At 32.5% G+C, this 138775-nt stretch overlaps 3 protein-coding genes across 3 annotated transcripts; 2 read left to right on the plus strand and 1 right to left on the minus strand.

The window, feature by feature from the left end:
* Window positions 1-22022: 22022 nt before the first annotated feature.
* LOC148279148 (facilitated trehalose transporter Tret1-like) lies at window positions 22023-45064 on the plus strand. Its single transcript, XM_088230384.1, has 10 exons — window positions 22023-22209; window positions 30086-30196; window positions 31743-31858; window positions 34975-35122; window positions 40541-40716; window positions 41081-41201; window positions 41717-41934; window positions 42568-42780; window positions 44435-44521; window positions 44880-45064. Exons 1-10 carry the CDS (start codon window positions 22107-22109, stop codon window positions 45027-45029), a joined length of 1443 nt encoding a protein of 480 aa, XP_088086510.1. The 5' UTR covers window positions 22023-22106; the 3' UTR covers window positions 45030-45064.
* Window positions 45065-49281: 4217 nt separating this feature from the next.
* On the plus strand, window positions 49282-56378 carry Nse1 (SMC5-SMC6 complex component Non-SMC element 1). The gene is made up of 4 exons (XM_088230383.1): window positions 49282-49496; window positions 49994-50280; window positions 54319-54480; window positions 54728-56378. The coding sequence occupies exons 1-4, from the start codon at window positions 49397-49399 to the stop codon at window positions 54854-54856; spliced, it is 678 nt and encodes a 225-aa protein (XP_088086509.1). The 5' UTR covers window positions 49282-49396; the 3' UTR covers window positions 54857-56378.
* A 5740-nt stretch (window positions 56379-62118) lies between these two features.
* Window positions 62119-119736, minus strand: LOC148279150 (long-chain fatty acid transport protein 4-like). The gene is made up of 12 exons (XM_088230382.1): window positions 119574-119736; window positions 88052-88253; window positions 86102-86252; window positions 78550-78790; window positions 75717-75960; window positions 73389-73593; window positions 72153-72351; window positions 71528-71606; window positions 67972-68042; window positions 66080-66275; window positions 65131-65221; window positions 62119-63688 (listed from the first exon to the last, which is right to left on the minus strand). Exons 2-12 carry the CDS (start codon window positions 88246-88248, stop codon window positions 63377-63379), a joined length of 1986 nt encoding a protein of 661 aa, XP_088086508.1. The 5' UTR covers window positions 88249-88253; window positions 119574-119736; the 3' UTR covers window positions 62119-63376.
* Window positions 119737-138775: the final 19039 nt, after the last annotated feature.

Raw genomic sequence — 138775 nt, forward strand, 5'->3', positions numbered from 1 at the left:
TTTTTCTAATATTTCTATTTTGTTAATTTTTGTTTTTAATTTTGTACAAAATTGTAAGATTCAATGTGTCCACGTACTTGTAATTTTCTCAAACTGAACGGTTTGGGTAGGTAGGAAGGAATTGCCTTAAGACAATATACCCGCCCTTATGTGTATATAAATATAAAGTGTAAAATAAATAAATATTTTGACCCAGTTATAAATGAATTATTAGTAAAAGAGAGGCTTAGATTATCATTTTCCGTTGTGTCTATAAATTATGAGTTATACAGTTTAGGGGCTAGGACATTTGCATGCCTCTGTCCCAGTGTTGATTTACGAAACGGAATCTCCAGCACTTGATTCCTTCTTTGCCTAAAGGGGTTTGTGTTTTGAGGGAACATGCGCTGACGATTTACAAAAAAAATTAGAGATTGGAGACAATAATAATAATAATGGTTTATTAACAAAAATTACAATTTCTTTATCTACTGCATACACACTTAGGTAATAAATTTCTCTAGATCATAACTAGTCTGCCTAACTAGGTACAACCTGTTTTAAGGTAGACATTTGCATGCAAAAATAAGCAATCACACGACTACCTACTAGTTAATTTATTATAAAGTTATACAATATATATACCATTTATTATTTTAGAATGTTTTTTAGTAAGTTTTCTGATTTTTCTCTACCTAAATCCAGTAACCATTGTATTACAAATTTGTTTCATAGTCATGGTTTTGTAGTGTTCGGGTAACATATTGAATATTTTGCCCGAACCTGAAATATCTTTGCCTGAATTCAGAATTTGTGGTAGACCCCACGACCGTGGGAGTGTTCCTTTTGGGATTTGGTAGAATCATTTGCTTTCACAAATATAATTATTCTAGATATTTATAATTACCTTACATCTAACATATCAAATTCCTCGAACAACTTGAGGTACCCGAACGGCTTTATAAAAAATATTTTAATAACTGATTTTTGTACAACTGTCTTACATTTCAAAGTTTGGCTTCTCGAAAAGATAAATAAGATTGCAAAAAAAATATCAATTTTGGGAAGGATCAGAAGATTTATTGATAAGGACTCTTGCTAAACTATTTACAAAGTAATTATTGAACCACACGTTAACTACTGTAGTAGCATTTTATTTTTATCAAACAAAGAAAACATAGATAAACTAACTGTATTACAAAATAAAGCCTTTAGAATCATTTTGAAAAAAAACAGATACACGAGGGTATAGTCAATGGTAAATGAAATGATATTATTATATAAACAAAGAATATTTTACAATACAATGAGATTTGTTCATAAAATTATAAACTCTAATAAAAAAACAGAATTTTGGAAAAAAATTGATCGGAACCAGCATGAACACGATCACAATACTAGAGAAAAGAACAAAATTAGACTTCCATTTAGGAAAAAGGCAAAGTCACAAAATTCAATTTTATTTAAAGCAATTAAAAAGTATTACGAAATGGAAAAAAATATTTATGAAGAAAAAAACATATCAAAATTTAAAATAATGGTCCAGACATATGTGATAAACAATTTATAAATTAAATATATTTGCAATGTTATTATTAGAACACACATAACAATATGTATGATATGTGTGCCCTACTTTAAGATTTAAATAAAAAAAATAATCGCATGGAGGAATATCCCTTTCTCCTTTTTCCATATCCACCAGACGCCTCCAGGGAACCCTATCGACAGCCAGCACTCTCGCCTCCTCCCACGACAACTCAGAGCCGCGACTATGAACGGTTATCTTCGTCGGTACATTCTGAGACGGTATAAACTAACATAGATATTTATGTCCGAAAGTGAGTATATTTGTATGAAAATTCAAAGTATCTTCGTCGGTAACCGGTAATTTAACACGTTTAGAATAAAAAAATGCATACATTATATTTTTCATCCAGAAAACTTAATTTTACTTTATTTATTTATTTATTATTTATTTATTATTATCATTATATTACATACACAAAATTATAATTTATGTAAAGTTGCTTTGACTGTCTAACTAGGGTTATTTACCCCGTTCTAAAACAGTCAAAAAATATAAAAAAACAGTAATCAATTTATAGAAACAGTTATAAAGATACAGGACAAAGTAAAAAACAAAGTAAAAAATGAAGAAAAACATGGTAAAAAATGTAGTAAAAACATAGTAAAATTGTAGTAAAAACATAGTAAAATTGTAGTAAAAACCTAGTAAAAATGTAGTAAAAACATAGTAAAAAATGTAGTAAAAAAAACGTAGCAAAAAAAATAAATTATAAAAACAAAGTAATAAATGCAGTGAAAACATAGTAAAAAAAAAACCATGAAAATATATAAATATGTCTATAAAAATATTTTGAAACTCAGTAAAATGCGAAATAAAAACAGAATACATAGTGAGAAACATATTTAAAGTCATAATAAAAAAATGAATGTATGTTGTATAGCAAAAAGCATATTTAAAGAAAGAAAGAGAAAAAAAACAGCATATTAAAAAATTAAGTAAAAGATGTAATAAAAATTTAAAAAAATAAATACATAGTTAAAACAAGTTAAAAAGTCATGAGGATCTTAAAAATTAAATCAGTAAAAAACTAAAAATATATATTAACAATTTAAATTAAAACATGTGTTGGCCATCTAACAGCCACCATTAACCCCTCAGACTCCCTGCGACCAATTTCTCCAAGGAAAGTAGTCAGCAACCTCCTTAGCTTGTGGTTCTTGCAACATTTCCATGACTCTGGCATTATATTATATAGCTTTTGTCCTATAGGAGTATTGTCTCTGTGGATACTTGAAGATAAATTTTTATTTCCCTTTTGAATACGTACCCTGGTCCCATAGATCCGCCGAATAAAGCCGAAAGATCGTCATCGGGACGACGCGACGGGAGCCCGAAGGTGTAAAAAAGATGCAATATGGGTTTAGGTTATCCTGGGGCATATTATGCTGCACGATAGCAGCAAATACATTTTAAAACCGGTAAATAAAAACCCTGGAACAACATGCGACAGTCTGTTTGTGTTTGATTGTAAGTTATTTCTCAAAGTAATAAAGCCGCCGATCATAATTATGTACTTAATTACATGAAAAGCTCAGTTAATAGATTGATTAATTAAATATGGTTATGATACTCTTTCTACGAGAAAATATCTACATATCTCAAGTTGCATAAAAGAAATATCTAAATGATTAATCAACTCATTTATCTCCTTGTCGGAATTCAATAGGAATTTCAAAACTATTTAAACGCCATATATTATACTCTAAAGATCGCGAAGAATGCACTTCTTCACAAAGCCATCTTGTTTAATGCGTTTGTTCTACATATCGCTATCCTATCCGATCTGTAACGTCATTATTCAACGCTAGCCGACAGATCATGATATTAAAATCTAGTTTGATAATCTATCGATCTCAGTTAACCTTCGACTTGACCGAACGCCTTCGAGTTGTCAAATAACTGGTTGAATTTAACTGGTTGTTACTTCTGAACGGTTTCGTGAGTTTTTTCTTCGGTTATCGTTAATCTTTCCTTGGATTGATATGCCGATATGGGTAATTGATGTCACCTGTCTAGTTATTGATTTATTCTGTAATAGCAGCTCTATAGATCATAATTATTGTAATTATAGGTACCCATTATGTAGCGACAATTTATTTCTGATTTGTTAGTGAAACTACTAAGTAGAATTTCATTGACATAATATACGAAGAAAAAAAGAGGCTAATTTGTAAAGAAAATGATAAATGATTCTACTTGTTTTTTTAAATACATTTCCGGAAAAGACTTTACGCCTTTTAGAAGCAGATGACACCTAAAAGTTGTTACAGTAGATATACGTAAAATAAACGGTGATTTTTATCATATAAATCGTTATTAATTAGCAGCTCCTGTAGTTTAGCAGATGTTGTCTCATTAAAAATAAGAAAATCATACAATTTAGGCATTTGAAAACGCTGTCCTTTTTTTAAAAGTACGTTATTTAAAAATAAAAACAAACAAGCACTAAATAAAATAAAAAATTTCTGAAACTATTTATGTTAAAAAATAAACTTTAATGTTTTACCTTAGCTAAAATATGATTACTTTTCGACCGGCAGATTACGCCTCTTAAAATTTAGACCAAACTTTGGTAGATCGATTCTAACATAAAAACTTAGTTTAAAGTTTTATTTTCTCAAACAATTTAAAGGTAATAAATTAAACGAAAAAATTGTGTTGGCAAAATCTAAAATTTTTGTTTTTAAAAAGAAATACAATAATTTTAAATTACATGTATTTTACGTATTTTTTCTTTAATTCCACACATAATTCCTTTTATAATAATCTTAAAAAAATAAAGCAGTAAAAATATTTTAGTTAATGTTCTTTTTTATGAAATAATGTTTTTTTTTTTTTAAGAAGAACGTTTTGGTTGCAGATATTTCGTTTCTGCAATGTGTTTTAAGCAAAATTTAACCGCCATTAGCAGAAAAAGAAAACAGAAATACATAACTTCAACACATAAAAATAATATAATCACTAGATCCCCAACACAAAGAAAACTTAAACAAATTCAAACTAATACCATTTTCGGACAAAGGAATCTTGAGTATTATTCAATGAAAATCTATAAACTACTCGTACTTTTACTGTCCATTAAAACAATTAGTAACGGACTGAGAAAGATATTGAAAGGAGAGTGAGTGCCGGGAACAGAGAGAACGGTTCACTTAAATCGACCTTGGCAAATAAATGCTTGTCACAAGAGGCAAAATTGGCAGTTCACAACGGAGTCCTGGTCCCATCCCTGATGTATGGGAGCGAAGTATGGACTTGGAAAAACAGGGATGAAAGTAGGCTGAATGCTGTCGAAATGCGATCTCTCAGGCAAATGTGTGGTAAAACTATGTACGATAGATGCACAAATGTTGAGATCCGTACATTATGTACCTAAGGCTGAGACAAGCATTATCGACAAAATCAAGAAAGGAGCTCTGCGCTGGTTTGGATATGTAGAACGAATGGACAGCGAGAGAACGGCTAAGAATATTCACAATGCGAATGTTGATGGATGCAGAAATAGAGGAAGACCGAGAAAGATATGGCATGACCAAATCCAACAAATACTTAAAAATGGACATGCCAAAAGTCGGAATAATCGGCGCGCGTGCATGAGAAGATGTATGAATGTAGAGGAAGCGAGATCTGTATGCAAAGATAGTGTTGTGGCGTTCTATCCTATCTGCCTACCCTTACGGGGAAACGGCGTGATGGTTTGTTTGTTTGTCACGAGAACATATTCAAAAAGGCTATAAACAAATGGATAGTGGAGCTCCTTTTTAAAATGTTTACCCGAAAGGTTTTCATGACACAAGCAGGCATTTTGGTTTCCATTCTAAACATTACACCTGGCTGGTGGTCGAAGAGCGACTAAATACGTGTCGGACATGACTGAACGTTTGAAGGCATCATCATTTTTGAAGGCTCAGGGCATGTCTATGTGTATAATTATTTCAATGCTCGTAACTCTTTTCTATTAAGATAGTTTATTAACTTCTTAATTGAGAAAATAATATGGATTGATTTTTAAGAAAAAGGTTTAATAATGTTATTTTTTTACAGTTTGGCAGCAAGAAAGCAGACCAAGAAAAGATATGATGCTGGGAACGATGTTCTACCATTCTCCACTACAAGTGAGAAAATCATCGCTGCAGACGAAAAATACTGACTAATCCATACATATTAGAACGAGAAACTATACACAAATACTTCCATTTACAATATAAATATTAAATCCCGATCAGCTTTCTGTAAAAGAAACGCAACAACAGACATTTCCTTTCTTTTACATTTGATCATAGAATTAAGAATAGTCCAGACACACTTTCGCCGCGCGCATACGTTAAGTAGCCGGGTAATGTTGCTTGATGGGGAAAAAATAATAATCATAACACAAATGTAAGGTAAAAAAAAACCAGGTAGAAATAAAATGGATGGTCTCCTGCTCCACAAATATATAGTTTATGGTATGTTTTTGTTATTTTATTGTGCGTTTTATAACATAAATAATTTGGTATACATAAATTAAATATAAACATAAAAAAGTAGTGTTTAAAACTGTCTGAACATTTTTTTATTTCTTTCTGTATATTAAGTCTTCTTTGTATATTCATAATCATCATCATTATCTTTCCGCACATAATGGTGCATAGGGCACTGCATTGGTACACCAATCGCAGCGTATCTTGATATTTTTTGTTTCATGAAGGTATGATGATCAGTCTTACGCTTCAGGTTCCAGTCCAGGGCCCCAATTACAATGGAAAGTTAACATTTATCTTCAATTTTGTGTTCAAAGCAAAATTAAGTTTTCTGCGTGAAAAGCAGAATTAATGCAACATAAATTCTCACATGTAAAAATATTTTTAAAAGTATATTGTTAAGTGCTCTCGGCACGGGTAACCCTAGTGAGGGCACATTATTTTTATTTTTATTATTAATCATTGTTTGTAATGAGAAAAAAAAGAATAAATATTTTTAACTCTTGTGTGGCTGTGATGTCACACAAGTCGACATAGGACACAAGACTTGATATATCTCTCATATTTAAAAAAAAATATTAATTAGAATTTTTTGTAATCTTCAAATGGACATTTTCACACCCAAGTTAAATTTGTGTAACTATGCTTTATGTAAATACAAAAAAATATTTATCCTTGCTACGCGAAGAATGAATGTCCGCTAATTCAGCAACATATCTATACAGATACCTTATACAAGACAGAGCACGAAGATACAAGTTATGACGTGTTATGGCATGGAAGACAGAGACGCTGTTCTGTGGTTTGTGTCGTCTTAAACAGATTTAGTCTTCAGTCGGTTAATGACAATGACGGGGAACACACGCGCGTAACATGAGCGGCGTATTTGTGATATTTAATTTATTTTGCCATAACAGGGCTAAATTATGTCTATACCTATAAATTACGGAAAAATAATTATTAAGCAGTATTCTCCATGTTTTTCTGTTTTTTTTTTATGTCTGAGCTTTAGAATATTCCGTCTTTTACTAGTGGTAACACGATGTTACATCACCGAGCGCAAAGGGATTATTTACCACAGTCATTTAAGAGTTAATATACCAACATTTTTATACCTTTTGTAAGCTGACATACATATAAGTATGTATGTATTTTTTGTTTTTTTTTTTATACCCATGTTTTAATATTATTTTTTATTTTTGTATTACTGAACTCATTATAATTTTATATTTTATATTGTAAAAAGCACTTGTGCCGTATCATTAATAAATAAATAAATATGTGTTGCGGTAAAAACTTTGAGGGCCCCATCAAAACGCCCCGTGGGCCTCATGCGGTTCCCGGGCCGCTGGTTGCCGACGGCTACCATACTTTGATATCCATACTCCAATAAAGGTCTTACATAGGTCTTTTTTTTGGAAATATCTCTGGCGTAATATTTTGGAGTTAACAGTTCAATTATCAGTAATATTGATCATATTCTCTACATAGGCAGAATGGTAAATGATGCACAGTGTGTGAAGTGTAGTGCCACGTAAACCAGCCAATGACAGGTCATAAGCCCTGTAAATGCCTAGACTCCCATATACCCCTTTCAAAATTTTTTTCCCTCTCTGTTGCAACAAATTTATATATGAACAACTCCCTAGGGTGGAAATCCAGCCAGTCTGCAAGCATTTGGACATACTCAAACATTTTTTGATTAACTACCTACCTGGTGAAAGAAGAAGTATATAAATTTAGAAAAATGTTTTCAGGCGTTGATTTGGTTTAGCCGGATGAATCTCATCCACATAATAAAGGTTTTAGCTCCTTTACTTCACAAAAGTCAACAGATGGAAGAGTTGAGGAAATGAGGATGTTTAAACATATTCAGAATGGTGAATGTTACACAGTGTGTTAAGTGGCTACTTAAACCAGCCAATGACAGGTCATAAGCCCTGTAAATGCCTGAACTCCCATATTTCCTTCTCAAAAATGTTTTCCCTCTCTGTTGCAACAAATTTAAATTATTAAAGCTATTTGGCGTATATTTTTTGCAATCGTGCAATCTATAAAAAGAAGCATTTTCCTTTTTTTGTTTTTAAATTTTGAAATAGTTGTTTTTTTTTTGTTTAAAATATTAACACAAAAAAAAACGTAAATAATAGAAGGGTCAATTTCACTTTACGTACATAAGCATTCGGCAAACTAACAAAAATGAATAAAATACACGAATGAGTCAAATATGTGTACGCGAAAACATGAATGAATTATTGCACGGTCATAAACACTTCCAACGTTTTTTTCTCCTGACGCCATATACAAGTAGGCGCTGGGGTCCTTTGGTCCCCCCGTTCGGATCATGAGTAATTTTTGGATGCATAGTGAAGGAAAGGTAAATACCAACTCGAAAGGCTAAATTTAACAATCATTGAATACATCGCCATTGAAGAAAATAAAATAAATAACAAAGCTATAAAATAAAAGCCGTGACTTCTGTCAAGCAACTGCCATTAAAAGTTGTCACTATAATCGTCAAGTAGTGTAGAAATTATAGTAAGTAATATGTTGTTACCACGATGCACGTGTTCTGTGACTAGTTTGAAATCTCAATACCAAGTATGGAAGTCCTATTTATGGAGAAATGGTTAGAATCTTGGAGTAGCATATGTATGTAACGGGCATCGTAGTATTGTCACCAAGCGTTTTTTTACGTTTTGACAGCATTAAGTTTATAAGATGATTTATACCAGTGTTTTGTAACATTAGAAAATTAACTGGTTGAACATCGTGGTTGGCATAATTGACCAAAAATATAAAGATACTCCTGTACCTCAGGGTACCAACCTCGATTTGAAGAATTCATTTATTAAATAGGTGCGAAGGTTTTCACGGTCACTGTTATCAATATTATGTATCTTTTTTGGGTAATACCGTGTATATTGGATTTGATCCGACGTTTCGGCTAGTTTTCCCTGAAGATGGCTCCTGCAATGGTAGCCGAAACGTCGGATCAAATCCAATATACACGGTATTACCCAAAAAAGATACATAATATTAATTCATTTATTATTTGGGGTTTTAGATAAAGGCAACAATTGTATTGGGTGTTAACTCCTAAAATCGGAATCGGACCAAAATAAGATTGTTTTTTTTTTTTTTTTAATACATTTATATATTTATTTATTTATTTATTTATTTATTTATTTATTTATTTATTTATTTATTTATTTATTTATTTATTTATTTATTTATTTATTTATTTATTTATTTATTTATTTATTTATTTATTTATTTATTTATTTATTTATTTATTTATTTATTTATATATTTATTTATTTATTTATTTATTTATTTATTTATTTATTTATTTATTTATTTATTTATTTATTTATTTTTTTAGTATTTATTTATTTATTTATTTATTTATTTATTTATTTATTTATTTATTTATTTATTTATTTATTTATTTGTTTGTTTGTTTGTTTATTTATTTATTTGTTTATTTGTTTATTAATTTATTTATTTATTTATTTATTTGCTTATTTATTTATTTATTTAATTTTTTTTATTTTTTTATTTATTCATATTTTTCGCTTACAAACTATAATTAATAATAAAAATAATGTGACCTCACTGGGGTTTCCCGTGCAGAGGACACTTAACAATATACTTTTTTGAAATAACATAAAATTACCGATATTCCTGTTCCTCAGGGTATCCCAGTGTTTGCTTTGAAACCGGTCGGTGGAAAATAAAAATTAGTGGTTAAAAACAAAGTTGTTTTTTTTATTTCATTTTAATTCATTTATTATTTGGGGTTTTAAATAAAGGCATCAATCGTATTGGGTGCAAACTCCTAAAATCGGAATCAAGTTGTGGTCCCGAGGCTAGTGTCTCGGAATCACGGCTCAAAGGTCCGTGGTACGAATCCCACTCTACCCCAACTTGATTATTTTCTCATTTTTCTCTTTTTTTTGCACCACAACAGGCCAGGAGGCCCAATTACAGTTGTGAATTACAGCACAGAATACCCAGGCTTGAGAAAACTCTCAATATTTTTTTGTGTTCTCACCGGAAATCGAATCCGGAACCTTCCGTACGTGAGTCAAGCGTCTTGACCACTACACCAAGAGGCCGCCAACTTCCACCATTACCATTTTCTAACAGTGAGTTACTTACAACTTATTGAAAATGGCGTCAAAATGAAATATTTGGGTAAATCATAAATTCCATTTTAAAAAAGGCTGTTTTACAAAATTATTTTACACGCGGTGATGTAACATCGTGTTACTGTTTAGACATTTTAATTAGGCGTAGTGTTAAATAATTCTTCTACTATAATTTATAGTTTAATTAAGGCCTGTTAAAGCAAAATAAATTTGAAAATAAAAAATACGCGGTTCATATATATATAATTAGCTTGCACTCCCGCTTACTTCCAATAATCAACTGATTTCCTTCTTTTGTTTTTGTCTCTTTCCCACAAACACCGGCCACAGAACAGCGTCTCTGACTTCCTTGTTATAAGTTATATTCTTGTGTTTTTTCTTATACTGTAAAACATATTTATTGTGATTGTGGTATTGATATCACTTTCGTTCGTATAATTATTCTTCGCAGTAATATACTATCCTCACTAGGATAAATATTTTTTGTATTATAATCCAGAATCGTTCTTCTTCTTCTTCAGCCTTTTTCTCTCCACTGCTGGATAAAGGCCTCTTCCAAACGTCTCCATTCCTTCATATCACCCGCTTTCATCATCCATGTTTTACAGGCAATAGAAGGGATGTCGTCGACCCATCTTTTCTGTGGCCTTCCAACACTTCTTTTGTTTGCCCGTGGTCTCCACTTTATTATTCTGGGTGTCCACCTGCCATCATTTTGCTTCGCCGAGTGTCCTGCCCACTGCCATTTCAATTTCGCTGCACGATCCATGATATCCACGACTCCGGTTCGGCTTATTTGTTCGTTTCTTACTCTCTCTCTTAGACATACATCGATCATCTGTCATTTCACGGATCTTTGCGTGCATTTTAAATTCTGGCTACTTTTTTGTGTTACAGACATGGTGTCTAGTCCGTATGTTGTCACCGGCAATATGCACGATTCATATACTTGTCTTTTTAAGCATATAAGGACTTCTTTAATTTCAAAAATATGTTTTAGTTCCTAAAATATTTTTATTTAATCCAGCATATTTATTCAAATTTCACTTTCCAAATTCAGTTTAAAAATGTCAAGTTGAAGATTACAAAAATACAACTGCATTATTTAAATAAATAAGGGAGATATATGAAGTCTTGTATCCTACGTAGACTCGTATTACACCAGAGTTAGTAGTTAGTATAAGTCGTATCCGTTTTTCTCCCAAATGAAGAGAACAAGAGAACACAGCAAAAAATAACCAACAAATTTTGGAACAATTAGTCAATAATTTATAGCATCTTCACCGTACACTGCGCATTTATCGCGAGCAACTTTAGCAGCTTTATTCCCTCGATTGAACGCGAACAGAAAATGTGTTGAAAATTCTCATTTTCGTCTACCTGACATACCATTTTATAGGGTTGTAATAAAATAAAATAATATCTGGAACGTAAAAGCAAACATAATATCTTGTTGAACAGAAAATTCTGTTTTTTGTGTTTTTATTTTTATTTATTTAGGAAAAACAGTTGTTATATAAGAATATAAAATATGAAAAATAGTACAGTTAAAGTTTTTCACCAATATAATCAGAGAATATGTTACACAGTTAAGAGAAAATATAATATACAATAAAATGTATTTATTTATATGCCCAACAGGCATTTTTAAGGACATATTTATGAATATAAAATTATTATAGAAGAAAGTAGGAAGACAATGGTATATAGTAGACTTGGTGGGAGTGGAAGCGGGAGAGGGGAGTATATAATTGAGTTTGACTCAGTGATCGTATGAAAGAAGACTTGAAAGAAACTTGTTATCAAAAAAATCAAAACTGGTGGGGTATGAGGAAATAGAGTGGAGGAGAGGAAGAGAGGGATATCCATAATACAGTCGACTGATTCAACAACTAAATACGATAATAACATGATCATAATCAAAAGGAACATAAACTTATTACACGCTGACAATTTTTTTAATTTTACAATGTTTTAAAAAGTTTTTTTTTAAGTCACAAAATTTTGCATTATAAATATCTAAATGGGGACAAAGTGAGTTAAACTTGGATCAGCTATTATAAAAAAAAATACTTGTCGTGTTGACTTTACGGGACATTTTCAAGTGATTTTACCATTACTCTCAATGCTTATTTTTAAATTTGAAAAAAACGGACACAACTTATGTTATCTCCCAATAAAAGGGGATTGTACCAGATAGCATAATCCGTGAGGCGAAACATATGGGCGAAGGTTTATATTATTTAAATTCTGTAATGTCCTGCCGGTGAAACAACTTTGTGATTACAAATTAATTATAGTTCACTTTGTTGATCCGGAATATAAAGAAAGAGTTTCCCACACTCACAACACTAGATTAAAAACTAAGGGCTCCCTGATCGTTCCCCGAATCACAAAATAACTTCGGAGAACGAACATTAAATTGCGTTATTCCAAGATTGTTCAATGATCTTCCGCAAACCATCATTAACATGAAAGATATTCAAATGAAAAAAAAACTGAACAAATATCTTCTAAATACTTTATTATGCCTGTTAATTCATAAATTTGTATTATATAAATAAAATAATGTAAAATAAATCTGTCGTAAAAAAAAAATGTGTCCCACCGAAAAGTTTTTCGACTTGGTGGGTAACAAATTAAAAAAAAAACCAAACCATACTTTTAAATTTAGTTCAAAGAATTTTTTTATTTATATAGTTGATGTGGTTGTAATATTGAAAGTCCGGTGGGATGTTTCGCCTGTGGCCTGTTTGTGGAGCTTCTTCACATTTGCTCTAACGTCGTGGAAACCACATAAAACTGGACTGATTGCCTTTCTTTCGTGTAACATGATCAAAATTCAAACAAAAATTCAATGTGATTTTTCTCAATCCTGGCTGTTCTGTGCTGTAATTCATCACTGTGCTGGGGCCTCCTGGCCTGTCGTAGTGCAAAAACAATAAAAAAATTAACTGAATTTGATTTACCAATGAAGCGCCCAATGCACCACTGGGTGAGGAAAGGGGAAAGATGATGCTGATGGAAGGCGGAATTTATATTAACAAATCTACGGAAGTGATTAAAACACAACTGTAAGCCACCATAGAAGCTCTAGATCTTATGAAAAACGATTATAATATGCATGAAGGCAGTTATTTTTTAATACGTGAAAATGCTATATTGAACTAACTTAATGACTTATAATCTCATAAACCCAGTAATTTTTCAATCTAATTGATATCCATAAATATTAAACGGGTTTTATAAAGGGCACACGTAATTTGTAGTACCGTACGAATAGGTTAATTCTTGTAATTATGGAGATATATACATTTATATTATGTTATTTGTGTGTTTGCCGAAGAAATGTTCCCGGGACCGCCAAAAACAAAACCATAATTCAATTACAAATCCGTTTACCTTAATTTGTAGTTACTTTAACCTTAAAATGAACCGATCTGAATAAGATTAAAGTATGCGACTGGGTGGAGACAGACGTTACAAAACGTCGTACGCTACAATCATTTGTTCGTGATATTCACAATTATTACAATACGCGTTACTCAAGGAATTTTCATGTGTCTAAGTTTTGCTCAACAAAGGTCGGCAGTAGGTCTTTGGAAAATATTGGCCATTCAAAACACGAAAAGTTTAACAAAAAATCCAGAAGTGTCGCAATTAAAAAATATTTCTTAAATCTTTTTGATAGTGATAATGATGGTGTAAAATATTGTGTTTTGTGTTTCTGATACTATTATGTTTTCTTTCTATTTCGGATGTATTAATATGTATTTTATTTAAATCTTAAAGTAGGGCACACATATCATACATATTGTTATGTGTGTTCTAATAATAACATGATATTATGATATTATGTATTGTCAAAAAATGTTTTTTTTTTATGTACTGTCCCAAATGAGTTTCTTTAATAACTCCTGGGAGTATAAATTGTAGTTTTTGTATTATATGTTTGAGTAATATTTTTAAATTTTTTTTTAATAATTATTGTTTTTTTTAATTTTTTTATTTAGTCTTAAAGTAGTACAAACACATGCATAAATGTCCTAATATAAGCTTATATCTAATTATCATTAAAATATGAACTAATTATTGACATTTCTAAACAATATATCGTACCAATGAGTTCAGATCATAAAACGACTTCAATGAACATTATCCATCTTTCTGTATTTAAAAAAGCGAAACACTCGGTGGGCAATAGGACCAAACCGTAACGTCGGTCTCTTTATTACACATAGAATTTCAATGTCGTGTCAGTACGGAAGCGACGCAATTAGTGTTGTGTTTACATTGTTGTGTGAAGGACGCAACGCAGCCAAACATATAGTGACCGAAAGTCGGTTGAGTCGATTTTATTCCGATACAAATAGAATGTTTATTTTATTGTTTAAAATAGAAAATACTTAAGGACTTTCAATCGACGTGATAAACATCTGTGATTGAGTACTTGGACACGGCCTAAATCTTGAATATAAAGCAATTAATTATTTTAGAAAAGTATTAAAAATAATAAAAAAGAGAGTAAAAAATACCTTTTTTATTTGGGTTAGTACACATCTTTATTTACAATTGTCCGGAAAAGATCCACTGAGGGCTTGGCATAACACTGCGGCCAGTTCTTCAACCAGGACCTTCTCCTTCCAGACTTCCTTCTGCTCGCAATTTCACCTCGTACAGTGAGATGCAGAATCTTATTTCTCTGGGAGTATTACGATTTGCAACTCTCGGCTTATGACCTGTCATTGGCTGGTTTAAGTGGCAACTTTACACACTGTGGAACATAACTAGGCAAACAGATTACAGAGAGCTCTTTCAGGCAGCTTTTCTCGTTCGGCAACGAGCAACTTTTCCGTGTATGTGGGCACCGCCAAGGAGACTTATGTCCTCAGATGCGGTGTGCGGTATGTGTTGGGCAAGCTGAACTCTGTGTAACATTTACTGTTTCGCCTAAGTTTGAACGTCCCCATTTCTTTAATTCTTTTATCTGTTGATTTAGTGAAGTTTAGGAACTGAACAACAGAACGAGACATTTTCTTTTACAATAATAAAATCGAAGTCGTTGATGAATATATTTATCTAGGACACAAAGTTAAACTTGTTAAAGATAACCAGACAGGGAAAATACCAAGAAGAATAAAGCTAAGTTTTCGGCAAACTAAAATATTTTTTTGAAAAAAAAGAAGTCCCTTTATGCTTAAAAAGACAAGTAAATGAAGTGCATATTACCGGTGACAATATACGGACTAGAAACCATGTCTGTAACACAAAAAAGTAGCCAGAAATTAAAATGCACGCAACGATCCATGGAAAGACAGATGCTCGATGTATGTCTAAGAGACAGAGTAAGAAATGAAGAATTAAGGCGCCGAACCAGAGTTGTGGATATCATGGATCGTGCAGCGAAATTAGAATGGCAGTGGGCAGCACACTTGGCGAGACAAATTATAGCATGTGGACACCCAGAATGAAGACCATGAGCAATCAAAAGAAGTGTTGGAAGGCCACAGAAAAGATGGGTCGACGACATTGCCCCTAAAACATTGATGATGAAAGTGGGTGATAGGAAAGAATGGAGACATTTGGAAGAGGCCCTAATCCAGCAGTGGAGGGAATAAGGCTGAAGAAGAAGAAGGAGAAGAACTGAAACCTTTATTGTTGTGAATAGATTGAATTATTCCACATACAAGGCAACGCCTGAAAACAGTTTTACAATTTTTAAATTTCTTCTTGGACCAGTTGGTTTTATTACAATATTGTAATTCTAAATGTTGTTTTAATTTGCAGTTACCACGTTTGGCGAGTTTGAGTAGTCAAACGACTACGAGTTTGTGTACATAATTGTTATTACCTGCTAATGCGCTGGATTGGACTAGGGAAAGTCTCTGAACAGCCAAGACGATTACTACCGTCTCAGAGTTTGTATTGAGGTATGTATGTAAACTGCCACATTTTTGTGGCAGTTTTAAAGGTTCCTTCTTATATTAGGTACTGTAGCCATAATTCAAGGCAACAAAATTAATTACAACTTAAATTTAAGGGTCAGATATTAGAAATATCACTTTACACCCTTTCAACAAAAGCAATATAACTGTTAATTCCATTCGGATGGTTAGTTCCAAGGTAGACAGTTTTCAAAATCTCAAAATCCCATGAGAAATAAACGCAGAAACTTACGTAAAATCACAGGAAAATGCTTTTTCTGTCATGCCCGTGCGCCTGTTACCGACATTTCAATAAAAAAATGTTTATCATTAATACAACATATAATACAAAAAGTATATATTATACTCCCAAGAGTTATTAAATAAACTCATTTGGGACCGTACATAAAAAAAAAACATTTTGTTGCTATACATAATATCATACATGTAATATATACGAGTACACGAAAATAACATGTTTATATGTATACTCTTAATTTTTTTTAAATTTTATGTAATAAAATTGCTATTAAGAAATGGATAGTGGAGGTGGGTTGCACACGGATCGATAAGTGGATCAAGGTAAAATGTGCGTACTGTTTATGAAATTTGTTCTATTGGTATATATAAATTGGTTATGTTTTTTATGATTATTTTAGTTTTTAATTGTTTATTATGTTAATGATAATTAGGTTATTTAGATTAATTACGTTTTTTTTATTGTCATTATTATGTTGGCGTTCCTCTGTTATTGGTGGCGTCCGTCTACTCCCAACTGAACGAATGTCTCAATCAAATATTAAAAAAATGACTTTAAATGCTCTTCTTAATGCTTGGCAATCGCGATGGGAATCTTCCTCTTCAGGGAGGGTTACCTTTCTTTTTTTTCCTTCGATCCGTCAGCGCCTAGAATCGTCTTGGGTTATCCCCGATCACTGGACTACGCAGTTTTTATCAGGTCATGGTAAATTTAATCAAAAATTATTTGTTTTTAATATTGTTGACTCTCCTTCGTGCTGCTGCGGATATCCTAACCAATCTTCTGAACACATCCTGTGGTCTTGTCCCTTTCCCCTTCTCTATGATTACCGAATGGAGCTTCTCGCTACTATCCGTGGCCCTGTTATAGGTCCTGTCGGATATACAGATCTGGTGGCTTCTAAAAAGAATTTCAAGGCTTTTAAAAAGTTTTGTAATCATTTCGGCGAATTGATCATGTCCAATCAATTTAATCCCAGTCAGTGAAGAATTCACTTCCCTCTCTTCTCAATCCAATGAAGTACATATTATGTACTTCTGGATTACTTTCTTTCAGCACAAAGATGCTAAGGCTACCAGATTTCAGAGAGCTCCTTCGGGCAGCTTTTCTCGTTTGACGACGAGCAAATTTTCCGTGTATGTGGGCACCGCCAAGGAGACTTATGTCCTCAGATGCGGTGTGCGGTATGTGGTGGGTAAGCTGTCATTATTATGTTAACTTTGTTAAATAGCTAATCTTAGGCATGTTTCACATTTTGTGAAATGTTTTCCTCGGCACGGGACACCCCAGTGAGGGAAACATTATTCTGTATAGAAAAACATACAAACATGTAAAAGTTTAAATAAATGTAATTTATTTTAATAAAATAAATAAAACAACTTTGTTTTTAACCACTAATTTTTATTTTTCATCGACCGGTTTCAAAGCAAACAAGTTTCTTTGTCAAGGTTTACGTAACTAATAAATCAATTCATTAGTTACGTAAACCTTGACAAAGAAGCTTGTTTTCTTTGAAACCGTTGAAAAGTTGTTTTATATATTTTATTATAATGAATAACCACAAGGTTAGTGCTTCAAATATAAACTTTATATTGTAATATATTTTCTTCATTAACTTTGTTCAATTTGTGGAAATCTGTTATTGGTTCTGAGTCTATACACTATATCTATTTTTTTACTATAAATATGTATATAGAACTGTTGGTTTCCCAAAAAAATACATAGTTAATACATCCGAAATAGTAAAAAAACATTATTGTATAAGAAACATAAAACACAGTACTTTACACCATCTATATAAATTACATTAATAACTATCACTGTCAACAAGATTTAAATAATATTTTTTAATTGCGACACTTCTGGATTTTTTTTTCGATTTTTTGTGTTTTAGCTCATCGGGCAGTTTATTCAATTCGGAATGGCCAATATTTTCCAAAAATCTTCTGCCGAACTTTGTTGAGCGAAACTTAGTCACATGAAGATTCCCTGAGTAACGCGCATTGTAATTGTGAATATCATGACCAAATGTACAATATATACAATTTGTATTTGAAGCACAAAGCTTGTGGTAATTCTTTTTTTTAACCGACCGGTTTTAAAGCAACGTAAGCTTCTCACTCGAGGTATATTTATAAATTTACTGATACTGTAGTAGCCGGTCGATTGTGGAATAAGCTTCCCATTAGGAGGGCGAGAACTATTCACGGGGATCCGTCAAAAAATATATTTACAGGTCGCAGTGACGTCAGGGGCTTGCATAGCACTGACCGCTTCCCCTCCCCTATTAAAATAAGGTGTCACATCTCTGTTGCAATCAACTGCCATTAATCTCAATAATGATTTGAGTTTTTCCAAATTTTCGTAGACAAGAACTTCTCCATGTCTCTTGTAGTATGTTAATTTTGACAGCTCCCTAGAGGGTTGAATCCAGTTCTCGTCTACAAAAATTTAGACAGACTCAAAATATTGTTGATGAATTCACCTGGTCCAAGAAGAAGTATAAAAATTGAAAAAAAATAAGGCGTTTCCTAGTATGCGGGTGGAATAATTCAATCACACGATGAATCTCACCCACATCAATAAAGGTTTCAGCTCTTTAACTTCATAAAAATTAACAGATGGAAGAATTGAAGGAATACAGATGTTCAAATTCAGATGTGAGTCACGCGCACTCAACCAGGAGTACAGTAAGAAACGATTTGGCGATTCCAATAGCACGTACAGCGGTATTCCAAAAATCATTTCTATATAACGGACCTAAACTATACAACCTGATACCGTCATTTTGGAAATCTGATAAACCATCAGTTTTGAAGAGAAATTTAAAAATTTGGTTGACAGACATTGGAAGTAAGGAATCGGAGAATTTATTGAAGATAGTAATCTAAATATTATGCTATCCCATTGAATCATATATAAATTTATTGTATTTTCGCATGTGCATATATATTGTGTATAAATGTGTGTATATATATGTATGTATATGTGTGTATATATGTATGTATGTGTATATGTAAGTATGCTTTATATTTATGTATTTAATTGTATTTTTACATTTAATGTAAACGTAATTTTTTTTTCTTCTCTTTTCTTCTCTTTTGTTTTTTTTTTTTTTTTCTTCAATATTGCTTTTTATTTATAGGAAAAATATTCGTAAACCATATTTGCCGCAACAAATCGGTTTCTTAGAACAGGCATTTGCCCATATAGGAACCGATTGCAACATTAGGCGTATTAATATTTCTGGCTTGCCGACCCTTCATATAAAAAAAAAAAAAATATATATATAGGTAGAATGATGAATATTTCACAGAGTGTAAAGTGGCCACTTAAACCGATTGTGGAATAATCTACCTACTAATGTTAGAGACGCCCCCGCCTCTTCTTTATTTAAATTTGAATCAAGATTGAAATGTCACTATCTAAATGTTTGAGTAGTTACTTTCTCCTTCTTCTTTCTTTCTCATCACCTCTCCCCTCCTCTTTTCAAAGTATGGTGAATTTTTTTTGTTAGTTTTAAATTTTTGTATAAAATTATAAGATTCTGCATAATTACCTAGAATGTGTCCATGTACTTGTGATGTTCTCAAACAGAAGGTTGGGGAAGACAGGAAGAAATTTCCAAGAAAATTTAAGAATTTTCGAAGAATATGCCCGTCCTTATCTTTATACATATAATTCTTCCATACGTGTGATTTCACTGAACTACTCATAAACGGCTTAACCTATTTACGTGCGGTTTTCAGCGAAATGTAGATCATTGCGCTGCGCGTGTTATTAAAATTTCAATCGAATCTGTATAAGAAAAAGTTAGAAGCATAAATATTTTTTTCATCGATCTTTCAGGGTTGAATTCGACGAGAATGCATATGTAAAAGAAAATTGTATTGTATTTTTGTATTTAAAAAAAGTTTGTTATTTAATGTTTACAAAAACATTAGCTTTTTATTAACTAACTAACTAACCATCACGCCATTTCCCCGAAGGGGTAGGCAGAGAGGATAGAACGCCACACCACTCTGTCCTGGCACACTTCCTTTGCTTCCTTCACATTCATACATCTTCTCATGCACGCACGTCGATTATTCCGACTTTTCACATGACCACTTTCAAGAATTTGTTGTACTTGATCATGCCATGTCTTTCTCGGCCTTCCTCGACTTCTACAACCAGACACATTCGCATCATAAATCTTTTTAGCCGTTCTTTCATCATTCATGCTCCACATGAAAGACCTTTCAACTAGTAGTTAGTCAACTGCACAAATTAAAGTTTTTAGTTCCTCTCTCCACACTTAGATTAGTATTTTTGTCTCTGGGAGAATCCATAATGAGATACGGGATCACCGCTTGGGGACATTCTTGTGCAACAAATATTAAATACGTACAAAACGTTCAAAATGCACTTGTCAAATTGATTGCACCCAATTATGTATACAATGAGAGAAATACTACTCCATTTATGTAAAATAAATTAAATGTTTTACCAGTTAAGGGTATTTTATGAAGCAAAATTATTATCCAACAGATGTTCAGCTCGATATATAAAAATAAACTAGAATACAGCTATCTAACAAGATTTACATCTGTTGATGGCCTTGTTGTACCAAAATTTTAAAATAAATTTGGACAACGTACGTTGGATTATATTGTTCCAAAAATATTTAATATGTTGCCACTTGACATGAAAACATGTCATAGTAAAAATAAAATTATGTTGTTATTACGTAAGTGGTGAGTAGACAGAACGTTCCTATATTGATTTATTTATGTAAAACTTTTTTTTTATCTCTTATTGAATACATTTTTGTTATTTTCTTAGGTTAACATTTTCTTTTGTTTCTTTCTTATTGTATTTACATTTTTTAGATCTTAATTTTAATAGGTACTTTTAATTTTCTTATTATTTTTTTTTTTCAGTAGATATGAATTGAAATTTTCGATTTACTTTGTTTTATTTTTTATCTTGTTTTGATTACATTTATGAGCACACACTATTTTTATATGTGATTAATTTTTCCTAGTATTTAATGTAATATAATCAAGTATATTGCTATTCTTTAATTTTAATTGTATTATTTTACTCTATTTTTTTACTTTAAAAAAAAAGAAATCTTTACACTATTTTTTATGTTTATTATTTTATACGTATACAGTATTATGTCTGTACTCTTTTTATTTGATTATTAACTAATGTCTGAGCAACCGATGACAAACTATTATTGAATAGTTTATCGGGACAAAATATATTTTAATACTTTGTATTCTTTATAATATATTAATATTGTAATAATATGTATATTTTATTTAATAAAGACTCTATGAAAAAAACGATTAACAAGTCCCTAGGTACCTACTGATCAATGAAAAGTCTTTTTCCAAGGTAATAGCAGGCAAGCCAACGTTTGAGCAGAACAACGACTGTTGGGTCCGCTTGTGTGTATATAAAGTGTTCATTTAAAAATACATTGTAAAATGAAATAAAAAGTTTTACTTTTGCATAACAACATTAAATGTAACAATCAAGATATGCTGTGATTGTTATATTTAATAATATGAATATAATCGAGATATGTATGTAAAGCCCAGAATAAACACAAAATATTAAGATAACATTTTCGTATGCATAGATTATATTTAAATGATACCTAGTAGCGAAATGACCTCGTGAAGTTCAACATTTATGTAACATTATTTTTTCGAGTGTTTTAATATTTTATTTAATATTCCATACATGTCTGCTTTGTACGGTCCCGTTTTATCCAAAGAAAAATTAGAGTTTGAAATGGATTCGAAGAAATCTTCGTCTTGTAACCAGTATTTGGCTGCATTCACGTGTAAGTAACAATTTTAATAATACTTTCAAGTTTTGAAGCGAAATTTTTTGGTGGAACTTCATTCACAAATTTGGAGTAAAAATTTTTGGATTTTGAAGAAATTTATGAATTTTCATGTATTTAAAAAAGTATATTTATATAAATTGGTTTAGGGTCAAAGCACCAGTAAATGACCACCCCCCAGTAAATGACCATTGGTTAATAAAACACAATATAATAAGAATTGCTACATGTGTCCAGTCAAAAAACTTTTAACACTAGAAACTATGACAAAAGCAGTAGGCGGACACATCTTTTGGTAAGAAACAAATCTATCAGTTTTGAACTGTGAGTTGTCAAAAGGTAATAGTGCGTCTTCCCGTTATTGTTCTGAGATTGATAGTGTTTTTATAAGGAGAGGTGTGGTAAGTGTTTTATTTGATGCTATTTCTTGTGCAATTCTTTAAATATATCCATATTCTAATGTGTTAGGGTGTTTTATAATGTTATGATGTAACTAAATCTGAGTATTTTTTTACTGGGGTAGTAGTAGTCATTCACTGGTGATTCTGCTATTTTTTTAGAGTAATATTAATTATAATTGTAATACTCGTATTTCAATAAAAAGTCAAGGTATTTAGAAAAATTAATGTGTTTTTTATTGTTTTTTTTTTTTTGTACGCTTAAATAATAAAACTTATACCTTTAATGTGGATTTCATGACAAGCTGAACCTTAAACGGTCATTCATTGGTGCTTTGACCTTACTAGATAGAAAATAGAAAATTATGTTGAAAGAAGAGTAAACGCGGGCAACAAAATGAACGGAGCACTGAGCACAGTCATTGCTAATAAAAATATGTCAATTGAAGCTAAACTGGCGGTGCACAATGAAGTTTTAGTCCCAACACTTATGTATGGAAGTGAAAGATGGAACTGACAGAGGAAGGATAAAAGCCGAGTGAACGTGGTTAAAATACGATCTCTTACACGAATGTATGGGAAATCAATGTATGACAGGGTTACGAATGATGAAATCAGGCGAGAGTGTAAATCTGAGTCAACTATGATTGATAAGATTAAAAAAGGGTCTCTGAGATGGTTCGGTCACGTAGAACGAATGGACGACGAAAGAATGGTAAGACAAGTATATATGGCGAAAATGAACGGTTACGTGAGACGAGGACGTCCAAGGAAGACGTGGCATGATCAGATAAACCAGCTTTTGACAAGTCTGGTCATGTCAAAAGCAGGCAGAACCAAAGGGCAAGTATGACAAGATGTATGAATGCGGAAGAAGCTAGGAATATATGCCAGGATAGACATATGTGGCGATCCATTGACCAACATTAAATTAAATAAAATAATACTTTATTATAATTTTCTAATAATGAGTTATGGTGGAATATGGCTCAAAAATAAGATATATTGGTGTAAACCACTGAATAGATGTTTAATATATCTGTGGTGTAAACCATAAAAAACGCAATTTTTCATTTTCTGATCAAAAACAGAATCCGATCATACGATGATCAGTTTTTATTTTTGTATAAAATTGTAAGATTCAATATGTTCATGTACTCGTTTCGTAATTTTCTCAAACTGTACGGTTTGGTCAGGTAGGAAAAAATTTCCTTAAGGCAATATGCCCGCCCTTATCTGTGTATATATTGTATATGAGACAACAATACTATTGTGACAGGTGCGAGTGTTTAAATTTTTCTCTTCAAAATTTAAGTGTTTTTTATCCAAAAAAATTATCCACAACACTAATGGCTCCTAAAAAAGACATAAAAATCAAGGATTTGGTGGTACAACCTAATTCTCCTCAACCACCCTTCTCTATAGGCATAGATGTAGGAAATGCGATTTCTGCTTTACAAGGTGAAGTTAAAAGAATTGCTGACTCTTACGACGAATTAAAACAGAACTTGGCACAAGATGGGGATAGATGGAACAAAGTCCTAGAAAATCTCGAAATTGCGGAAAAAACCATTTATGAATTGAAACAAAAAAATCTGGAACTGGAAAATAGAGTGACTAAACTGGAAAGAATTGCTGAGATACAGGAACATGAAAAGAAATCCTGCAACATCGAAGTAACAGGGGTAATCGAAGACAAAAGTGAAAATATCATGGACAGCTTCACGAGAATATGTAAAACTATCAAAACATCGATAACTGCCTTGGATGTTGAAACTGCATTTAGAACCAATACTAAACTGTCAGAAGACAACACTCCGCGTCCCATTATCTACAAACTAAATACAAGAATGAAGAAAGAAGTATTACTGAAAGACGTTAGAAACTACAATTCAAATAAGAAGCCGGAGGATAAACTTAGCTCCAAACAGGTCGGTTTCTTAAGAACAAACAGGCAGATCTACATAACGGAACAACTAACATTTCGGGCTAAACATTTATACTACTTGGCGAGGAAAGCTGGAAAGGACCGAGAGTATAAATTTGTTTGGACCAGGAACGGAAATATATTCATGCGAAAAGATGTCGGTGCTCCTATCATTCCAATTTTATCTGAAGACAAACTCCCCAAGTAGTTCCAGGTTAGATTTGAATATTGTTTTTAAATTCACACTGTTAATATTTATAATTCATCAAATATTTATTATTATTAGGAAGAATTTGAAAACTAAATCAAGTTCCTATTATTGTAGAATTATATTTTATACACTTAAACTCACTTTTGATACAAACCAGTTATTATTTATACTCAAAAAGACCTTTCTTTTGGCATTTATCATAGTACTTTACACTAAAGAAATAAAAATCATTCAACAATCGATGCCAAATTTTTCAATGTTATTTTTTAATTTGACATATTACCATTCAAGAATAAATTACAGAAAACAATTTTATCAGTCTTACCCTGAAATAAATACACAATCTATGAATAAAAAAAAGAAGTGCATAATGAACCAATTAAGAAATCAAATTGAAGTATATTATATTATTCATAGAGGTCCTCTACTAGAACTTCATTATATGATAAATACAATGAGTATATATATCATTCCAAATTTATTTTTAATATGCATGCATATTTCATATTATATTCCTAAATACATCCATAACACAATTCACTTCCTTTTATCTTATTTATTTCCAATATTCTTAAAAATACTGTTTTTGCCATTCTCATATCATTGTTTTGTTGTAAATTCACGATTTATAATTGAATATAGTGTTCAACAAAAAAATAATTGTCTAAAACTGTACAAAAATGTATTGCTTAAATATCGTTATGATTTGTATTTTGCATTTAAGATATCAATGGCGATAACCCACTTACAACAATTATATTTTTATCAATCTATTTGTTCTAATATTAGTCTATTTATAGGAAATGAAAAAAACTGTGTATATCATAATCAAAATGCGACATCTACATACGGAACCACAAATTACTATGTCAGCAAAATATTAAAACAAATGTATTATTCTTATATTCAACAATGTGCCTGCTTCTCATGTACATTTTGTATTAGAAATGAAAGAGGTAATAATTATTTACTAAACTTGAGGATTTTTCACCTTACTTGGTTTACACATTTAACATTTTTACTTCTTTTATTCCAGTTGTCACAGTGAAAAAACTAAAATGTAAAAATATTTCACACACACAAAAAAATATATTTCTGATATCTTATTTTTATATCCATAACTTTATTGCTAGGCCATATTTTTATTGTAAAGAATACATTATTTCTAAATTTAAACATATTCCGGATTATATTATAACTATCATGAATATTTCAAAAAACTCTACAAACAAAATTACATTACAAATAATAACAAATTTCAAAGTAACAACTTGCATTAAATCCATTCTTATAAATCTGTTGAGAGTTTTAATTGAGATATGTAAAAAGTTACTATTCAATGTAACTGCTAATTTATATCACTTGTACTACTTTATAATCTTATGTAAAATGAAGGGTTTACGACATTTATATTATGCAAGTATTATGATGATCTTAGAAATTATTATAAGCTTTTTGACAATGAATTTGAGGTCTATAAGAATGAGTGAAGAATCATTAAATGTTATATTGTCATTAATATTATCATTAAAAATTCAAATTTCAAATGACAGTCACCAATTAACATTGATTTCAAAATCAAAAATAGTTATGATTTGTATATCTAAAATAGAATATTTATATCGCAACCATATTTGCAATCTAGTATATATAAAAATAAAAAAATACTTATGACGGACTCAACAGATATTCCGGGCAACTTACATTACGAACATAACAATATAATTATTGATGAAATTAACCAACTGAATAAATGGGACTGGAACAAATATAACTTAAAGATTGTTCACCAAAATATAAGAAGTATGTCGAATTTGGATATCTTTCTGATTTTTCTAAACAACCTCTCATGTGAATTTGATATTATTATTTTATCTGAATGCTGGTTGGATCTACACTACTTACCCAGAAACATAAACAAATACAGCGAATATCACACAAAAAAATATATAAACAAATGTTCTGGCGTAGTCGTGTATGTCAAATTAGGATTACATGTTAATGTAGAAGAAATTGTATTAATGCAAGCAGATTGTTTAAAGGTTACCATAGATCAAAATTTTTCATTGTTGGCTATTTACAGGTCACCATCTTTTCAAAACATTGATCCATTTCTAGACTCCCTCGATGTTATCTTAAAGGATATGAATAATACAAGAAGTCAGGTCGTTATTGGAGATACCAATATCAATACCATACTTAATAAACACAGTCAAGCTAACGATTATGAATGCTTCCTTGCGGAACATGGATTGAATCTAACCTTAGACTCCCCCACAAGGGAGCGAGGTGAGAGCAAATCATGTATTGACCATATTATTACCAAACACATTTCAAACTTCGATACTTTTATTATTCACTCTGATATAACAGATCACCACTCTATTGCGATTTGTATCAAATCTATAAATCTTCCAACTAGAGAAAAGATATCTTGCATATCGACATTGAATTACTCTAGTTTTCTTAATGATTTTCAAAGAGAACAATGGGAAAACGTTTACACGGAGACAGATGTTGATAAAGCAATGGATGTGTTTGCTCAAACCTTTAACCACTACATTTGTAAACATACCGCTCTCAAGTTTGTTCCACATAAGAAACTAAAATTAACTCCTTGGATCACCCATGCTCTTGTCAAATCTATTCACAAACGTAATGTTCTACACCAAAAAGCTAAAAAACATCCACATGATATTACCGTACAACAAGAATATAAAAACTACAGAAATAATTGTAAAAAATATATAAGATTAGCCAAAGAAAAATACTATAGACAACTCATCTACGATAATAATAATTTTAATCCAAGTCATGTGTGGAAAATAGCTAAAGAGATTACTAAAACAACAAAGAACAAAACATCATTTTTACACAAAATTGATCTAGATAATAAAACAACAACTTCAGATACCCAAATAATATCTAATTATGCAAACAAATATTTTACTTCCGTTGGTGAATCCTTATCTGAAAAGATTCTGAAAGAAACAAAATCTAACGAAGATACTCTTTTTAATAATATACCTTCTACTTCACCACTACAAAAACTAGATTCTATAAAAACAACGACTGATGAAATAATAAAAACCATTGACTGCCTAAAACAGAGTAAATCTATGGGCCCAGATAAAATCACATCCAAATTAATAAAATTGTTAAAACATGATGTAGCAAAACCACTAACATATATTTTTAATCTTAGTTTTGAATGTGGAGTATTTCCTAAACACCTAAAGGAGTCAATTGTGATACCTTTGTATAAAAATGGTGAGAAAAATCTAATTCAAAACTACAGACCTATCTCTTTACTAAACACAATCTCTAAAATAATTGAAAAAATTGCCAAAGCTAGACTAAGCTCTTTCATTGAAAATAATAACCTTCTCTCTGATAATCAATATGGTTTTAGAAAGGGCATGGGTACGGAAAACGCGATAGCAAACCTAACCCAAGAAATTACTAAACATCTCGATGGTGGTAAAAAATGTATGGCAATATTTTTGGACTTAGCTAAGGCTTTCGATACGATTTCCTTCAAAATTCTCTTAAAGAGACTAGAAAATTTGGGTATAGCAGGAAACCTACACAATTGGTTTGAAAGCTATTTGACCAATAGAGTCCAAAGAGTTAGGGTGAACGACACTATAAGCTGCCCTGCTAATCTTAATTTTGGAGTTCCTCAGGGTAGCACATTGGGACCACTACTGTTCTTGGTATATATTGATGATCTCTGTACAAGAGAGTCTTTGGGCAAGTTGTTTTCCTTTGCTGATGATACAGCTATTGTTTACAATGCCTCAAATTGGTTCGAGCTCCATAAAAAAGCAAGTACTGATCTGACAAGGATTAAAAAATGGTTGAATAACAATTTGCTTACTTTGAATTCAGAAAAAACAAAATATATTTGCTTTAGCATAACTTTGGTAGGGCAACCACGTGCCAATTACGATTTACAGCTGCACCAATGCCACGGTGAATTAAACTGTAATTGTGTACAGTTGGAATCGGTCACAAACATCAAATACCTAGGTATTAAAATTGATAGGTTTCTAATGTGGAATTTTCAAATTGAAACGATTTCATATAAGATTAAACGCTTGATACATTTTTTTCTACCTCTAAGGAATATACTTAGACCCAGAGACTTAAAATCCTTCTACTTTGCACTGGCAAACTCTATCATGACGTACGGTGTAATTGCTTGGGGTAGCTGTACCAAGACAGAGTTGGACCCAGCAGCAAAAGCACAGAAGTCATTGATAAGAACCATTCTAAAAAAGCCTTTTAGATATCAGAGTGATTCTTTATTCAAGGAGTTTGCAGTGCTTGATATAAGACAGCAATATTTACTGAGAGCAGTGGTGGTCACTCACATTAACAGAGATATACATCCATCAGTTGCCTATCAATATGAGACTCGGAGTTCCAGTAACGATCTGATTTCTCGACAAATGGTTAGAACTTCCTTAGCACAGAGACAATACTCCTACATAGGACAAAAGCTTTATAATATAATGCCAGAGTCATGGAAATGTTGCAAGAACCACAAGCTAAAGAGGTTGCTGACTACTTTCCTTGGAGAAATTGGTCGCAGGGAGTCTGAGGGGTTAATGGCGGCTGTTAGATGGCCAACAAATGTTTTAATTTAAATTGTTAATATATATTTTTAGTTTTTTGCTGATTTAATTTTTTTGCTGATTTAATTTTTAAGATCCTCATGACTTTTTAACTTGTTTTAACTATGTATTTATTTTTTTTAAATTTTTATCACATCTTTTACTTTATTTTTTAATATGCTGTTTTTTTCTTTTCTTTCTTTAAATACGCTTTTTGCTATACAACATACATTCATTTTTTTATTATGACTCTAAATATGTTTCTTACTATGTATTCTGTTTTTATGTTTTTACTGCATTTATTACTTTGTTTTAATAATTAATTTTTTTTGCTACGTTTTTTTTTTTTACTATATTTTTTACTATGTTTTTACTACATTTTTACTATGTTTTTACTACAATTTTACTATGTTTTTACTACAATTTTACTATGTTTTTACTACATTTTTTACCATGTTTTTACTCCATTTTTTGCTTTGTTTTTCACTTTGTCCTGTATCTTTATAACTGTTTCTATAAATTGATTACTGTTTTTTATATTTTTTTGACTGTTTTAGAACGGGGTAAATAGCCCTAGTTAGACAGTCAAAGCAACTTTACATAAATTATAATTTTGTGTATGTAATATAATGATAATAAATAAATAAATAAATAAATAAATATAAAGTGTCAAATAAATATACAAATCCGTTTAATTAAAATGAAATTTCGTTTTTAGGTTGCATTTTGTCTTTCATATACGGTCAAGCAATCGGATGGACTTCTTCAGCTGTTCCACAATTTCAAAATGGAGTCCTGCCATCGGGTCCAGTGTCACAGGAAAACATAGGTAGGCGGAAGCGAAACATGGACAAGCATGGTCAGGGTTTACAATCAGAAGATACGGAAGTCACACCTTGATGAGCGTATATTCGAAGATGATTTCTCCCTAGCGATTAGGAAGATATACTATCGACCATGTATCTTCTAGTTTTGAGGTAACTATGTCGATAGGTATCGAGAGCACCCGAACCCCACGGTACTCATATACGTTAAGGACTGCCAATTCTAGGATAGACTATCGTGAACGCAGATGTTGTTGTTGCCAATCAACATACCTTTACATCTAACAGTACATGAAATATTTATTTATTTATTAATTATAAAAGTACACATGAATCAAAATTAAAATACATAAAAAAGAACAGAGATGAAGAACATTTAAGAGAAGGTAATAAAGAAGTATTGGCATATACAGGGCTTATGACCTGTCAATGGCTGGTTTAAGTGGCTACTTTACACACTGTGTAACATTCACCATTCTGCCTATATTTTAACATCTTTATTCCTTCAATTCTTTCATCTGTTGATGTTTGTGAAGTTAAAGAGCTGAAACCTTTATTTATGCGGGTGAGATTCATCTAATTGAATTATTTCACCTACATACTAGGCAACGCCTGAAAATATTATTTTTTCAATTTCTATACTTCTTCATGGACCAGGTAATTTACCAACAATATTTTGAGTTTTTTCCAAATTTTTGTAGACAAGGACTAATTCAATTAGATGAATCTCACCCGCATAAATAAAGGTTTCAGCTCTTCAACTTCACAAACATCAACAGATGAAAGAATTGAAGGAATATAGATGTTCAAACATAGGCAGAATGGTGAATGTTACACAGTGAGTAAAGTGGCCACTTAAACCAGCCATTGTCAGGTCATAAGCCCTGTAGATGCCTATACTTCTATATTACCTTCTCTTAAATGTTCTTCATCTCTGTTGTAATATGTTAATATAAACAGCTCCCCAGGGAGTTGAATCCAGTCCTTGTCTACAAAAATTTGGACAAACTCAAAATATTGTTGATAAAAAAGAACACCTAATAAATACAAAAACCTCACCAAGCCACTTTTTGTGGCTTGTTGGTGAAATTTAATAAATAAAAATCTTTACATTAACAATTATAGTAAAAATAAGGAGCAGTAGTTTGACTATATCCGCTCAATAAAAAAAGAAATGAATAATATAAAAAACAAATACTAGTATATCACAAAAAAAAATACATATAAATTTAATTTGAACACATTATTTACAGAACATGAATATAAAAACTCTTGATTAAGAAGCCAATTTCTATCTTTTTTCTCATAACATTTATAGTATTTTGAGTTTGTTAAAATTTTTGTAGGCAAGGACTGAATCCAACTCCCTGGAGAGCTGTTAATATTAACATATTACAACAGAGATGAAAAACATTTTAGAGAAGGAAATATAGAAGTCTTGCTTTATGAAGTGATATTAGATTAAGGAACATTTTAAAGATCAATAATTTAAAAATAGCTTATTACTCAATTGTACGATCTTTATTTCAATATTTTTTATTCCTTTTTTAGGCTGGGTTGGAGGAACACTTTGTCTAGGAGCCTTGGTAACGTCTCCTCTTCCAGGACTTGTAGCTGATGCAAAAGGGCGAAAAACCGCTGCGTATCTATCAGCATTATCTTTTCTTGTAAGTAAAAGAAAAATCTCCCATATTATTAATAATACATACACATATATTATTTATGTTTACAGCATTAACTTTGTGGTCAAATATTTTTAATAATGTTAGTAAATATTAGTACATAACTACTTACCGACTTTATTAGTCTACCGGTTTCGAGACGTACCCATCTCTTCGTCAGGACACTCACGACAACAACATACAAATACTAAAATACACCTCCACCTTCACCATCTCAGTAGTATATATGTATAAAGGATTTCCAAAAATACACAAATCACATGTAGATTTATAGAGATGCGAACACCACCATGTATGCATAATTTCGAAAATATAATTAATGTTTCTTTATCCATTTCATATATTTTTATCGGTATGTGATATTTCCCTATTTATTGAAAGAACAAATAATTTATTAAAAAAATAAATCACTTGCTGGAGAAACGAAGGAGGGAGGGGAGTCTGATACGCCGACAACCACGTGGACGAGCTCCCCTCACTTCTCCTCGGCAGAAGTAAGCAACCATTTGTTTTTAAAATATTTAATTTTTAAAAAAATTCTTTGTTCTAAATATAATTTTAAATATTCTTATATGTATTTTTGCTCATACTGATCATCGTGGTTTCGGATGTGACAGGGTTGTATATTTATCAAAAACCTCACTATCTTACAATATTAAAAACACATATAAAGCTATGTTAGATAAAATTATTACTAAACTCAAAATAGTGGCAAAGCCTTAGTTTCTATTAATATTACAAACATACGTTTTATGTATTTCTTTGCAAATATAGTATAAAATTATGTAAATAAAGTTAATGTACTTTTAAATTTGATAAAATGAAGGATTTCACTTTTGGCTTAGTTTTCTTATCGCTAAATTAAGGTACTCATTACAGAGGCGAATCGTCAAAATAACCGACAATACACAGCTAACTATTATATTTGACTTTCGGTAATAACGTTTTATAGTTAATATTATGTTTATGCGAAAATAAATGTATGGAAGAGGATGTATGGATCAAATATTTGTTCTGCGAAATATGACAGAAAAGTTCCTGGCTAAACATCAGAAACCTTTCTGCGCATTTGTCGATCTGCAAAAGGCATTTGATAGACAGAGAGAAATTGTGGAAGGTTTTATCGGAGTATGGAGTAAATGGTAACCTGACAAGGGCTATTGCGTCACTGTATAAGGACAGCACAGCATGTGTGAAGGTGAATGGGTCATTCACATCGTGGTTTAATATTCCGAAAGGAGTCAAACAGGGATGTGTAATGTCACCATGGTTGTTCAACATATACATCGATAACTGTATGAAAGAACTGAAAGATTTAAGAATGGGAGCAAAAATGAATGGTATAACTGTTAATTGTCTTCTGTATGCGGATGATGCCGTGCTTCTTGCTAGCAGCAAAGAAGACCTTCAATTCTTAGTAACAAAAGTCTACGAGGTATGCAAGAAAAGCGATTTGCTTATGAATGTTGATAAATCGAAAGCGATGGTTTTTGAAAGGGATGAAAATATAACTAAATGTGAGATCAGCGTGAACGGAGATATTCTGAATCAGGTAGAAGAATTTGTGTACCTGGGAAGTATGTTTACTAGGGACGGAAAGGCCGATAAAGATATTGAAAGGAGGGTGAGTGCCGGGAACAGGGTGAACGGTGCACTAAAATCTACTTTGGCAAACAAATGTTTATCGCAGGAGGCTAAACTAGCAGTTCTAGTTCCAACTCTAATGTATGGGAGCGAAGTATGGAATTGGAAAAATAATGATGAAAGTAGGTTGAATGCTGTTGAAATGCGATCCCTCAGGCGAATATGTGGTAAAACGATGTATGATAGGTGCACAAATGTCGAGATCCGTGAAGTGTGTAAGGCTGAGACATGCATTATCGACAGGATCAAGAAAGGGGTGCTGCGTTGGTTTATACATGTAGAACGAATGGACAGCGAGAGAACGGCTAAGAATATTTACAATGCGAATGTTGATGGATGCAGAAATAGAGGAAGACCGAGAAAGACATGGCATGACCAAATCCAACAAATACTTAAAGATGGACATGCCAAAAGTCGGAATAATCGGCGCGCGTGCATGAGAAGATGTATGAATGTAGAGGAAGCGAGGTCTGTATGCCAAGATAGAGTGTTATGGCGTTCTATCCTCTCTGCCTACCCCTACGGGGAAACGGCGTGATGGTTTGTTGTTGTTGAAAATAAATCAAATAATTGTTATTTATTATAAATCGCCACCACCGGTTATATCTTACTACAAAAAGTTATCTATTCAATTTTTCAATTTTTTTTTGTTTTCATATATATGTACATTACAAAATGGAATATCTTAATTCATACATATAGAAATAATGAAAGAAAAAAATAACACATCAGTTAACATAATATCCAGAGAATAATATCTTAAAAAAGTAAGAGAATCTTGTAATGAAAAACTCCCTCAGAGACGTAAAAAATGTCAGTGTCCAAAGTAATATTGTCCTACATAGAGATAGCCCCTCCAACAAGCATAAACATTAGCAAGATGGACCTGTATTTTGGAATGTGAAACAGTCAATGCTGACGCTGCCTAAAGTAATTATCCGGTATATAAAAGCTAATGCTCCGCATAATTTTAGAGTTGTCAATAATACCGCGCATAAATCGAAAAAAGTGCGTAGTTAAATACACATTCCTTCTGGTTTTCAAATTGCTGTAACCAAGCATACCTTGGAGGAACTCAATGGGATAAAAACATTCATAATATCCTAACTCCCTCATGTAGAGAAACAGAAGAAATTTCTTCTGAACCCTCTCCACCATAAGAGAGTAATTCAACTCACACGGGCCCCAAATCACCGAGCCACTCTCAAGTCTGCTTCGCACCAACGAGCTATAAAGAATTCTCAGTACTCGTGTATTACCAAAAATTCTGGCAGTACGCAGAACAAATCCTAACATCTTCTGATCTGATCATGAAATGTCAGGGAACTCAAAAAAGTGCGCCTAAAAATCTACGAAGTGCGCTCAGCCGTTCTCAGTTAACGACGAAACTAGCCGATTACCACAGCTTATTACTCCATTCAAAAATTTAATAACATAAATAAATAAATGAATTTCAGATAAGCTGGTCATTCATGTACTCTGCTCAAAGCTTGTGGTATGTTCTGGTAGCGAGGGTCCTTGCTGGATTTGGTGCTGCTGGCTCTATTACTGTCGTCTCCATTTATAATAATGAGATTGCTGAGCCAAGGAACAAAGCTTCATTAGGTAATATTATCATCCTTATATCCTTATCTGCATTTGATGGTGTACAGTACTCTGTTAGTAACCCAAATGCAGCACATCTTATCTTACATGAAGGAAGACCACCCCGGTGTGCTTTCCGCTCGGTTAAAACCTTACTAAAATATTGCAGTGAAAGCACTCCTTCCACACACTCGAAAACCGTTAAAACCCGAGGGTCTTTCAATTGGTGTCACTCATACAGGTTGTTATTGTCAAAAATCTATTTATTTTTTAATTATAAATTTCGTTATCCGCGATCACAATTTATTTTATTTATTTTTATTGAATGTACAAGATGTGTTTGAAATTGAAATTTCGCGGGTTCGGAGAGTCCGATTGTCAAATTTTGTATATTTTTTAATGTTGGTGGACATGCTCCTGAAGAATGCTATTTTTTTTGCTGTATTCATTGTTAACTTTGTGGCAGCCGTTAAAGTTAGACGTGTTCGGCGTGCTCGGTGATTTACCTCTTGGCGATCCAGAGTGCTTTCCACTAGGACAATTGAGCCTGTTTCGATACCTGTTATAACACGTTTCAGTGATTCTGCATCGTCGTTGACTTCATTTAGGGACACTTGAGCAATTTCCATTCGCCGCTGTTTTTGTTCGAAATTCCAAAATTTTGGAACAAATATTGCTGCCACGCGTTTCATGCCATAGGCATGAGCCAATCAATATACCAACATCATCAGCGACTTCTCTGATTATGATTTCACGTTCAAAACCATTTCATTCACTTTTTCCACGTTTTCATCGGTTGTTGATGTGCTGGGGCGTCCGGGCCGTTCGTCATCTTCAACGTAATCACGGCCATCTTGGAAACACTTATACCACTCGTAAACTCTTGTTTTACTCATAGCAGACTCACCATAAGCCTCTGTTAACATTTTTCACACTTTGTTGCACTTTATTTAATTTTTACACAAAATTTTATACAAATTCTTTTTGAATTTTTTGAGACATTTTTTTTTAAAGAAACGAGAATTGCCGAGCTTATAAAAATACGTCTAACTTTATTGGCTGCCACAGACAAAGTAAACAATGAATAAAGCTGAAAATTTTAGCATACTTCAGGGACATTTATTTATTTATTTATTTGACACTTTATATACATATACAATAAATATACATATAAGGGCGGCCATATTGCCTTAAGGCAATTTCTTCCTACCTACCCAAACCGTTCAGTTTGAGAAAATTATAAATACATGGACATATTGAGTCTTACAATTTTATACAAAAATTAAAAGCAAAGATTAACAAAAATAAATATATGTATAAAAAAAATAACACTTTACTATGAAGAGAGGAGACGGGATGGGAAGGAAAGAAGAAGGATAAAGGAACAATTTAAATATTTAGATACTGATATTTCAATCTTGACTTAAATGTAAATAAAGAAGGGGCGTCTCTAACATTAGTGGGTAGATTATTCCACAATCGAGCGGCTACTACTGTGAAAGAGGAGGCAAAAAAATTAGAGCGATGACAGGCTATTAAAAGGGTTCTCTCGTTACTAGAACGAAGAGATAGTCCGTGTTGTGAAAGAGGTTGGATGAGCTCTCTCAGATAAACAGGCGAAGTGGGATTATTTAAAATATTGTGAAGAAGTGATAGAATGTGAATGTTTCTTCTATGCCTGATACTGAGCCAGTGTAGTTGCGTGCGATACTCGGTTATGTGGTCAAATTTGCGAAGATTAAAGATATAACGAATACAAATATTCTGCAATCGTTCTAACTTATCAAGCAATTCAGAGTTAGCATCTGGATAACATACATCCGCGTAGTCAAGGAGTGGAAGAAGTAAGCTCTGGACTAATGTTTGCTTAACATTAATTGGCAAGAAGTTCTGTAATCTTTTAAGTGAGTGCAAACTGCTATACAGTTTACGACTAACTTCGTTAGCCTGATCGTGCCACTCTAAATGCTTATGAATGATAATACCTAAGTTTTTGACTGAAGTCATGAATGGAATTTCTGTACCATCTATTTTGAAAAGAGGAAGTGTGGAAAAATTAAATGTATATCAACAAAACAAATCTGACAATCGGACTATCCAAACCCACGAAATTAAAAAACTCCCGTTATTTTCTGAACACACCTCGTAAATTTAATTCTATCGTCCCTTTCACTGCAATAAAAAAACAGCAAAATAAGTGCACAAAAATTATTTATTTTTTTATCACAAAAGGCTAGGAGGCCCAATTAAACTACGGCACAAAACGTCCAGGCCAGAGAAACATCACATTATATTAATTTATCTATTGAATTTTTACGTCCTAAGCTAATTACAACAATTACACAAAGAAACATATTTACAAAAAACCGAACAAAAAAAACATAAAACAGTTTAGAAAGACAAACAAGGGCAATTAAATAAAAGTGTACAATATACTCTTAAACACGATAAACATATAAGACTTCGTGCTAAACCATGCCAATGTGTCTTCATCCCACACTGTTTTAGTGGCGAAGAGATCTACGAAAAGACGGAAGATCTATCCCAAATAATTCCAAGTTGTGTGACGATTTGACTAATCTACACATTCTGGACATAGGGGCATAAAAACAAAATATGCTATTAGATAATAATTAATGAATAGCAGATTTTGACTTCTGGTGACATGAAAAGAAATTGATTGCAACAGAGATGAGACGTCGAATTAAGTATTTTTTTTTTTTTTTTTGTTTTCACTGTGAATGGAACCCAGAACCTTCCGTGCGTGAGTCAAGTGTCATAATCACTACACCACGGAGGCCGCCATTGAATACTAATAATGAAAATTGATGTTTAATGGCGGCTAACACCTGTAGCTATCTAATGAACAGTAGTGAATGGATTGACCTGCAGATGTTTAAGAAGCGTTAATACAAAACTTCTTAATATTGAACTTCGGTCATTGACTCCAAAGCTCTCTGACAAAGCAGAGCAAAAAAGAGCTCCAAAGCTACAAAGAAGTTAGGCAGAATAAATAATTGCCTGTTGATCGTATAATTACTAATTTACCCTTAATTTTTCCTCGGGGACTACCAGTTAAACTTGAGGATGATAGAGCGCTCGCTCTCTAGCAAATATCGGGAGATAAAGACGTCATACTTTCACCCTGACGGTATAGTTAAAGATAAATTCTCTCTAGAGATTACGAAGATAAACTACTGACCCTCCACCTTCAAGTTTTGGGTATATATGAAATAAGGGGAAGCGTACGTCACGGTACACATATCTACAAATGAAATGAATCTTCAGTATGACATCATAGTTGAAGGTAAAAGTCTCCCGACCGACTCCTAAGATACAATACCGATCCCCCACCATCAGATTTTGATGTAAGCACATCGGTTTATACCGACGGGTCTAGAACCCCTCGATACGTTTTTCTACGCATTAAAAGTGACAAAAATTTTGTTCCGCCGAACAATTTTTCCTTTAATTATTACGATTCACTTAAATTTTTTATCGTTTTGAGGTTGGCACTTTTTTTTTTAAGCCCATTCAAAATATAAGAGAGGAATAAGTTAATTTTGAAGTCGAATTAAATTCTGACATAGCTGGCAGTTTTCGAAACAAGTGGCTACATGAAAAAAATAATGTCGCTATATTCTGACCTAGGTCATTCATAATATAAGAAAGGCGTAAGAAAGTTATTACTATAAAAAAAAATATTAGTTATTTTATTTTTTCCGTCTGATTTACGATAGTATTCCGAAGTGTACGTATCAAGAGGTTAAAGAAGCCGGCTTTGTAGTCGCTCGGTAGATAAATACCGACGATCGTTAACCTTATCGTCTTGGCAAGTGTCAAAAATCTTTTTTAAATCATGTTCAAGAAGCATTTTTTGCTTGAATTGGGATTTGTGTGAGTTTATAATCGCTTTGAAGTGGACACTTTCTATCACAAAAGCCTATTCAAAATATAAATGAGAACTATTTTGAATTTTAATGAAGTAAGGAACACGGACTAATTTTTGCGGTCATTAATTGGTTCGTTTCGATCATATGATGTCGATAAAGTAAGTAGGTAGAACATACCGAGGTAGATAAAGATAGAACAGAAGTTAAGTATACCCTCTCGATATCTACATATGAATATAAGGTGCATAATTGAGGCCCTGGGCCGCGATTATTAAGGCCATCATCATCGGTACATACCGAGACGCCATACTTAACTTCTGCACTATCTCTATCCACCTCGGTATGTTCTACCGACTTATCATCTTGACGTCATATGATCGGATCCAACCAATGAATGACGCCCAAAATCCAGTTCGCGTTCCTTCCTTAATTAAAATGAAAAATATTTCTCATTCATATTTTAAAAAGGCTTCTGTGATAAAAAATGACCTCTTTAAAGCAATTATAAACTCAAATAATTACCAATTTAAGAAAAAAATGCTCGCTTGAAAATGATTTTAATATGACTTTTGATAATTACCAAGAAGGGATGCTTGACTTTCGTCTGTATTTATCTCCCGAGGTATTAAAAAGCTGACTCTTTTCACATCTTGATACACTCAGGAAGATAGTAAAACAGGTGAAAAAATAGAATTTATTTTTTTATGATGGCAACGTTCTTACAGCTCTTATATATTATTAAGATAGCATCTAGTCAGTCTAGCTACAAAATCTAGCCGCTTGGATTCAATACAGACAATCATATCAGAATTTAATTCCACTTCAAAATTAACTTATTTCTGAGCCAATTTTTAAATAGGATTTAAAGAAAAAAACTGATCATCTAAGAAAGATTTTTTTAAAAAGTAATTAAAGCAAAAAAGTGCTGGGTGGAGAAAATTTTAGTTGTTTTTAATTAGGAATGCGTACCGTGAGGTACTAGACTCGTCGGTACATACCGATGTATTTACCTCAAATCTTGGGTGTGGGGGGTCGGTAGTGTATCTTCGTAATCACCCGGCAGAATTTATTTTCATAGATGACGTCACAATGAAGGTATGTCACTTTGGTGCGTAGATATGTGTACCGTGTCGTACGCCTCCTCTTAATACTTATTGATGTACCTACCCAAAACTTAAAAGTCGGGGGTCGGTAGTGTATCTTCGTAATCATTCAAAAGAATTTGTCTTCAACTATACCGTCGTGGTGAAGGTATGACGTCCTTAACTTCCCATTGTAAAATCGTGGGCCTGGGCTTGGAGAGGATGATAAGCAATTTAAGAACTCTCGCCCTCCACTAAGTAGCCAGGCTCTTTAAAGACCTAAGCTTGGAGGGCGAGGACTTAGGTATGAGGACCAGTCACAATAGATCACAGAGATCGTAGTGTCTCGGGAAGTCATATAGCACTGACCCCATTTTTCAGAATATTCGATGCTTCGTAACCTTTTAATTATTCCGTATCGTGATTTATCCACAAATGATAAAACATTTTGTATATTTTTCCAGGAGGATTAATGGTGATGACGTACACTTCAGGAATCCTGGCTGCGTATATGCTGGGAGCCTGGCTTTCCTTCTCAAACGTGATCATCATCTACATCTGTCTTTCCGCCCTGTTCTTCCCGGCTTGGTGGTTCATGCCAGAATCCCCTGCATATCTTGTACTGAATGGAAGAGAAGAAGTAAATTTTAATATTTGATTCATTAAATCGTTCATATTTCCATATTCTGTGTATCCGATGTATGCTTCCTAGTTTGAGTTGATTACCTGCATCTAGCATCTCTGTTTGTTGCCAACTCTTGTGGGTCAGATCCTCTTCGTTGTTCAGACATAAACAGTCAGCACTGGTCGCCCAGGAGTAAAAACCCTGATATCAGATAAAGTAAGCAGGCATGGTCAAGGTACCTATAAGAAACCCACCTTATAAGTTGCGGATTATTGAGGATATGTTTTTCGAAAAATGTACAAGTACAAGTATTGTGTAAGGTATTTTACTCGAAATTAAAAACTTCAACTTCATCCATTTTACAAGTACAACTTTTCAGGAAGCTCGTCGTGTATTGCGATGGCTCATGGGATCTCATGGGATGCATGCTGAAGACGAATTAGAAAGGCTAAGAACCGAGCAAGCTGGCGCAGTAAAACCAGCATCTCTAAAACAATTCTGTGAGTTTTTCATTTTCATTTATATTCCCATATAAAATTTAAGATTCAATTGATTATACCAATTATTTATTATTATATATGGTAACAAAGAATTTCGGATGGTAAATCAACGGCAAGGACAGATTCTGCAAATATTTTTACTTTCTAAACAAAAGTTTTATTCTTTCCTCAAAATATCTTAAAGTGTCTGAACAAATGAACAGAACGTCATCCTCGTACCATAAACGCTGCAATTTCATCTAAAAATTAAAAATTGACTCATTGACTCACAACCCAGAAAAACTTCACGAGTGACAGAAATATTTTTTCACTCCTAAATAAAGCCATGACTATTTCATTGAGTTCTTACACATCAACTTACGCAGTTGTAATGAACGTTTTTGATATAAGTAAAAAAAAACATTATATGTAATGAGCTAGCAAAAAAGAATCCCTTATCTTAAAACGTTAAAGCACTTGAAAAATAAAACTTCTATTGTTTGTTGACATTTCGTTGGGTATGTATATATTTTTAGTCAGAGACCCTGCTGCCCGCAAAGCTTTATTTTTGGCAGCTGTGATGACCTCTGTGCAAACTTTTGTCGGAGTTTTTGCTGTGCTGAATTATGCTAATATCATCATCGGTAGATCTGGAGGAAAATTGTCTGATACTGCCAGTTCTCTTCTGTTTGGATGCGTCATGGTAGTAGGAAGTGCACTTCCTCCAATAATTGCTGACAAGATGCCGAGGAAGGTATTTTTTCCATACTTTAGCCTATAATAAAAAGAAATAAATCAGTGACAACAGTATTTTTGGTCGGAATTTGTCTTTGTGTAAATAAAAACAAAGACTTCTGTAAAGCAGTTTTATCAAAAAACAGTAAAATCCTACTCTATTCCTGGGTTTAGTGCTTTTCGATTATGGTAGTTTGTTAATTTTTAAAATTGTAAATATTATGTTGTCACGAATCACAGGCACGAACAGATACATTTATTATTTAATTTACTTTGGATTTAAACATTTCCCAACTTCACAAATACTCTTAAAACTGACAATTTAATGCCCTTCTTTTTGCTTTATTTATCCGCACTGCCAGCATAGGCCAACCCCTTTTACAGAATGCTAGTATATTTATGTAAGTTGATAACTATTTAACTTCTAATCTAAGTTCAGAGTAGTGATGCAGCGAAATAAAAAATATTAAATGAGGAAGCCGGGACAAATTTAAACATCAAAAATAATTAAGGAAAGACTTTAAAAAAACTCCTGGATTGTTAGAAAAGAGTCGTAAAAGGCTTATTAAGAGAGCATAAGAAAGTTTTAAGGATAGGGAGATGAAAAATGCGTAAAATTTGAAAATCGCCAAATCATTATTATTTTACACAGGTTATTCTTGGAATTTCTTGCTGTTTTTTGGCAGCAGGAATGGGAACCCTAGGAACTTTCCAGTACCTCCAAACTCAAGGAATGGATATATCGCAACCGGACTCTGTATTAGGATTTGTTCCTATAATAGTCCTTTCTGTGACCGTCTTCTTCCATTTCATCGGTCTTGGGTCTGTGCTCTACGTCACTATCATGGAGCTGTTCTCTGATGAGGTAAGATTAAAATCTTCAACTTTAAAAATATTTCATGTTCTGTACCACGCCAAGAGACACATTGTGAATTGCAATAAAGGAATACTTTATCAATGTGATCTCACTGTTAATTTCAAGTTTTTTTACTATTTCACCAGAGGGCTTTTAGTATTATTTTATTTGTTTGCTTACACTTCTTACTCTTACTTTAATTAATCTGCCTATGTTTGAACTTCAATGTTTGTTCCATTTCGAACACTACAGTATTTATTGAAATGGAAACATTCACATAACAGTTTTTCTTGCCAATTTTTTAATCCTAATATTAAATATAAAAATTTCCGTATTTGAGAAAAGTACATTATTAATTTGCATCGTTTTGTTATTTATTTTATGTATTGATTTACAAAAATTTGCTAACAAATTAGATTTAGCTTTGGTTTAAATATAAATAAGATCAATATATATTAATAAATATATGTATCATATCCACTTACCGACTTTTCTATATCTACCGATTTTGAGGCGTACCCGTCTCTTCGTTAGAACACCAATTAAACCAACATGCAAACCAACATGCAAAACCCACTATACACCTTCACCAAAGTTGTTGCACAAAAATATGAAACCAACACGACATGCATTTTAATAAGCACTTACCGTCAGGAGCTTGCATAGCACTGACTCTTACCACTAAAAATAAGAATGATACTAAAAATAAGATTCCTGAAGCGTAAGACTGATCATCTTACCGTCATGTAACAAAAATGATTAAGATACGCTGAAATTGGTGGGCCAATGTAGTGCCCAATGCACCATTTGGTGCGGAAAGGGAATGATGATGATGATAATCTTTTTTTCTTTGAATCTAAAAATCGTTTTGAAGATTGGGCACTGTCTTTTAAAGGTGTCATGAATTGCATTATTTAATTAAATCAATGTTAGACGGTTGACTCAGAATACAGGTCCAGATGAATCTACAAACTTATCTCAACTCCAAACTCTCCAAACTCGCAGGAACATGGCTGACGCCATTTTTATGCATAAAACTTTAAATAACATAATAGATTGCCCTAAGATTCTATCACTTATTAATTTTACAGTCCCAGTAACGCAGACCAGAAACCAATCTCTTTTTAAAATGTCTAAATGTTCCACTAAATCTTTTCAAAATTCATTTGTAAATAGAACCTGCAATATGTGTAATTAGAAATTAAATTGTATTGTAATTGGTAACATATATTTAACTTCCTTTAAAAATGTAATTTCCAAAGATAATTCAAGTTATAGTGTTGCGCCTTGAATCCGTAGCCTATAATATGCAGGTTATGTGCAGTTCTGTATGTAGGCACATAATAAATGTACACTGTATGGTCAACTATAGTTGTATTATATATTATAATATGCAACCGTATGACCAATATTCAAAAGTAGATATATTTTGAATAATATGTACTACATTTACATTTCTAGTAATATTATAAGTTTTGTATGATTATTTATTTTATGTTATGTATAATTTTTATTTGACAACATTTACAATAACAATATTATGTGGAAGCCTCTAATTGGACTTTATAATATGCATTTATAGTATAATTGTATCTTATAAATTTATAAATGTTTGTTGGCTTTCCAATGAAATAAAATAAAATAAAATATAATTTGATTACAGACACGTGGAGTAGCTGGTTCGTTGTTGGCAATAGTAATTTGGATAACATCATTTATCCTTCTTCAATTTTTCGGCGTTGCAATAGAGGTAAAAAAATTGACACTTCTTCGTCTCTCCTTATCTATTCTATCACAACCGGATTCCCATTTTTAAACACGTTAAATTACAATGTTTTTAGGATATCTAAATGCTTGTAGACAAGGCTGAATTTCACTCCCTAGGGAGTATTAAGATTAAAATTCATTGCAACGTGAGGGAAAACATTTTCGACAAGGGAATTTGGAAGTTTAGGTATTTACAGGGCTTGTCATTGGCTGCTTTAAGCAGCCATTTTACGCACTGTGTAACATTCATCATTCTGCTCATTTATTTATTCAGTCTTTCACATTATTAACATGAATAAATAATCAAAATTTTGATCAATATACAAAAAATATCTTTACAGGCATTTGGTGATCACGTGGTGTTCTTCTGCTTCTCTTCAGTGGCAACCTTTGGTTTGATTTTCATGTGCACGTTATTCCCGGAAACCCGAGGTAAAACTGCCAACGAGGTCGCTGCCATTTTGACGAAAAATTCACATCATGCTAAATGATTAATTAAAATAATAAAAAAGATAAATTTAAGAAATATTATTTATTCCAAACCCACTCTTACAAAACTCCCAGTGAGCTGTTGAATTTTATTTGTAATGTATTTTATGTTTATTTACTCAATAAGTTAGTTTATATCATATACATACAAATGTCAACTAATACCTACAATTGAGTTGATAAATACTAAACGCAGAAATGTCTACAACGATCCACCACTGTGTCTGGTAAGAAAACGAATTCCCAAGCAGATGCGGGCAAGAAATTCCGGGGGGCGAAACCCTAAGGCTTCTACGATATTATTTGGAGAAGTGGACTGTATTTTAATTTTTATGAAATAAGTGAATATCCTTGATATGAGGTATGCAGTGTCAATCCGTCACAACCCCAACGAATAAGATGGATTAAAAATGGATGCCACTAACCTGGTTCGTTATTGATGGAATTGCGGTGGTTCGACTGGTCAATTGCGAGCGGCACCAACACTAGGACAGGCCCCCGATCTGGAGCTGAACACTGGTGGTTGGTGGAAACAAAGTCTACGATGCGGCACAGGTTCAACAAAATAAACGCGTGTTTCACTACACGAGGTCTTATTGCGGCGGATAATCAAAGGAAGGTGGGAAGTGAACAGTTGTTGTGGGTACAAAGGATGTTGAAGTTGTGACAATTAAAAAAAAAGTTGTGAACCTACTAGCTCTGAATTGAAACACAGTTTTTTGACAGTATTTTATTTTAAAAATGAGGACATATTTTAATTTGAACAGTACTGTACATATTTTTTTTTCTGCATTTTGTAGAACACATATTAACAAAAAAAACTGGGTGGACATACTGGCGTTTGATATTTATCAACTAAATTTTAATTTTTGTTTTTGCTGACATACCGGTTTCGCGGTATGGCAATTTTTGCTTTTTTTCGTTTATTCAAAAAAAATTTTTTTTTTTTTATACATTATTGCAATAAAAATAACCTTTTTTAAAAACTATAGGTTATCTATATGTTTGTACTATAGAATAAAGAATAGTCCAGATGGAGCGTAAAATCATATTTGAATACATCGGACTGTGTCGAAAAATCCCTTCAGTCTGCCCCACATTCGTGAAGTCGCCGGGTAATGTTGCTTGATGAGAAAAAAAAAATTATAACAGAAATGTAAGGTAAAAAAAACAATCTGTTAATTTCTCTAAAATGTTATTGTGCACGCGGAAACATTGATTGACACAACAGAGTAGATAAGTAAAGGGTCATTTAATAAGAGTAATTGAATTAATGAACTTTGAACTTAAAATATAAAACAAACTTAATATGACATAAAACGGATATTATTATATCATGTTAAATAATATTTGATGTTTTAAAGATAATGTCATTCAAATGTCCCCCACGGCGTTGTTTAATCCGAGGCCTAATTTTCATTAGTTAAAAATTAGGTATTAGGTAAAAAAAATTGACTACCCTGGCAACACTAACAAAATTTCCATTTTGTTTCTTCGACAATCTGACTGATGGAAAAATAATTCAATTTTTAAGTAATACATTTGCGACTTAAATATTCGTTTGTTATGAAATGTGATGCCATCCTGTTTCTTTAAGATCCTAGCAGTATTTCTACACTTTAAAAGGACACAACACGGCATAATTGAATTCAAATCAGGAGTTGCGTACTGAGCGACGTCTGCAAAGAAACTAATGGGTCAAAACGTAAATCTACTCATTTATGCTTAGTTTATTCGCGTTCTGTGTGATGCTCGTATGCATTCTGGACTATTCTTAATTCTATGCGTCTTACTTTTATTTTTTCAACTGACGCTGACGGATAACGAGAAGCGTCAGTTTAACGGGTGATAAGTTAATGACTTAGCTCGATCTTCGCTGATGGAAAATCAATCACTGGGAATGGGAAACTATTGGTCAGATGCATTTAATTACCTCTAGGTGATATCGTAAATGAATTACAAACAAGTGGGTCAACGGTTACCGCTGACATGACACCTAATAATAAACCCGATCCGTTAAATTCACGATCTGCCACTGGTTTCACCTGAGAGTCAATGAATTATTTCTTCTTCTTTATTTTATCACAAATAAGTCAATAATTCATGGCAACTTCACCAGCATTTATTCCCTCTATTGAACGCGATTTTTTTTATTTGAATTTTATTTATTAACCCTTACGGATTATTACATTCATTTTACAAAAATTACATACCATTTTTTATTTATATTCTATTGTTGATAATCTTATTTTTTACGCCTTTTGAGAAGTTTGAGTCTTTTGTTTAGTTTTGTCTGGTAGTTAATTGTATAATTTCAGTCCCTGATTTATTAGTCTCGATTGTCCTTGTCTTGTTTTGAAATGTTGTATTTTTATTTATTTATTTACGGTTCCATGAACTTTTACATAATAACAATAAAACCAGTGAGAAAAATACATAAAAAAATAGCATAATATTAAAAAAATAACAAAAACACCGAGAAAAGTAGACAATGGTAAACAGCATTTTTATATAAAAAATGAAATATTACATCTGTAACAAATGTAAATGAAATAAAGTGATCGCCTTACGCTTCAGGCGCAATCCACGGACAGTGAATCACAGTGAAACAATTTTCAAACAAATATTTCATGTCGATCTTGCTAGAAATTGAACCAAAAAGATTAAAGGCCTTAAGAGGTGATTAAAGGCCTTGAGAGGTGTTCTTTGTCAAAGCTTATTAAGGTATTACTAGGTGTTCAAATTTTATTTGTACAACCATCTAAATAAATTTTCTAAAAGTGAGTTATTTACAACTCGTTGAAAATGGCCCTCAAAATTAAATATTTGGGTAAATCATAAAAACGCAAATATTTCTTTTAGAAAAAAAATACCATCATCATTCCTTTTCCAAGCCTAATAGTGCATAGGGCACTGTATTGGTACCCCAATCGCAGCGTATCATGATCATTTAGCCCTTCCGAAAGCGATTAGGGCTTGTATAAAGGTTAGTCCAAAAGTCAATAAAATATTATTTTTAATTGAATATTACAACCAGAATTATCTTTTTTTTTCAAAAAAAGAGAATGTAATCCTATAAAAAAAGGTTTCAACTAAAGTATCTCATTTTTTTTTTCAAAATCAAAAAATTTAAATTTGGCTGCCGCCACTTTTATGTTAAACGTATTATCTTCAAATTATTACAGCAAATTTGTGTTTAATACTTAGTCTTCATTGAGATCCCAAATACCTAAGCTGAGTCTAAATTTAAAATGGCGTAATCTGCCGGTCTAAAAGTAATTATATTTTAGTTACATAAAACTTTTAATTTTATTTTTTAACAGAAATAAATACCCTTAAAAAATGTTGTTTTTATCTAATTTATGTTTTTTTATTATTGCGCTATTAAAAAAAAAACTTCTTTTTAAAAAGGCAAAATCGTATAATTTTATAATGTTGCGTTCGTTTTACCCGACTACAGCATTGATGCTTTAAATATAAATAATATGTTTAAACGCCCTTTTAAATAATATTTCATTTGAACCATGTCGGGAATCGCACCTAAGACCTCTTGCATGGTAGACATATGCGCTGACCATTAGACCATTACACCATGAGGCCCACTATTTAAATAAATACATTACATTTGTTATATATTCTTTCTTTAATATCTAGATTGGGCGTACCTTAGGCACATCTAAAACCTAAAAAAACATATTAATGGAGTTTTTATTAATACTATGACAATAACGGCCTATAAGGCCTCTTAGAGGCGTTTGATGAACTAGTAATAGTTCTACAGCAGACGTGGAAAAGAAGTTGGAAAAAACAAACCTTCATTTTATTTTATTAGGTCCCTGTGTACATTTTTTTTTCTGAATAAATATTTTAATTTTGGGGGTATTTTTGGTAAGTTGCATATTATAACTGTGCGAGAATATGGAAATCAAATTGTGGTAGAATGGAGTTTCATCTTGAACCTCTGATCCATTGTATTAACATGGCTCAATAAGGTTTCAAACATTTCGTACCCATTTTCACAATACGCCCAATTAAAAATAATAGTATTTCAAAACAATGCACAAAACTGCAACCAAAACAGACAGAAAAGCACTTAATTAACCTAGTTTAATAGGTTTTGAATATCACGTCCCTCTCAAGTTTAGTAAGGGCACCTACATACCCCAGAAAATATCAGTCATCTTAAAAACATTAGCATGTTGGCAGCTATGGTTTTAATGTTTTCCCGCGGATTCTATCCACAGATCGCAGATATGATTTTAGTAAAATCTATGTGTCAAATTTTGAGTCTGTGTTTTTGTTATTTTGCTTGCATTTAGTATTTTGAAACATTCGAAAACATATTTCGATCGTATCGAAATTGGTTAAAATGGAGTACGGAAATATGCATCGGTATTTACTACGCACTATGATGTCGACTGGTGTGTTATCTGAACGCGAAGTGCAAAGGATAATACATCAACATGAAGGTTAGTTTGTTTAACTTGCATTTATTACACAACTAATTGTGTAATTATTGGAGTATCTTTGAATACTTAATGTTAAATTAACGTTTATGCGCCATTTGTATCTTTTTTCTGCGAAATTCGAAATACTTATGCCTATTCAAATTGTAAATGATCAAATTTCTAAGTAGACATTAATTTATTTGGTCGAGACCATTCACATTTCGTTCTGATTGTAGAACAACGACGCATGTGATTTTTTTCAACTTTACACCATAGCGATTTAATTTTTTTGACACGGTCACGACTTGATAAATACAAAAGTATAAAATTTGATACTTGGTTAGTTATATATATTTTATATTTTTCAAACCTGGAAAATAAAGCTTTTATGTAACCTTTTCAAGATCAAACATAAATGAAAGTCAATGTCGCGTTTTTTAAACATCCATCGTTCTACGATCCCGAAAATATGTGTGTTAATATGTCATTGGCCGAAACCCATGATAGTTGATTTACAGATGGAGGAGACTGGACCGTATCGAACGTAATATCGGCAATTAACGCCAATATACGTCCTCTGTCCCAGGAGTTGAAGAAGGCCCGGAATGAAATAACCGGGGACCAGGAGGTTGTGATGATCTGGACCGGAGTAGGGCAAGCCGCCCTCGCGCAGAACCGCTTCGGAGAGGTGGAGCTGCTCTTCTGGAGGAAGCTGATGGAAGAGATAGTCTCCGCAGATGGGAAAAAGATTAACGGCATACGCGCTATGAACCTAGAAAACAAAATTACAAAAACGAAAATACAGGTGCGCTTTATCAGAACTAAGCACTATTTGATACGCAATGTTTTAATTATTAATCAATTTATTTATTCTATTATGTACACATAAAATTAAAACATTGATAGAAAGTTTCTTTGTCTCACTAGTATTGGAGTAATCTTTATCATACATGCCCTTCGGTTCTATCCGCTTTTGACATGACCAGACTTAAGATTTTGGTTTTATCTGATCATGCCATGTCTTCCTTGGTCATCCTCGTCTCACGTTACCGTTCATTTTTGCCATATATACTTGTTTTACCATTCTTTCCTCATCGTTTATTGTTTACTCCATACTTTTCCAACACGCCCTACAATTTTATTCTATATACTTTGTCATACGCTTTTGACAAATCAACAAATGCGCTGAATAGTTTCTGACGTTTTGCCAAAAACTTCTTCGCTAGCATTCGTAGTGCAAAAATCTGATCCGTGCATCCACGTCCACTCATAAAGGCTCCTTGTGTGTCCCACACTTTATCTTTCATTACTTTTCTTACTCTCTTGATTATAATTTTCCCACACAGTTTACCGACAGAACCCAGAAGACTGATTGCCTTATAGTTTCCACACTCCGCACGAGATCCCTTTCCCTTATATAAAGGCACAACAACTGCCCTCTTCCAATCCAAAGGCGTACGCTCTTCCTCTGGGCAGATTATAATAGAAATCTTTAGTACTTCTACGGTGTTATTACTATATTGCTTGTTTGTTGTGCAATCCAATAATGGCACGCTGCCCGTCAGTTCTTCTGCCACGTGTCCAGTTGTTTTTATTTCTAGGACAACAACAATAAACCATCACGCCGTTTCTCCGTAAGGGTAGGCAGAGAGGATAGAACGCCACAACACTCTATCTTTGCATACAGATCTCGCTTCCTCTACATTCATACATCTTCTCATGCACGCGCGCCGATTATTCCGACTTTTGACATGTCCATCTTTAAGTATTTGTTGGATTTGGTCATGCCATGTCTTTCTCGGTCTTCCTCTATTTCTGCATCCATCAACATTCGCATTGTAAATACTCTTAGCCGTTCTTTCGCTGTCCATTCGTTCTACATGTCCAAACCAGCGCAGAGCTCCTTTCTTGATTTTGTCGATAATGCTTGTCTCAGCCTTACATAATGTACAGATCTCAACATTCGTGCATCTATCGTACATAGTTTTACCGCACATTCGCCTGAGAGATCGCATTTTGACAGCATTCAGCCTACTTTCATCCCTGTTTTTCCAAGTCCATACTTCGCTCCCATACATCAGGGACGGGACCAGGACTCCGTTGTGAACTGCCAATTTTGCCTCTTGTGACAAACATTTATTTGCCAAGGTTGATTTAAGTGCACCATTTACTCTGTTCCCGGCACTCACCCTCCTTTCAATATCTTTCTCAGTCATTCCATCCCTAGTGAACATACTTCCCAGATACACAAATTCCTCTACTTTTTTTAATATAACTCCATCCACAGTGATTTCACATTTAGTCATACCACATGATCTGTAGTAACGGCGTTCACCGGAAGATGCTCGTTATACCCTAGTACCTTACCTATAAGAAACCCTGTTTTAAGACAGTAACAAATATATTATTTTACTAGCCAAAAACACAATATGTAATATGTATTCTAAATCATCATGAAACTCGGTAAGTCCACAAATAGTCCAAAATTTTATTTTAGAGTTTTCTGTTGGGACTTCAAATAATCTTTATGTGTGTAAAACTTGTATATTCGTGCAGCGTTTCATTATTTAAAAATATGTGCCTAAAATAACTTTGCTACTGAAGTAAACACTGTTTTTACTCTATCCTGAACAAAGTTCGGGGCTTACGAGTTTTAAATGTTAAGCGGATGATGTTGAAATAATATTTTTAGAAAAAAAAGAAAAGAAAAAAAAAGTTATTACGTAATTAAAATCATGAACAACTTTAACCAACAAAAAATTACAATTCAAACAAGAATTCAGCTCTAAATTTGTTGCAACAGAGAGAAAAAACATTTTGGAGAGGGGAATATAGAAGTCTAGGCATTTACAGGACTTATAACCTGTCATTGGCTGGTTCAAGTGACCACTACACACTATTTAACATTCACCATTCTTACTATGTTTAAACATCCACATTTTCTCAACTCCTATCCTATCTTTTTTTATTAATTTTTCATTTTCCAAATTTTATTTATTTAAAAAAAAAAAAAAAAAATATTTCATTGGAAAGCCAACAGACATTTATAAATTTATAAGATACAATTATACCATAAATACACATCATAAAGTCCAATTAGAGGCTTCCACATAATATTGTTATTGTAAATGTTGTCACATAAAAATTATACATAACATAAAATAATTAATCATACAAAACGTATAATATTACCAGAAATGTAATACATATTATTCAAAATATATCTACTTTTGAATATTGGTCACACAGTTGCACATTATAATATATAATACAAATATAGTTGACCATACAGTGTACATTTATTATGTGCCTACATACAGAACTGCACATAACCTGCATAATAAAGGCTGCGGATTCAAGGGGCAACATCATAACTTGAATTATTTTAGGAAATTTCACTTTTAAAGGTAGTTAAAGACGTGTTATTAATATCAGTCTGTTGACATAAAAGTAAAAGCCCTGTAAATACTTAGACTTTCATATTACCTTCTCAAAAATGTTTTCCCTCTGTGTTGCAACAAATTTAGACATAAATAACTCCCTAGGGCAGAAATCCAGCCAGTCTGCAATCATTTGGACCTACTCAAAACATTGTTGAAGAATCCAACTGTGTTTGATTACTTAATTTATTTTTCCTTTCATAAGGTAATAATGAATCACGGTATATATGGCTTGACCCATTTCTTCAATAACACAAACATTAATTACTTGCAAATGCTCTTACATTATCAAAACACGTTGAAATAGTATTGATGTTTTTTGTTGATATTTCTTGATAAAACTCCATAGTTAATGATTATGATAAAATTATAAATAAACTTATCAATGAAACTTCTTGGTTTAGTTTTACCTTGTATTATTTTGACCAACGAGCGCTTTCGCCTAAGGAGGCATCAGTTTTTATACTATTCTTAACATATTTTGGAGATAAGATCAAATAAGTATTTTAACAGGGGAAATAAACATAAATATTTACAACTAGTTTGCTAAACAGCTCATTTTTGGGAGTTTTTGGACCGAAATTGGGATTAAGCTTTTATTATTTAAAAGGTGGGAAAAGAACACATGGCGAAATACAACAGAGTAGAAAATACACATTTTAACAGATAAAGTTAGCACAATACTTGATTTTTTACAGTGAAGTTTACATACTTATAGATAAATGATGAAATACTTTAAAATACATACTTAGATAATACATTGTTTATGGAATGAAGTTATTCATTTTGATAGTTAATTTTATGTTAATTATATTATTTTAGTAGTAAATAATTAAATTAAAATGAGCGTAGTTATATATTAAATTAATGGTTTAAGTAAAGGAGAGTTCGATAATTCCAATTGCTGGCTAATTATTACTGCATTAAGTTTAATTCTATTCATTTCTAATGATTCTAATTTATCTGTTTTTTCCCTCTGTTTTCAAAATGTAGTAACTTAATATTGTTTTCGCTGTCAAAAGTATGGTTAAGCGAGTTGCAAAATTAGATTTGTCATTGTTCAATCTATAGGAGGCAATATGTTCTTTGAGTCTTGTTTAATAATAATAAAAAGTAAAACTAAACCAAGAAGTTTCATTAATAAGTTTATTTATAATTTTATCATAATCATTAACATTGAAATAGGTTTAAATTTTGACAACTGTGTAATATTGTTTTTGAGAGGAATGTAACTTTTTTGCACTTGGTACGCCATCTGTTGACAGGCGCTCTAATTATTGTCAGCCCACTCGATATAACGCCCTTAGGTTTGAAATATTCTTGGTATATTGATTTATTTTAAAAACATTTCAATTTAAGAAGGATAAAGACTTCTCATTACACCGGTGTTTTTTCGGTTTTAGGAGCTGATGTCAGAATGGCAGGAAGCGCATTACTTGGCCAAGCTAGAGTCAGGAGACTATGTCCTCGGGCCAAGGGCTATTCATGAGTTTGAATCCTACTTAAAACAAAATCTCTCCGATTATTTAGACACCTGTCATCTTTGTAAAAAAAATGTCTTCCAGGTAAGATAAGATTCTCTTGTCTATGTCTAATATGTCTATTAAAGAAAAAAATTATATACCGTCTCGATACTGATGAGGATAGGTGTTTGTAATCACCCTCCTAGCTAACACCCGAAGCATAAGACCACGTCTTTATGTCATTTAGTTTACCAATGCAGTGCCTTATGCGCAGTTGGATGCTGATAATGAAATAATGAAAATACAATAAATATGAATCCTTTATTTAAAACTCTTATTTATTTTTCAGAGTGTGATTTGTGAAAGCTGTGGAGAATTCTTTCATTCGTTCTGTATAGAAATTTCTCGGGAAAAATTAGAGAAATGGCCGTGCTGTAAGGCAGTCGTTACCAGCTCTGTTCAAGCTGCTATCTGCTGAGAATATAGATGGCATTGCCTACTTATATTCCAGGATACATTATACAGGGTTGGGCGAAGCCGACTTAGTAGTTTTGAAGGGTTATAAATAAATAATGCCCCAATTTAGAGTATAGCGGTTTATTTGATTGAAATCAGTATGTAAATCTCTTTTTACATGTTTTGAAAATAACATAAACAAGATGGCGGCCGTCAGCAGCAATACATTGATGAATGCGATTTCTAAAGTTTTCGCGTGATTTTATGCATATTTCGATGGGTATAGCCACAATTTTAATAAAGTGATCTTTCGTGGAGTTGCTATGGGTTATTTTAAGCCCAATATTGGAAAACTTTGTTTTTTGACAACTCCAAAACGATGAAAATGGCCCTGTCGCCACAGAAAAAAAGTTTCTATCGAAGGGATTTGCTGAAGCATTTCCTGACAGCAACTTTAGTAGTTTGCGTAATTGAGAGGGTTAAAAGCAAAACGACCACTGTCCATGATCACTGTTTTCGGTAAGATTAACAAAACCAATAGCGAAAACACTATTTCTTTTAAGTTCAATGTGCCCATTGAACTTAAAATGAATAGTCTTTCATGAATGATAATGAGTTTCAATGCGTGCATTCGCTCTATCCTCCTCTACGGACGCTAACATTTATTCTTGTTATAAATATGTACAAATTTAGAAATAAAGTTTTTCACTTTTTAAGTTGTGATTTTTTTATTTATATAAAAATTTAACAACGATTTTCAAGAAAAAGTTTGCTGCATGAAGTTCCTCATGAACCGTTTTTTTGCGGTAATATTGTAAAATAAACACCAATTCATTTGTAAATATATTTATTTTTAATTTCCATACAAAAATACATTACAATTAGTAAACACTTATAAATAAACACAATTTACAGCTATTTTTTTTTAAAAAGTAGTTTTTAATCAAATGTGTCTTTAAAATAAAGATTTAATAATGTAGTATGTTTACGAGAAGTTTCACCGCTCTTAAAGAAAAGGTGTTAAAATAATTGAGAAATCTATCGCCTCCAATCCCACCTCAATCCCAAGAAAAACTTCCTTTCCAGCGGGTGGTTTCAGACTGGAATAAATGACCAAGCCCAGTTGTCCATTCCATTTGGTCAACCAGTTCAAAAACCGTTTGAATGCTTTTTTGAAGGAAGAAGAACGCAGACAAAAAGCAGTACACGAGATATGGGCGCATCAGCAAAGGCTGCCTGCTTTTAACAAATAATAATAACTAATTAAAACAATATTCAAATATTATACTTCCAAGTACTAACTTTCCACAGTTAAACAATGTAACTATTTTTATAAATATTTTGTTTAAAATAAATTTGCCAACCAGTTTCAGAACACGACTGTTCCTTTGTCAGAGTTGAGAATAATGAATGGCAAAACTGACACAAATTGACACAGTGAAGAAGTTCAGCGCTACAAGCAATTGGATATAAAAATGATTTCTTACACGTGACAAAAATTAGAACATTTTATTGTACGGCACAGGTTCTCCAAAATGTATGAATTTTTTTTTTTAAATACGTTTGAATAAAATTGAACTTCTCTAAAATGTCACAGGTTCTGGTTTACAGGTGTTTTGATTAGCCAATCAATAGATAAATATATTGTGATAGATTTTCAGTTTCCGGATAGAACACACTAAAAACAGGATTCTCTTTTTAAATGCGACATCACGAGCGGTGTAATTTCAAAATTACAAATCTTTAAAAAATTAGAGCGATAATACGTTACATAAAAATAAAAATATTTTTTTGATATTTGATAGTCTATGACAGCTCGCCCACCACATACCGCACACCGCATCCGAAGACTTAAGCCTCCTTGGCGGTGCCCACATACAAGAAAAAATATGCTGATTGCCAACAAAAGCTGCTCGAGGGAAGTCTCCGTAATCTGGTAGTATTAGCATAAAGATGCTGAAAGAAGGTAATCCCGAAGTACTCAATATGTACTTCATTGGATTGAGGAAAAGAGGGAAGTGAATTCTTCACTGATTGATTAAATTGATTGGACATAATCAATTCGCCGAAATGATTTTACAAAGCATTTTAAAAGCCTTGAAATTCAAAGGTGGAAGCTATCAGATCTGTGTATCCGACAGGACCTATAACAGGGCCACGGATAAAAGGATAGTCTTTGACGAATAAAAATAAAAAATAACACTGAACTTCCTCCATCGTTTGGTCGGTTGTCCAAGCAACAAAAAGAAGACGCGATGACAGTTTGAACTCTGGTGACGAATGCACCACGTCAATGAGAGATATGGAGGTAAATTGGGAGAGCATGTTAAATATACACTAAGTGTCAGCCCAGTGGAATAAAACCATACTAAATATTTTGAAACCAGAGAGAGAGATGCTATTTATCAAGTGTCTGGCTTTTCATATCTGCAATCAATAGTGCATAGGACTCAGCAATTGGAACACCAGTTTTACTGTTATTAATCTTATAAGTAGGATTATTCAGTCTTATTACGAATATTCAAAGCGATGACTTTTTGATTTAACATTTCAATAAAATATTTTACAAAATCAACATTATCATACTCACATTTTATATGTGCAGTAAACCCCTCTACAACGTACACTCATGTAAGGTTTTTTCCTATAACTTTTGCGGCAGTTTTTCCTATAACGGTGGTGCCCCGTATAAAGTGGTAGGTTGTGTCCCTTGACCTTGGTAGACACGTTCAGCGGAACTAACATTGATAACTCATCGGCACATCGCTGCTTTGTCCCAGGGCTATTTACATGATACGGTACGTAAATATGTGAATATCCCCGGGATATTAATGAATAAATTACGATCAAGTAAATCGACGCACACATTTTTATTTTTTATCAAAACTTAACATGTTAAAATGTGTTCTCTAATTTATTGAGTGAGCCATTGTTTGACAAATATTTTGTCCCTATCACTTTATTTGACGAGCGAGTTATTATTATTAGTGCTAACTAGCACAAACTAGGTATCAACTACTCAACAAAAAAATGCATAATTTTTACAAAGAAAAAATCAACAGCCTTATCTTAGTGTTGCACTATGACAGTTTTGGGGTGTGGTCAACCTTACTCACCTTAAAGTACGTAAGGTAAATACGTCCTTTTTACATTACACTGAGGCATCTGGACCCAGTTTAACGTTCACGCCTTCATAAGTATTATCTCGATGTAGATAATACTTATTTACAAAAAAATGCATAAGTTACGAGAAAATTACGCCACCCCGCGCGAGTCCCCCCTATAACGTTCCCCCCATAACATGGTACCTATCTTCAACGTTATAAGGGGGTTTACTGTAGAATTCAGCAATGAGACTTCAACCGTGGGCACCGCACAACAGGGAAATATCACATACAAATACTGATAAAAATATTTGAAATGGATTCGGAAGAATTCATTGTATTTTCATTCATAATTTTTCAAATAAAATTGTTAAAAAATACCTCAATGAAAATGCAACATATTTGGCCTTGACAATTGCGACGTCAAGATTTGTGACGACGTTCTATTTAAATTTAAACAGTCAAAAAGGTCAAAATTTAACCAAATCATTCCGGCGAGTGCTTTGTGGCATGGCGCAGCGCTATGGACACTATACTTGATACAACATGTTTGAGATCACAGCAAAATACTCGCCACTATGGCCATGCACTAGAGTATCAAACATTTTTTTTTTCTAAATGTATTAACACAAGTTTTTGCTTAAAATCAATTTTATTTCAAGAATTTTTTTTGCGTGCTTTTGAGATGAAGTTTATGAAAATTGTGCTCTATAATTGTATAAAAAATAACTCAACTTAAAAATATAAAAATAAACAGGACAGAAGTGTAATCTCGTATTCAATTAAAATGAAATATATTAATATGTATTGTACAGTACACTATACTTTTAATAATATAATAATTTACTAAACTTTGAAAAATTTCAAAAAATTTCCCTACATCCACTAGTAGAAATGGAATGTATATAAAATGGTCATTTTTTACTGAAAGACATCGTATAAATACCTCTATTAATTTTTTGAGCAAGTTAAATTTTCTTGATTTACAAAAATATCAAAATAAAAACATTTGTCAAATGATAAACTATCTGTGTGACAAAATGACAAACAAACTTCTAATTATAATAAATATAACATTACTTTTAGTTTTGACAAGACAAAAAGTAAAAATACCATGTAATTCATCGACCAATTAATACATAGATGCGACAGAGTAAAATATTTTTTTAAAATAATGACACGAAAACATACCCACACTTATTGAGTTTGTTCATTTATACCAGGGGTTGGTATTCTGAATCTTCTCTACAGCATAGAGTGAAGGATTTTTTTTGATGCGACGACAAAAACAAACTAATACAACTTTCGGACAAAGGGATTTTGAGTATTGTGCAATTAAATTCTATAACCTACTTCCACCGTCCATTAAAACAATTAGTAATGAGAAAATGTTCAAAAAGGCTATAAAAAAAGGGATAGTGGAGCTGGGTAGAAGTAAAATAGATTGTCTCATTTGCCCAAACCAATATCTAATCACATGCTCTACAAACATATAATTTATATTATTGTGTATTGTGTGTTTTATAATATAAATAATATAGGTATACAGAAATGAAACATAAACATAAATAGTTTAAAACTGTCTTAACATTTTGTAATTTCTCTCTGTATATTAAGTCTTCTTTGAATATTCTCACACGTAAAAAAAGCATTTTGTTAAGTGTCCTCTCGGTACGGGTAACCCCAGTGAGGTCACATTATTATGCTTTGCTTTATAATATGGAAACTTCACTGGTTCATTAGAATTAAGTCTAATTGTGTAAAAAATTAAACTTTGTAACTGTACTGTATGTTTCCTGAATAAAAGAAAATAAAAAAATATATTATTATTATTTATAACGTAAAAAAAAAATGTTATGAAATGTATATCTTAGTACAATAAAATCAAAGTTTATGCCAAAAAAAAAAAAAAATATCATAATGTTTGATTTCACATGTTTATTTATTTGACGTTCATCATCAGCGTGGCCAGATATGAAGCAAAGTGTCAACGCATGGAAAAAATAAAAATCCCAGAATTAATCACTCCCTAGGGGGTACAGAAGATTCAGAATAACACACCGGGGCTGCATTCAACGAGCATCCATGTATTACCAAAAATTGGAGTATACCCATTTTTGGTATCGCGTTTAGATTATTTTCTTAAATTCCTTATAATTTCGACCCATTTGTTTCTTTTCACTGGATTTTTGAAAATGCAAAAATAATATTAACTCACATATATTATATTTTTTAAATGTATTCCTACCAGTGCAACCCTGTAAGTAAGAAGAGGTTTGAAATTACGCCGCTTAGCATAGTTTGACATTTACAAACAGATATTTTTTTTATTAGAATATTAATTATTTTACGATTTCTCTATCACTCGTGAACAAATATTTACCAATAAAATCACCATCATCATCATTCCCTTTCCGCACCTAATGGTGCATAGGGCACTGCATTGGTACACCAATCGCAACATATCTTGATAATTTTTGTTACATTAAAGGGAAGATGATCAGCCTTACGCTTTAGGTACCAGTCAAGGGGTGAAAACACCCTTTTAAATAAAGCTTTCATAGCAAACACGTCGGGAATCAAACCTCCTGCATGGTAGACAAACGCGCTGACCATTAAACCACGAGGCCGACACATTACTCAATTCTTTTTACAATCTTTACTCGAGAGGTTTTTACATGCTTTCGTGACACAATCAGGCATTTTGGTTTTGATTCTAAGTGTCACACCTGGCTGGTGATCGAAGAACAACTAAATATGCACTGTCGTTTATGAGGGCTCAGGGCGCGTGTATGTATCAATTGGTTGATGATGTAATTCGTTATACATAATTTGGAAACAAAATGCATTAAGATAGACCAAACTCAAATTCTTGAGTATGTTTTCTGACTATTTGAGCTGAGAATAAATTGATCATTCACCTACCTAGACATTCATGCACCATTGGAAAATCTTACTGATTTTTTTTATTTTAAAAATAATCTGTGGACAAATTTTACCGTTTTTGCCTTTGAATTGAACCTAAGACCTCACATGCATGGTAGTCTAACATGCCATTCACTACACCATGATGTAGATAAATACCATAATCAAATTTAATGAATCTATTTTTAATTTTTCAGTAAACAATTTTTGAAATTCCATGCATGAATGTAGAGAAATCAAAATCAGTATCTTATGAAAGAGAGCTATGGCATTTTTATGGTAAAATATCTGTACCTCAGAGGCAGACGGATGCAAATCCAGAATTTGATGAAATGACATTTCGATTTTCGTATCCAGTTTATGATCATGTCCATTGATTTTGAAGAAATGTAAGTCTTATAAAGAATGAACCAATGTATTAAGATGCTGAATATACAAATTAACCTTATAAATTATTAGAAATCACTTAGAGAAAGTAGATTCTTTAGGCTTGTGTTGAACATTTGTCGTTTGGATTCGCATACGTCTGCCTCTGAGGTACAGATATATTGGATTTGTGTTCTATTGACGTAACTAAATATATATTTTACATTTTCAACTATTTGTAAATAAGTGTGCTACAAAATAGGAATCAAATTATGGTAACGTGGGATTTAATCTCGGATCTCTGATCACGGGACTAGAAACTAATTTAATAATATCTGCCTACCCTCGTTGAGGAGTGACACATTGAGTTGTTTATATTACAGACACACTCCATACTCGTAATAAGTTGAATTTTACAGAACAAGGTTAAAGAATAACTATTTTAGAATGTTTAAGATCTACACTCAAATCAAACAAACACCAAAAAAACTGGTATACACAAAGGGGCCTCGTTAATTCGAACCTTTGAAGTCAGAGTGTTCACTAATCGAAACGTACAGTATATTCAGTATAAAATGGCATGCTCTGGCCTTCATAGGCAACCTGATTACATGAGAGGATAGGCGGTGTCTGGGAATTTCGATGAGTATTTTTTTAAAGATTTTTTTCCTGCCACTGATACTGTGCAAAAAAGACAACTGTATGTCGGACTAATTTTGCCTAACTAAAATCGATGTTTTACTGTTCCGTTGTTCGCACCCCAAAACTGAACCGATTTGGTTGTTTTTCTTTAAGAAAAAGTATCGGAATTAAATTTCCTTCACCTTTTTTAAAATTATCTATCATATTTGTATACAGTACGTCCGAAGACGGCAGATAAAACTGGGCATTTTTATGGGTTTTTGGATGGTCCTAGTTTCCATAAGAAACAATTTATAAACGAAAAAAAAATTATAGAAACTCACCAATGGTAAATATCTGTAGTGCGCATAAAAAATGACTACTCTAGTACCATAATTCAGGGAAAAAATACGGAATACGTTTGTACGGAGAAAAGTCAGACTTCATTTCTTCTTAATGGGTTCCAAATTGGTTTCTGGTGTATTTAAATACATAAATATTACCATGAGTATCAAGTTATTAAAAACTTAAACAAATAAGTTTTGGTTTAATCACATTAATAAAGTTCTAATTGCCTTTTTCTACAGGCACACATTTCTACAGATTTGAGTTTTTTCCTTTCGTGGCCAATTTGCCAATCAGCAGAACTCACCGACTAGATTTTGTAATTTTTGTAGTAGTTTGTGTCCTACAAAGGGTCTATCATGTAATTGACATGATTTAAACCTTATTAAAATTTAAATAGCTTGTTGAGTACCTAATGACACTAAACAGCATAAATGTATGAGAAATAAATTTCAGACAATATTGATCCATTTTAGCATATACAATGCGGCCATGAATATTATTTCACATAATTTTTTAGATCCCAATCTACCCCCAGGTAGGTTCCAGTGCATTGGATGCATATTTTGGTTTATATGTGGATCTACCCATGCATGCTATATACTACTCTTACTTTTTCCTACTACTGCCTTGCTAGCCTAGCCTCCGAAACAACAGATCTTGTCTCGATGTCCCTTATGTTTGTCAATGCTTCTTTCTTTTTTCTTTAAATGTTTTAAACTACTCTTTTATTGTAATATTTAAACCTTATAAATTGTATACATGGACAATGTCCGTTAATAAATAAATAAATAACAGTCGTATCCCTGCAGTATCAGAGCCCTCCAGGGTAAAATTTAATTTTCCAAGAATAAATCTCTATAGCGAAGCAAAGCCTTTCATTATACAGTCCACAGCTACAGAAAAACCTTTACAAGATTCAGGTTTGATGATCCGAACAATTTATTGGTCTGAACCACTCCCACTCACAATTAGTTCAAATTAACGAGGCTCTAGTGTACTTGCAACAATTCATATAAACACGTGAGCAATTGCAGTATGTAGTAGCTTATTCGATAACCTTAAAATATTAACATTTATATAATATCATCTCATGCCAATAAAATTATGGACACATTTTCTACAATTAAAATGTCTTTTACCAGTAGATTTGGTAGCGATCACAACACTTAAATTACCAATTATAACCTAACTCTGCCATCACATATCTCTTCGTAGAGTGATTTAGTTAAAGGAATGTACGTCGAAGTGTTTGGATCTAAGAAATATATATTGTCTTTTATCACGTTAACGTCGAAGCCGTCTTTCTTGAAGTCTGTCTTGATCAGTTTAAAAGTTGTAGTGATGGGAATATCAGGCAACACTCTGATGAATATTGGTCTGGCGAATGGAGGTAACGACGGTGACATTTGTGTAACGAGATTCGGAATGTCAAGTTTTTTTTCTGGATCTACAATGGCCGCCATTCCCGCTTTTCCTTCAACGTTTGGTATCTAAAAATAAAAAAAGATATTTTATAATTTATTTTGTTTAGGTAAAAATACATCAATCTCTAAGTGTGGTTATGATGTCACTATTCATCCACCTTCTCAATAGTTTCACCTTCTATATATATATATACATTCATCATTAGGCTTGGTTTTCTTTTCCCTATTTCTATGTATTTAGTTTTTCCAACATTAAGTTTTAGTTTGTAAATTTTAAGCCATTTTGATATGCTGTTTACGTCTACATATAATTTGTCGACAGTTTGGATAATCTTTACCTGCTATATAGACAAATGTGTCATCGGCAAATAGTAGCACTTTTCAGTGTTTAATTATCTGGGTTATATCGTTTATGTAAATGATAAACAAAAGTAGTCCTAGAACTGATCCCTGGGGAACTCCTAAATTATTTTCTATTGGTTCAGATGTCTATTTTAGTTACCTGCTTTCTTCCTTGAAGATATTCTTTCAATAAATTAAGGGCAACATTTGAAAGTTCTATTATTTCTAATGTTTGTATCAATTGTTTTCGATAAATGCTCTTTTAAAATCTAAAAACACAGCCAAGACATTTTTCTTTTCTCCATTTCCATTTTCCATGTATCAATGACAATATTTATTACTGATTTACACAAATAGTTATTTTTAAAACCTGAAATTCCCTTAACCCTAAATGCATATTGTTGTTGGGTATGTGGCGTTAGTATATTGATCGATGACACAATATGTGCAATAATTTCACCCGATATACAGATCAACGACCAATGAAGCAAGTCATCATTTTATATTGAATTCAATACATTATATTCTTTATCTTGTTTTGATTACATCTATTGTATTATTTTATAATAATATATGTTCATTATTTTATACGTATACAGTATTATGTCTGTACTCTTTTATTTGATTATAAATTAAAACTAATGTCTGAGCATCCGATGACAAACTATTATTTAATAGTTTATCGGGACTAAATATATTTTAATACTTTGTCTTCTTTATAATTTATTAATATTGTAATAATGTGTATATTTTATTGAATAAAGACTCTATGAAAAAAAAAAGAATAACTGCACATAAAATATCCGCCTACATAAGTGCAATGTCCTGAAGTGCATTCACGCCATGGAGACATGAATAACAGAGAAATGTGGCCTATAAAGAGACCACAGGGCATAGTTACGCCCAGTCAGCCTGAACAGTCAGCCCAACAAGTCAACAACAAGTAGTTCAAGTGCAGTTACTTCAACACCCCATCACCGTTACTCTCGTACTTTGCAACAAAGTTCCGTATATTTATTTGCCATGAAGTAAATACACCTTGGAACACTCAACATCATCTCCTCTGTCCATCTCCAACTGGGGTAGGAGCTCCTCAACACACAACCATCAAAATCCTACAGATACCTATATATTTTTTAGTTGATATATTATGTATTATTTCTTACCTCCACAGGGTACACAATAATATCTGCAAGTTTTACTATGTTAGTGAGAATTCCTTCCACTTCTGCGGTTGATACATTCTCTCCTCGCCATCTATAATCAAAAGTGTTCAAGTTATAAATTGAAAGAACACTACTTACTACAATACAAACGTCACACACATACAATTACGTAAACTCTTTTCTTGTATATTATATTATGTGTCATTAGATTTACAGTGGATTTTTTAAATTGGCTCTAGTATTGTTAATATTTTTCTACTTATTTTGTTTATGTAATAGCTGTAAAAATCCCAAATAAAATAAAATAAATAAATGAACTAACTAATACTATTTGTACTACTCAATGAATGATATAAATGAGTCTACTTATATTACTGAGACCATCTTGTACTGTTTGTGCCACTAAAAATATGACACAAATGCACATACTTATTTGATATAAAACCAAGGTTATAAGCATAAAGTTGTTAATTTATGTTTTGAGTAGTCATAGAAGTGTACAGTTAATAACATTGATGCAGGCATGAGCAAGGAACATTTTCACATATAAATCACAAAATGATCAAAAATGCAATTATACTCTTATGTCCGCCTATCAAAGATATGTATGCGTGTAATCTGGAGCATCTTGAAGCATTGACATAAAATATTAGATCTACCGTTTTCTGGTAGTCGGAATAGCCGGTATTTATACCCTTCCCGCCGATGAGCACCAGTCGGGCGTGCGGGTAGAACTACCTTTCCTATATAAAGTGGGTTGATTTACAAACATGTATATTCCCGTCCCTTTTCAATATGTGACAGGGTGCTAGATCTCGCCAGATTCGACACTGATCAAGACTGATAGACGTCATATCATCAGAGATACAGAACCTTTTTGAGAATGGAATAATGTAAACCGAGAAGTTGAATATCTACATATAACCATAGACAAAATGAAAATGCAAACCTAAACGTATCTCCTGTCCTGTCCTTGAAATAAAAGTATCCAAGATCATCCATGGTCAGAACATCTCCCGAGTTGAAGTAGCAATCTCCCTTTGTAAGGACATCTCTGACCATTTTCTTCTCATTGGCTGCTTTGTCCACATATCCTGTATAAGAGTAGAGACGCTTCTTGTGATTCACTTTTCCAATAAGCAGACCTGAAAGTTAAAAATAAGACAAAACATTTTAACCCATGTATTTATTTATTTACTCCATTGTCATTAAGGAGGTATGTAATTAGTGAGGGACTGGATTATTAAAGATTGTACATGAACAAATTTAATATCATATTCCTTGATTTTAATTACATTTTTCTTTTGCACCACAACAGGCCAGAAGGCCTAATTACAGTGGTGAATTACATCACAGAGCACCCAGGCTTGGGAAAAATCACATTTTATTTTTTTGTGTTCTCACCGGGAATCGAACCCGGAACCTTCCGTGCGTGAGTCAAGCGTCTTGACCATTACACCACGGAGGCCGCCATCCTTAATACATCCTTAACCCCTGAAACCCGAATTATATCTGACAGTTGTAATGAAGATATAATGATACAAGACTTTTAATTGATAAGTAGGTACCTAGGTACTTGTTTGTGATTATATTACAAAATTAAAAATTGTTAATATTCAAATATTGAATTTAAGTAGGTAGTTGTTTATGGTTGAATTCTAAAACATAAGATTAATATTGTTCAAATATGGCATTCTTTTTGCAAATGTCAAACTCCGTTCTTCTAACCAACAGAGGGGTGCACTTACATAGGAATATGATTTTTTTTAATGTATTGAATGTCAGTAAATGTTATTTTAGTATTACCAAAATCCAGTAAAAATAAATAAATGGGTAGAAATTATAAGGAATTTAAGGAAAGAATCTGATTGATATCCACAAAAATGAATGCTGTTTGTAAACACTCAAAAACCAACTTTATTCATACACAAAAAAACAACATCCTTCCATTTTTTTGTACGTGCATTCTCCTCAAATGTAACCCTGGTAGATCGACAAATAAAACATTTATGCTCCTAACTTATTTTTTTACACATTATATTGAAGATTTCAATATCTACGAACACGCGCAGCACAAAGATCTACATTTCTCTGAAAACCGCACGTAAATCGATTAAGCCGTTAGGAGGAGTTCAGTGACATCACACGCACAGACGAATTATATGTCTTTATAGACATCAAATCATAGAATAATAATATACCAGAAGGCGCGCGCGTAGAATCAAGTTTTGCATACATCGCACTGTGTCCAAAAATTGCCCTATTAAATATATAGTTACGTACATTATTTATTAAAAAATATATGCTTTATTAACCTTTCTCTTACTGTCCTAAAAACACCCGCACGTTACGGTGCTGTGTAGTCACTACACATTAAAAAAGTAAGAGATTTAAAAAGGGAAAAATTGAATATTTATAGGGAATGGCTTTAATTAACCATAATTTAATTAAAAGATGATAATATTTCAAATCTAACTGCTGAAAACATGAAAAAACCATTTGGTATCGCTAACGACTCGGGCGAAACGAGCACCCGCGCCACCTTCCCGAGAGCTACTAATACTAGCTAGTACTGGACTACGTGACTGACTGAGGGTATACTTTTGATGATATTTGTAATTTATCCCCGATTTTCGATAAAATTATTTTTTTGTGCCTAATAAGTACTTATTATTTAATGACAAATTATTTCAGTCGATACGTAAATGTGTAATGGAGGAATACTGAAAATCTAAACACAATATTTATTATATTTATAAAGATATTAAGCGCAATGTGTATTAGCTACACATCACCGGGGAGGGGGGGTTAATTATTGTGATTAATGAGTAAATTAATTACCAGGTTCACATGTTCTGCATTGTACGCACATACCTCTGGAGTCTCTCATGGGTTCACCATTCAAATCACACCTGAAACAAAGGGCAAAATAATAATTCCAATGACTGACTTAAACAACGAGTTATTTTATTTTATGATAAATTATTTTAAAACACATACAGTAAAACCTCGTTTTTACATTTTCCCGCTTTTTACACAGAAATATTTAGGTCCCATTTTTTCCATACATTCTCATTCAATATTCCCCCAATGAACGTTTTTTACGTATTTCATAACCCCGGTTTTACGTCGAAATTTTCCCAAAACTCATTCGATCTGTCAAAAGACGAGCCGCGCGCCGCCGCATGAATGGAAAGTAAAATCGAGGTAAATAAAAAAATGTGTAAATTATTGTCTTATACTAAATTCAAAGTAGGTGCAGTGTAATTGACCATTTTGTTTAAGTGTCTAATTTTGATATTTTACTAAATAGTGACATGCAGTTGACGCATGTTTAGGAAGATTAGTCTTTACATCAATAAATTACGATGCAGAGTGTTTAAAAAATTGGCAATGGAAATATTATTTGATGTTATATACATAATGTGAAAAGGAGATAGTTTAAACAGTTATCATAAAAGTGTGAAATTGCCGCGATGTAAATGACCGTTGTTATTTTGTGGCGCCATACTAAAAAAAGTGATACCATATAAATAAATTTTCCCAATATTACGGGAAAAAATCGTTATAAGTATTTTATGCAAATGCAGATTTTTATTTTCGTGTTTTAAAGGTTAAGTACCCAGATAAAATTATTTAAACATGTTTTTTCTTTTAATTCGATAAAAATAACATATTGTAGTATTGCTTGAAAAAATACATGACAGTTCTTACATTTTTTCTGCAGTATATTTAGTATAATCTTGTACAGTAATTATATTTTAATGGAATTTAATTTTTCCCATACATTTTACATTTCCTCACTTTATAGTTTTCCTCAGTTTTACACTTTTTTTGTTGCTCCCTTGAAAAACGTAAAACAAGGGTTTCACCATACATTGTTTTTGTATCAAAAGAATACAACTATGGGTACAACGTCCATAGATAGATAACACACACACAAATAAGCTAAACCATTCACTGAAGAAAGCAACATGGCATGTTTAACACAATACATTATATTGTGCTAGACCAGCGGTTCCTAAAAAGTGTTTCGTAGAACCCTGGGGTTCCGTGGAAGGGTCACAGTGGTCAGTGGTTCACAGCTAGGGCGTATTGTCGTAGAAAACAGGTGGTAAAATCAGCTGATTCAAACTTGAATGACTTTTGAATTGGTAAGATGAATACCCTGCAGACGTTGAGAAGGCTATCGTGGTTCTGCTTCCGTTTGTATCGACTTATTTATTCATACAAATACATACATATTACAAAAAAATATAATAATAATATATCCCAAACTCTATGAGGTCAAGGGCCCTGTGTTGAGTTGGGATACAAAATAATGTAAAGTGGAATGTACATAAATTTATAAATTTCAAATTAAACATTCCGATTGAAGAGCTTAACTATAAATGTTTAATGAAGCAGTTAAAATTAATATGTATTAGTGATAGAAGGGAAATTTCAGATTTAGTGCTGCTTTTCAAGTTATTAAATAATGTTCTTGACAGTCCCGAACTTTTAAATTGTGTGAACTTTTATGTGAGACAGCGTGGGACGAGACAAAACACTTATTTTGCTGTTGATTTGCATAGTTCAAACTATGCCAAATACTCACCTATTCCACGGTTCCACATGTTAGCAAACAAACATGGAAACTTAGATTTATTTAATTTATCTTTATACCAATTAAAATCATTACTTTTTAATCACTTCTTTTCTAAATTATAAAAATGTACTAAGTGGTATACTCGTTTTACTGTTTATGCTATGATACATCGCCTTTGTTACTTAAATACTTTTTTATTTGAACCCTTTATTTATTGTTAATTATGTTACCAATGTTATGATTTATTATTTAATTTTTCTTTATTATTTCCTTATTTTCTGCGGATTTTATTTCATGTATCTATATTTTTTATACTGTGTTCAGGAGTTTTGTTTCATTATAATTGTTTTTCAATATTATTTTATACTCTGTTAAAGGCGTAAGCCGTCGAAATAAATAAACAATCAAATAATAGTAAAAATAAAAATGAAATATTATTACATGAACATGCATTTATTTCAAAGGGCATCTGGACATGCAATCTCTCGCAGCAGTCTCCTGCAATGGTCTCTTCCCTTAGACAAAATCCAGACTTGTACACTCTTTCTGAAAATGGCTTTCGTTTCGGAAAACTTAATATGTTCATCCTGGACATTGAGCACTCATGGGGCCACAGAAGAGAAATTCCTCTGAGCAAACGTAGTACGTGTTTTTGGAATGGTGTTTCATTGATGTGAGACTGGCTTTTCAGCTTACACCTAAACTAAAAACAAGTTCAGAATTGGACTGGATGCCGCTCCAGATCTCTGTATCCAACTTTTGGACATTAAACCTAATTTTAGTGCAACTATAAGTAAAGTGAAAAAAAATTACTGTAATTTTTCACATTATATGCGTGCAATAAAGAGATTAAATTCAAAATATAGTCTTTCTTTTCAAGTCAAACATTACAATATGCAAACAATAAGGTGTCATAGGTCTCAAAAATAATATTTTTGTCAATTTACTTTTGTAATGTCGTGGTGGGGTTCTGTCAAAAAACGGTAGATCAATAGGGTTCCATAGTCAAAACAAAATAGGAACCGCTGTGCTAGACCAACTTATTACACACTGGATTTTAACTCTAAATGACGGAATCGGATGACAAATCCAGTGAAACCGAAACTAGAAACCTATCACAGCACATAACAGGCGCCGTAGCGTAGTTGGTTAGACGGCCACCTGTGAAACTAGCGTTGCGGGTTCGATTCCCGAAAAAAAAACTTTCTTGGATTTTTTTCTCAATTGGTCTGGGTGTTGTGGTGTATTTTTCATTACCTCCTTCCATATCCTCTATCTCACCTGCTGACAAGCATCCTTTAAAAAAAAAATGCTACAATAATTATTGATTGTTTATTGTTTCCTTGAACCAGTGAAATTCTTAAGTATTTCATTTTATTAAATTTTTTCATACATCTTTTGAGGGGCTTAAAAAGCTCTAATTTTCACCACATGTAAGAAAACATTTTTTACATAAAATTTTCCATAGCACTGAACTTTCCTCATTAAGATCTGGACTTTTTTTGTTTAAGTTTACAACGATTTAAACGAGCACTAAATAAATAGTCCAGATCTTGTCTCGATGTCCCTTATGTTTGTCAATGCTTCTTTTCTTTTTTAAAATGTTTTAAACTATTCTTCTATTGTAATATTTAAACCCTATAAATTGTATACATGGACAATGTCCGCTAATAAATAAATAAATAAATAAATTAGCATTTTTCATGGAACTAAAACACTTACGTAGGTACCGATAATATTATTGATTCACTTAAAAATACCGATTTGAAAAATATTTATATATTCTAATATGTATATTCAAAAACTTACTTGATCAACAAAATGGGCGACACAAATGATGCAAAACGTGGCATGAATCCAATAGCTCCCTCTTTAGACATAATATTTACTGAAACAAAAAGACATTTTAGATACTTAAGATTGTACAATATATAATACTTTTCAGTACATCTTTTATCAGCAGCACCTTAAAAAATAATTGTTCCTGTCTGATATCTATTAACATTATTTTTTTAATGGCGCAATCTTAATAGAACGGCGTTTTAAAATGACAAAATCATGTGATTTTTCATTTCATTTAAATCATGTGAGAACCGTCATCAACCGGAGGCGAAACGGTTGGCTGGGCCATCTGAGGATGCCTCCCGAGAGCCTAAACCACGCTTGCCTACTTTACAAAGCATCAGGTTCTTGACGTCCTGGACGCCTGCTGCTGACTGTTCGTCGGCAGTTCATGTCAGAACTATTTGATCATAGTGTGGCTACATATGAATCAAAGTGTAGTCGCATGCAAAAAAGAAAAATCCCCTAATTTTTTTCTTCTCTACCCCCGCAAGAAAATGCAACTTTTTGTGGACAGCATATGCTCCAACTAAAATGATTTTTATTATTTTGTAGTTTTCTACATAGAAAAATAACATTTTTGAAAACGTACTCATGTTGGTATTTCCTTCTGTTGCTCCGTAGAACTCATAGATCTTGGGAATTCTGAAGGTTTCCTTGAAATTAGCCCATATGGAAGAACGGAGACCATTTCCCAGCATCAGTCGGAGATTGTGTTCTACTGGGGGACTGCCCGCTTTCTCGTGAGCCAGCAGCAGAAATCGACAGGTTTCGCCAATGTACTGAGCCACCTTTAAATATAAAAAATCAAGAATGTAAGTGTTAAGATAACATTGTTTATTAATGAGGAAGTTCAGTGGTACGGGAAATTAGATTTGAAAAATGTTTTCTTCATCGTTATCATCAATCCCTTTCTGCACCTAATGGTGCGTAGGGCACTGCATTGGTACACCAATCGCAGCGTAACTTGATCATTTTTGTTACATGAAGGTAAGATGATCAGTCTTGACGGAGAGACCCAGCATTCGTTTGCTGACTTCCCCCACTACCATTCCAACCGGTCCGCGCGTGCACCGACGCACAGTCGCTTCAAATAAAATCACTGACACCACTATCCGGACTCACCATGTATGCTGTGAGCAGCGCATAGTAGTGCTGTCATAGGCGCTCACAGCCATATGTAAGCACCGTGTTGAAGGAGTTAAATTGTACGGCGAAGTTTCTTGAAAATTTATGAACAAAATAATAAAAATTACTTTCATAAAAACAAACTACTTTGAATGACGTCACTAGTTCTAACAAATCCTTAAATTATAATTGTGTTGAGATAGATTTTTGGTTTACGGGAAGCTAATCCACCAATCAGTAGAAGGGAACTTGTGACGTCTCAAAATTGTGATTTCAAATATAATTGTCTTTTATCTAAACGTCGTGTATTGGAAGAACATTCGCATTTTATCTTGGCATTTCGTATCGTCCGTCCACCAGCTCCTCGCCAAGTGTTCGCTATTGTAAAATCCTTTTGTACAAATTGTAAGGATGTAACTCGTGTTTATCTACTCAATAAATAACTTCAATTATAATCCATCTTTCTTATTTAACCTCAATACAATTCACGCACCATACAAATGGTGACCCCGATGTTGACTGTTTTAACAGTCTTTGGACAACTAATATTTGAACTTTGTTTATTATCAATAAGTGAAAAATGGTATTTCTTTTACTGTCATGCACTATTGTATATTATTTTACAATCTTACATGATGTATTTTTCCTCATTATTGAAAAAAAATACAGACGTCATTAAAATTTATATGACAAGACTCACAGTGCAGCCGTATTTCTGGCAGTCCTTCCAGAAGTTGGTTGCAGAGAATTTACTCCTCAGAACAACTGTAACTCCCATCACTAGAGACTGTCCGCAGCCGAGAGCGCCTCCCGCGGTGTGGTGAAGAGGGAGAGGAGTGTACAAGATGTCCTTCTTTTCATCCATTTCCGTCATTTCGTACGCCACAGCGGCTATCATCAAATACCTGGAACAAATAGGTATTAAATTAACTACTATATTCAAAGGTTACAAAACAACTCAACACAACATTGTACTGGTCGATTAACTAGAGCTGGTGCATTCGCCAAACAAACACAAACGCATGTAAAATCTACAGGATGTTGATTTTAAAAAGGTTATATTAAATTTTAAACAAATGTTCTATCTTTTTTTTTTTTTAATCCGTTTTGGATCAGAGTTGTGTATATGAAAAAATACAAAAGGTTAAGAAAATGTTATATATTCATTTATTCTTACACAAGTACATTTTTTATTTATAATAATATTTTGAGTCCATCATTTTCGATTAACTAAACAATAAAAAAAAATAATTTGCATTTTACAAAACATTTGAAAACCATTAATCATAATAAATCAGTTATGCTATCAAAATACAAGTACTTTAAAACATAAACAAAAAAAAGAGATTTCTTTCTTATCAATATTTTTATCACAAATAAACTGATAACATTAATTTGCTTCTTAAGACGCATAAATACTTAATAAAAACACTGGGTAAATTTGATTAAGTTTCTACAAGTCATACACCTTTTTTTCTACCTAACATGGCCATAAATCTGTGGCTTTAAGGGGCAACGCCAGAAATCGTAGTGTTCAGGAAAATAATTAATTTGACATTTTGTGGCATTATAATGAACTGTTTGGTGTCTTTGATAACAAATATTATTTAAAAAAGATTACAACACACGTGTGTGTGTATAAAATAGTCAAATATACAAGTTTTTTAATTGACATTGACACTCTACAAAATGGTAGCAAGAAAAATATAAAATCTGACATTGGACCATACCAGCCACAGAAATAAAAAAAAAAATGCGTTTATTAAAACAGTAATAGATACGTGTTTTTCTGGGTTATTATGCCGTGTGTCGTTCGCAATCTTCTCCGATGTTTTAGATCGCATTACAGCATCTTTTTTATTATTTAAATTGACCCCGTATCAAAGTTATTAGATGCAATGTGTTAGCTATGTATCACCGAGAAAGAACAGAGGAAGAATCAGGAAGTTCAGAGGTTTTTTTAAACTATTTTTTAAAAAGACTATTAGACTAAGCCTATTTTTTTTAAATATATTATATATCGTATTATCAGCGCTATGATTTTTAAAAGTATTGAATTTCTGAAATAACTCCGCGTGTGACATCAGAGCTTCTCTTGTGCTTATTCTCAATCAGTTCAGCCCATTGGGACCACGGCAAACAAACCAGAAATCTTTAATAACTCGATCATTGGTTGATTTATATGAACAAGTGACGTTCAAAGGAGTTCATTTTAATTCAATAATTTTTTTCTTACACTTTCAAGAAACTTTGCGGTACAATTTAATGCTCCAATTTTTACCGCGCGCAAGAAAACATTTATTGTACCCAATTTCCCGTAGGGCTGAAGTTCCTCATTGACAATTTTAACACCGAGAGTTATCAACGCTACTTCCCTTTGGTGGGAAAGAACGGCGCAAAATATGAGTTCAGAACTTTTTACGTCTCATTCGCAATGCTATGAATATATTCGCGAGCAAGAGAGACACTGTACTACTACCACAGAGCTCCAGTTGCTCAGTTGCTCTCGGAGCTTTGCTAAGGGTGGTTCATTCGCTCGTGTTGTGAGCACTAAGCAAATGGTTTTTTCATGTTTATAGCGATTATATTAAAAACGTTTTCACTTTTGACTTCAAATATAGTTGATTAAAGCAATAGGTAAATATTACATACTATAAATACCGATAAAAATATATGAAATGGATTTTGAATAATTAATTGTATTTTCAAAATCAATATGGATTTGTGGAGAAATGTTTTCATGCATAAAATTAAAAAAGATTTTCTTTTTACATACGTCACTAGAAAAACGCAGCATGTTTATCCTTGATAGTTATGACGTCAAGATTCGTGACAATGTTCTGAACAAATTTGAATGGTCAGGAACAAATAAACATGAATCGTGACGTATAAGGGGCGTGGCCAATGGAATGACCGTTTTAGCGGGAATTCAAAATGCACATGCGTAATGACTACACAGCACCGTAACGCGTGGGTTTTTTCAGCACAGCAAGGGTAGGGTGAAAAAAATAGGTTATTTTTATAATACCTTGAATTTGTGATAATGGCCGCCTTTGGCAATCCAGTTGTGCCACTAGTATAGATATAAATCAAACTGTCGGTATATTTTCCCTTTTCTAGTTCTTCTACGTTGGTATTCCCGGGTAAACTTTCGTCATCTGGATTGATCGCCATCGCCCCCTTCAGCAGAGGAGTGTCCTTTGTCTTGTCCATGTTGTATTGGACGAGGATCATGTCTTTCATTTCTGGCTCATGCAGAATCTCTTCGATCGCTGAAATTATGAGAAACTAATTAAATAAATCCTGTCAGATAACCAACATGTGTTCTCATTTGAATTGTAATTATTAATTTATTAATATCTGTACCCCAGAGGCAGACAGATGAAAATCCAGAATTTGATGGAATGAGATTTCGATTTTCGTATTGATTTTGAAGAAATGTAAGTCTTATAAATAAAAGAACCAATGTATTAAGATACTGAAAATACAAATTAATGTTCTGAGTTATTAAAAATCACTTGGAGAAAGTAGATTCTTTAGGCTATTGTTGAACATTTGACGTTTGGATTTGCATCCGTCTGCCTCTGAGGTACAGATATTTTTTAATTAATTTAATTTAAAAAATCTCACTTTTAACTTTATGCACTTTGCTCTGTTTTTTACTATGTTTACAACTTTTTCTAAAAATGCTGTTTTAAATTTATTTTTTATATATGTGGAGATTACTGTTTTTATATTTTGACAGCCTTAGAATGGGGTAAATAACCCTAGTTAGACAGTCAGAGTGACTTTGTATAAATTAAAAAATTTATGTACCGATATGATATGATAATAAATAAATAAATTATAACGAAATTGATAAACGCTCTTAAGTCTTATCTTGTAACAGTAAATTGTAAAATTATTTAAAAATAGGATTATCACAGCTCAGGAATGACGTTAAAAAAATAAATTACTATTTAGAGTGGATTTTTTCGACTCTAATAATATAACTATGTATAAAAACCATGTTTTCATTCATAATTTTGGATTTGAAAACGAGCATGTAAAACGCTCGCAGTTGGCGTCACGTCACTTTGAAATTACACGTCATGCCCGCCGAGTACAAGTATGGCGCGGTAACGTAATACGTGCCGTTAGTCCTACGGGGCGCGAAACGACTCATTTTCAGGAAGTTAAAAATATGCGTATTTTAAATCATTATGGAAAGTTTATCCGACGTCGCACGGAAAAAATATTTTTTTTTTTTATTTTTTTATTTTTTTTATTTTTTTTTTTTATTAAGAAAAACAACAGCAATACAAAGAAATATACACAACATAATAAAAAAAACATAAAATAAAGCCAAATCAGTTTTTCACATAAATACAATTATAAAAATCCAGTTCAGTTAAATATCAATTATAGAAGTGCATGTGTGCGAGTTTTTTTTTGTGTGTGAGGATGCGTGTGTAAAAAAGTGGAGTGTGGTTTTGGTAGGTATGTGAATATGTGTGTGATTGTATATGGGTGTGAGGGTAGGTTTAAGGACAGGGTAAGTGTGTATTTGATATGAGTGAATAGAAACAATTTAAAATTATAATGTAAAAATATAAATATATTTTTTTTTATAACGAAACATAATTTTTTTCAAATAATAGTTTTTTAATTTTGGTTTTAAAAGTGAGTTTACTAAAGAAATAAATAATAAAGAAATCATTTGAGGACACAATCCCGACATCAATGGCGGCGCCGCGTGCTTATTTGCGGAATTATGACATCCATAGAATTAAAATAGTCCAGAAACCGCGTACGAGCATCAAACTGAAGCCGACTAAACTACTCATAAATGAGTAGTTTTATGTTTTTGCCATTAGTTACTCTGTAGATGTCGCTTAGTACGCACCTGTCGATTTAAATTCAATTATGACGTGTTGTGTCGTTTTTACGTGTCAACATACTGCTGGTATTAAAAGTAAATAGGGTGGGAACACATTTCATGTGTAAGTAGCGAATTCAGAAATAATATTGTTTTATAATTCGATTATTTTACCGCCTGTCAGATTGTTAAATAAAACAAGGTGGACATTTTGTTAGTATTGCCAGGGTAGTCGAAGTTTTTCGCGGCTTTCTATTAATAAGCCATTGTTTAATATTAAACGGTAATAATTTACCTAATTACTGAATTATTATTGAAAGTTTTTTATTACGTTTACCTACTGAAACATAACACAAATATAATTTATATTTTTGTGATGAAATATATTGTTCGCGGTCTGGCAACATTGCGAGGCCACTTCACGCATGCGCGCAGGCGGGACTCACAGTGCAATGTATACAAACTTGATTCTACGCGCTTTCTGATATATTTTAATCCTATGATGACATCCATGCCATCTCAACTACTATGCTTTCTCAACTACTATGCCATCTCAGCTAATATACCAACTCAATTACTATGCCATCTCAACTACTATGCAATCTCAACTACTATGCCATCTCAACTACTATGCCATCTCAACTACTATTCCATCTCAACTACTATGCTCTCTCTACTACTATGCCATCTCAACTACTACGCCATCTCGGACCACCTTCTCCTACATGTTAATGTAGTGAGTTTCCTGATTAGGAGATGGGTACGTCTCATAAACGATTGTCAGTAAGTGGTTTTAAAAATAAAATCTACTAGGGAATGCTACATATAAAATATATAAATTTTTGTATACTACAGTGGAATCCAGTTATTAGAAACGCGGAAAATGTTACCAAATTACAGTTTGGAAAAACCTTAAAAAGTATCCATTTTCATTTCAATAAGGAAGTATTTAAAAATCAACATTACTTCCACGTTTGTTTGCTAACAAAAAAAAAATTTCAACCTTCTTTTGTTTCCTCGGAGAAGATGACCATTTTGGCCTTGGAGGCCTGGATGGCGTGGCGCAGCGCCGCCTGGCGGGCTGCGGGGGGCAGCAGCGCGGCGGGGATGCCCTTCTGGGACATGCCCAGCCAGGCGCCGAGCATGCGGGGCCCGGCGCGCAGGCCCAGCGCCAGGGCGGCCGGGGCGCCGCGGCGGGCCTCGCCCGGGAGGCAGGAGGCGAAACGGGCGGCGTATGTCGACATCTGAAACAAAATGAGGCGAGATAAAACAAAGACGGCGCGGCGTTCTTCATTTTTTTGGTCTCGTGTAATATTATTTTATATCTTCTCTTATTTTAATTTAAAAACTTAAAGTAAGATAAGATCAAATAAACTCGGAAATACGATATGGCACGTTTAAAAAAAAATTGTAACAGCTATTTTTAAGATGGGAAACAAACAGTATGTTTTCAAAATTAGGGGGTTCAAAATGTTTCACTCTCAAAGTGGATAATAATGATAAATGAGTTTGATAGTCTATATCTAGATTAAACACCACAACAGACGTCATAATGTATAATTACACTTTGATTTTAATTTGACGTAACTTAATCTCAACTCAGGGCTTTGCGGTAGCACAGTTTTGTTTGAAGGTGAAGTTCATAATACAATGTCTTTTTATCACAGAAATATAGTATAAATAAATATCTAGCTATTGTACAGACAGCTAAAATGTTCAATTTACACAAAAAAGGCTTCAAATCATACAAAAAAAAAATACAGTCAAAGTTTAATTTTAATATTAGTAATTACAAGTGTTCATTTTTTACCATGGTTTAATCTATACGTGGACAACTGTTTAAAAGAGAGAGCAAAAATAGGTAATTTTTCAGTTAGCTGCTTGTTGTACGCTGATGATGCAGTTCTTTTGGCAAGCAGCAAGAAGGATTCGCAGCAAATAGTCTCTAAATAAATATATATAAATAAATATAAATAAAATATTTTAAAAAACCAAATGTATTTAATGTTATTTTAAATGGATGGAAGAAGTCAATAAGTAAATAAACACGTATCTCAAAAATTTCACAGATGACCTACGGGTCGTTTGATTAGCTTTTTACAAACATAATTGAGTCAAAGTACGGAATTCAGATGACCAAATCCAAAGTTCACATAAACCAGATATTTTATCTATAATAGCAATATTATAATAGCACATGTTATAAAGTTATCATCATATGGTGATTGTTTCCATTAGTCAAATAAAGTAGGCCATATTATTGCAAACATTTGTAAAGAATATTATTAGTGACCAACATAAGTATCGGATTCGGCTAATAAAACGAGTTTAGGCCGCGGTTTTGGTTGCGGCCAAAAATTGGTTGAAACTTGGGCTCGAGGTTCAGTAAAAAATTAATGCCTCCAATTATTTTCTACTTAAATAAAGTTAAGTGAAAATTTTGAATTTGGCGCGCAATTACTCAACCCTTTTTTACAATCTACTGAAGTTGTAACTTTCTGCGTCAACGGGTGGTAGCACTGCAGTCGCTTGCAAAATGGCCGACGTCGATGTTCGTATTATACATCGTCCTGTTATTGAATTCTTGAATGCAGAAGGTGAAACACCCATTCGCTTTCATGAAAGACTGAAAAATGTGTACGGTGATGCAAGAGTGGATGTCAGCATTGTTAGACGATGGGTTCGTCGCTGTAACCAAGCTTAAGGACAAACACCGTTGGCTGACGAAAAGTGGAGCGGCAGGCCGTTGACTGCAGTGACTCCACGCAATATTCAGCAAGTCAATGACATCATTCGTTGGGATGAATTGTGTCTCATTCTCTACCTCAGTGAAGGCGGTGTAATGACAATTATTCGAAAACTGGGCTTGTTAAAATGCCCTTGTTAAAATATGGACAATTGTGGAAATGGACAGATATTATTAAAAAAAGTGACAAATCAATCGTCAATAGCGTGGTTTTCAACCTATATAATTTCCTTTCAATTTCTTGACTATGAAAAGGAGAGAAAAAATGAGGCATTAGTTTTTGAATGACCCTCGTACATTACGATCTTGATATATATAATTTTTCTGTACGTGTGATGTCACAGTACTCCTCCCAAACGGCTTAACCGATTTTCGTGCGGTTTTCAGAGAAATATAGATCTTTGCGCTGTTCGTGTTCGTAGATATTAAAATTTTCAATCGAATATGTAAAAAATAAGTTAGGAGCACAAATGTTTTATTCATCGATCTACCAAAGTTGCATTCGAGGAGAATGCATTTGCAAAAAAATGGAAAGATATTGTTTTTTTTTGTGTGTAAAAAAGTTTGTTTTTGAATGTTTACAAACAGCATTTGTTTTTTGTGGATCTTAATCAGATTATTTCCTTAAATTCCTTATAATTTTTACCAATTTATTTATTTTTGTTGGATTTTTGGTAACACTAAAATAATATTAAATTCAAAACATTTTTTAAAATCGTATTCTTACATAAGTACACCCCTTTGTTGGTGAGACGACCGTAGTTGGTCCTTTAATGACTGGGAGGAAAAAAATATTTGATATTTTACTTATGTTTTTTATAACCTTTCCAATTCATTTATCTCAATTTTTTTCTTGTACAAATTGTTTATTGATCGATTCTGTTTATAGTTTTTTAAGCTCAAACTGTTCCCTTAAAATAATTATGTTTAAATTAATTCTTTATTTTTTTTACAATAAATTTATCTTACATTTTTAGGTTTATGTAAAATATTTTAACGTCATTATTACTGCCGGCGTTTAATTTTTAATTTAAATTTTAAAAGTTATAATTTATCATTTATATAAGATTATGTTTGTTAATATTTTGTACATTTTGTTGTAATTTTTCTAGTTATTCAGTTCTATCTTCCTTCTAATTTTACTGTAAGGTTATCTTTTCTGTTAAATAGGCACTATCAGGTTTTGGTAGGTTTTTCTGTTAGGGCTTATTTCAATTTATGTTGGTTTGGATATGTGTTTATTATTACAATTGATATTTTGATGTTATTTTTGTTGTCTATTGTTTGTATCTATATTGTTATTCCTTTCTGTTGATGTTTTTCTTATGTTTATTAATGTAACTTGTTTTTGGCCGATGTACCTACTTAAACATTAAAAAAAAAACTTTTTTTATACACAAAAAAAACAACATCTTTTAATTTTTTTGCAAATGCATTCTCCTCGAATGCAACCCTGGTAGATCGATGAATAAAACATTTATGCTCCTAACTTCTTTTTTACATATTCGATTAAAGATTTTTATATCTACGAACACGCACAGCGCAAAGATCTATATTTCTCTGAAAACCGCACGTAAATCGGTTAAGCTGTTTAGGAGAAGTACGGTGACATCACACGTACAGAGGAATTACATATTTAAAAATATTTTATTTTGTTTAGATTTAAATTTAAATTTCTATTTTTTTGTTTTAGTTGCTTAAATTATTTTGCAAATTGTACAAAATACATTTTATTTCTTTTTAAACTCAAATAAGTCAAATCAGTAAGTAAGTGGAGATTGGCACTGGGAAAAAAATTATTTAGCTACATGGACGCGTAATAAGATAATGAACATATTGGTATTCATAATTCATTTTTTTAAATGGTCTATTGAACATACAAGAACTAGGACAGCGATTTATGAGCACCCGCCATTTTTCTTTCTAAAGACATTAGAGATCAAAACCATTATCAGTGTTTTTTTTTCTCTTTTCTTTTTATACTTTTTAATGGTTTTAAACTACATATTTTATCTTGTTTTAGTTGAGGTTTTATTTGTGTCTGTGCTCTTTTATTTAAATTTAAACCAATGTCACCCGATGACAAACTATTAGTTCAAAGTTTATCGGGACAGTAATTGTTTAATATTTTATGTAAAATAATATTGTAATACAACAAACTAACTCTAACTTTTTAAAATAAAGATTCTAGATATATTTTTTTTAATGTTTGAATGTTAAGAATGGCAAATTTGCATTATACGAAAACAAAATGAAAATTTTAATCTTAAAAATTAAAAAAGCGAAAAATAAAAACGAAAAATTGTACATAATCAAATAAACAATATTTCCTATAGTCTACTTACTTCAACCCCCCTAAAGCCTCACTCCATACCCTCAAAAAACACAAAATTACACGTGACATAAAGACTTGATTCATTACGTCCGTTTGCATTAGATTGAGGAAGACACTGTTGAAATAATAAAACAGGATTATGTATATTCATTTCTAAATATATACCTGTTTTATTACAATGTGTTGCGTTTGTTCAAATGTTTGTAGACAAAAGACTGGATTTGACCCCCTAGGGAGTCATTAAAATCAACAAATTACAACAGGGATGGAGAGCATTTTATGAGAGAGTATGGAAGTCTAGGCATTTACAGGGCTTATGACCTGTCATTGGCTGGTTTAAGTGACAAATTCAAAATATTGTAATAAAACTTACTGATCCAAGAAGTTTAAAAATTGTAAAATTGATTCCGGGCGTTCCCTAGTATGTGAAATTATTTAATCCGATGAATCTCTTCACAACAATAAAGGTTTCAGCTCTTTAACTTCACTAAAATCAACAGGTGGAAGAATTGAAGAAATATAACAGATAAACTCAGATATTTATCTTATGTTTTCCAAAGGCTGAAAAATATCTTAACCAAAGAAAAATTTAAAATGGTATATTACGCTTTAATTCAATATTCAATAACATATGGTATAATTGGGTGGGGAAGAGTCTTGGACGCGCATAGTCGCACAATAGAAATGGCACAGAAAAATATAATTAAGATAATTTACAAAAAAAATAGGCTATATCCCAGTAATAAATTATACGTAGAGTGGACTCCTTAGTTTTCGAAAATTATATTTATTTCAGTGCCTGAAATATGTTTACTTGAATAGGGAATTGTTTAGTAATAAATTAAATCGTATTAGCAATAGATACGATAGTGTACTGTCAGTTCCAGGATGCAGAACTAAGCTCGCACAGAGGCACTCCTCACATGTTGGTCCAAGATCCTTCAATCTTCAAACTAAGGAACTACGAAACATTAAATCACTGGTACAGTTAAAAGTAGGTTTGAGGTCTTGGATTAGCATTGAAGAAACAGATACACATTATTAAAAAAAAATTAAAAATAAATGCATACTGCAAATAAATCATGTTTTCGTAATATCAGCATATGTCAATTTGGTTTTTCTTTTATTTTTCTATTCTTTTCTTTTCATGGTCATGTCATACCATATTTATATGCTATAAACTTTTTAATAATTAAAAAAGGAATGGCCCACGCTCAGACGCTGAAGTCTTTGTAGGCATTTTTCCAATTTGTGTTATAGCTAAATTTTAAGATGTATTTTCCAAAGTGTATTTTTGTAAATATATTTCTATGTAAACAATATTTGTATGGAAAAAAAACTTTTTTTTTTTTTTTAATATGGTGAATTTTAGCCAGCGACAAGTCGTAAGCCCTGTAAATGCCTAGATTTCCATATTCCCTTTTCTAAAATGTTCGCTATCCCGGTTGTAATTGGTTAATAATACCTGTTTTAATGTCCATGATCCCTTAGTTGTATAAATTTAATGTTTTATTTTCAATGCGCAGAACCGGTCAACGCGGTCACCCTTTTCTTCATACAAACGTATTCCCGTATTTTCTTCCTGGATTATGGCACTTGAGCGATTTTTTTTTACACACAATTGATATTTATCATTGGCGTACCTCTATGGTTTTGCTTTTTTTGATAAATTATTTCCTATGTCCGAACCACCTAAAGGTAAAAAAAACGTCTAAGTTTTATGTCGTCTTCGGTCAGAATTGGGAAAATTATATTAAGGGTGACAGACAAATTGACTGTTTATACTGAGGTTGATCTTAAGTTGATAGGGGCATTGAAAGCAGTAAATATAAATTCTCAAAAAAACGCGAATCTTTTATAAACAAAGAATTTTAAAACTATTTATATACTTTTTATAACAGCTAGAAAAAATAGTTTTTGTAATGAGCGGATTTGAAAAGAGGCTACAAGAACTTTAAAACGAATCCGGATAAGTGGGTGGGGCTTTCAATGTCGTCTTCGGACGTACGGTATACAAATGAACATGGTCAGTTATGCAGAAAGCAGCCAGTCCACAATATTGAAAAAAAAATGTTTCGTCCTATCACGTTCAGGAAGGTCAATTCTATGTTCTGGTTAAAACAGCCAGGCCGTTTTCATAAAAAAACTGTAATAAAGCCTTTTGAAAATTGAAACCTTTTGAAAATTCTATGATGTCAAAATTTCATGAAAATCAATGTCACCTTATACATTCAGACTTTGTATGCGGTGTAATCTAAAAATTAATTCAACAATGTTTGATTGTGTCCAAATGCTTGCAGACTGGCTGGATTTCCTCCCTAGGGAGTTGTTCATATTTAAATTTATTTCAACGGAGAGGGAAGAAAATATTTTGAAAAGGGAATATGGAAAAGTCAACAGATGGAAGAGTTGAGGAAATGTGGATGTTCAAACATGGGCAGAATGGTGAATGTTACACAGTGTGTATTAGAGATAATTTTGGAGAGTAGATTTAAAGAGTCTAATTCGTCATAACAATTTATATAAAATATTTCATAAAATATTTTATATAAATTGCATAATTCAGATATAATGCGTCTATTTTCAAGGGTAAAAATTATATATTGTTCAGTTTATTGGTTGTACGAGTAAAGCGATTTATTGTTTTTATAATCTAGGTATTTAAAAAAAATCGTTGAACATTTTCAATCCTTTCAATGTTTGTTATGTATTTTGAGTTCCACACAACGTTAGCAAACTCCAAGTTACTACGTACAAAAGTGTTGTATGGAGTCTTCAACGTATAAGGTTGTTTAAAGGGTTTAGAAATTCTTAAAATGAAGCCCAGCATTTGGTAAGCTTTCCTTCATTATTAAAAAAATGTATATTTAAATAGTAGGGGAAATAGTTGGTAGCCCTGCGGTACGCCATTTGTGTCTCCACACAATACTAATAGGACATTGAATCGCTGCTGCTATTATCAAATATAGCGAATCAGCTCGGCTCATATGTCAGCGGCAAAGTGGTGCAGGACCAAAGTTCAGAGGCGATTGTTGTGAAGTTCATTGGTATGAATTAGTATCAATTACTACGAGCTTAACCTTATACATATGGACATACAGAATAATATGTACGAATACTAAGCGTACGTAACAGAAAGGTATTTTATTTCATTTTAAATCTTGAAATAGTGGGCGTCACTTTTTGTTGTTCGGAGCAGTCAAAATTTAATAAAGAATTATCTGGAAATAACGCTATCACCACACAAAACAAAGAGATACGACGATCCGTTGGTCTATGGCGTCTATGGCGATGTGAACATTTAGAGAGTCAGCGATCATTATAAACAAACATGAAGCCGAGAGGATCATTTCTCCTCTTCATGCGCCAATCCGATGCCTATGAAGTTTTTTGATGGAACTTGTGAAATTGCACATAAAATTGTATTCATGATAAAATGTATAAATAAATTAAATAAAACGATTTCGTACTCACCCTCTTGTAGGACCAGTCCCCATCTTCCGCCCTGATGGCCAACTTGTCAGGGTGTTTTTGCGTCAACTCGAAGAACCTCTTGGCGACCGTGAGATTTTTTTTCTCCCAATTATATAATTTTATCGTGGCGCGAATCATTCTTGAAATTATTCTGCAATTAAAAAAGTAAAATATTATTTCAATTATCGAAAAAAAAAAAAACATCATCATTCCCTTTCCACACCTAATGGTGCATAGGGCACTGAATTAATACACCAGTAGCAGCGTACCTTAATATATATTTTTTGTACATGAAGGTAAGATGATCAGTCTTACGCTTCAGGTACCAGTCCAGGGACTATGAAATATTCTAGTGAGAAAACACCCTTTTAAATTAATATATTATTTATTTATTTTACGTAAACGGCATAAATTGCCTTTAACATATATTGAACATAAATATGAAAAAAAAATACACATATAAAAACATAATAAAAAATTATAAAATTGCATAACTATAACAATAGTAACAAGTAGGTAAATACACATAAGCAACCAAAAATATTAACGAAATAAATACATAAATATGAAAAAACAAAAAAAGGAAAAACATTTTCAAATATAAAGAAAAGTTTAAGAATAATATTGCGAGAGAAAAAAAGAAATCAGACTCGTTTTATAACTATCAAGTCCAGAACCAAATATATCAGCCTTGTCCACATACTGATTGCCATATCTATGGAGCCAAGGGATAGGCGAGTGCATGTGATCGTTGGTCCTAGAACTTACATAACAAAAAGGAGATCTGTGGCGGGTATGTCGACCAGGTACACGGAAACACACCAACTCCAGCAAATCAGGACAGTCAATTAATGAATTGATCACTTTAAAAAGTAATATTAGGTCAGTTAGGATTCTTCTATCAGAAAGTCTTATTATGTCAACCATGGAACTGGCAGAGGAAGGATGAAAGCCGAGTGAACGCGGTTGAAATGCGATCTCTTAGACGAATGTGTGGGAAATCAATGTATGACAGGGTTACGAATGATGAAATCAGGCGAAAGTGTAAATCTGAGACAAGTATAATTGATAAAATTAAGAAAGGGTCTCTGAGATGGTTTGGTCACGTAGAACGAATGGACGACGAGAGAATGGTAAAACAAGTACATATGGCAAAAATGAACGGCAACGTAAGACGAGGACGACCAAGGAAGACGTGGCATGATCAGATAAACCAAAATCTTAAGTCTGGTCATGTCAAAAGCAGACAGAACCGAAGGGCATGTATGACAAGATGTATGAATGTGGAAGAGGCTAGGATTGTATGCCAGGATAGACGTGTGTGGCGGTCCATTCTCTCTGCCTACCCCTACGGGGAAATGGCGTGATGGTAGTAGTAGTAGTAGTAGTAGTAGTAATAATGTCGGGAATTGAACGCGAGGCCTCTTGCATGGTAGGCAAACGCGCTGACTATCACACCACGAAGACGACAAAAAATATTAGTTTATATGTGAGGCATATCCAGAAAGTAAGAGTACTCAATTTTTGTATTAAAAAAAATACACCTATTAAACCAACGTTTAATTGGTGTCCTGACGAAGAAACGGGTACGTCTCGAAACCGGTAGACATAGAAAAGTCGGTAAAGCTAGGGTTTCCTAGGACAGCGGTGCCCGTAGTTTAACGGCCGTAGTGAACGGTGATGCAGTGGACAGCCGTCGTAACGGTGACTAGAGTGTGGTTTCCTAGGAAAACGGTATTATCAACACCATTTAACACCGTTTACCTCGGAAACCACTCTCTAGTCGACGTTACGACGGCTGTCCACTGCATCACCGTTCACTACGGCCGTTGAAATACGGGCACCGCTGTCCTAGGAAACCCTAGCTCAAGTGGTTATTTACAAATATTTAATAACATTTAGTAAAATGTTTGACCACAAAGTTAATGCTTTAAATATAAATACTCTTACCTTAAATCTCTTGGGAAGGTTTTGGTTATGACGTATATCCAATATGGCCGGTTCCCCGTGACGAGGATGGTGACCAGGACGGCAGCAATCGTCTTCAGGAGGGAAGACACGGGAAAGAGAAACACCGGAAGGGCCAGCCCCACGATGGACGCCTGGACTTGCCGAATTATTCGGTCGTCCTTCTGCAAGGTCTCCATGACCCCTGAAAAAGGGAGAAAAGGGTCAGCGATCCAAACAATGAGAAAATATACATACCTACATAATATATTTCATTTTCAATCGCCCATGCGCTTCGTAGCTGCGGGACATGTAATCTAGACCATTATTTAGTTACAACAGAGATAGAGTAGAGTAGTCAAGTAGAGGTTGCCATGTTTGCTACAAACTCAATTATTCGGAAGTCAGATTCTCACAAATAAAGTCGTATTTTCAACAGAAACTGTAATAAATTATGCAATCATGTTTTTTTAAAAACATTTAGGAAGCAATAAGAGTCTTTGAAGCTTTGAAGGTCTTTAAAGCGTGCTTATGATTAACACAAATATGTTGATTTTGGGCCCACTTTCAAGGAGTTGTGAATAACTCAATATTTTTTTTTTGTATTATTATCATCCAACGTCAGTCTTACGCTTCAGGTGCCAGCCCAGGGCGTATAAAATATTCCAGTGTAAAAACATTTTTTTAAATAACAAAAGAGTCTAATATATTCATAAATTAAAAATTATAACTTCATCTTTTTAACTTCACAGACATCAACAGATAAAAGAATTGAAGGGATTAAAAATGGACAGAATGGTGAATGTTACACTGCGTGTAAAGTGGCCACTTAAACCAGCCAATGACTGGTCATGACAGGTTTTTTCTTGAACTGGCGGTGGAACGATTTCTCCTGAATCCTTGCTGCTCTTCTCCGTTAGCAATGTTTTGCTCAAGTTTTATTTTAAATACACTTGTTTTTTTTTATACAGGAGTTGCTTATTTTTTGCCTTGCTTATTATGTACAAGGCTTATATTAACTGCAAACAGTATGTTCCTTCTAATTTATCTGACTATGGTGTGAGGATCTGGTGGGATAATCGGCTGCGGCCTTGCTAAGAAACTTCTCCGCGTTTGCTTTAAGAAAAGGAAACCACAGAAAACTCAGTCGGGAGAAGCCGGACTTTTGACAGGCATCAAATACACTTGTTAGGAGTTAGAGCATCGAGATAAGTGGCGAGATAACTTTATAGTTTTCAGAATTGTTATTTTGACCCATTTTAAAGATAGGAACTATAATGCCTGTCTTCCAATCTTTAGGAATAGTGCGCGCTGCCAGAATTATATTAAACAATTGATTGATTTCCTTTATTAGGCACGCACAGGCGTATTTAATGAGTTTATTGTGGATATTGTCAGTGCCAGGAGACTTCCGACCTTTCAGTTTCTTGATGTGCTTTGAAACTTCCATCTCTCTCAGGGTGTCTTTACTTGTGACATCGATTGTTCGAATTTCGGGTTCGTTTTCATTAACATATAAATCTTCAAAATACTTTTTCCACTCTGTAGTTAATATCTTATTTGTCTGTGCCCTATTCATTGATTGGTTTTGGCTGATTTTTTAACATTTTCCTTCTTCTGAGCACTTAAAGATCATGTTCCATGTCTTTTGAAAATTTCTCCCAGAAGTCACGTTTTATTTTGTTAATCTCTGCGTCAACTCTATTACTTTACAATTTCAATCAAATAATTTAAATTAGAAAAAACGAAATTTAAATGAAATGACATTTTCCCCTGCCGCGCGCTAACCAGGTATGACGTCATAAGATTTAAAATTAAAATTCCTAAACGAATAAACTTTGACACGTTTTTGTAATAACTAATAACAAAACTACATTTTTCTAACAAAATGGATACGGAGTATTCGTCAAATTGCCGTCATTTTATCAGGATATTAAAAAAACAACCTTTGCTCACAATTTAATTATATAACATGAGGAAAATAACGAATATTTTACTAAAACGGATGCAAATATGGGCGGCCTCCGTGGTGAAGTGGTAAAGACCTTGACTCACGCACGGAAGGTTCTGGGTTTGATTTCCGGTGAAAACGCAAAAATTAAATGTGACATTTCTCAAACCTGGGTGTTCTGTGCTGAAATCCATAACTGTAAATGGGTCTCCTGACCAGTTGTAGTGCAAAAAAAATTCTTACCTCTTTCACAGTAGTAGCCGCTCGATTGTGGAATAATCTACCCACTAATGTTAGAGACGCCCCTTCCTTATTTACATTTAAGTCAAGATTGAAATGTCACTATCTAGATATTTAAATTGTTCCCTTATCCTTCTTCTTTCCTTCCCATCCCCTCTCCTCTCTTCATAATATAGTGTTAATTTTTTTTATATATTTTTATATTGTTAATCTTTGTTTTTAATTTTTGTATAAAATTGTAAGATTCAATATGTCCATGTATTTATAATTTTCTCAAACTAAACGGTTTGGGTAGGTAGGAAGAAATTGTCTTAAGGCAATATGCCCGCCCTTATATGTATATACATATATTGTATATGTTTATAAAGTGTCAAATAAATAAATAAAATAAAATAAATAATTAAAAAATATTTTTAATTTATACAGGTGCGCTTCGCGTTTGTAAGCACTTTTGTCTTCCATGCATAGGGGTCACGGGTTCAAGCCCCGGTAAGGTTTTTTATGGTTTTTTTTATTTATTAAATTATTCTTTTTATAAATAACATTGACTCCACAGAGACGGTTTTGGTACTAAATTTCTAGTGATTTTTACTCTCAGACTTTCAGAACCAAAATGAATTACCTACAGAACGTGACTAAATAAAAAAAAAAAACTGTATTAAGAATACGCGCGGTTGCGTCTTTTTGAGTTTTGATAGAATTACGAAGATATTTATTATGAGTACATACGTACTCAATAAAGACTTTCACAAGGTTAAAACTCCGCCCGCTGCTCCCTTCCTCTTACTTCATCTACGAAGCGTCATAAAAATCAGATCGATCGTTCGTTTGGGATTATGGTCAAAACATTTCCCCAAGGGCAGAACTTACACCGTGACGTCCGGCGAGTATGTCCAAATGCTTGCAGACAGGCAGAATTTCCTTACTAGGGAGTATTTTTTTGTATTTATTTATTCAAACAAATACATATATATATTTACCGTGGGCATAGAATTAAGAATAGTCCAGAAGGAGCGTAAAATCATATTTGAATACACCGGACTGTGTTCAATAATTCCCCCAATCCGGCTTACTTTCGCCGCGCGTATTCCTGAAGTCGCCCGGTAATGTTGATTGATGGGAAAAAAAAATCACAACACAAATGTAAGGTAAAAAAAAAAGTAAACTGTTAATTTCTCTAAAATTTTATTGTGCACGCGGAAACATTGATTGACACAACAGAGTAGATAAGTAAAGGGTCATTTAATAAGAGAAATTGAATTAATGAACTTTGAACTTACAATATAAAACAAATATTATTTGATGTTAAATAATATTTAATGTTTTAAAGATAATGTCGTTCAAATGTCCCCCACGGCGTTGTTTAATCCGAGGTCTAATTTTCATTAGTTCTTTTATTAGATGAGCAAAGTAGGGTAAAAAAAATCTACCTTGGCAACACTAACGAAATTTCCATTTTGTTTCTTCGGCAATCTGACAGATGGAAAAATAATTCAATTTGTAAGTAATGCGTTTGCTACTTAAATATTCGTTTGCTAATTACTCATGAAATGTGATACCATCCTGTCTGACAGATGGAAAAATATTTCAATTTTTAAGTAATGCGTTTGCTACTTAAACATTCTTTTGCTAATTACTCATGAAATGTGATACCATCCTGTTTCTTTAAGATCCTAGCAGTATTTCTAAACTTTAAAAGGACACAACACTGCATAGTTGAATTCAAATCAGGAGTTGCGTACTGAGCGACGTCTACAATGAAACTAATTGGTCAAAACGTAGACCTACTCATTTATGAGTAGTTGAGTCGCCTTCTGTTTGATGTGCGTATGCGGTTTCTAGACTATTCTTAATTTTATGATCGTGGGCATACAAGAGAAATTGACCAAGTGACAAAATCAATAATGTTCCGGGGAACCATTTCAGTGTTTTTCTAGATTTCAATTGCTTCTCAAAGACCACATTTTTCAAGTAAGTGGTTGGTAATTTTACATGTACGGTACTTTTAACTTTAGTGTAAAGTATACACGTATTTGAAAAACAATATTACTTTTATATAAAAAACAAAATCAAAAACTTAGTCAATTTTACCTGTAAAATTTGACATGAAATTTTGCAGATAATAATTTTTGTTTTGTTCATTGAGGGAGGTAGTACTTTATTTTATAATTATAAATTATGTTTTTGGGATTTTTTATTTCAATAATGCATTTTTTTTATTTATGAAGGTTAAATAACCACAGAACATACTAAATAAACGAAAAAGAACAAATAATTAAGAAGTGTTATTTTAATATTTGAGTTTGTCCAAATGATCGTAGACAAAAGACTGGATTTCACCCCCTCGGGAGTCATTGATATTAACAAATTACAACAGGGATGGAGAATACCTTAAATAAGGGAATATGGAAGTCTAGGCATTTACAGGGCATATGACCTATCATTGGCTGGTTTAAGTGGCCACTTTACACACTGTGTAACATTCACCATTTTGCCTATGTTTGAACTTCCAAATGTCTTCAATTCTTCCATTTGTTGATTTTAGTAAAGTTAAAGAGTTGAAACCTTTATTGTTGTGAAGAGATTCATCTGACTGAATTATTTCACTTAAGTTCCTTAAAGTCACTAGATGTCAATAGATTGCACCTTTTTGAACAGATGGTAAACCACGTGAAAACACGGGACCGGGACACAAAGTTGTAAAATGTACATTTTATCGATAGTAAAGGTGCCTTCATTTTTTTTTAAAGTTTTGGGATATTAAAGAGCATGGAAATGTTACTCAATAAAATTTCTGTAACAGGCGCACGGAGCATGACAAGTAAGACATTTTTATGTGTTTTTCAGTAAGCTCCAGAATTGATTTCACATGGAATTTTAAAAATCTCAATTCTAGATATCACTGTTCTTAAGATATTTCCCTTAATATCTGAACATAATTAATTGTTCAATCATATGTAAATAGCTGAACCCAGCCACGCTTCGCCGTGGCTTTGTCTGATATTAATTATTAGGGGAGTAAATAAAAATAGTCTAGCAACTATACATTTACCGAGAAAACACATTACTTAATTTAATATATTAATTTACGTTGCTGAGACTATGCTGTAGAATAAATAAATAAAATAGTGTTCTTAAATGCATTGTTTTAAACTAATTATTAAAGTCGAAATAAAACTTTCTTTTTCATGCATTTTTTTTCTTTGTTTTTGATGTGTATTATTATTATCTTATCTCTTTTTAAAATTAATTTATCAAATTGAATTGAGTTGTTGTAACTCCTGGGGAATGTAATTCAACGTATTATACTTGTAAAATACTTTGTGTTATATGATTTATAGATAAAAAAATAAAATTTTGTGTCCGTATATTATATTAATATCTTATATATATACTTACTGTAAACTAATATTATTTGTTTTTAACATTAATTTGTAAATACCATTTTTTTTGTTTAAATTCTTTACAATTTGCTTTTTAATTCTAACATTTTTCTTATATCCATCTTTTTATATTTTATTTTTTATTGTCAAAGTTTTACGTTTTATTTTGCATTGCAGCATGCTTTTTTGTTTCTACGTGTAAACAAAAAAAAGTATTGTTTATTTTTTAAATTATCACTTACTTTGTTTGTACTTACGTGTGTATTTTGTTGTAAATGCCCCTTGGGCGTATTGTAAAATTAAATAAATAAATAAGGAAAGAAAATCGTAAAAATGGCAGCACTGTGTAGAACTGTCATTCAGTACTTGTTAACTATGACAAATTATGAGTCAATTTAAAACGCATATAATGTTCGGTTTTCGTTAGAACTTCCGAATAAAAAGTATATAGAAACACTCCTTTGCTAAAATGCAATATTTTGTAAAAAAATTGAGTCAATCCATCCATAACTTTCCGAGATTTGCGGCCGCAAACATACATAACCTAAATGTTTATTTATATAGATAAGTATTGCTTCTGTTGGAATGACGCGAAATCATGTTTCTAATGTCTGACCCTTAATAATAATTATGGAATTGAACTTGGTACGATTCTAATTAAGTGACTTGCACTGGCCTCTATCTTGCACGATGTATTATTCATTAATTAATTGACGGTCGATGAAGTAGTAAGACTGGAGCCTGTTTTACATGGCTCAGAAAATTGAGAGATAAATTGTTTGGAATGAGGAAGTTCAGTGGTTTTTAAAAATGTTTTCATTTCCACCGAATATTAATAAAATGTAAACAATAATACAAATAATGATTTATTCCTGGAACAAGGCTAAGGTAGAGAGTTAATTTCACCATAATAATAATAATAATATTTGGCTGATTTATATAGCGCCATTTTCATAAAAAATCACCTCAAGGGCGCTTTACAATTGTATATCTAAACTTACATTCTAACTAAACTAAAGTGATATATTATATTTCCATATTTAAAATTGAGGGTATGATAGTCTAAAGAAGTGGGATTTTAGTTGGGATCTGAGCTGACTGGGACTGTCGATGATTCATAAGTTTGAAGGCAATCGGTTCCAGGCAGAGGGGCCGGCAGCGGCAAAAGCATAATCGCCAAATCTAATGTTTGGGAGCGCCGGATTTAGACAAGTTTTTCTCTTCCTGAATCATATAAACAATAACTAAGATAGACCAGGTCTTGTCTTGAGGTAGTTGGTTACGCCACATTTACTATATGGGTGTTAATTAAACCCTGTCACATCCGAAACCACGATGATCAGTATAAGCAAGAAGACATATTGGCACTTTAAAATAAATTTTTAGAACGAATATTTAAAAAAAAAAAAAAATGTCAAAAAAAGCAAATGGTTTCTTACTTCTACAGGGGAGAAACGAGGAGGGGGAGGGGGGGGAGTTTGAATCGCCGACAACCACGCGTCTGCGCTCCCTGCGCTTCTCTCCTGCAGAAGTAAGCAACCATTTGTATTTATTTATTTATTTATTTTAAATTTTCTTTGTTCTAAATATTTTTTTAAATATGCTAATATGTCTTCTTGCCCATACTGATCATCGTGGTTTCGGATGTGACAAGATTTAAATAACACTCTGCATGTGTATTACTACTACCATCACGCCATTTCCCCGTAGAGGTAGGCAGAGAGAAGTTACCGCCACACACGTCTATCCTGGCATATATTCCTAGATTCTTCCACATTTATACCTGTATTTTTTTACCTGTATTTATTTTTTATTACATTTTTTTTTTTTTTTTTTTTGCACCACAACAGGCCAGGGGGCCTAATTACAGTGGTGAATTACATCACAGAGCACCCAGGCTTGAGAAAAATCACATTTTTTAATATTTTTTTTGTGTTCTCACCGGGAATCGAACCCGGAACCTTCCGTGCGTGAGTCAAGCGTCTTGACCACTACACCACGGAGGCCGCCACCTCTATACATCTTGTCATACATGCCCTTCGGTTCTGTCTGCTTTTGACATGACCAGACTTGAGATTTTGGTTTATCTGATCAAGCCACGTCTTCGTTGGTCGTCCTCGTCTCACGTTTCCGTTCATTTTTGCCATATATACTTGTTTAACCATCCTTTCGTCGTCCATTCGTTCTATGTGTGTTACACGTTAAATTTATTTGCTGCCTACTGGGCCCCGGTTAAGATGTTGAGATTCCTACTGTGGGCAGGAACCACATTTTTGTCTCCGGCCCAACATAATAATACTTTATTCAAACGTAACAACAAAAAAATAACAAAATAACAACCGAACTGTCACCGAGTGAACATGTTTTTTCATAATCCCAGCGCAATCGCAAATAATTTGTTTTAGCGATCAATAATTCACTGTGTTTGTTATTGAATATTATAATATAGAAACGACAAGTGCCTTTCCTGAACACAGGATCTGACCCTGTTTGCCGCGAGAGAAGTTCCGAACAATAAGGCGCCAGAACCCCAGTACAAGGTAGGTGATTGCATTAATTTGTATTAGGATTCAGTGGCAAACAAAGTAAGGATAACCCAATTTCCGCGAACCAGTAAGTCGAGCGTCCACAGTTTCTGCGTAGGTAGTGGCGCGATCAATAATAAATATCATTCAATTTTTTTGCCTAGCTTCAATTTTCTTAATTTGTATTTAATTTCAATTGTGCCTGTATGAATTACAAGGATATGCGTTTACCATTTTTTAATGGACTTAGTCCGTTAGTAAACAAATAAAAAAAATAATAAAAAAATAATGTTTATAAAATCGGGTTGTGGTCCCGTGGCTAATGTCTCGGACTCACGGCTCAAAGGTCCTTGGTTCGAATCCCACTCTACCCCAACTTGATTTCTATTTTCAAATAGTGAGTTATTAAAAACTCGTTGAAAATGTCCCTTAAAATTAAATACATACTCCTATGGACAAAAAAAAGTTCGCACTTACCCCGCTATCCGTAATTTCCAGTTTACCTGACTCTATTTCTTAGAACCGATTTTATTATTTAACAATTGCTTTTGTTTATTGTTAAGGAATATATTGGCTATACATTTAAAGTAATTACATTTTTAAAAGCTTCATCAGTTTTTTAAAAACTACGTCTAAAGAAACATCGCTACGAAAATATGGAGAGTTCGGGTCAAATGTCTATTGCGGTAAAATCAAAAATTATTACTCTGTCACAGGAAAATATGTCGAATCGTGAAATTTCTCGTAGAATCGGTTCTTCGGAGTGTTCTGTGAGAATTTTTTTTAAAAAAAATTATGAAACCGGCTCTCTGGAGCTAAAAAAGGGAAGTGGTCGGCAGCGCAAGACAACTCCTAGAGAAGATCGGCTGGTTGCCAAGCTTATCAACCAAAATCGTTTTCTTACTGCTGCAGAAATACACAGAGAGATATAGTCTACGTGCCAAACCACGTTCTCGGTGAGGACGGTTTCCAGGAGATTATTGGAGCAGGGGTTCCAAGCAAGAAGTCCCGCAAAAAAAACCCCTTTTAACGGAGAAAATGAAGAAGGCTCGTCTAGATTGGGCCAAAATGCACCAAAATTGGACAATAGACGATTGGCAACAAGTCATTTTTTCCGATGAATCTAAATTTAATGTGTTTGGTCCAAATGGCAAGACGATAGTCCGGCGAAAACCTGGCTAAAGATTTCACCCTAAATGTATTACCCGAACAGTAAAGCATTCGCCCTATGTCATGATATGGGGGTGCATGACAGCTCATGGTTTGGGTCCACTACAGATAGTCCAAGGCACTATGAATGCCATACAACACAAAACTATTTTGGAAAATCATTTGTTTCCTACAGTTGAAGACATTACACAATTTAGTTCAAATCCTATATTCCAAGATGATTCTGCGCCTTGATATTGAGCTCGATCTGTGAGTATATAACTTTATTTTATCAATTTAAATTGTTGTAACTTGGTTTTTAATATCATATCTTTCTTACAGGTAACTGAATTCAAAGAGTCTTTTGGAGTTACATCGCTGAGTTGGCCTGGAACCAGTCCGGACCTTAACCCGATAGAAAATTTATGGGCAATAATGAAACAAAAAATTGCGAAGAAACGGGCCAAAAATACCCAGGAATTGATTAAAATCATTAACCATGTTTGGGAACATGAAATATCATTAGATATTATAAATAATTTATATTTGTCGATGTCAAACAGAATTTCTTTAGTGACTAAGAGCAAGGGCTTTTACTTTTATTAAAAATAAAATACTTAGGCTAATTACTTTTATTTTTTTATTCTTTTGTTTAAAATATCGGTCTGTTTACCCTTCACACAAATCTATTAACCAAATGTAATTATTTGCGATTGCCAATAAAGACACAGTGCCATAAATCAATTACGTCGGGTATGCAGAACAATGGTAACGGAGCTGCTACCTGGAAAAAACCCTATTTATAAATATATATTAGGCTTATATTTTTATATTTTACTTGGAAACATTAGTTTTACCCGCAGCAGAGACAAACCTTAAGGTGAGGAGAGTACATTCTATTGTCTTCACCTTTGGGTTATTCTCTGCATTTAAAATAAGAATGTACTTTCCTCACCTTAAGTTTTGTCTCTGCATACGGGTATTAGTCATCAAATCTACAAAAATATATATTTAAAAAAATCCAAGCAATTGAGAATATTTATTATTTTAAATTAAGAATTTTGTTACAAGTGCGAACTTTTTTTTGTCCATGGGTGTATTTGGGAAAATAATAAGAACGCAAATATTTCTTTTCATAAAAAAAAAAAATTGACATGCCGAGCTAAAAAGTTTACCCATCACTGGTGTAGGTATTACACCACACAATATTTTCAGTCAAAATATGAAAAGTTTGGCCGTTTTCACACATGCCACGCAAATCCATACGACCCGATAATTTTACCGCGTTTATCCTGCAAACGCATACAAAATGTGTTAGCTTTTCAGACGCGTTGTAAAAATGTACACGACCCGGTCTGCCAGACAAAAATCTGCCGAAATCTGTTGGGGTGTGCTTAATCGCAAACGATTATTATCAATATTAATAGTTCGAATATCCGAGTTAGATTATTCCCGTAATCGACTTTTTATTTATGGATAATGCATTGTTTTTTCAAAATACTTATGAAGTAGGAAGAATGAAAGAAAAAATATTAATTAAAAATATATAATATAAATATGCCTATTCTTATAATGCATTATTGTATACATTAACTAAAAAAAATACATGAAAACTTATGTATTGTACTCGTAATATTATTATTATTGTGAAAACTATTTTTTGGTCATTTCTCAAAAAAGTGTTTTTTAATTAGATATTTTTTCTAATGTTTTTTGTTGTTATTACTATTTATTTATTTCTTTAATAAAAAAAATATTCATTCACACAGGCTTTACCAAGTGGACTGTTGAGAAAGGAATGGTGTATTTCTATAAAATAATTTTATAATAAAATAATATTTGGAAAATAATAATAATAACGCGTAACTCAGGGAATCTTCATGTACCTAAGTTTCGCTGAACGAAGTTTCGAAAAAAAGTATCTGGAAAGTATTAACCATTCCGAATAATCAATAAATATGAAAACACGAAAAGTCGAATAGCAAATCCAAAAGTGTAGCAATTAAAAAATATTACTTAAATCTTTTTGATGGTGATAGTTATTAATGTTCTTTATATAGATGGTGTAAAGTGTATACTTATATTTTTATTTTTAATATTTCTACATATATATATTGAAATATTCGATACTTTAGAGGCATTTTTTTTTTCAAAATTGTAATAATTTCACATGTGTAATACTGTCTGTAGCTCTGCTTTAATATATGGAAATACATTATGCTACATTGCCTCTGTCACTTCAAAACTTTTTAATTTTATATTCGTGCTTTCCTTGTCTGATAAAGTTATAGGTTTTATTATTTTTATTTAGTCTTTAAATAGTACAAACATCAGATATGAATGTCCTAATACAATTATTATTAAAATATATACTAATTATTAACATTTCTAAACAATATACGTACACTTAAAAAAACTTATTTAAGACCAACTCGAATAGAATTACTTTTTAAGATATAACTTATCTGCTACACATGCTATGTTTTATTAACTTAAATTGAAATGAATTATTATTTTTTTGTTCGCTTATTTCTAATGGTATTTCCTCAAACTGTCCAGCTCGGTGCATCAGCGAGTTCTGTGTCTTAGTTTTCTTACTAAATGGCAGCCTAACTTCATTTTTATTTCTAGTTTCATATCCGAGTTCACACTGATAAAAAAAAAACAGTGTTCCCTTTGTTCAAAACTTTTTTTTTTCATTTTGTTTATAAACACAATAGTTTTGTATTTTGCTTTCAATACACAGGAATTTGGTTCTATGGAGTTGAGATTTAGTGTCAAAAAATGATAAATTAATTTGAATAAACTAAAATTATGTTTCTGTATAAAAAAACCTAACATGTATTTTTAAAATTGAATTTCATATTTGAAATTGATCAAGCAGAAACCTTAAATATTGTCAAAAGAGCAAAGGTAGATATATTTTTATTTGGCTTAGGTGGCATTGATTTTTTTTACTATTTCATTAACTAAATAAAAAAAAACTGTATTATTTTTAAGTATTCAAATATATTGTAAGCTCTAGAGTGATTTAGACAAGTAAAAAAATACCAAACGTATTCAATACATTTAATGAAATTTTCATAATGTTCCATTTGTTGTAAGAAGCATGACTAAATGAGTATTTTTATTCACAACGTATTATTATTTCAATTTTGTTTATTTGTTTTACTTATAGATATTCGTATATATCTTAAATCTGCTATTTTTTATTCACAAACGAAATGATAAATTAGGAACCGTTAAGTCAATTGCACAGAAGTTTAAATGAACCACGCTGCTAATTAGCGTATTATTAAAAAATATATATCGTCTTCATAGAAATCCCATCCCGCCTGTCATTAATTTATTTATTTGGTTTACAAACAATGAAAAATAAAATACAGAAACAATGAAATAAAAAAATACACTACCTATTTTTTGTCAACTACATGTAAACACTAATAAAATACATATTTAAACAAAATGAACAATATAACCCATTATTTTATATTATAAATTAGAAAGGGGATAAAATAAATAATATGCACTTATTAGTGCAGTTTTAAGTTTTAATGCAAATTATTAATTATTCGGAACATATTGTTTTTAAATCAAAACCAATTTTTTTTTTTAAAATCGGATAAAAAATATTCGATTATATCAACAGGTTATATAATATTCATAAGAACATCTCAAAGAGTTTTTACGAATGTGTTAGTGGAAAAGTGATGTACCGCCATTATTCGTTTCAATTAGCTTCGATAATAATATCGATATATCGTTTATAAAAACGGATATTTATTTATATTAAAGTAAATTTATACATACTTCGGTAAAATTTATATTTAAATACATTATCACCAAACCCTTTTCAGAACCCAATGGTGCATAGGCCAGTGCATTGTTAATTTGAATGTATATATTATTTGAATCATTATATTGACATAATAAAGTAATAATTGCATACAATAAACATCAACGTATGCGAGTGTAAGAAAGAGTCCTTGTTTACACCTTCAACTTTAGTAAGCAGAAAATTAACTATCAACAAAATTACCAAAACAATCAAATTATACAAAAAAAAAATGAGAATTAAAAACACCTTTTTTGTAAACCACTTTATGTGTTCACACAACTGACTAGTTTCGGCTACAGATCATTTCCCTCTTTAGGGTTTTTTAACAAGTAAACATACATAATAAATATATTCAGTTGTGTAAACAAATACAGTGGATAACAAAACAATATTTTTATTACGATGATCCACAATTTTAGATTTACAAACATTGAGAATAAAACAATTACATTGTGTTCATCATCATCAAACCCTTATTCGCACCCAATAGTGCATAATACACTGGAGGTGCAAGTAATGATGTACCGCGGGGAAATTCCGAGAGCGTAACTCCCGGAGCGGGAGTACATTCCCCCACATACCCGAAACCGTTTAAAGACTGTGGGTCTTTCTTTCGGTTTTACTGATATAAAAATGCAATATTTTGGTCAATAAATGAGTTGATCTTTTAAAATTTCCAATTTCGTATATTATTTCAATTAAATTTAACTTTACTACGTTCACTGCCCCTTTCACTGTGAGTTTGGAAGATTATATGGAAGGTCTTAGTCGGATATTGTCTTTCATCCTTATGAACATACATGTGTATATTGCAAGCATAAATGGTAGCAAAAACGGTATTTACTTGTATCACAATAAATTAGAGATGCAAGGCGGTAAAATTAGCGCGGTATTTTACGGTAATTTTCGGTTAGAAACGAATATGACCCAATAATTTTTATTTTCGAGGATATAACAAATACAAATAGCTTTGTTTTAAGACACGTTACATGACAGTGAAAACAAGGTTTAGATCCATCGGGTGGTTGTCGAGATTTATTATAAGTATGGAACGTTCAAGGTCATTCGGTATGTACTTTTTAAACTTTTTTTATAAAAAAGGTTATTATGTTATTATGTTAAAAGTTATCCTCATAATGCAATGAGACACATTATATATATATATATATATATATATATACATATTTCTACCGACATATTGAAACCATTGTATAAATACTATAATGCGTTTTGTTTTTATAGTACACAAAGTTAGAGTTAACTTTAAAAAACTAGTGAAGTTTACATAATATATAACATGCTAAGGTTATCAATTAACTATTTTAATTTTTCAAGTACGATAATATTGTAAGGGAAAAAAACATAAAGGTAATTTAAAAATTAAAATCTAAGTAAAAATGTAAATAATATTATAATGAATAAAAAAACTTACTAAAAGTAATTAAAAAATAAGAGTCAAATTAAATAAGAATAAAAAACATCATCAAGTGCACAAACCATTTTACAAAAAAAAAAGGTAAAATATATATTAAGGTTGTTTATTTGTTTTCAAGGGATTAAAAAAACCGACGAGAAGCAACTTCAAAAGAAATAAAAGACAATAAGTTTAAGTTAATTTAAAAAACTTCTTTAGAATTAATGTCAGGAAGATGGAAAATATCAGTCTACTCGGTCTAAGGGGGACACGGTATGCAAATGGATTAATTAGTTCTGGGGAATCAAATGTATTATTTACAGTTTTGCAAAGCAGAATCTGATCGAAGATATCTTTTCTGTCTGTTAATGAATCAAGGTTATGAAATTTTAAAGAAGTTAAGTATACAATTTGGAAAATACAAATGAAATTTGTGTGTATATTTAAATATATACATGATCCCGTAACTTCGAATCGACATTCGAATATTCGCATTGATACTTTAGGAATGAAAACGTTCCGGAGTTCCCATCCCCTTCTCACTCACACAAATACAAATTTACCGACTATGCGATGTCGCATGGGTAAGGGCTGCACATGTGAAATGGGCCTTTCTTGCACAGTTTTCTGACGCATATAAAATGGGGTGACCATCGCGTGACCAATTTATTGCTAGGGCCTTGGGACTATTGATGCCTGACGTTCCCATACATAACTTCGTATGTAGGTACTGTCGTACGACATAATCAATGTTAATTGCTAATTACATCTATGTCCTAGAAACTACCTACCGAAGTCAAATTTTCTTTATCAAATTTATTTTGTTAACATATTTTTTTTATTGAATCGGCATTCACTTCGTACCACTTCATTATAAATTATTTAAAAATAAAAAAATAATAATAAATAAAAAAAACCCTTCTGCTCTAAGTTTCACTGATTAATTTGTTTATTTTTTGTTTAAATTCTATGGACATTGTGAACAATATTCTGTGTTTACTATATTAGTTTTATATCACCCGTCGATGGGAAGAGTGCTCTCCCGAAACTATGGTTGTGTTCTTGTGAAAGAATGAAATTGTGTAAAACTAATAACAAAGTTTTATTTTCATAATAATTTATATTTTTTATGTTTTTAATCAGTCTTCACTCAAAAAATACGTTACATTACAACATTATTTTACATTATAAAATATTGATACGTAAGTATTGAAATTTACAAATATACAGGTGGTGCTGGTGGTTTAACTTAAGCCGGCGCGTTCAGATAACTCACACTAACGCATTTAAAATCTACAGGATGTTGATTTTTAAAAATGTATCCAATTTTAACTAAATGTGCTATCTTTTTTTCAAATTCGATGTTGGATTAGAGGGTTGTGTATATGAAAAAAAAATACAATGGGTTAAGAAAATGTAATATTAATTTACTAAAATACTTTGTTTCATTATTTTATGTTTTTCAAATGATTTTCAAAATGTTGCATTTTACTAATTTTAGTCCTTCTAAGAACAGGGGGCAATTTTAATTTGAAAAAAAATATTTTTACTATGGTCAATTACTCTAGAACTAAAATGCGAAGTTGGGTAAATTGTTGGGTAAATTGTTTTAAGTATATAAATAACAAGATTTATTGTTTATCCAATAAGTGTATGAACATATTTTTTTCAATATAATTTGTACTGTGCATTTTAATTACACTCTATTGATTATTATTATGATGAACACAAAATATTTTTTTTAAATGCTTGTTTAAAAATAAATACTAGTAATAAAAGTAATTGTTTTTTTTTCGCTCAAAAGAGATTTTTAAAAACGTTTAGTATAACAGCTTAAGATTTTCAAATCAGTAATTTGTTCAATAAAAATGTTTTTGTGTAAGTTTTGTGAAAGCGCCATCACTACAAATCGTCCTATTCATGATTTGATTAAATGAAAATACCTACATATTTATAAACCACTGTTTTGAATCCATAACTTAATACTCGTAAATATTATTATTTTTTACAATTAAGAATCGCAGCGAAATTCAGACGAACGCAGAAGCACCCTGTGTATATTGTATTACCATATCATTAGCAACTAATAAAGCAATAGTTGTCTATGTCACGCTCATAAGCGCGTCTGAGCGCGAGAGAGACAGAGATTATTTTTATATTGCGTATGCCGTGCGATATCATACCATGGGCTTATTTACGGATACTACACAATGCGTATGTGTAAGTATAGCGCACGCGCCAGCTTATAAAAATTCACCAGTAGGTATTGCAAATATTTTAAACAGTGTACATTATAATATAAAAATAATTTTATATCACATAATGCTATTTCAGGTTTGCCTGCTTTACAAGGCATCAGGTTCTCGACGTCCTGGACGTCCGCTGCTAATTTAGTTGGCAGTTCATGTCAGAACTACGAGATGCGAACCTGACTTGTGAGGATGCACAGGAGCTGGCAGCCGATCGAGATGCCCGGGGAACCTTTGTGAACACCATATGCTCCAACCAAGTAGCGGACATGGAATGATGACGATGATGATGAGTTTAGATTGGTCAACTATCAAATGATTAGTAAAAAGTTGGTGCAAATATCGCTTTTCCGCTATTTTGATAAAATGTATTTGATGTTCAAACGTGTATCTTGGAAAGTTTTGGTCCGGAGAAAAAATTATGACGATTTTTAGGCTAATTTTATTTCCTCAGACTTCTGTTTATTTTTTTCTATAAATCTATAGGGACGTAATTATACGCAAAATTTTTTTTTTTCAAAATAACGGCATGAGCGGTGGTCGTTCAAGGCCATAAACTTTAGGTTTTACTAAGGGCTCTCTGTCCACTGATCCTGTTAAGTTTCAAAACACAATAACCTTTTTTATCAAAAAAAAGTTTTAAAAAATACATACCGAATGACCTTAAACGTCCCATTCTTATAATAAATCTCGACAACCTCACAATGGATCGAAACCTGGTTTTCACTGTCATGTAACGTGTCTTAAAACAAATCTGCTCGTATTTGTTATATCTTCGAAAAATAAAAATTAGTCAGTCAAATTCGTTTTTTAGTAAAAATTTAAATCCATTATACCCACACAGAGTCCATGCATCTGTGGGTTTTTTTTGTTTGTCAATGTAATGGTTTTTTTTTTAAATTTGTAACTTATGTATACCTATTGTAAAATGCAAAGAAAAAAAAATAATTACTAGGATAAACTATAACATATAGACATAAGATTTAATAAAAAAAAAATATACTCCAAATACAAAAAAACTATAATAAAAAAAAGTTATGTTCAAAAAGGCTATAAAAAATGGATAGTGGAGCTGGGTAGAAGTAAAATGGATTGTCTCATTCGCCCAAACCAATATTGAATCCACTGCTTCACAAATGTATAGTTTATGTCATGTTTTTGTTCTTTCATTGTGCGTTTTATAATATGAATGATATAGGTGTACACAATAAAGAACAAATATTCGATATTTTCAATACAAATTCTGTTCATGAGTTAAAACGTATTCTCACTCGTTATTTTTGATTTAAAAAAAACGGGCATTGCCTAGTATGTAGGCGAAATAATTCAATTAGACGAATCTCACCCGCATAAATAAAGGTTTCAGCTCTTTAACTTAGCGGCCTCCGTGGTGTAGTGGTCAAGACGCTTGACTCACGCACGGGAGGTTCCGGGTTCGATTCCCGGTAAGAACACAAAAATTAAAATGTGTTTTTTATCAAGCCTGGGTGCTCTGTGATGTAATTCACCACTGTAATTAGGCCTCCTGGCCGTTGTGGTGCAAAAAAAATTGTATAAAAATGTAAAATGTAAAAAACTTCACAAACATCAACAGATGAAAGAATTCAAGGAATATAGATGTTCAAATATGGGCAGAATGGTGAATGTTACACAGTGTTTAAAGTGGCCACTCAAACCAGCCAATGACAGGTCATAAGCCCTGTAGATGCCTAGACTTCAATATTACCTTCTCTAAAATGTTCTTCATCTCTGTTGTAATATGTTACTGTATTCACTTAATTATACTAAAATAAAGCGATTGCGTTTAAACTTTATAAAGTATAAATGTACAATAAATAAAAATAAAAGAAGTATGGACAAAACAAGAAGATAATGCGAAGGAAAATAAGGCAATTGATGAGGAGTGGTGGAGGATGAATGAAGAAAAGCAGGAGTAGAAAATTACATTCGATTTGATGACGAGAAATAAAGAGAGAAAAAAAGACAACACGTCTATTCCCTGTTATTCTAAATCAAGCTTGTTAGTTCTCTTCTGTGCCTATAATATGGAGTGTTAAATATATCTAGACTATTAAAATTCTTGCCAAATGTTTCACATATACGAGGGATGGTAGAATTTTATCGATGATTTATTTTAATGTTAGGAATATAGAAAATATAAGACAGTCTAGTTGGTCTGGAGGGGGGGACACGGTAAGCAAGTTGATTCGATTAGTTCCGGGGAATCAAATTTGTTCAAAAATTCAATTTTGTAAAGCAGTATATGATCGTCATTTTGGAAATCTGATAAACCATCAGTATTGAAAAAAAAAATAAAAATTCGGTTGACAGACATTGGAAGTAAGGAATCGGAGAATTTATTGAGGATAGTAATCTAAATATTATGCTATCCCATTGAATCATATATAAATTTATTGTATTTTCGCATGTGCATATATATTGTGTATGTATGTGTGTATATATATATGTATATGTATGTATATGTGTGTATATATGTATGTATGTGTATATGTATGTATGTAGTATGTATGCTTTATATTTATATATTTAATTGTATTTTTACATTTAATGTAAACTGAATTTTTTTTTCTTTTCTTCTCTTTTGGGCTATAGCTGTTTTTCTATTTCTTCAATATTGTTTTTATTTATAGGAAACATATTCGAAAACCATATTTTCCGCAACAAATCGGTTTTTTAGAACAGGCATTTGCCCATATGGAAACCGATTGCAACATTAGGCATATTAATATTTCTGGCTTGCCGACCCTTCATATACTGAGCCTACTCCTAGTGCAAGCAGAATTTGCCAGAGTGTTTTTTGTGCCATTTTTGTAACAATGTATGTATAAACTAATAAATGAATGAATAAAAATAAATCGGAGATATCTCTTTTTGTCCAAAACTCACTGGGGAGTTTAATCCAGTCCTTGTCTACGAAAATTTGGACAAACTCGTGTTATTGGATAGCAGGCCCTACTACGACTATTATTATTTGTACTTTTTTATAATTTCTATTTATAATTATTTAACCTGTACATCTGTTTGTATTTCAAATAAATAAATTAATCTTTTTTACATACATCCGTAGTAAAAATTACCTTCGGATACTTTAAAGCACTTTTTTCGTACTAGCTACGTGCGGAACAAGAAATCTAATAATTATGTTTTCCAAGTTAAAATAAATTATTGTAGGTACATAAAAAAAGGGTTATGCGCATGGAATTTTAAAAGTCTAGAAACCGCGTATAGTTTGATGCGCAAACTGAAGCCGACTAAACTACTCATAAATGAATAGTTTTACGTTTTGGCCATTATTTACTCTGTAGACGTCGCTTAGTACGCAACTGCCGATTTAAATTTATTTTTTTTATTTTTTTATTTATTTTATTTGGGATTTTTACAGCTATTACATAAACAAAATAAGTAGAAAAATCTTAACAATACTAAAGCCAATTAAAAAAATCCACTGTAAATATAATGACACTCATTTATTGTGGATTACTTATATAGCGCCATTTTCGTAATAAAATACCTCAAGGGCGCTTTACATTATGATTATATTGTTAAGTTAATTTAACCCTTATACTGCTAAACAACGATATATCGTTGTTGTTAATCCCTATCATAAAGTTCTAACTAGACTGATGCTGACGTCATAATCCCCAAAAGGGTAAATGAATTCGGGAACTGCTTGTTGCACTTAACCGTCAGTGGTATAAAACATTTTCAAAACATAAAAATGACTTATTCGACGGGTTATTATTTAGTTTCGTACCTATTTCAGCCCTACGGAAAATTTTATACAAAAAATGTTTTCTTACGCGCTGTAAAAATTTAAGCATTAAATTGTACGGCAAAGTTTCTTGAAAATGAATAAAAAATCATTAAAAATATTTCAATGAAAACGAACAACTTTGAACGACGTCACTTGTTCATATGAATCAATCAATGATAAGAGGGTTGTGTAAGATTTCCGGTTTGCTAATCGTCAATGGACCAATCAACAGAACTAACCGAGAAAAAGCGGAAGAGAACTTGCGACGTCACACGCGGATTAATGTCAGAAATACAAAACATTAAAACATCGTAGCGCTGATAATACGATACATAAAAATTGAAAAAAAAAGCTTTGTCTATTAACATTTTTTTTTAAAACCTCTAAACATCCTCATTATAAATTTACTTATGTTGTTTAAATTCGCAGTGCTTTTAAGAAAAGAGAAACGACTAAACACGGGAAACTTCTAGCAAGTCGGGACCTAAAACTGAACTTTTTTACATTCCAAAAACAGTGAAATAAAAAATAAATCAATGTTAATAGTTAGATTTTTAATCACTTATATGATATTTGAGGAAAATAATTATATTTGGTGTTTTCCCCGCTATTAAAACCGAGTCAGTGATTACGAAAATATTGATGTACTTCCGTAATGAATAACTAATTGAATACTTTACCTTCTATATAATAACTCTTATCTAGTGAGGTCCCTATATCACCGGAAAACCCCATAATTAAGAATATAAACAAATAAGTAAAGAGCCATAAAACATAAAAATAATTCACCATGGAACCTAATGATTGTCAATTAGGACGTTTGAATATAAAAAAATTCATTTGTTAATTTATTATAATGGGTACCCACAGTAATGGGAAATCAAAATGTTTTAGCTGTTCATTGGGTAGTAATTATTACTCTACTAACAAAACGTAATTATTACCATACAAACTCTATTCTACAAACAAAACGTAAATGAGGTATATCAGCTCGATATTGATCCAAAAATACTTCAGAAAAAGCTTCTTCGATTTCGTGCTCTTCGTAAGAGTCATATTATAAATTATTATCACAACCACTTAAAAAAATATCGTTATTGTCATATTCACTTTCGGAATAGGTTGAGCTGCTAAGCCTCCGAGTTTCTCGGCGAGGTACTATTATTTCTTTATCACTTTCACTATCCGTTATCATTTTGAATTATATATTTTGTAAATTTATTCATAATAAAAAGGACGCTTTGCAGAGTTAAATTGTTAATTAGAGTAACAAAGTAAGATTAAAAATATATATAAATGTAAAAAATATGTAATTTACCTCAGCTGTTTGTAATTTCGGCAACTGTTGTCTATCTCGCTCAGTCCATTATGCGTGAACTAGCTATTATCGAAACGGAATATTTTTCTTAGAAGAGATATCAATTTGTGAGACAGTTGTACAAAAACATATTTTTTTAAAATTTAAATTATATTATAACAACTACCAAGAAATAATATCACTTCTTTGTACATTTACCGGTTACCTTTAGATTTCAATCTAAATAACTCCCTACAAACATTTAGACATACTCAAAATATTGTTGATTAACTTGCATAAAAAATTTAAAGTAATTTTAGGCATTACCTAGGAGGTGAAATAATTTATCCAGATGAAACTTACCGACATCAATAAAGGTTTCAGCTCTTTTAGTTTGCAAAAGTCAACAGATGGAAGAGTTGAGGTAATGTAAAAATTATTATGAATATGTATGTGTAGACATACTCAGAATAGTGAATATCTCGCAGTGTGTAAAGTGGTAATTTAAACCAGCCAATGACAGATCATAAGTCCTGTAAATGCCTAGACTTCCATATTCCCTTGGCAAAAATGTTTTTCCTCTCTGTTGCAACAAATTTCAAGATATATTTTACTCAATTTTTGTTTAAATGCATTGATTGAAGTGGTAGGTTTGATAATTTATAACAGAGCACTTTGCTCCGCAATTAACGAAAAAACTATAATAATTATTTCGTTTCAATAATAACAAGGCGCCTTGAGATTGCAGTACGAGATCAGTTTGTTTGTTTTTATTTTCAATTAAGAAAGGGTTTACAACCGCTGTACGAAAATTGTCTATTTGCGGCACGAGTTGTCCATCTTGCTCACTCCATTAGGCTTGAATTAGATATTTATGAAATGGAAGATTTTTCTTGGAATTGCTATTAATTGATAAAACAGTAGTGTGTTTGGAAAACAACGTATTCGATAAAATATTTTTGAAATGTATAAATAAGAGGATTTCTGATTAGATTCTTGAAAAACTGCGTAGCAGCGTAAGGGTTAATTGAAGCTTTTAACCCTTACGCTGCTACGCAGTTTTTCAAGAATCTAATCAGAAATCCTCTTATTTATACATTTCAAAAATATTTTATCGAATACGTTGTTTTCCAAACACACTACTGTTTTATCAATTAATAGCAATTCCAAGAAAAATCTTCCATTTCATAAATATCTAGTTCAAACCCAATGGAGTGAGCAAGATAGAAAATTCGTGCCGCAAATAGACAATTTTCGTACAGCGGTTGTAAACCCTTTCTAAATTGAAAATTAAAACAAACAAAACTGATCTCGTACTGCAATCTCAAGGCGCATTGTTATTATTGAAACAAAATAATTATGATAGTTTTTTTGTTGATTGCGGGGCGAAGTGCTCTGTTATATATTATCAAACCTACCACTTCCATAAATGCATGCTAAACAAAAATTGAGTAAAATATATCTTGAAATTTGTTGCAACAGAGAGGGAAAACATTTTTGCCAAGGGAATATGGAAGTCAAGGCATTTACAGGACGTATGATCTGTCATTGGCTGGTTCAAATGACCACTTTACACACTGCGAAATATTCACTATTCTGGGTATGTTTACACATCCACATTCATGGTTATTTTTACATTACCCCAACTCTTCCATCTGTTAACTTTTGCAAACTAAAAGAGCTGAAACCTTTATTGATGTCGGTGAGTTTCATCTGGATAAATTATTTTACCTCCTAGGTAATGCCTAAAAATACTTTAAAATTTTTATGCAAGTTATTTTAATCAACAATATTTTGAGTATGTCCAAATGTTTGTAGGGAGTTATTTAGATTGAAACTTAAAGGTAACCGGTAAATGTACTAAGTGATATTATTTCTTTGTAGTTGTCATAATATAATTTTAATTTAAAAAAATAATGTTTTTGTACAACTGTCTCACAAATTGATATCTCTTCTAAGAAAAATATTCCGTTTCACTAATAGCTAGTTCACGCATAATGGATTGAGTGAGATAGACAACAGTTGCCGAAATTACAAACAGCTGAGGTAAATTACATATTTTTTACATTTATATATATTTTTAATCTTACTTTGTTACTTAAACTAACAATTTAACTCTGCAAAGCGTCCTTTTTATTATGAATAAATTTACAAAATATATCATTCAAAATGATAACGGATAGTAAAAGTGATAAAGAAATAATAGTATCTCGCCGAGAAACTCAGAGGCTTAGCAGCTGAACCTATTCCGAAAGTGAATTAGACAATAATGATATATTTTTAAGTGATAGTGATAATAATTTATAATATGACTCTTACGAAGAGCACGAAATCGAAGAAGCTTTTTCTGAAGTATTTTTGGATCAATATCGAGCTGATATACCTCATTTACGTTTTCTTTGTAGAATAGTTTGTAGAATAGAGTTTGTATAGTAATAATTACGTTTTGTTAGTAGAGTAATAATTACTACCTAATGAACAGCTAAAACATTTTGATTTCCCATTACTGTGGGTACCCATTATAATAAATTAACAAATGATTTTTTTTAATATTCAAACGTCCTAATTGACAATCATTAGGTTCCATGGTGAATTATTTTTATGTTTTATGGCTCTTTACTTATTTGTTTATATTCTTAATTATGGGGTTTTCCGGTGATATAGGGACCTCACTAGATAAGAACTTTTATATTAAAGGTAAAGTATTCAATTAGTTATTCATTACGGAAGTACATCAATATTTTCGTAATCACTGAATTGGGTTTAATAGCGGGGAAAACACCGAATATTATTATTTTCCTCATATGTCATATAAGTGATAAAAAATCTTACTATTAACATTGATTTATTTTTTATTTCACTGTTTCTGGAATGTAAAAAAGTTCACTGTTTCAGGTCCCGACTAGCTAGAAGTTTCCTGTGTTTAGTCGTTTCTCTTTTCTTAAAAGCACTGTGAATTTAAACATCATAAGTAAATTTATAATGAGGATGTTTAGTGGTTTAAAAAAATAAAATGATTAATAGACGAAGATTTTTTTCTTCAATTTTTATGTATCGTATTATCAGCGCTACGATCTTTTAAAGTTTTGTATTTCTGACATTAATCCGCGTGTGACGTCGCAAGGTCTCTTCCCCTTCTTCTCGGTTAGTTCTGTTGATTGGTTTATTGACGATTAGCAAACCGGAAATCTTAAACAACCCTCTTATCATTGGTTGATTCATATGAACAAGTGACGTCGTTCAAAGTTGTTCGTTTTCATTAAAATATTTTAAATTATTTTTTATTTATTTTCAAGAAACTTTGCTGTACAATTTAATACTTAAATTTTTACTGCGCGTAAAAAAATATTTTTTGTATTAAATTTTCCGTAGGCCTGAAATAGGTACGAAACTAAATAATAAGCCGTCGAATAAGTAATTTTTATGTTTTGAAAATGTTTTATACCACTGACGGTTAAGTGCAACAAGGAGTTCCCGAAATCATTTACCCTTTTGGGGATTATGACGTCAGCATCAGTCTAGTTAGAACTTTATGATAGGGATTAACAACAACGATATATCGTTGTTTAGCAGTATAAGGGTTAAATTTGTAATTTAATTAAAATAATTTATTTTGTTGTCACGTGCTACGGATTTATTCAAATGATTTAGAGAACAAGTGGGTTTTAAGTTTTTTCCGAAACATCACTTCACTTTCACAGCCTCGCACCTCTGCTGGGAGAGCATTCCATGCCATAGGGCCTGCGACCGCAAATGCGCGCTCACCAAATTTAGTGCGCTGTTTGCGTAGAGGTATAATAACTTTTCCTCTCGCCGTAGACGTAGCTGATCTAAGCGTGAGACGCCTGTCAGCTAGTTCATCTGGAATGCATAGTTCCCTTAGATATTCCGGAGCCGAGTTGTGCAGTGACTTATACATAAGCCAACAGAGTTTGTATTCGACCCTCTGTGGAAAACGTAGCCAGTGTAGTTCCCGAAGTAGTGGAGTGATATGACTGAACTTAGAGATTCCGAAAATAAGTCTCGCTGCGGCATTCAATACAGATTGTAGGCGAGTCATTTTGTTCATTGGTAGACCTGCATAGATACCATTACAATAATCGACTCTAGACACTACAAACGCATTTATTAATTGACGGGCGGCATCAACCGGCAAATTTTTGCGTATGCATTTAATTTGTCTCAGCTGGTAGAAGCATGAACTTATCGTTCTACTTATTTGAGCGTCAAGAGATAGGTCAGAATTGAGTAAAACTCCCAGTAGTTTAACGGTGGGTAAAACGGCACTCCCTACATTGGGTAGAGCCGTATCCTGGATCAAATTCTGTCGTCTGGCTGAAGCCACCCACAGTTGTTCAGTTGTTCAGACACATAATATATAAGAAAAGAAGTTTAGTTATTGTATTTGTGTGACGTTTGTATTCATGTGTATGTGAATGTGTGTATGCGTGAATGAATGAGGGAGAGGATACATGTGTGTGTGGGAATGAATGAGGGAGAGGGTGCGTGTGTGTGGGTGCGTAAGTATAAACAAATAATTGTTTAAAACTTGTAATTGTATCAAAAATGGTACAATAAAGAGCTTAGTAAAAAGTTAGAAACCTTTTTGTTAAAATTCAAATCAAGAAATGATATAAATTGTATTTTTTTTAAAGTAAGTTAAATTTCAAAACCGTATTCTGAAAAAAAAAGCATTTTATTTTTAAATTCAACCGTGTTGTGTCGTTTTTAAGTGTCAAAGTACTGCTGGGATTCAATGGGAATATGGTGGGATCACATTTCATGTTTAAATAGCGAATTCACAACAAAAAAATTAAGAATTCGATTATTTTACCGTCTGTCAGATTGTGAAATAAAACAAGATGGACATTTATTAGTATCGCCAGGGTAGTCGAATTTTTTACCTGGCTTTCTATTATTAAACCTTAGTATAATATTAAACTGTATGAATTTACTTAATTTGACCTTTCTTTTGACGCTCAAATTAGTAGAACGATAAGTTCATGCCTTTACTAGCTGAGACAGATTAAATGCATACGCAAAAATTTGCCCATTGATGCCGCCCGTCAAATAATAAATGCGTTTATAGTGTCTAGAGTCGATTATTGTATCTACGCAGGTCTACCAATGAATAAAATGACTCGCTTACAGTCTGTATTGAATGTCGCAGCGAGACTTATTTTTAGAATCTCTAAGTTCAGTCCTATCACTCCACTACTTCGGGAATTACACTGGCTACGTTTACCACAGAGGGTGGAATACAATCTCTGTTGGCTTATGTATAAGTCACTGCAAAATTCTGCTCCAGAATATCTAAGGGAACTCTGCATTCCAGACGAACTAGCTAACAGACGTCTTACGCTTAGATCAGCTACATCAACGTCGAAAGGAAAAGTTATTATACATCTACGCAAACAGCGCACTAAATTTGGCGAACGCGCATTTGCAGTCGCAGGCCCTACGGCATTGAATGCTCTCCCAGCAGAGGTCCGAAACTGTAAGAGTAAAGTGATGTTTCGGATGAAACTTAAAACCCACTTGTTCTCTAAATCATTTGAATAAATTCATAGCGTATGGTGACAAAGTACATTATTTTTCTTTAATCAAAAAGATAAAATTAAATTTATATCTTTATATAATCACTTTGTAAAGCGCCCTTAAGTTGTTATATAACGAAAATGGCGCTGTATAAGTTATCCATAATTATTTTTACTATTATTATTAATTCTTAAAGGATTGTTTGTTGTTTTTTTTTACGTTTGCCCAATAAAATTACCTATTTTTTTTTTAGTCTAATCAGTAAAACTTTTTTTGTGGTAAACTTAACATGACGCAAAATTAACTTATATTTGTATTTGATAATAATTGTTCGCGGTTTAGCAACATTACGCGGCCACTTCAAGCAAGCGCGCAGGCGGGATTTCGTGCAGGGAGGGGTAATTGGGAAACTTTTGGACACAGTGCGATGAATGAAACTTTGTTCTACGCGCCTTCTGGTAAATTATAGTTTTATGGGTATTCGTAATTCGAATTAAATTTGCGAATAAATTATCAGCTCTATAAGAAATTAATTAATAATGGATTCTCCTTCCTTGACAGGTCATCAGTCAACCAGCCAATGACAGGTCATTAGCCTTGACTTCCATATTCCCTTATTTAAGTTATTCTCCATCCCTGTTGTAATTTGTTAATCTTAATGACACCCGAGGGGGTGAAAACCAGTCTTTTGTCTACGAACATTTGGACAAACTCAAATATTGTAATGAAACCAACTGGTCTAAGAAGAAGTTTAAAAATTGAAAAATTGTCTTCAGGCGTTGCCTAGTGTGTGAAATAATTCAGTCAGATGAATCTATTCACAAAAATAAAGGTTTCAGCTCTTTAACTTCACTAAAATCAACAAATGGAAGAATCGAAGAAATATAGTTTAAAACAATGCATTTAAGAACACTATTTTATTTATTTATTCTACAGCATAGTCTCAGCAACGTAAATTAAGATATTAAATTAAGTAATGTGTTTTCTCGGTAAATGTATAGTTGCTCGACTATTTTTATTTACTCCCCTAATAATTAATATCAGACGAAGCCACGGCGAAGCGTGGCTGGGTTCAGCTATTTACATATGATTGAACAATTAATTATATTCAGATATTAAGGGAAATATCTTAAGAACAGTGATATCTAGAATTTAGATTTTTAAAATTCCATGTGAAATCAATTCTGGAACTTACTGAAAACCACACAAAAATGTCTTACTTGTCATGCTCCGTGCGCCTGTTACAGAAATTTTATTGAGTAACATTTCCATGCTCTTTAATATCCCAAAACTTTAAAAAAAATGAAGGCACCTTTACTATCGATAAAATGTACATTTTAGAACTTTGTATCCCGGAGCCTTGTAAACACGTGATTATATAACGCGTTGTGTCCCGGTCCCGTGTTTTCACGTGGTTTACCATCTGTTCAAAAAGGTGCAATCTATTGACATCTAGTGACTTTAAGGAACTTAAGTGAAATAATTCAGTCAGATGAATCTCTTCACAACAATAAAGGTTTCAGCTCTTTAACTTTACTAAAATCAACAAATGGAAGAATTGAAGAAATTTGGAAGTTCAAACATAGGCAAAATGGTGAATGTTACACAGTGTGTAAAGTGGCCACTTAAACCAGCCAATGACAGGTCATATACCCTGTAAATGCCTAGACTTCCATATTCCCTTATTTAAGGTATTCTCCATCCCTGTTGTAATTTGTTAATAAATTAGTCCATAGTTCAAAGCATCTTCACGAACACTGCAAATACACAAAAGTGGTGTCGTAAAAGCTCACTTTCGTCCACTTGACATTCCATTTTAAAAGCTTGTAATCACATAAAACAATATATCCAACGTAAAAGCAAACACGATATCATGTAGAGAATTTTTTTTTCTTTCGAATAACGTACAGCTTTTACATTTTTTTCACTTTTTGTGCTCATTTTTAAATTAGGAAAAAAACTAATAAAACCTACGTTATGTCACACGTATTCTTGACGCACAGTAAAATAAAATTTTCTGTATGAAAAATTTAATAGGTATGTACAATTCTTTTTTTTCTAAATCTATATATCCAATTATAGGTTACCGAAGAAGATACTTAATTTTTTTATAAAAATAAACACATTTTCGTAATAAAAAATTTAAAATATCTTCGTCGGTAACCTGTAATTAAACGTGTTAGGAAAAAAAATGTATGCATATTCTTATTTTTCATACAGATAGCTTAATTTTACTTTGTAGATAAAATTGAAGATAAATTTTAACTTCCCATTGTAACATGGGGCCAGGGCCGCGATTAAAACCGCTATCTTCATCGGTACATATTGAGACGGTAAAAACTAACATCGGTATTTATGAACAAAATATGTTTATTTTAATAAAAATTAAAAAGATAAATTTCAATTTCCCATTAGAATACGGACCTAGGGCCAGTATAACAATGGAAAGTTAAGAGTTCTCTTTAATTGTCCATAAAGTAGAGCATAAAGAGCAACTCGATAAACTTGAACGACTTCAGAATACATGCATAAGGTACATTTTTGGTCTTAGGAAATATGACCACATTTCTGATTATCGTAGGCAACTGAAATGGCTCAAAATTAGACAGCGGAGAGACTATCACTCCCTCTCACTTCATGTACTTCATAGTCCTAACGCTCCTATATACCTGTGTGAACAATTTCAACGCTTATCAGTTCATGGTTTACCTCTTCATTCTCATTCTCAAGGCACTCTCTTAATACCCATACACAATTCCTCTTTCTTCTCTAACTCATATAGTGTCCATGCGGCTCGACTGTGGAATCATCTCCCATCCACCATCAAAGATGTTACTACATTATCTCTGTTTAAATCACGTCTGAAGAAACATCTCATTTCTCTTCCTTAATCTCTCCTCCTTTCCTTTTTCCTCTTTCCGCTTTTTTCCTTTTTCCCATTGAGTAATAGTTTTGATTTAAGGTAATTTATAAACAAATACGTTTATTTCTATTTTTATATATTTTTAACTTTTTAATCTTTTTTTATTTTTTTATTGAATATGTTCTGTAACTTGAATTATAAAAATAAAACTTTTATTTTATTGGTTAATTGGAAGAAATTGCCATTTGGCAATAAGCCCGCCAATGTACAAATAACATTATGTTCAAAAAGTTAAATAAATAAATAAAGTAAAATCGAATTGAAAACGAAAAATTGAATTATATTTATTTTTTAAAACATCTTTAATACCAGGGTACCGATGAAAACATTGAAAAAAATATTCTTCACGCTTCCTTACAGAAAATTGGATGTTACTTTGTAGACATTTGAAGATAACTTTTCTAACTTCCCATAATGTAATCACGGCCCGGGTGGTTTGATCAAAACATTTTGAGTTTGTCCAAATGTTTGTAGACAAAGACCGGATGTCATCCCTTTTGGGAGTTTTTAAGATTAATATATAATAACAGAGATAGAGAAAATTTCTTATATATTTTCTACCGAATGGCTGAAATCTGGTATTTGACTACAGATGGAAAATTTACTCAAAATACATTCCTAATAAATTAATATTGTATAACTGTATAGTAAATTAACTAGTAGGGGGTAATTTTATTGTTTATTTTTGCATAAAAATGTCTGCCTTAACACAGGTTGTACCTAGTTAGGCAGACTAGACATGAGCCAGAGAGATCTATTACCTAAGTGTGTATGTAGTAGATAAAGTAATTGTTATTTTTGTTAATAAACTATGATTATTGTTAATTATTATTATTATTTTGGACAGTAACAACATTTGGACAATCTCAAAATGTTGTTCTCATGTACCCATTTTCTTCAATACATAAGATACATAAAACTGAAATTCTACCATGTTTTTAAGACGAATGACCTTTAATTTGGTTATATTTGTTCAAAAACTATAAAACATCTGACAATCATGTTTACTATACAAATTACTACAGATACTAGGAAGAATGAAATTGTCCAAAGCGAGGAACAGAGATAAAAAAACAAGAAATGCAATCTACTCTGCACAAGCACGAGCGAGACGTGCGTCGCCTTCTCGGTTATATAACGGGATACAATAGAACGAAAATCAAACAAAACATATACGACACGGAATAACAACATAACCTAAAAAAGTAACCTAGATAAACGTCAAAAAATGGAGGCAACTTACCGGATTGCGGTGAGATTATTCAAAAGTGCTGATAACTTCACTTCTGTAACTGTGTGTTTGATGCTTTATTTAGATTTAAAAGCTCTTACGCGTTTAACAATGTATTTGATGGCGGACGCGACAATAAATCGCGCACGGACGCGACGAGCGACAGATGTAAACTGAAATTGTAACTTTATCTAATGCGCACGCGGAGTAAATGTGCGCCTCTTTGACAGATGTTCTTAAAAGGTGGGATGTGCCAAAGGTTGCTTTTTTATTTTGTTATTTTTATTTAAAAAAAAAATGAATGTTAATTCGTTGTTTTATTATATTTCATAAGGTAATTCAAGGTAACATACTTTTTAAATACAGGTATTTTTAGGTTTAATTCTACATGCACATAAAATATATTAATCAATGAAAATAATAATTAATCAACTAAACAATTAATTTTAATTAAATGAAATTATATTATTTTATTTTATTTATTTAAGAAAAACAACAGTTGACATACAAGAATGAAACATAAAAAATAGTACAGACATTCAGTGAAAGTTTTTTACAAATATAATGAGATAATTAAATAATATAGTATATTATATTACATATTATTGTTATCAAAAACATTTTTCACTGTGTGGTTTGACATTTTAAACTTACATGTTTATAAATTTGTATAAACCACTTTAGTTTTGAGTTACACTTCGACCGGTTTCGAGGTTACTACCTCATCGTCAGGAATTAAACTAACTTATTATTACACGCGTTGCTATTTATATTATAAATGTTGTATGAAAGAGACAGATGAATGAAAGAAAGAAGATATATTTAATCATAACGGGAATTAAAAGAGCTGAAACCTTTATCATGTGGGTGAGATTCATCCCGCTGAATATTCCTATAGAACAAATTAACTACATGTTTTTGTTAATTTTTTTTAATTAACCTACTCTGGAGGATCGCAGGACAAGAACTGACTTAATATTTTTATACAAAATCACTAATTCGAAATTCGATTGTTGCGACCTCCTGGATTTAATAAAAGTAATATACCAACATGTAGGACTAGACAAAATAGTCTATATTATTGTCACCCTTCTCAAACCAACTATCTTTGTCACTCACCAATACCACGTATACACAGACTAGGAAATGAATGTACCTTTCATATCGAAAATTTTAATTTGCGTTTCTGTGAATTCAAATCATCTCTTGATAAATCGAAGAATAATGTTGGACCAGTTATTTTAGTTCAAATAATAAATAATAAAATTGATTCTTTAAACCTACTTGAAAGACTTCCATTCCGTGTGCCATCTAGACCGACAAGACAAAATCTTCTGTTTTACACAGAAAACGCGTCAACAAACTATTTTAAACAATCTACAATACCTAGAATATGCGACCAATATAACAATATATTTACCGAGACTGATATTTTTTGTGACAATGTATGTAAATTTAGGTCAAAAATTATAGAGATTTTGAAGAGAGAAGCAGATATTTAACTTTATTATTATATACTTATTTTTTTGTTTCGTTTCTTTTACATTTATTATATTGAACATAATTTAAATTAGTGTATAAAATGTAAGCATTTTTTTTGTCGTGTGCATGAGTGTCTTACCCTAATATACAAAGGAATTGGCAATATTTGTGTGCATACTGTTCGTTTATCTAATAAAATAAATATTTTATGATGTTCAATAGTAACGACTAACCATTAATTTGCAAAAGCCACTTATGCTAATGATCCGCTGTTAACTCATTTTATTATTATTATAATGGATAACTTATAAAGCGCCATTTTCATAATATAATACCTCAAGGGCGCTTTACAAAATGATAAAGATATCAATTTAATTTTAACTTTTTAAATTAACACTTTGAATACCGGCCGAATGCACATAGAATTTACCCTGTGCCCGGCCCATTTTTGTGAAATTTCATGCTTTGTGAAGGCTTTCTTAAAAGTGTCATAATTATTGAAATACTAGTTTAAATCAATTCAAACTTCTCATATTTATTTAAAATAATTAAATAAATCATTTTCGTATGATAGTTTTGCCAACATTGGCCTTTATGGAGAGCTACATTTCGCATTGCAATGTTCGCACATATACAGGGCCTCACTCCTTTTTTTGTGCTTTGTATCCCGGAGCCGTGTAAACACGCGATTATAATAACCATGCGTTGTGTCCCGGTCCCGTGTTTTCACGTGGTTTACCAGCAGCGAAAATGTACTAATAAAAGTCACTAGATGTCAATAAATGCACTTTTTTAGACAGCTGGTAAGCCACGTGAAAACGGACACAACGTGTCTATCACGTGTTTACACGGCTCCGGGATACAAAGTGTTAAGAAAAATAATGAATTTTGTCACCACCTGCTAAGGATTCAAATGATTTAGAGAACAGGTGGGTTTTAAGTTTCTTCGAAAACATCACTTTACTCTCACAGTTTCGGACCTCTGCTGGGAGAGCATTCCATGGCGATGCGTTCGCCGAATTTCGTGCACTGTTTGCATAGAGGTATATTGACTTTTCCTTTCGACGTATATGTAGCTGATTTAAGCGTTAGACGTCTGACAGCTAGTAATTTGGAATGCAGAGTTCTGGAGCAGAGTTGTGCAGTGACTTATTTATAAGCTAACAGAGTTTTTATTCCACCCTCTGTGGAAAACGAAGCTAGTGTGATTCGTGTTGTAATTATGTTCATAATATACTGACTTTTTAATATCTTTTGTACGCTAACATACTTATATTTACATATATTTTTCTTGTTATTTTTCTTTTTATATATCCTTGTTTAAATATTGTTTTTTTCTTTTTTACCCACTAATAATGTAAAAGAACCATTTTTATATGATTCCTTCCAACATCTTCAGGCATTTTTTTATCATTTGGAGATCCAGTACGCTTTAACGGGAATAACTTATAGTAAAATACAGTCACAACGTTCAAAGCTTGAATTCAAAACTCCGAAAGATGTGTTCACCCTTTTTACTCTCTGCCCGCGCCTGTGTTTATTTTCGGAGAATATTTATCCCTTTTTACTATCTGCAATGCGGCGAGATATAAATGAAGAGCAAACATAAAAAAGTTATTTGTCTAAGTTTAAAAAAAAAAATATTTACTTATTTGACACTTTATATACATATACAATATGTAAACATAAAATGGAAGGCATATTGCCTTAAGGCAATTTCTTCCTACCTTCCCAAACCGTTCAGTTTGAGAAAATTACAAATACATGGACATATTGAATCTTACAATTTTAAACAAAAAAAAAAACAAAATAAAAATAGGTAAAAAATTAACACTAAGTATAGTGTTAATTTCGTAGTAACGAATATAAAAAAGAACACTTCACTATTCATAGTAGAGGAGAGGGGATGGGAAGGAAAAAAGAAGGATAAAGGAACAATTGAAATATTTAGATAGTGACATTTCAATCTTGACTTAAATGTTAATAAAGAATATTAGTGGGCAGATTATTCCACAATCGAGCGGCTACTACTGTGAAAGAGGAGGCAAGAAAATTAGAGCGATGACAGGGTTTTCTCGTTACTAGAACGAAGAGATAGTCCGTGTTATGAAAGAGGTTGGAAGAGCTCTCTCAGATAAACAGGCGATGTGGGATTATTTAAAATATTGTGTAGAAGTGATAGAATGTGAATGTTCCTTCTTTGCCCGATACTGAGCCAGTGTAGTTGCGTGCGTACTCGGTTATGTGGTCAAATTTGCGAAGATCAAAGATATAACGTATACACATATTCTGTAATCGTTCTAACTTATTAAGTCATTCAGAGCTAGCATCTGGATAACATACATCCGCATAGAAAAGATCGCAAAAATAGGTATATTTATTTAGTTTATATCAAAATCTATGAGGAAAAACCACACTATTTTTTATTTTAAAAAAAAAAGAAATATTTGCGTTCTTATGATTTACCCAAATATTTAATTTTGAGGGCCATTTTCAACGAGTTGTAAATAACTCACTATTAGAAAATGGAATCGAGTTGGGGTAGAGTGGGATTCGAACCACGGACCTTTGGTCCGTGAGTCCGAGACACTAACCACAGGACCACAACCCGATTTCATTATTCATTCAAAATGCGTTTTTTTCCATATTTATAATTTTTATTTATTTATCATTTATTTATTCATATATATGTACATTACAAAATAAAATATCTTAATTCATACATATAGAAATAATTAGGTAAAATTAGGTAAATATAAAAAAAACACATTAGTATACATAATATCCAAAGAATAAAATGTTAAAAAAGTAAGAGAATCTTGTAACGAAAAACTCCCTCAGAGACGTGAAAAATGTCAATGTCCAAAGTGATATTGTTCAACATAGAGATAGCCCTTCCAACAGGCATAACCATTGGCAGGTTGGTCCTGTAAATTGGAATGTGAAACAGTCTATGTTGACGCTGTCTAAGGTAATTATCAGGAACATAAAAGCTAATGCTCCGCATAATTTCAGGGTTGTCAATAATACCGCGCAACAATCGAAAGAAGTGCGTTGTTAAATACACATTCCTTCTAGTCTTCAAACTGCTGTAACCAAGCATACCCTGGAGAAACTCAGTGGGATAAAGCCATGGATAATATCCGCACTCCCTCATGTAGAGAAACCGAAGAAATTTCTTCTGAACCCTCTCCACCATAAGAGAGTACTTCAACTCACACGGTCCCCAAATCATCGAGCCACTCTCGAGTCTACTTCGCACCAACGAGTTATAAAGAATTCTCAGTACTCGTGTACTACCAAAAACCCTAGCAGTACGCAAGACGAATCCTAACATCTTCATATAAAATAATAAGTCTTAAAGTTCATACATTCAAACAAATAGTGTTGTTAAAACTACTTTTTCTTCATTCTTCAAGCTCTTCATTAATTTATGTGACAAACCACTTTTGAAATATTTTTTCCTTGCATAATTTTTATTATAAACCTTATTATGTTTAAAATTTGATTTACTTTTTATATTAATTTTTAAAGTTCTCGTATACTTTTTATTTCAAACTTTTGTTTTATTTAAACTTTTTTTTTATTTTTAATATTATGTTATATAATTTTTAGGCTTGATTATTGTTCCTTAGTTTTGAGTGCAAATATGTAGTTTAAAAATATCAAACCTTATATGTTTATATTATAAATTTGTAAAAGGCAATTATGCCGTGTATGTTAATAAAAAAAATAAAATAAATAAAAAATAATTATTATTATTATTACCATAATAAATTTACCTCTTAATTTATTTTTCAAGATAGTATTCATAATTTTATTTAAATTTGTTAATAGTAACATATTTACATATTTATTTCAGTAATTTATAGATTTTTTTTTGGGAAAAAAAGAAATACTTAAGTTTCGATTATTTACATAAATATTCAAATTTTCAGTCCATTTCCTAAAAGTCGTTTAAACTTGTGCTGGAAAAATGGAAATCGAGCTATGGTAGAGTGGAATTTGAACCTCGGACCTTCGGCCTGTGAGTACACAATACTACCACGGTACCACAACCCGGTTATATAAACAAAAGGTTTAACAAATAGTATAAGTATACATACATATTTTTTGTTTTTTGCTGGAAAGTCCTTTTTCACAGATGCCACGCCAATCCGCCCGGCGCAACACGGAAATTTTACTGGGTTCACCTTACAAAAGATAAATGATTTAAAAGAGAGTTTAAAGATAGGCAGAATGGTGAATGTTACACAGTGTGTAAAGTGGCCAATTAAATCAGTCAATGACAGAATATAAGCCCTGTAAATGCCTAGACTGCCATGTTCCCTTCTCAAAATGTTATGCAACAATGAAAAATTTGGATCTCAATAATTCCCAAGGGAGGAAATCCAGCCTGTTTCAAACATTTGGACATACTCAAAACTTTGTTAAAATATTAAATTACATTTCAACTACATACAATTAAAATCGTTCTTTTCTAGTTACTTGAGACGGCTTAAAAATTTGGGCTAAAGCATAAACAATAAAATGAACGGTAATGTGAGACGAGGGCGACCAAGAAAAACGTGGCACGATCAGATAAACCAAAATCTTAAGTCTGGTCATGTCAAAAGCAGACAGAACCGAATGTGGAAGAAGCTAGGAATGTATGCCATGATAGACGTGTGTGGCGGTCCATTCTCTCCTACCATTCTGCCTACGTAAATGGCGTAATAGTAGTAGTAGTCAATTATAATTTCGTAATATACGACAAAGTCGAAATGACTTAGAGATAATTATAAATTACCATGAATTTTTAAAAAATAACCATCATCAACAAATTACAACAGGGATCGAGAATACCTAAAATAAGGGATATGGAAGTCTAGGCATTTACAGGGCTTATGACCTATTTGTTAATCTTAATGACTCCCGAGGGGGTGAAATCCAGTCTTTTGTCTACAAACATTTGGACAAACTCAAATATTGTAATGAAACCAACTGGTCCAAGAAGAAGTTTAAAAATTGGAAAATTGTTTTCAAGCGTTGCCTAGTATGTAAAATAATTCAGTCAGATGAATCTCTTCACAAACATAAAGGTTTCAGCTCTTTAACTTCACTAAAATGAACAAATGGAAGAATTGAAGAAATATGGATGTTCAAACGTAGGCAAAATGGTGAATGTTACACGGTGTGTAATGTGGCCACTTAAACCAGCCAATGATATCCCTTATTTAAGGTATTCTCCATCCCTGTTGTAATTTGTTAAGCATCATCATTCCCTTTTTGCACCTAACGGTGCAAAGGGCAATGCATTGGTACATCAATCGCAACGTATCTTGATCACTTTTTCGTTACATGAAGGCAAGGTAATAATTATTTATGTACTCTTGTTTTCCCTGCATTCTGGAATTAAAATAAAAATTAATACAACGAATAAGGATATCTGTTTAAGAACTTGTCCTGCGGTTTGTGGTAGGTAAGTACTGTAGGTTTATACGTAATGTATCTCAGTTGTTTTCCAAGGGTATTATAGAAGGAGACACAGAATAATGTAATAAACATATAATGTATAGATCTACATTCTACACTATTCTACAGGCAATTTAAGAAGAGACTTTTGACGTTTGCACGATCTTTAAGTTTTGTAAATATTGACAGCAACGAGTAGGATTGTAGGATACAAATGCCGTACTTTATTGTTGAGTCGCCGCAATAGTGACGTACCTCTGGAAAACTTCGCTATCGATCGACAATATCGACTTTATATTTATTTATTGTTTTAATACTTCAAGCACAAAGAATAAGTACTTCAGCGGACTTATTGCTATAAAGAAAAGTTTATCATAAACTTGTACAGACACATACATAAAAAAACCTAATTAATCAAAAATAACATGTGATCGCGCCACTTGCTTGTTAGCAGATGAACGCTCTAATTGCTGGTTCGCGGAATGCGTTATCTTTTATTTGCTTTGCCACGGAACCCTAAATACAATGAATGCAATTACCTACCTAATTTTGGGTTCTGGCACCTTTCTTGTATAGAACTACTGTCGCGGCAGTCAAAATCAGATCAGATCTTGTGGTCAGAAAGGAGGGGCACTTGACAATTACGCGACACAGTGGATTTAATGAGTTATTTAATGAGAATATAAAAAGCACATGCATACACGATCAGTTCAGTTGTTATTCTGGGGCCGGGACAATAATTTATACCCACGGTAGGCAATTGCAACATCTTAACCAGGGCTCAGTAGGTAGCAAATAAATTTGAACGCCTCTTCCTAGTAAATATGCTATTTATACTTGTATGTACACATAGATTAAATGTGTGGTAACCAACATCTGTTTTTTAATTGTAAGATAAGGCTTGCACATATTAACTTTTTTTTTTAAGTGTACTATGTTATACATAAAAAATGAGGAATATGAAATCAGATAATGAGTTTGGAAGGAGAAAGGAAAAGGAACCAAGGAAAGAAAAAGGGATAAAAAAATATATTTAAAAAATCTGTAAATTCATGGAGTTTAGGATTCTGGGGATATATAATAATGTTTCAGGCGTTTCTTGAAGGTGGCTGGAGAAGGTGCATTTTTTTTATATGAAAAGGTAACTCATTCCAAAGTCCAGTAGCTTAAACGGAAAAAGAATAGCTAAAAAATAATGTGCCATGTTGAGAAATAGAAAGTGTTCTCTCCTGAGAAGAGCGAAGCGAAAGACCATGATCTGAAAGGTAAATCAAATTCTTAGCAATATATTTTGGAGCGGAGGGGTTGCTTACTATATTAAATATTGAATATATTGTGGAGGTCATTACGATCAAGCCGTAAAGTTGACAAGGCCGAACACCGTTTTTGCTCGCAACGCGTTACCCGACGCAACGTCAGATCGGACAAGTAATTAAATATCGTAAAGTGAAAGAATATGCACAGTACATCTTGGCATTTTGTATCGCCCGTCTACCAGCTCCTCGCCAGTGTTCGCTTTTATAAATTCATTTTGCACAAAATTGTAAGGATGAAACTCGAAATAAGTTTAAATTTATTTCAACAGAGAGGGAAAAAGTTTTCGAGAAGGGAATATGGAAGTCTAGGCATTTAGAGGGCTTATGACCTGTCATTGGCTCTTTTACTTCACAAAAGTCAACAGATGGAATGGTTGAGGAAATGTGGATGTTCAAACATGGGCAGAATGGTGAATGTCACACAGCCAGCCAATGACAGGTCATAAGCCCTGTAAATGCCTAGACTTCCATATTCCCTTCTCGAAAACTTTTTCCCTCTCTGTTGAAATAAATTTAAATACGAACAACTCCCTAGGGAGGAAATCCAGCCAGTCTGCAAGCATTTGGACATAATCAAACATTGTCGAAATAACTTTATTTGTAATCCATCTTTCTCATTTAACCTCAAATCAGTTCACGCGCACCCATCCATACAATATATTTATATCGTGCGTATTTATTTTAAGGAGTTCGCTTTACGAATAATTAAAATTAATCATCAATAATTTTGACGTTGAACTTATTTATTATAATTAAAATTAAAAATAATTAAATGATTAAATAAATGGTCATTGAAAACGAGACATGCTCAATAATTAGTAACTTTAGCTTTATTTTTTCGCATTACCCATTTTATTTTTGAAAATCCATACTCAATATGATTAAAAATAACCCTCCCGAGTTAATGTAAACAAAAAAATAATTACTTTTGTTATAATTGTTACTATCTTCGTCGTCCTATAATTATTGTGGGAATCATATTATATGCTTTTCTTTTGTATTATTTTGATTTACCTTAATTCATGAATTCCTGTTGATTTACCAAATAAATAAATAAATAAACTACTTTTTTAAAACTTCTTTATTTTTATTTAGTATTAAGTTATTTAGTCATAAATGTGAAAACCCGTTTTTATTTACAGTCTCTGACGGAAAATTATTCAATGTCGATATTGAAAATCGAGTATAAAAAACACTTCCACAACACTATTGCAATCTGTCAAAAGTACCTTCTTATATTGCCTGAACTATAAGACTACAGTAGCGTTCACACGAGGGCAATACTGCCGTCGTTAGCATAAAGGCAGCTATTTGCAAAACTCAAATTTTGAGATATGACGCTTTGTAGTATTTATCAACTTTATACAAATGTCGCCCTCGTGGTGAAATGGTCAGCTCATTTGCCTACCATGCGAGAGGTCTCGGGTTCGATTCCCGACATGGTTGAAAAGAAATATTTATTCCAAAGGGTGTTTTCACACTCGAATATTTCAAAGTCGCTAGACTGGTGCTTGAAGCGTAAGACTGATCATCTTACCTTCATGCAACAAAAAATACCTAATAATTGGTGTACCAATGCAGTGCCCTTTGCATCATTAGGTGAGGAAAGGGAATGATGGTGATGATGATTATTTTATTTTATTTTATTTTATGTTTGCACCACAACAGGCAAAGAGGCTCAATAACAGTGGTGAATTACATCACAAAACACCCAGGCTTGAGAAAAATCACATTTTAAATTTTTGTTTTCTCACCGGGAATCGAACCCGGAACCTTCCGTGCGTGAGTCATGCTTCTTGACCACTACACCACGGAGGCCGCCAACCATACATAACCATACTTAAAAATACAGTATGTTTGGACTGCCACAGGGAAGCGTTTTTGCATATAAACTAATGATCAACCCATACCAGAGGAGGCTATGCAATTGAACATAGTTATGCAGAAAGCAGCCAGTCCATAATTTCGAAAAAATGAGATATGGGTCATTGAGTGTAGTAAGGTCAAATCTGTGTTTTGCTAAAAAAAACTAGACCTTTCTTGCAAAAAAAAACTGTAATAATCAGCTTCTAAAAATAGTGTCGATCACAAAAACGGCATAACTCAATTCTTAAAATCACCCACAACTCTAAAAAAATCTTACAGTAGGTACTTTAAAAATCATTAAAATCGATCAAACAGATACTAAGATTTTTGTTTGTAATATTTAAAAAAAATAATGGTTATCATTTGTCAAAGTCAAAAACATTTTAACTCTTGTGTAGATTTGGTTATTCACTCTTTTCATAAAAACGCTATTATCTAAATTTCACTTTTCTGTGGCTGGCTGTTTTCTGCATAACTACGTTCAATTAATCTACGTTGATGAAACAACGGTGGCTGATCAAGAAGACTCTTTACAGCTGGTGGAGGACTCTGAGAACTCTGTGCCTTTCACCTAAAAAATAAAGAGGTGAGAAGAGAATTGAAGGTCATGGAAAAGGAGAGATAATCGAATATTGCCAAACACCCAAATATCTCGGAGTTACACTGAATACGCCCCTTTCTATAAGCAGCATTGCACAAACCCTAATCTGAAGGTCTTTAACAGAAATAACATATTACAAAAGCTCACCGGTTCGTTTTGGGGAGCATCTCCACGTGTACTTCGCACCTCTGCCTCGCAGCTGTGTGTCTCCGCAGTAGAGAGTTCATTTTAGCAGAAGTCAGCAAATGCCAAACAAGTGGATATTGCTGTCAATAACATGGCGCGCATGGTGTCCAGCTGTTAGCCCACACCCTTGCACAAACTTTACCATATAATAGGAATTGCTCCATCCAACATAAGCCGAAATGTAGCGGCGGACATCGAGAGACTCAAACAGATCCATGACACCCCCTTTACGACCATCGAATGACTCCTCTGAGACTGGGATAGAGAAGAAGTTTTCTCAAAGTCACAACTGACTTAGAGATCTCTGCAGAAAAATGCAGAGAGGATCTGTGGATAGAGGAACTTGGCGATAGGCTCCAGATAGTGCCATCTAAAAGCACAAACTCCGCCCAGAGTTTAGACTTTCCTGCGAGGAAAGTTCTCAACATACTAAGTGCAAGTGACTAGGTGCAAATATAATCAACAAAGGTTTTTTGGAGGTAGGTGACACAAGCTGCGGTTGTGGAGAGGCGCAGAGTGATCGTCATCTGCTGTGGTGTCCACAAATGCAGCTTACTTGTGATGATGATTCGAGGATGACCACTAACAAGGCGATATCTGTCGCTGCACATTGGAGTGGCAAGGCATAAAGTCCGAACCCGATATGTCAATTGTTTGTCAAAGTAAGTCACCGAAGTATGTCAGTTAAATAATCAACAAATGTAAATATAAAACCAGTGTGTGTTAGATCAATACTCAATTTTTGCTTATGAATCTCTAGATACAGTGTTATTTCTTAAAAAACTTAAAACAAACAAAATGAGTTATTTTGTTTTGTACTAAATTATTTTTTTATTGCTGTTTGTTTCATTTCAAATCGTTAGACATTTTTGCAGAACATTACCTCATATTTAACTAATTTTGTAATTTTTGTCGAAAAGCTGCCTTTTTGCTTTTGACGGCGGAATAGCATCGGGCCTTCTGTCCTCGTGTGAACAGTATTTTGAGGACATGACAATGGACCGAGACATTGTCACCGAGACAGACGGGCAAACTGTCACCGCGGAACAATGATTACCCCCACCACCGCGCGCAGCCGCAGACAGAACCTTATGACATTAGCAATTTGCTCGAGGCGCGCACGTTGCTCCCGCGTACTATTTCTACTGGAACGGAAACAAAAAGACATCATTTTTATTCATTAACAATTTCATTCATGATATACGGCACGCAGTGGATTTTACCTCACAAAAAATACTAAATAAAAATAAAAACTTTATAGTATTACTTTAAAAATATTACTTATTGTTGCAATAAAGACTACGAAATATTTTCTATTCCACTACATCTTGGTACAACACCGTCACGTATTCATTTTCACAGCGTTCACGTTCCACGTGTGAATTTCAGCCAAACGAGGAAGTTCAGTGGTTATTATATTTTTTTAGTGTTGATAGACTATTAAACTAAACCAAAAACACAATTTAAAAAGTATTATGGGTCGTATTATCAGCGCTATGATTTTTTAAAGTTTCGTATTTCTGAAATTATACCGCGTGTGACGTTTTGAGTTCTCTTCCGCTTCTTCTCGGTCAGTTCTGCCGATTGGTCCATTGACTTACTGAAAGTTGGAAATCTTTCACAACCCTCTTATCATTGGTTGATTGATATAAAATTAATGGCGTTGTTCAAAATAATTCGCTTTTATTTTAATATTTTTTTCGTATATCCTTAAGAAACTTTAATGCTCTATTTTTTTACCGCGCTTAAGAAAAAAAAATTGTATCTTATTTCCGATAGGCCTTGGCTGTCGGCCTCGTGGTTTAGTTGGTCAGCACGTTTGCCTTCCATACAAGAGGTCTCGGGTTCGATTCCCGACATGATTGACTCGAAATATTTATTTAAAATTGTGTTTTTACACTAGAATACGAGTATTTCACAGTTCCTGGACTGGCAATTGAAGTGTACGACTCATCATCTTACCTTCATGTAACAAAAATGATCAAGATACGCTGCGATTGGTGTATCAATATAGTGTCCTATACACCATTAGGTGGGGAAAGGAAGTGAGGAAAATGAAGAAGATTTCTGATAGAGCCAAAGTTCCCCATTGCATTGACTGAGCGAAGTTGCGGTTTAGGTTTCGGTCAATAAAACGAGTTTCAGCAGGGGTGTCATTTTAAAAATTGGCCGAAACTTCGGCTCAACCGTAACGCATCTTATGGCTCGTGACTCGGCCGCATAACCCGTGATTTGTTGACAATAGTTATTTTTAATATCTTTTATATTTACGTTTTTATTATTATTTTAAAGTTGACGTTCCTACAGCGTGCATTTAAGAACTGTTTAATATAAGTTCAATGTATCGAATCGGAAATCGATAAAAATAAACAAATAATCATAGAATAATTCAGAAACCGCATACGCACATCAAACAGAAGGCGACTAAACTAATCAAAAATAGAAGGTTTACGTTTTAACACATTAGTTTCTTTGTAGACGTCGCTCAATACGCAACTCCTGATTTGAATTCAACTATGCCGTGTTGTGTCCTTTTAAAGTGTAGAAATACTGATAGGATCTTAAAGAAACAGGATGGTATCACATTTCGTGAGTAATTAGCAAACGATTGTTTAAGTAACAAATGCATTACTTAAAAATTGAATTATTCTTCCATCAGATTGTCGAAGAAACAAAATGGAAATTTCGCTAATGTGGCCGGGGTAGTAATTTTTTTTACCCTACTTTGCTTATCCAATAAGAGAAATAATAAAAATTGGACTTTGGATTAAACAACTCTGTGGGGGACATTTGACCGACATTATCTTCAAAACATCAAATATTAACATGATATAAAAATATCCGTTTTATGTAAAATAAAATTGTTTTATATTTCAAGTTTAAAATTTATTTATTCAATGACTCTTATTAAATGACCCTTTACTTGTCTACTCTGTTGTGTCAATCAATATTTCCGGGTGCGCAATACAATTTTAGATAAATTAACAGATTGCTTTTTTTTTACCTTGCATTTGTGTTAGGATTATTTTTCCCATCGAGCAACATATGCGGCGATATCACGAATGCGCGCGGCGAAAGTCGGGCATAGTGGGGGGATTATTAGACACATTCAGATGTATTCAAATATGATTCTACGCTCCTTCTGGACTGGACTTTTCTTAATTTTATGCAAATAATACTTATTATGTATGCCTTTTATTTATTTGTTTGTATTATTTAACAGTTTTTTTAATGAACTCGTTAGCTTTAACAATAAAAACGCCTAATTAAGAGTTTTTTCCGAAACTAATTTCGGTTTTGGCTGAAAATTTAGTTTCGGTCGGTTGCTATCCATGTGTAAACTACGGCTGAGTTGTTGTATTGTCCCATTGTCCTGAGCAATCGAGGCTTTTACGGGACTGGGACAAGACGATATTTTCATGTCTATTGTATTTTCCTCGTGTGAACCCAGCTTAAACAGAATGGCAAGTACTAGATGTGATATGATTCAGGATATCCGGTACTGTAGCCAATGGAGATGAACTATTTGATTAAAAGTATGAGTATCTATTTATATAAACTACGAGGGTTGTGTAAAAAATATGGTTCTCATTTTTTTTCAGGTTTGAGGCATTTTTTATTTGAACTGAAAAATAGCAATTGGAAAGCTTAATTTCTTAATTATTTTTTAACATAATCACCAGATTTTTCAACGCATTTTAGTTGACGACTAATCCACTTTTGGAATCCAGCTTCAAAGATGTCCGCTGTCAGTCCGTGGAGGAATTCGGTGACGCTTCCTGCACTCTTTCATCAGTCTCGAAACGTTGTCCACCCAAGTGTTGCTTTAATTTTGGAAACAAGTGGAAGTCACTCGGTGAAAGATCAAGGCTATAGGGAGCCTGTTTAACGAGATCCCAGCCAAAATTTATTGTGGTCCCTCGACTCATAAACTCAACAAGCAGGACGGTCACCAAATTCCTCCACGGACTGGCGGCGGACTTCTTTGAAGCTAGATTTCAAAAGTGGATTAGTCGTCAACAAAAATGCGTTGAAAAATCTGGTGATTATGTTGAAAAATAGTTAAGAAATTAAGCTTTCTAATGATGTATTTTTCAGTTCAAATAAAAAATGCCTTAAACCTGAAAAAAAAATTGAGAACCTTATTTTTTTACCCAACCCTCGTATATGGTTTGTCTGTGTCCGGCCGTAATAAGACGACAGTTATGTGTGTTAAATATGATCAGAGAGTCATTTTCACAGCTTTAAAACTGTTTTAAAAGAGAGCCTAATTGTTTGACTACGTTTTTTTTGTGTCCCGTCTAAGCTGGATTCGTTTCGGCTACCACTACAGAAGCCATCTTTAGGGAAAACTCGTGTTTTGCAGAAAAAAAAAGCGTATATGTACTAGTAATTTGGACCATGTTGCAGTCGGCAGTAGCATTCCATGTAATTTTTGTAGTGTTTAGTTACTGATGCCAGTTTGAAATTTTTTTTTAATGACTTAAGTATACGACTCGCTTTTTTCTCCAAATTGATCATGGTCATACGATGAAATAATAATTTCAAAAAAATCTATCAATATTAATGCGATGTTTGAAGTTTTTTGCGTTTTTCTCGAAAGTGGATTTTTCGAATCACGGCGGTTTAGAAATTGCACGGCAGTGTACATTGGGCAGTGGTGGTCATCAGTTTGTCATAATTATAAGACTCAGAGTTCCAGTAGCGATGTGATTAACCCACAAATAGTTAGAACTTCTTTACTACAGATACAGTAATCCTACACTCCTACGTAGGACAAAAGCCATACAAAAAATGTCAGAACCAATGGTGGTTCAATTTCACTGAATTGTATTCTTCACCCTCTTGGACACATAACACAAAATATTAAATCATATAGTAAATATTATTTAGTTCGTGGAGATTAATTTTATCTGTTGATTTTTAAATTAAACAATATATTTGCTACAGCACTAAACACCTTCTAACACTAAAAAAGAGATGGCATTATTTTGGTTTATGTCTCCGCTAAATAGATTCATTTTAGTTATAAGTTTTATCAATAGGTGGTTTTTCAAGTTTTTATTTATATATTCTGTTTTTAAATTAATTTTTTTATTGACTGCTATTGTTTCGCGTGCATTTTGATTTTTTATTCAAAAACCAAAATTCGTATTTCAAAATGCAAAAAGTTTTCATAAAATGGGCAACGAAATTCGCATTTTCAATATTTTAACCGTTTTTCCGAGTTTCTGATTCACGAAATGCACGGCTCATTTACTCTTCCTTCCTTACTGAACTCGTACCAACTGAAATTTAAAGAAGGTTAAGGAATGCTTCACAGTGTGTGCCACTTAAACCATCCAATGACTGGTCATAAGCCCTGTTAATGCGAAGACTTCCACACTTTCTTCTCAAAAATGTTTTCTATTTCCGTGCAATAAAAAATGAATCTTATCCCTCGGGAGTGAAATCCAGCAATGTCTAAAAACATTAGGACATATTTAAAATATTGTTGGATATTGTTGTTATTACTGGGCCCCGATTACAATTGGAAGTTAACAGAGTTATCTCCAACTGTCCATAAAGAAAAACCGATAATTCTGTACGAAAATGAGTATATTTGGATGAACATTTAAAGTATTATCGCCGGTAACCTATAATTGAACATGTTAAGAAGAAAATATATATCTTTTGCTTTTCATACAGAAAACTTAATTTTGCTCTGTAGATAAATATTAAAATAAATGTTAACATCCCATTGTGATCGGGGCTAGGTTAAAAAGATAAATATTTTCAAACGTTGCCTTGCAGGTGAAATAATTGAACCAGAAAAATCGCTCCTTCGTCTCAGCCTTTTTATTTCACAAAAGTCAACAGACGGAAAACTTGAGGAAACGTGGATGTTTAAACATGGGCAGAATGGTGAATGTGAGTTCTCGTGAGGTAAATAGAATTAGTTACATTTTTTTAAAAATTAATATAATTTTGATTTTTGTGAATTGTTACTCTACACCACATTAGGAGGTTAAAACAGTAAGAAAACACAGTAAAAGTATGAGAAAAAAACTCTAAATAATTTTCTGTACAAAAAAAATATTAGTGCAACTTATAAATACCTACTTACGTATTTTTTTTTACAAAAAATCATAAAATAGAATTTGTAATTTCCTGATAAAAAAAACTTACTGTTTGTTTATCAAAAATCTCAACTCATTTAGTACAACAATAAATTCATACAAATTCACACCTTTTTTGTATCATCATCATTTCATGTCTTCCATCTACAGGTAAAATAAATAATATAAATATAAACTAAATATAAATCTACAGAAATTAAAAATCTAGGTACTGACAGGGGTGGGAGAAGCTTATAAATTAAGGGAGGTTTATATAACGAGAATACTGTAAGTAATGTCGAGGGATTTTAAAATATGATATATATTGTTATTGTTTTTCCGAATTTAAATATTTTCATATTTCTACATTTTGTAAGCAATTCATTATTAATGTTTGTTTATTGTTTATGTTTATTTATGGTGTTTAGTAAGAAAATTTAAGGTACTTTGTAAATTTACTAAATAAACAAATAAATAAATAAATCAAATTAATAAGACTTTCAGAACAAAAACAAGAGTTTGCAGGAAACATATTTACAATCATTTCTCGCATTGTCAACAATAAATAAAACAAATAAACACGTAAGCAGTAAAATATAATCACAAAATAAACAAAAAATGTACAATTAGTTCGCGAGGGACTTTGTTGACACAAGTTTATCATTGGTCTAGGGTGTGTTTTACACACGTGTGTATATGCATACACACATATAGGTATGCACATGTCTGACGTCTGATATAAAAATGACTTATTTTTATTTAAATAAACGGCACTGTGCGCTTTTTACATGTAAGGAATTTTTTTTAAATATTCAATATGCTTATAAAGAATTAAAGTCAAGTTATTGTACAATATAATTAATTTTTTTTAATACAAGCTAAGAATAAACGAGGTTTAAGTTTTCTTTATAAAAACGTATTCTTGTATTTCTTCCTTGGATTTTGGCACTAGAGCAATGCTTTTTTAAATCTTGCTCAATTAACTTAATTTTTTTACTTAACTAATTTTTAGCAAAACTGATTGCCAATCATTTAAAAGAACATACACATTCCTTTGATTTAAAAAACAGTGTAAAAATAATTCATATTGGACCTACTTTTGCTACTACTTAACTTGACAATAATTAGATTAATACTTAATAAACAGCTAACACACGTATATTCCCCATTACTATACCCATTGTAATAATTTTACTTAAGTCTTTTTACCCCTTGTTTTTCAGATATCAAACTCACGAAGGATTGACCAATTAAAAATAATATAATATATACACAATACAAATATAAACAATACTTAAACTCATTAGAAATATCATTATATCAACTCATTAGTAACACTAAAACACTTGGATAATGATCCTTAAAGCTTGGGTTTCCTAGGACAGCGGTGCCCGTATTTTAACGGCCGTAGTGAACGGTGATGCAGTGGACAGCCGTCGCAAAGGTGATTAGAGAGTGGTTTCCTAGGAAAACGGTGTTCAATGGTGTTGATAACACCGTTTTTCTAGAAAACCACACTCTAGTCACCTTTACGACGGCTGTCCACTGCATCACCGTTCACTACGGCCGTTAAAATACGGGCACCGCTGTCCTAGGAAACCCAAGCTTAAGACAAAAAAAATATATTTTAATTTACTCTTATATTTTATTTTATTTATTTAAAACAAACAAAAAACAACAACAAATCATCACGCCGTTTCACCGTAAGGGTAGGCAGAGAGGAACGAACGCCACATCACTCTATCTTTGGATACAGATCTCGCTTCTTCTACATTCATACATATTCTCATGCAGGCGCGCCGATTATTCCGACTTTTGGCATGTCCATCTTCAAGTATTTGTTGAATTTGGTCATGCCATGTCTTTCTCGGTCTTCCTCTATTTCTGCATCCATCAACATTCGCATTGTAAATATTCTTAGCCGTTCTTTCGCTGTCCATTTATTCTACATGTCCGAACCAGCGCAGAGCTCCTTTCTTGATTTTGTCGATAATGCTTGACTCAGCATTACATAAGGTACGGATCTCAACATTTGTGCATCTATCGTACATAGTTTTACCACACATTGGCCTGAGAGATCGCATTTCGACAGCAATCCGCCTGCCTTCATCCCTGTTTTTCCGAGTTCATACTTCGCTACCATACATCAGGGTCGGGACCTGGACTCCGTTGTGAACCGCTAATTTTGCCTCTTGCGACAAACATTTATTT

This window comes from Micrasema longulum, unplaced genomic scaffold (assembly GCF_059751315.1).
Source record: "Micrasema longulum isolate JH-2025_06_02 unplaced genomic scaffold, ASM5975131v1 h1tg000754l, whole genome shotgun sequence".
Taxonomy (NCBI): Eukaryota; Metazoa; Arthropoda; class Insecta; order Trichoptera; family Brachycentridae; genus Micrasema; species Micrasema longulum.

Excerpts from the sequence above, each read along its gene's own strand:
- Nse1 (XM_088230383.1), top strand. The coding sequence starts at position 49,397 with ATGGAGTACGGAAATATGCATCGGTATTTACTACGCACTATGATGTCG. Across the intron at positions 49,497-49,993 it reads GATAATACATCAACATGAAG|ATGGAGGAGACTGGACCGTA; the intron begins GTTAGTTTGTTT and ends GTTGATTTACAG. Across the intron at positions 50,281-54,318 it reads TTACAAAAACGAAAATACAG|GAGCTGATGTCAGAATGGCA; the intron begins GTGCGCTTTATC and ends TTTCGGTTTTAG.
- LOC148279148 (XM_088230384.1), top strand. The coding sequence starts at position 22,107 with ATGTCTGCTTTGTACGGTCCCGTTTTATCCAAAGAAAAATTAGAGTTT. Across the intron at positions 31,859-34,974 it reads TATCAGCATTATCTTTTCTT|ATAAGCTGGTCATTCATGTA; the intron begins GTAAGTAAAAGA and ends AATGAATTTCAG. Across the intron at positions 41,935-42,567 it reads CTGACAAGATGCCGAGGAAG|GTTATTCTTGGAATTTCTTG; the intron begins GTATTTTTTCCA and ends TATTTTACACAG.
- LOC148279150 (XM_088230382.1), bottom strand. The coding sequence starts at position 88,248 with ATGGAGACCTTGCAGAAGGACGACCGAATAATTCGGCAAGTCCAGGCG. Across the intron at positions 73,594-75,716 it reads GCCATTATCACAAATTCAAG|GTATTTGATGATAGCCGCTG; the intron begins GTATTATAAAAA and ends TATTTGTTCCAG. Across the intron at positions 72,352-73,388 it reads GCCAGAAATACGGCTGCACT|GTGGCTCAGTACATTGGCGA; the intron begins GTGAGTCTTGTC and ends TTATATTTAAAG.